Here is a 118,280-nt window from a genome sequence, read left to right as displayed (position 1 = left end):
TCATGGCTGATTTATCTTCCCTCTCAACCCCATTCTCCTGCCTTCTCATAACCTTTGACACCCTTACTAATCAAGAACCTATCAACCTCCACTTTAAGTATACCCAATGACAAGGCCTCCAAGTCGGTCTGGAGCAGATTCGCCACGCTCTGGCTAAAGAAATTCCTCCTCATCTCTTTTCTAAGGGGACATCCTTGTATTCTGAGGCTGTGCTCTCTTGTCCTACACTTCCCCTACTATAGGAAACATTCTTTCCGTGCTACCCTATCCTGGCCTTTCAAAACCTATCCTAGGTTTCAATGAGATCTTCCCCTCATTCTTCTAAATTCTAGCAAGTACAAGCCCAAAGCCACCAAGCTCTCTTCATACATTAACCTTTACCTTTCCAGGATCATGCTCATGAACCTGCTCCGGATCCCATCTGTGGAAATTCTAAATTTGGCCGCAGATGTGCCATATCGGACAATATTCTCTGAAGATCAATGTGCCTGTGGTTCACGAGAATTTCAGCTGGTTAGTCTGGGTGCAGAAGCCAGGACACTAATGATATTAATGGGGTTTATTGGGCTACAGGGGCGGAAGTTAAGCGGGATTATACCCTTTTCAAGTACTTATTTATGCATTGCTTTGTATATTTAATTATTTTTAAATGTTTGTTGATTTCCTAAATTACTTTTATTTTAATTTGAAGAATTTCACTGTTCCTACCTTGACAGCTGGCAAAGCACAAGGCATGGTTTTGCTGGCTGTTAAAGCTTTCATGGGCAGTTTGGAGGCTAATACAAGCTGAACTGTTACTCAGGTGTCATCACAGGAGTCTGGGATGCTTCAGGCTTCTGTACTCAAATCAGGTAAAGTCTGTCAAACCAGGCTGGCAAACATTAGCTGCTCCCCCCATAACCCCTAAAACTCTTCATTTTCTGCTGCATCAGGTTTTCCACAAAGCATCATTTTAGAAACAGCACTGTTATTCCACAGTTATTTTTGTCTCATCTCCCTTCATATTTCCACCAAGTCCTGTCGTGCAGGCCTGTCTCACTTTCTTTTCCTTGTCTCTTTCCTTATCTCCCATTCACTGCTTGCTCTATGCCCCTCTGCCTTTAGATTTCTCTCCTCTCCTCTCCAGTTTGTTCTTTAAAACATGTGCACAGTTTAATTTATTATTGTGCTTCTGCGTACATGTAGTTTGTGTTGTAATGTGAACAGAGTCACCAGAGGCACACTGAAGCTGGTGGGTACAGAAGTGTTTTATTCAACAAAATGAGACAGTGTGGCGGAAGAGGCCTATTTGACCCAATATTACGTGACATTGTATAGCTAAAGTTCAAAGATAACAGCAGGACAATTCTGTAGTAACAATGAATCTACAATGCTTCCATTGAATTACATATAATTTCGCATCTCCTTCTTTGCACCCACACTCCAGACACCGAAAATGAACTTTAATCAGCATTGTCTGGTTTTCAATTAACTGGTGTCCATAGCTCCAGCTATCTGTTGTCCAGGGCTGTATTTTAAATTTAATCTACCATCCACATTCAGGTCTAAAGATTGGTTGCTGAAGTTATACCCCAACTCCAGAATATGCCCTAACAATTTGTTTTTAGTTCGGTTTCAGATCCAATGGGTGATTTATATTCTTCTCTTCTATTTGAGGGATCTATTTACAGAGGATTCCCTGACTGGTGGCAGAGTTGGTAACAGAAAAAAAGGAGTAACGATATTAAAGGACATTGATTGGTTTAATGATTAAGCAAAACTGGGGTAGATGGATTTCAGATATGTGTGATGTCACCCATTTTGAGCCTCAGCAGGATAGTTATAAACATTAGGTATTGAAAATCTAGAATGAGCAGCAATCCACAGAGATTTAGGATACTATGTGCATTAAAGTATGAGTTATATAAAAAAAACTCACTCATTTTTAGAATCTTCCCCTTTATAACTACAGTGGAAAACAGAGAAGGAAGTTTTGCTTCAGCTATACTATGGAGCAGAACTGGGTTAATACATACAGCTCTAGAGTAATATTCCTAAAGAATCATGTATAGTTATAGACTCTGCACCTCATAAAGAATATGTTGGCATAGGAGAGGGTGCTGGGTAATTTCACCAGAATGTTGCCAGGATTAAACCACTTGTAGAGGTTACGCAAATGGGGCATGGGCCATCTTGAATACAGATGTGGTTTCATTGAAGGATTTAAGATTTTGAAAATAATTGAGAGGGCAGATAAATGTGTCTTGTTCACTGTTGGAGCAATTTTGATGAGTATTTGATTTTAAAAATTATTATTTGGGTTACTAAGAAGAGAAATGCTCAGAAAAGGCTTTTCCACTTAAAGATGTCAGAAATATGTTCCCATGTTTTAATATATAAAGTAGAAGATAATGAGCTGAGATAATATTTTAAAATGGAAATAACTCGTACAACGTGTAGCTGGGATGGTTGATGATTGGGTTGGGTTGTACTCTGAACTTGGCAATCCATTTGCAAATGTTTCGTCACCACATGAGGAAACATCATCAGTGCGCTGTTCATTTGTGGTGTAGCCTCTGACTGCTCAGCCTCTTATATACCTATAAGGCCCACAAACGAACAGCGCACTGATGATGTTTCCTCGTATGGTGATGAAATGTTTGCAAGAGGATTACCAAGTTTGGAATAAAACTCAACCCAAGTGATAATTTAAAATCTATGGGGATAGTTATTCACAAGCCAAGGGCATCAAAGGATGTGGAAACAAGTGGGTGGAGAGTTTGGATGATCTTCAGTAATGATCTTGTCAAGTGGCTGCAAAAGACAGTGTCATCCGTTCCTTTTCTTTTCATTTAGTCCCTTGAGAAAATCCTTTCCCATTTTCCAGGCCAGCTTGTGGCAATAGCATAGCATTTTTCAACAGCTATTGAGCTCTTTCAGCAAGAACTGATAAGTATTAGCAAAATAAATATCTGTTTTCTTGTGCCTCTGTCTTGACATTTTGCTTCTTCGATTCTTTTCACTTTCCCCCGCATCTTCTGCTAATGGTGTTGAAGTTTACCTCTGTTCATATCGATAACAAAACGATGATGTAAAGAGCAGTCCATCAGTACTTCTAGATAGTCAGGGTTAGGGTGGATAGAGACACCCTCCCAGGATGGAAATGTGAAGTCCAAAAGGGCATGACTTTAATGCATGAGGGAAAATTTAATGGAGATGTGGGGAGGCAAGCTTTTTTTACACAAAAAGCAAGAGGTGCCTTGAAAGCATTTCCAGGGGAGGTGGTGGAAGCAGATACAATAGCAACATTTAAGAGACACCTATGCAAGCACCTGAATAGGCAAGGAACGGAGGGATATGGATGAGCAGGCTGATGGAGTAATTTATTTGTCATCAGAGTCAGTATAGATATTGTAAGGCAGAATCCCTGTTCCTGTGCTGTATCTATCACACTGTTTGTGAATGACTGTAGACCTTGGTGACTTATGCAAGAAGTTCCCTTTCAGGGGCAATTATTACTTCTGACATTAGTTCAATAGTTTATTTTATTCACCCATAACCTACAGCCACCCCTTTCAATCTCCTCAATGTAGGGTTGGCAACATGGGCTATCTGTACAGCTGGAAGTTTCACCTGGTGACTTTTCTCCTTCAACAGCCCCACTTAATTAAGCAGCCCCTTCCTCTATATCTGTAACGTAACAAAAACAAAGCCCAGTGTCTTATCAGGGGTGATTGATATGTTCGTGGCCTAAGGTAGAAGGAGTCCATTTTAGAAAACCTGGCACATTTATTTTTCGACATAGTCCCCTCCTACACTTAGTCCAGCGGTCGTGGAGCATACGGATCTTGGATCTCCAGAAAGTGTCCACAGATTGGTGATTGATAAGTTCGTGGCCTAAGGTAGAAGGAGATGAGTTATACAGCTCTCTTTACATGCACTTGCAGTTCAACTCTTTGAGTGATTATGCAGAAAGTTTGAAGTTAATAACTCATCAGTTAATATCTCATCGGGTGATTGATAAGTTCGTGGCCTAAGGTAGAAGGATATGTTATTAACTTCAAACTTTCTGCATAATCACTCAAAGAGTTGACCTACATATCTTGAGACATTTAAGAATTGAGTGACCAGTCTGTGACCATGAGTGTGTAGATATTTGTCCATATTAGTCCTAGTTCTGAACAACTTATCATTAGCTCTACTGGACTTTTGGAAACTTTATTTTAATATTATCTCCTCCTCTGCCCTTTACGCCACTGGGCAGCAATGAAGGTCCTCCATCTCTGTCTGTGTGGAAGGGTTCTTCATTTGCTGGTTCTGGAACGATTTTGTTTTATCAGTCAGGGTTGTTAGCCCTGAGTTGAACCCCTAAACCTAGAGGACCGGTGGACCACTCTTAGTCTGGCCTCTGCCCTTTGACCTGTTTGGCAGGGGTGACCCGACCAAGAGTCAAAGCACAAGGCCCTGACTCCAGCCAATTAGCTCTCCAGGTCATTGAGGCATGCAAACCTCCAGACCTTACAACAAGGTCGTGGTCCACTTGGAGGATTTTAATATCATAACACTAGAATAATGCTCAAAAGGCTCATGGAAATGAAGTGGATATGTCAATTGTATTACTATTCGTAGGGCTTGCCATTAATCTGACACATCGTTCATCACGCAGATCTACCTGAAGATGCCATTGGACGTGGGAAGAATGCAAAGTTTAACACAGAGGTTGTCCAGAATGGGGATGAATTTACATGGTCACAGATTTATCCATGCCATACTACAACCAACCGATTTACTGTGGGGAAAGAATCTGAAATTGAGATGCTGAACTGTGAAAAAGCCAAGGTAAAGCTGAAAGTTACAAACTGAAGAATTAAATTTCACTTTTGCTTCAATATTGCTTTCACCTTTAATGAGCTGGAACTCTTTGCACATTGCCCTTTTATTACCCCACTGAATTAACCATTTGCGAGCCTCGGCATGGAGATCAATGAAACGAAAGATCTGCAGTTACCATACCGTCTGTCGTATCCGAAGTAGTGGGGGGTGGTGGGTGCAGGCTTAGATGGGATAAGCACCCACTCCCTATTAAATGCCCTCAATGGTGTGCATTTCAAATAGCTTCTGACAACCAAGTCCAGTTCCTGGCCTCCATGTGTGGCTTAGTTACTAAGCCCGGTGGAATTGTTTCTACTGACAGGAGAAGGGGCAAAGGTGGGTTACTGGTACCTTAAAACCAGCCGCTTTGAGCAGACGGGGCTCATCAGCCATGGTTGGCAGCTCATCTAGGAGAAACAAAACTGATTTCAAACCTCCGCTGCTTTGCAGCTATACCCAATCATGGGGAGGCTTCAGGAGTAAAACCTGGAGAAAAATCCAGAGCTTAAGTCCCTAAATTAGTCCTGCACTGAGTTCAATGCTGACTGGCAACTCCTGCGACGCTGCTCGTGCCAAACTGTATCTGCCATTCCTCTGGATTCCTTGGCTGCTTGGAGAAGGGGAGCCTTTACGTAGGCAACAGCTTTCCCTTTATATTGTACTCCTAGTCTTGCGTACCGACCTTTACGCAAACAGCTGGGATGCAGCATCCATGGTCATCCCCAAGACAGGTTTGGACTTTCTAACATCCACCGTTGGGGTTGTGATCTGAGAGAATGTTAACCTCACACAAGGGCGGAGAATGCTAAGGACATATCTAACATCATTATTGGCTGAAATGGTCTAATTCTATATACGGAGAGGTTCACGTGAATGTCTTGCAATTGAGCAGCTGTAGGTGAAACTTGTTGCAGAAGGTTGTTCTCCCATCAGATGCAGTTAAGGTGAGAAAAGTAACAATATCACGTTCTGCAGTTATCTCAGTTTTAACAATTTCTCCCCTATAAAGTGTTAGATTGTACATGGGACACAAAGTTACTGTGCAGGTATTGTAAGGTAAATGACAGTGACTTTTGCTGCAAATCAGCTGGAATGCCACATAATTCTCCTTACTTCGGGATAGCTAGAGTAGCATTGGAGGCAACTCTGAAAAGTTAATTGGCTTGGTTCCAGAAGAGAATAGGATAGGTCTGTAGATGAGCGATTACCTTGTTGATGGAGTGCGACAGGGTGCATGCTGAGAAAATGTCTCCCCTTGTGAGCAATGAGTGAGAGACACCAATTCAGAATAAAAGGTTGCCTATTTTCAATGGACCTGAAATGATTTTGTTTTCCACCTGAGGGTTGTGAATCTTTAGGATTCTCTACCCTAGAGGATTGTGAAGGGTAAATACTTGAATACATTCAAAGCCAAAGCCAAGATAAATACATGTTTGGTCTACTGGGAACAGGTAGGAATATAGGGTGAAGAGCAAGTTAACATTACCCAAGTTCTTATTGATTGGCAGAGTAGGATGAGGGCAGGGCAAAAGGCCTTCCCCTTCCATTTCCGGTGGAATTGCTCCATTTGAGGTGAGGATCAGGGTGCATGCAAGGGGAAGTATCACTGGACACGAGGGAGGAAAGTGTAGTAGGTTTGCTGATGGATTTGATATAGATGGTTGAAGGAGGTTCAGGTGAAAATTATGTTTTGGTGCATATTATTTGAGGTGATTGTCTTCTTCTATGCTGCAAAGTCTTTAATAAAATTGAGTGATGTTGTTCGCTTCTCTCCAGATTACCGCAAAAATCGAAGGAGGAAAACTCGTCATGAAATTTCCTAATTATATTCATACCGTTGAGATTGAAGGAGACAAGTTGATTGAAGTGAGACACCTTTTTCTGAAGTTTTAACTATTTAAATGTTGTTAATTTTTCACAGAAGATTTGTGTTGTTGCACTAAGGTTAATAACTAATATGTGAACTTCTTATTCACAACAGACATCAGTGTCCGGCAATATCACTTTAAAAAGACTCCACATGAAAACAGCTTAAGAAGATGAAGACAGAATCTTGTAGAAGATAGAGCAATTCTGCAGGAAAAAAACTAATTCAGGATATAACATTTATTTCCATATAAAGTGCATGGTTATATCACAGATTAAAATAAAAGTTGTTCCTTAAAAAAACTACGATTTCTTTTTCCATTGCTTGCATGAAGTCCAGAGAAACAAATAATTAAATCTATGTGACCTTTATGCTAAACTTGTTCTCTTGAAATTTTATCCTCACACAGAATAGCTTAAAAATAAACTTTGCTTCTGTGCTTTTGGGATGCACCCCTTATAGTGGAGGACCAGCAGATGAATGAGATGTGCACAGTTCGTATGTGCAGGCAGGTTCCATCAGTTACTATGTCTGCACACTGATAAAAGGGAATGATTACAGAATCTTTGCCTGCCATGCACATTTTTTTTTCCATCCAAAGCTTCTGCCATTCAATCTGAATGCACCTCGCGAATGGTAAACAAGAGGAAGTATGCAGACGCTGGAAATCCAGAGCAACACACACAAGATTCTGGAGGAGCTCATCGGGTCAGGCAGCACCTACGGAAAAGAGTACAGTCGTAGTTTCGTGCCGAGACCAGTCCTGCTGAAAGTTCTTGGCTGGAAACTTGCAAAGGGTATTGTGCATGGCTAATGCATGTTCTGTTAGTTGTTATCTATGTATGTTGATAAGAGCAAATTACAGAAGTTTTTCTTTTGATCGTTCAAATGCCAATCATTAATATCCAATTTCAGACATAATCAGTCACTAATCCCATTTTACAAACTATATTCAAAAACACTAAAATTTGAGCAGTGATGCAAAACAGGAAATGCAATACAGGTGATAGTTTAAGTGCAAATTTACTGACTGCATTTCAGAATCAGAATCAGGTTTATTATCACCAGCATGTGACGTGAAATTTGTCAACTTAGCAGCAGTTCAATGTAATACATAATCTAGCAGAGAGAGAAAAATAATAATAAATAAACAAGAAAATCGATTACGTATATTGAATAGATATTCAAAACTGTGCAAAAACAGAAAATACTGTATATTAAAAAAGTGAGGTAGTCATGCGTATACAGAGAGTAGAGCGTTTTTAAGCCATGTCAGGAAATTGACAGGCTCCCCTGCTTCCTACCTGAAGCTTCAGCATATCGATCCATGGATCAGATCTGCAATTAAGTGTCCCTAGAAATACAGGAGCAGGAGTAAGTCTGCTCATTCAAGTTCAATACCGCTTCAATTTCTGATGATTACATTTTCCCAAAGCAACCCCAATAAGTAGCTTGCAGGCTAAAACTTTTCAACAGTTTGTAAGCTGTTCTGAAGGTCATGCAAAGCAGTCCCACGTGCCCTAAACAAGCTGTAAACAGTCTGCAGTACAGCAGAGGAACGCTGAGATAATGGTCTGCCAGCAGAGACGGTGCCTTTTCCAAACGATGCAGTGTGGCTGGTGCTGTAATCCATTTATCTTGGGAATACCACCAATATGCTCTGCAAGTTCTCACAACACAGATTTCCAGCCAGTTTTTTTGGCCAATTTTTACTTTGCTTCTTGCAATTTCGAAGGAGGTAGGAGACAATATCAGACACAGGGCAACTCTGGCAGGGTTTACAAGACACTACTTCCTACAAAGTGAAGCCCAATGGCATGAATGGCAGTGATGCTTCACTACCGGATGAACTCTTCACCTTCTAGGCCTGCTTTGAAAGGGAGAACACACCTACAGCAGTGAAGATCCCTGCTGCACCTAATGATCCTGTGATCGCCGTCTTAGAGGCTGATGTTAGGCTGTCTTTCGCAAGGCGGAAGGTCCTGATGGAGTACCTGGTAAGGCTCTGAAAACCGGTGCCAACCAACTGGCGGAAGTATTCAAGGACATTTTCAACCTCTTACTGCTATGGGCAGAAGTTCCCACTTGCTTCAAAAAGGCAACAATTATACCAGTGCCTAGGAAGAATAATGTGAGCTGCCTTAATGACTAACACCCAGTAGCACTCACATCGACAGTGATGAAATGCTTTGAGAGTTTGGTCATGACTAGACTGAACTCCTGCCTCAACAAGGACCTGGACCCATTGCAATTTGCCTATCGCCACAATAGTCAATGGCAGATGCAATCTCCATGGCTCTTCACACAGCTTTAGACCACCTGGACAACATAAACACCTATGTCAGGATGTTGTTCACTGACTATTGCTCAGCATTTAATACCATCATTCCCACAATCCTGAGTGAGAAGTTGCAGAACCTGGGCCTCTATACTTCCCTCTGCAATTGGATCCTTGACTTCCTAACCGGAAGAAAAATACAGGGCTATGGGTAACCGTAGGTAATTTCTAAAGTAAGTACATGTTTGGCACAGCATTGTGGGCCAAAGGGCCTGTATTGTGCTGTAGGTTCTTTTTTATGTTTTTCTTTTTTATGTTCTTTTGTAGGTTATTTTTTATGTTTTTCTAAGACCACAGTCTGTGCGGATTGGTGATAACATATCCTCCTTGCTGACGATCAACACTGGCACACCTCAGGGGTGTGTGCTTAGCCCACTGCTCTACTCTCTGTATACACATGACTGTAGCTAGGCATAACTCAAATACCATCTATAAATTTGCTGATGATACAACCATTTTTGGTGGAATCTCTGGTGGTGACGAAAGGGTGTACAGGAATGAGATATGCCAACTAGTGGAGTGGAGCCGCAGCAACAACCTGGCACTCAACATCAGTAAGACGAAAGAGCTGATTGTGGACTTCAGGAAGGGTAAGATGAAGGAACACATACCAATCCTCATTGAAGGATCAGAAGTGGAGAGAGTGAGCAGTTTCAAGTTCCTGGGTGTCAAGATCTCTGAGGACCTAACCTGGTCCCAACATATTGATGCAGTTGTAAAGAAGACAAGACAGTGACTATACTTCATTAGGAGTTTGAAGAGATTTGGTATGTTAACAAATACACTCAAAAATTTCTATAGTTGTACCGCGGAGACCATTCCGACAGGCTGCATCAGTGTCTGTATGGGGGGAGGACTATGGCACAGGACCAAAAGGAGCTGCAGAAGGTTGTAAATCTATTCAGCTCCATCTTGGATACTAGCCTACTAAGTATCCAGGACATCTTTAGGGAGTGGGTCTCAGAAAGGCAGCGTCTATTATTAAAGACATCCAGCACCCAGGACACACCCTTTTCTCACTGTTACCATCAGGTAGGAGGTACAGAAGCCTGAAGGCACACACTCAGCGATTCAGGAACAGCTTCTTCCCCTCTGCCATCCGATTCCTAAATGGACATTCAAGCTTTGAGCACGACCTCACTTTTTAATATACAGGATTTCTGCTTTTTGCCTGTTTTTAATCTATTCAATATATGTATACTGCAATTTATTTATTTATTTATTATTATTATTTTAATTTTATTATTATTTTTTCTCTCTCTGCTAGATTATGTATTGCAGCAAAGTTAACAGATTTCATGTCACATGCCAATGATAATAAACCTGATTCTGATTCTCCCACGTCTGCTTCAGCAGGAGGTATCTTCCCCAACACGAGAAAGTCTGTAGATGTTGGATATCCAAAGCAATGCACTCAGAACCCAGCAATTCAGCCAGCATCTATGGAAAAGAACGTAACATTCGGCATTTCAGGCTGAGACCTGTCAGGACTGAGAAAGAAAGGGGGAAGATGCCAGAATAAAAAGGTGGGGAGTAGGGAAGGTGATGGGTGAAGCCAGCTGAGTGGGAAAGGTCAAGGTCTGGAGAAGAAAGAATCTGATAGGACAGGAGAGTGGACCAGGGGTGAAAGGGAAGGAGGAGGGGACCCAGGGTGAAGTGATAGGCAGGTGTGAAGTAAGAGGTTAGAGTGGGGAATAGCAGGGAGGGAAATTGATTTACCGGATGGAGAAATCGGTATTCATACCATCAGGTTGGAGGGTACCCAGACGGAATATAAGCCTTTGCTCCTCCACCCTGAGGGTGACCTCATGGTGACACAAGAGTAGGCCGTGGATTGACACATCAGACCAGGAACTGGAATTAAAATATTTATCCACTGGGAAGGTCCACTTGTGGTGGATGGTGTGGAGGTGATCGACAAAGTGATCCCCAATTTATGATGGGTCTCACCAGTGTAAAGGAGGCTGCAAACCAAACACAACAGACAACCCTAGAAGATTCGCAGGTGAAGTGCCTGGCAGGACTGCTTGGATGAGGGAGGTGGTAATTGAGCTGGTGTAGCATTTAGGCTGCTTGCAGGGTTAAGTGCCTGGAGGGAGAATAGTGGGGAGGGACAAATGGACAAGGGGATCACAGAGGCAGCAATCCCCATGGAAAGCAGAGGGGTGCAGAGGTAAAGATATGTTTAGTAGTAGGATCCCTTTGGAGATGATGGAAGTTGCGGAGCATAATGTGTTTGATTCGAAGGCTGATGGGGTGGTAGGTAAAAACGAAAGGCTCATCTATCTCTATTGGAGTGGCGGGAAGTTAGAGTGAGCACAAGTGGATGAGATTGGAGGAGGTGTGGGTGAGGTCAGCATCAATAGTAGAGGAAGGGAAGGAGGACATCTCTGATGTCCTGGAACAGAAATCCATGTCTTGGGAACAGATGCAGCGGAGGCAAAGAAACTGAGAAAAGGGAATAGCATTTTTACAGGAAATAGGGAGGGAAGAGGTACAGGTGAGATAACCATGGGAATCAGTAGCTTTATAAAAGATGTCGGTCAACAGTTTGTCTCCAGAGATGGAGGCAGAGAGATTGAGAAAGGGAAGGGAGTTGTCAGAGATGGTCCAAGTGAGTTTAAGGGCGGAGTGAAAGTTGGAGGCAAAGTTGATAAAATTAATGAGATGAGCATGGGTGTAAGGAAGCAGCACCAAAGCCGTCATCGATGTAGCAGAGGGAGAGTTGGGGGGTATTGCTGAGGAAAGCCTCAACATGGACAGTTCTACATGGCCAACAAAGAGGCAGGTATAGTGAGTGCCAATGGCTACCTCTGAGTTTGGGGCAAGTGGGAGGAGCCAAAGGAAAGGGTGAGGATCAGTTCTGCCACACAGAGGAGAGTGGTGGTGGAGGGGGATTAGTTGGTTCTTTAGTCAAGAGAGAAGAGGATGGCTTTGAAGCCTTCTCGATGGGGAGTAGAAGTGTCTAGGCACTGAACATCCATGGTGAAGATGAGGAGGTCAGGGCCAGGGAATTGAAAGTTGCTGAGGAGATCGAGGGATATAGGTAGGAAGGAACTGAGCCGAGGGGATAGCATGGCATTGGGATATGAGGACATGAGTTCAGTTGGTCAGGAGCAGGCAGGGACAATAGGTCTACCCAGACAGTCCAGTCTGAGGATCTTGGGTAGGAGGTAGAAGGGTAAGGGAACTACAAGTTTGGTGGCAGTGGTTGGGAGTTCTTCAGAGTGGATGAGGTCAGTGATGGTGTGGAGTAGGATCCTCGAGGAGTAGGTAAGAGGAGGCGTTGGAGAGTTGTCGCCTGGCCTCAGCCAAGGCAGAAGTCAGTGCACCACGCTACAATGGCAGCCTCTTGTGGGTTTGATGGTAAGGTTGGGATTGGTGCAGAGAGAGTGGAGAGCAGTGTGTTCAGAGGGGGTTCGTTTGGAGGGGGAAAAAGGAGTTCTGAATCTTCCCCAACCCATACATTTGCATGTTGATAGTTTTCACCCTACGTGATGGCAGGACTCCCCCTCTCTCCACTGCATCCTGACAAAACATCACACACGTTGAATTAAAAGTTTCAATATTTAACAAACAGCCAGAAGTATTGGCAGCCAACTTCTCATTTTACAGTCTCTCTGCAAGTGTGTTTTTTTTTACAACTTCCCCCAAAAAATCTGACGTGTTGGACCTCAGTTCACTTCGTCCATGTCTGGAGCTCAGAGGTTCCCTTCAGAAGTCCATTTGAACGGGAAGAAGGGATTAGTTGAGAAAGCTGTTCCTTGGCATGTAAAGCTTGCAAAAGATCCAGAGAATAGTCATGTAGGCATGACACTCTCAACTACCACTGAGGCCATGCCTGTTGATGCCCCACTATGTAAGGGGTTCAGGATTTCTCAAACCCGGGACCTTTCTGACGTCTATCAGTTAATGCCCCATCATATCACACTCTCACACTGTCAGGGTTCCAGTTACTGTGCAATTCTACTCCACGACCTTTATTGCCTGAATTTGATGCAAGCTTTCTAGTTTAGTAAATGGGAGCCAATAGAACAGTGAGCGCCTGTTGTCATGGCAACAAAACAACAACAGACGCAATGGAAACCACAAAGAAAGTTCAGGTGCACCTGGAGCCACAAGATACCAGCAGACTGGTCCTTCAGGGGAATTTTACAAGGCCACTTATTCCTCTGCACTTCCACCAGAAACACTGCTTCATGGGGCTGCTGGAAGTCTACATGGAGCTACAATTAAAAGCAATGCAATTCATACCAATCTAAATAATAGAGCAATCTAACTGAAAAGATAGCAGTGGAAAAATTGTTCAGAATCTATGTAATATTTTCAATGAGTATGGACATAACAGGTACTGGGCATAAGTGCACAGCCCATTTGAAATTTACACTTAAGCTACAGACTATAATGAATTGAAGAAATAAGAGGAGTTCATAAAATATTGGTATATGTAGACTGACCACACAACATAGCAGGGCAGGAGAGAAATCGAGAATTCAGTAACACTCTGTGTCATACATAGCAATCTGATTGCTCTCATTGCACCAAATATATCACAGCCACCTTTTATAAATGGGTTCTTTGTCCAAAACTAACACAAAGAAACAACAAGGCCAAAGAGACCACGTACATAGTGTACAAACAGGCAAAAGTCTGCAGATGCTGGAAATCCAAAGCAACGCTCACAGAACACCGAAGGATCTCAGCAAGTCAAGCAGCATCCAGGGAAAAGAGTAACAGTTGACGTTTCAGGCTGAGATCATTCTTCAAGACTGGTGATGATCTGCCGATCTTTTATTCTTTTTCACAGATGCTGCCTGACCTGCTTGAGTTACTTCTGACTTTTGTCTGTGTTTCTCTGTACGTAATGTGTTCTGTGTGTGTTTCTCTGTACGTAATGTAGTGTTCTGTGTGTGTTTCTCTGTACATAATGTGTTCTGTGTGTGTTTATCTGTACGTAATGTAGTGTTCTGTGTGTTTCTCTGTACGTAATGTAGTGCTCTGTGTGTGTTTCTCAGTACATAATGTGTTCTGTGTGTTTCTCTGTACGTAATGTGTTCTGTGTGTGTTTCTCTGTACATAATGTGTTCTGTGTGTGTTTCTCTGTACGTAATGTAGTGTTCTGTGTGTTTCTCTGTACGTAATGTAGTGTTCTGTGTGTTTCTCTGTACGTAATGTAGTGTTCTGTGTGTTTCTCTGTACATAATGTGTTCTGTGTGTGTTTCTCTGTACGTAATGTAGTGTTCTGTGTGTTTCTCTGTACGTAATGTAGTGTTCTGTGTGTTTCCCTGTACATCACGTTAAGTTCTCTGTGTGTTGCTCTGTACGTAATGTAGTGTTCTGTGTGTTTCCCTGTACATCACGTTAAGTTCTCTGTGTGTTGCTCTGTACATTATTTGTTTTCTCTATTCTTGGATCTTATTCATTGTTTTATAAGGTTTTTGCATTTTATGATAGAACATCTCAATGATCACAATGTTTAAAAAATACTCATACAAATGATAGAATATCATGACACAGATATTGTGCCTGTAAAATGTATCTATGGTTAAGGTACCAAACTATTCAATCCAGTGTTTTGAGTACTAGCTTTAGAATCATTTTTTCCACCTCAGTTAAATTTTGAAATCTCTGCCAACTTGTCTTGTGCCATTCTGGTATATTCAGCTGACTTTATCAGCAGCTTTTCATGGCTGAGGAGGTGCTAGCTGATCAGCAACAAGCCACTAGATAAAGACCACAGGAATTGCTGTTGTCTCTGTTCAAACTTACATTTGAATAACATTTGCTGTGACATTTGTTTCCCATCTTCTGAGATGAGTTACTTTAAGTATGTCATTGCAATTTTATTAGCCGACGACTCCTCGTAGTGCATTGGTTAATGATTGTAATCTTCAGTTTGTAGTGTAAGCTATGGCCCACTAAAATATTTTATAACCTGGCAATGTCAAGATAAAAATAAGTGTGGCACTTAATATAACCATCGATTCAAAGACAGTAGTAGTCTTTTAATTCTTACACTTCCTATAAATGACAAAAGCTTTGGACAAATATAGAACAGTACAGGCCAGTACAAGAACTTCAGCCCACAATGTTGTATTGATCTTTTAACCTACTCTAAGATCAATCTAACCTCTCCCTCCCCCACAGCCCTCCATTTTTCTTTCATCCATGCACCCATCTTGAAGTCACTTAAATGTCCCTAATGTATCTGCCTCTACCACGTGGCAGCACATTCCACACACCTAACAATCTGCGTAAAAGTAAAGCTACTTCTGACATCCTCTCATCCTCCTTTGCTCCAAAGCAAAAAAGCTCCAGTTCACTAAAACTACCCTCATAAGACGCATTTTCTAATCCAGGCAGTATCCGGGTAAGTCTCCTCTGCACCCTCTTTAAAGCTTCCACATCCGTCCTATAATGAGGCAAACAGAACTGAACACAATACTCCAAATGTGATCTAACCAGAGATTTACTGAGCTGCAATGTTACCTCTCAGCTCTTGAACTCAATCACCTGAAAAATGAAGGCCCAAATTCAATATAACTTCTTAACTACCCTATTAACTTATACGGATCCCAAGGAACCTATGGGTGTGAATGCCCAAGGTCCTGTTCCTCCACACTGCTAAGAATCCTATCATTAACTTTTCACTCAGTCTTCGAGTTTGACCTTCCAATGTGTATCACTCCATACTATTCTAAATTGAACTCCATCTGCCACCTCTCAGCCCAGCACATTTTTGTCCATTTGGATTAAGGAATGCTCAAAGACAATGAATCCATTAAGGCAACTACACATAAAGGCTTTCCCAATTGAGACTTGGGCTGACAACTTGAAAACAAATCACACACTTGCATGGAATTCATTCTGACCCTAGTCACTTTAACTTTGAACTGTGGCCTTTCATAGATATTTTCATCCTTTTCCCTTGAAAAAATGACTCACTGGATATACTTACAATTTAGTAGGACATGTGCAAAAAGATAATTGCATCATTTCAATAAAAACTCAGTGGCCACTTTATTAGGAATGCCTGCTTGTCAATGCAAGTATCTAATCCGCCTACCATGCGACTGCTACTCAATGCATAAAGGCACACAGATGTGGTCGGAGGTTCATTTGTTGAATGGGGAAGAAACGTGATCTCAGAGGCTTTGATCATGGAAGGATTGTTGGTGCCAGATGGGGTGGTGTGAGTATCTCAGAAGTTGCTAATCTCTTGGGATTTTCATACAAAATAGTCTCTAGAGTTTATAGAGAATGGTGCTACAAACAGAAACATCCAGTGAGCAAAAATGCCTTGTTAATGAGAGAGGTCAGAGGAGAATGGCCAGACTGGTTCAAGCTGACAGGAAGATGACAGTATCACAAATAATCATGCATCAACAGTGTTGTGCAGAAGAGCACCTTTGAATGTAGAACACTTCAAACCTTGAAGCGGATGGGTTACAGCAGCAGAAGGCCCAAGCATACTCTCAGTGACCTCTTTATTAGGGACAGGAGGTATCTAATAAATTGGCCGCTGAAGGATCTTCAGTTGACATATGCAAACACAAAGGACAATCAATCTTTCTCCAATTTGCCTCATTCTACTGTGGTAGCTGTATGGTACAATGAAAATAGAGTTGGTTATTAACTCCCCATAATAAATAATTCTCATGAATTAGTCTACAACAGATTCTGACATGGGTGAAGAAAACTGGAGTGGCGGAAGCCTTTGGAAACCTGGTGCACAGAGTTACATTTATTTTCCAAGCATGGCACATTCACAATTGTGCAACCCAAGATTACATCTGAAAGCAAAAGCATCTGTTCACAGAGTGAAATAAGTAGGATCCTTTAAAGGACTTTTCCCCCAAAAAGGTTCAGCCATGTTAGACAGACCAAGTAATACACAATATAATCTCAGTTAGGAAAGTCTGTGGCAGGGGAACGAACAAATCAAATGCTCATGTTCACCCATTGTCCAGTGGAGATTTTCCAGGAGAAATCCGACTTAGAAAACATACTCGTGTGGACAATGATGGAAGACATAAAAATCTTTTGCACGTTGTGCTATGCTCTCCAGAGCCGACTGATTGTCCAGCACAAGACAGTGGAAGTGTACCACGGACAATAGACCTCCAACGCAGGAATCTCAATGGAAAAGCGCAGCCCAAGGCTGAGCCATGCTGACCAACAATCTCTAAGGCTAATTGAAGACCAGTACCAAATTTATTGAATTCAGAGAAGGACTTTACCATCAGTGAAGTTTCCCTGCTCCTGCTTAGCACTGGAGCTGAGACTCCAAAATCCTGCCCATTCTTTTTTTTAATTTAGAGGGCAATGGGAAAAAGAATTGAAATGGGAACACTTTTCTGCTTAAAGAGTCAGCAGAGGTATGATTGCCAGAACAGCATTAATCTGTGATTTGAGAGACAAATGAAACATATTTTGTATTGTTTGCTCCAGTAATTCTGGTAAAAAGTCACAATTTAAGTGCTGAATCATCTGTCTGGGTCTCTTTCCATTAACCTGCTGTATATTTATGACTCTCTTGCAAAGTTAAGCCAATACATCTTCAGACCAGTCAAGATTAAAGACAATGACTTTGGTGTCAATGACATTAGACAGTATAAAATTATGTCATTGCCTCATAATATTATACTTAGAAAAATAAAAATCTGGTTAATAAATCACTAAGGCGTGACTGCTGAACCTGTATATATATTCAAGAGGTCTGGTCACTATATTCACTGGTTTCTTCATCGCCAGCCTGTGCCAGATTACAACTGCTCCATTATGGCTTTCAGCGGCAAATACGAAGTTTCAAGTCAGGAAAATTATGATGATTTTATGAAGGTTCTGAGTAAGTTATATCAATTTATATGACAATTGGGTCAGTTGTTTTGCATGTGAAAATGTTGGTCCTGTTATGTTTGCTGAGCTGAACTGTGAAGGATGTTTAAGGTTTATTTATTCAGTCCTGCTTTGTCAGAATCAGAATTAGGTTTAATATCACTGATATATAGTGTGAAATTTGTTTTGTGGTAGCAGTATGTTGCAATGCATAATAATAAAGAAACTATTGTGGTAAGAAAAGACACATATATTTTTAAAAGTTAAATTAAATAAGTAGTGCAAAAGGAGAAAAAAAAAGTAGTGAGTGTTCATGGCTTCAATGTCCATTCAGAAATTGGATGGCAGAGGGAAAGCAGCTGTAATCAGTAATGCATACAAAAATGCGATGCAAGTGCTTTTGTCAGCTTATACAACCTGGAATCATCACTGTAACAGACCTTTTAACAGCTGACAACTTAAATCACACCAGATGCAAAGGGAGTGCAACCACACATATGCAGTTGGAACTTTAAGAAAGATTGTGTTTCTAAAGAAGCTGCTATGTCAATTCCTCACTAATGCTCCTGCACTCTCAATGGGGTTCTCAGATGGGGATTACTCTATTGTAGCACAGCCTTGAAACTTTATTTTTCTTGCCTTTTTTGTGTCTCATAATAAATGAAAGACAGTTTTAAAGGTAAGTCTTTTCCCTGTCAAATTTCTTCTAGTCAGCAAAATTGCTTGAGAACTTGAACAAAATCTATTTTAACATCTGAAAATTTCCACAGAATTTAGCAGAAACAGTCAAAGGTAGGAATTTACAGATCTATCCTTTACCATTTAGACATCATTCGCAGGTAAATACATTCTGTGAGCCATAGTGCCTCGTGTGCACCGTTTCACAGCAGTTTACAGTAAGCTTCATCAGACATTGTTTGAGCTTCCGAATTCATCTCTAAAAGTTTGAACAATTCATCTTGAGATTATAAAGAATGTGGATATTAACACAAATTTGATTATGTTCCAGATTATTCGGCTGACGTCATCGAGAAGGGAAGGAATGCTAAGGTCATTACAGAGGTTACCCAAAATGGAAATAATTTTACCTGGAGCCAGATTTATCCTGGAGGAAAGATCATGAAGAACACGTTTGTCATTGACCAGGAATCAGAGATGGAAACCATGGATGGCAAAAAATTCAAGGTAAGCCCAGAAAATATTTTACTAGATAACACTGACATTATTTTAGTTTTTATTAGGATATTGGTTCCCACTTTAGTGTTTATTAGGGACTTGGGGGCACATTTATGACTAAACAATGCATGATAAATAATATTACGTGAAGAGAGATCTATCATGTACAGCCCAGTATTGAGCAAATGGAGCAACATTGTGTTCCCTGCTTGGGAATGTGTACGGACATACTGAGGCTTTCGCATCAAATCAGTGCGGAGATTATTCAGGCGCTAAATATTCAGCTGTCTTGAATCTACTCTTCTGATTTTTTTAAAATACACCAGGCAACAGTCAAAATGGAAGGAAATACACTCATTTGCGACTTTCCGAAGTACCACCACACTTCAGCGATCGCTGATGGAAATCTTGTTGAGGTAAGTAATTTTTGAGTTAGAAAATAAATTCCAAATGTTTGCTGGAAATTGAGCATAATAGCTTTTTTTCCCCTTCTTTCTGGCAGACTTCTACGTGTGGTGGTGTGGTTTACAAGAGAGTTAGCAAGAAGATTGCATAATACAACAAAACTTCAATTACTCCTTGGAATGAAAAATGCATCTCCATTACACATTGTTTTACCTGTTTTTGATTAAAAATATATAATTCTGAACTCTTAATGCTTTGTGTCCTTTACTGCACAATTTATTTAGATTCCTCACTTCAACTATCCCAGCTCTTTCCCAGTCAGGAATTGTTTTGGCCAATGCAGGAAATGATAAAATAGCTGGAAACACAACCATATCATTCCTAGATTATCTTAGGTTAAGCTGTTCCTTGGAAATAGACAATCCTCTCCAATGATTACCCCAACAATCAGTCTTTTTCTGCTGCTCAGGCGTGTTGGTGTCAACGGCCTAAACTCAGCACCAAATAACAGGAAGGCAGATCAAGTGAAGCGGCCATTATCAGAGTGTGCCAGTGATAGAGTGGGAAGGCTTCTGCGTGAACAGGTGGAATTTTTTCAGTACAGAGTAATCGGGATGGAATGCTCCTCCAGTCAAATGTGGGAATTCAGGATACCCGATGGCTTCCCCTGATGTGGGAAGTGCACCCAACTTCAACACCTGATACTGAGGATCATTCAGGAGGCTAAAGGTATTATAGATGAGTCACAGTCAGAGTACAGGCTTCAGATAGTAGATGGGTGACCACCAGGAGAGGTACGGGGGTTAGAAGTCAGTGTAGGTTTCCCTGTGGTCTTTTCCCGCAGCAACAAGTATACCCCTTTGGATACTGCTGGGGGGTGACCCATTGGGGCATGGCACTAGCAACCAGGCTGGTGGCATCGCAGCCGACTCTGAGAATCAACAGGGAAGGATGAAGTCGGGTAATGTGGTAGTGATAGAGGACTCGATAGTTAGGGGGACAGAAAGGAGATTTGGTGGCTGTAAAAGATACGCCAATTTTGATGTGTTGCCTCCCAGATGCTAGGGTCCATGAGGTATCAGAGTGGCTGCAGGACATTCTCATGGGGGAGGGGGGACATCCAGAGGTGATGGTGCATATTGGCACCAATGACGTAGACAGAAAAGTGGAAGAGGTCCTACGCAGGGAATTTGCAAAGAGGCTGAAGAGAAGGACCTCCAAGGGTGTAGTCTCTGGATTAGTCCTGCACTACTGACTGGTGCAGGTAGGACTGAGGTGATAACACACATGAGGAGATGGTGCAAGGGGCAGAGTTTCAAGTTCTTGGATCATTGGAGTTTTTTCTGTGGAAGGAGTGACCTGTACAAGAGGAACGGTTTGCACCTGAACTGGAAGGGAACCAATATCCTGGCGGGAGGTTTGTTAATGCTACAAGGGAGAGTTTAAACTAGCTTTGCCGGGGACTGGGAACCAGAACACCAGGCCAGTAAGGGAGAGAATGGACCAGAGCTAGATGTCAGGGAATGTATGGAAAGGCAAAATTGAAGTAACAGGTATAATGGGTCCAATAGTTTGAAGTGTGTACATTTTAATAGTAGGAGTATTATGGATGGGTAAGGGTGATGAACTTAGAGCATGGATCAGTACGTGGAACTATAATGTTGAGTCCATTACTGATACTTGGTTGAGAGAAGGGAAGGAATGGGTGATTAATGTGCCAGTTTTAGAAAGGATAGAAAAGGAGGTTAAAGAGGGTGGGCAAGTTGCACTACTGATCAGGGACATTATCACTCAGGGGAGCCATAGCACAGGGTTCAGACACTGACTTCTTTTGGGTGGAACTCAGGAATAGGAAGGGCACAACCACACTGATGGGATTGTAATTGCCACCGGGACATCGACAGATATTTAATCAGATTAGGGACATGTGTAAATACAATAGGGTTCTTGCCATTGTCATAGGGGAATTCAACTTCCCTAATAGAAATGGGGACCTGCTTAGTGCAATGGGTTTACAACGGGGCAGAATGTGTTAAGAGTATCCAGGAGGCCTTCTTAAATGAAAATGAGGATGGTGTAACGAGAGGAGGGGCTGTACAGGAACTGGTGTTCGATAATGAGACTGGAAGACCATAAGACCCAGGAACAGAAGTAGTCCATTCAGCCCATCGAGTCTGCTCCACCATTTCATCATTGAACCAGCTCCACCCATTAAACCCATACACCTGCCCTTTCACCATATCCCTTGATACCCCAACCAATCAGAAATCTATCAACTTCCACCTTAAATAAACCCACAGACTTGGGCTCAATAGCTGTCTGTAGCAGATCATTCCACAGATTCACCCTTCTTTGGCTAACTCCTTACTTCTGTTGTAAAAGGTCGCCCCTCAATTTTAAGGCTGTGCTCTCTAGTTCTAGATCCTCACCTGAGGAAGCATCCTCTCATATCCACCCTATCTAGTCCTTTCAATATTCAGTAGGTTTCAATGAGATCTCCCACGCATTCTGCTAAATTCCACTGAGTGCAGGCCCAAAGCTGCCAAACACTCCTCTTATGTTAACCCCTTCATTCCTGGAATCATCCTTGTTTACCTCCTCTGGACCCCCTTCAATGACAACACATCCTTTCTGAGATAAGGGACCCAAAACTGTTGTCAATACTCCAAGTGCGGTCAGACTAGTGTCTTATAAAGTTGCAGCATTATCTGCATGCTTCTATATTCTAGTCCCCTTGAAATGAATGCCAACATTGTATTTGCCTTCCTTACCACAGACTCAACCTTCTGAGAGTCTTGCATGAGGACTCTAAAGTCCCTTTGCACCTCTGATATTAGAATTTTCTCCCCATTTAGATAATAGTCCGCACTTTTGTTCCTTTTACCAAATGGCATTATCATACATTTCCCAACACTCTATTCCATCTGCCCATTTTTGCCCATTCTTCCAATTTCTCTAAGTCCTGCTGCAATCACATTACTTCCTCAGCACAATATAAATCAGTGCAGACATGGGCAGAGAGGTGGCAGATGGAGTTTAACCCAGGCAACTGTGAGGTGTTGCATCCTGGTATGGCAAATGCAAGGAGACAGTACGCTGTTAACAGTCCTTAACAGTGTTGCTGAGCAGAAAAATCCAAGTTCATAGCTCTTTGAAAGTAACTACACAGTTTGATTGTGCGGTGAAGAAGACTTAGGGAGTTTTTGCTTTTATTAGCCAAGGCATTGAGTTCAAAATGCAAGAGGTCATGCTGCAACTTTATAGAACTCTGGTTAGGCCACATCTGAAGTATAGCATGCAACTCTGCCACTATAGGAAGGACATTGAGGCTTTGAAAAAGGTGCAGAAGAGATTTACCAGGATACTGCCTGGTTTAGAGGGCATGTGCTGTCATGAGAGGCTGGACAAATTTGGGTTGTTTTCTCTGGAACAGTGGAGCTGAGAGGAGATCTGATAGATGTTTACAAGGTTATGAGAGGTGTAGATAGCGTAGACAGGGAGTATCTGCTTCCCAGGGTTGCAAGTGTCTAATACCAGAGGGCATGCATTGAACATGAGAGGGGGTAGGTTCAAGGTGGATGTGAGGGGTAAATTTTTCACTCAGAGAGTGGTGGATGCCTGGACTGTGCTGCCTGATATGGTGGTAGAGGCAAATACATTAGAGGCCTTTTAGAGATGTTTGGATAGGCACATGGACGTAAGGAAGATGGAGGTAGTGTTTGGGTGTCTTTGATTTACCTTTTAGCTGGTCAGCACATTGTTGCAGGCTGGAGGGCCTGCCCCTGCCGTGCTCTTCTATATGTCTTCCCTGCTGCTCCATATGTTATCTTCCGCAGCTGCAACATGACTTCCTAAATTTTATACTTTTTGCCCCGACCAAAGAAAACAATCAATTTGCACACCATCTTTACCACCATTACTTCCTGCTTTGCCCTTCCAGGAACTTTAAAAGTGCACTTTAAGATCCCTCTACATATCTAGAACATGCTACTTACTTTAAAGAAGCTAGCTATTTAATACCATGGACGTTAAGATCACAGGCAAGCTATTATTTTATTTTAGGACCTAATTGGCTCCTGGGGATGAGCTAGGACTAATTGTACATGAACACTACTGGATCTAAGATGACTGTTTGTTACTATTTTTAAGTGTTTTTTTCTCTGCTGTCAACAGTACTGTGCCAAAATTTAACACGTTAATTTCCTCAAGGGTAATCAAGGCTTTTAATTATAATTGGTAGCACTAAATTAATTTCCTCACCAGATGTGCAGGATATTTAATAGAATCAATTCAAGAACTTTTTTAAATTCATTTTTCATACTTTCCCAACTAATTCCAGAGCTAGACGACATAGCTCTGAGACAACTCATCCTTGTTGCTTGTGCGCTGATCCGTTCAGTCTTTCTTCCATTGCTGACGGTCGCTTACATTGCGAGTCAGACGGATGAATCTTCCACCCTCATTTATTGACACAGAGGTGTCTCTTTTTCAGTGAACGTGAAACGCACAAGCTGCTTACCTCCATCGATCAGCAAGTTGTGCTACCTCGTGGCAAGGCCCCACCTCCAGGCTCATCAGCTGTCAAAGTTATCACCCAGAGTAAGCGTGGATCTTTCAGAACATACTTTAGGAAATTTAAAAACAGCAATCCAGCTGAGCAGTTCGGATGAGATTGTCTGCTAAGTGCGTCAATCATTTGCTGAGCTTCCCTTTTACTCAGAGCAAATCCATGGTACCGAACAGATTATTCTCCTTTGGATACTCGCAATGTTCCTTCTCCAAATTGGTCTGATGTAGGAGATGAGAGTCCACATTGTCCACAAGCCAGAATCTCCAATCTGGATCTATGCCTACAGAAACCCTCCTGAGATTTATATTGTTATCGTTAGCATTAAACTCAGGCATTCTAAATCTTGCATCTGTGTTGGACTGAGCCAGACAAACAAGTTAGGCCAGCAAATGGAAACTTATTATTTTGAATAATCAATAAAGATTTGGCAGTACAGATTTAATAAAGGATAATCAGCAAATATGAAAATATTTATACAGAGGATAATCAGAAGTGTATTGTGGGACAGGCATTCAGCCAAAATATTCAAATGACACAGAATTGTAAAAATCTGTTATACCAAGCTCTAACTGTCTGTCAGAATGAACCCCTTTTACAACTGTTATCTTGTCTTTGCTTTGCTGGTTAGCTTGATCTGTTTAATTTCTGATGTGACGGGTGATTTAGGACCGGATGCTGTCAATCATGTGGAATTGCATCAGAGCGTCAACATCAGCAGCTGGTTACTTTAGCAAAATTAAAATCATCTTAAGACAAGTTTATTTCAAAGATTCAAATAGTTGCACAAGGTCGTTTAATTATATTAAAATGGAAATGGTCTAGCAGTCTTTAGTGGGCATTAGACTTCTTAATTGATAATATTCGGTCTTAAGATGCAGGAAGAGGAAGTCTTTTTCAATTGTACAAGTAAAGCAAACAAACTTTGTGGAAAAAATGCACAAAGCTAAGAACTTCATTAGATAAGGTGCTTAAAAAGTATTAGAAACTGTTGTAGTGACACATAACCCCACAGTATTTTACTGGATTAACTAGGCCAACCCTATAATGAAGATCAGGCCTCAAACATGGCCCTGACCTGATCTGAAAGCCACGGTAGCACGACACTTTAATAGCTCAGGATGTCGACGTTCAGAGTTCAATCCCAGCATCCTCTGTAAGCAGTTGGTGTACATCCTCCCTGTGAAATGTGTTGGGTTTGCCCAGGTGCTCCTGTAACATCCCACTGTCAAAAAAACCATACTGAGTAGGTTAATTGTTCGATATAAATTGTCCTGTGATTGGGTTAGGGTTACATCAGGGTTGCTGGGTGGCGTGGCGCGAAGGGCTGGAAATGCCTATTCCACAGAGCACCTCTAAATAAATAAATAAACAAGCAAACAACCTTCTGCCTCCACGGATGCTGCCTCATGTGCTGATTCCTCCAGCAGATATTTTTTTAATTCCTCCATCAATCCTTCACTTACCCCATTTCATTCCCACCAATTTCCCCAATGTCTACCACTTCTGGATAAGCTCAATGAGCAGCAGAACCAAAGGTGCTGGAACTTGAACGACAAGTATCAGCAGAATCCTATTTACTGTGCTCGTGCTGGTAGGTAGTGAGGGCAAGATCGGGATGGGCTATAATCGGGCATCCTATTGGAATTCAGATTCCGTTCTCAGTGACAAGGGACTTGACGGAATCTCTGGAAACCTACCATGACACAAAAGAAGATATGTCAGTCCAGAATGGAGAAATCATTACAATGGTAAATCTGTCATAAATCACAAATGGAATGGTGTAACCTCCCACACCCTGTAGTGTGGGGCTTCTTAAAACTGCTGGGTGTAATGAGAAGGAGTTAATGAAACCACTTGTAAACAAGTTTAAACTGCTCTAAGTACTTCACATCTTGATGAAGGGTCTCGGCCCGAAACGTTGACTGTTCACTCTTTTCCGTAGATGCTGCCTGGCCTGTCGAGTTCCTTTGGCATATTGTTGTGTTTAGCAAATAGGTCTGGTTATCATTCATTCAGCCAATGATTCTTTCATCAGAACCGAGTGTGCTTCGGTAATACATTATTTGGGCTGAGAAACAAATGGATTTTTCTCCTTGGGGAAAACCATGCAAATTATCAGTCATGGCTGGTAAAGTCCACTAAGAACTATTTGATCATGTACCTGAATTAAATGGCCATGAAAAGCCATCACCAAAACCAGACAGACAGTCCAGCAACACTTGTGGAAAGAGAAGCCAGTTAACGTTCTGGATCAAAGACCCATCGTCCGAACTGAAGGAGAAGGCAAGCCAGAATGAAGGTAGTCAAAGCGCTGGAGGAATTTGTCAGGCAGAATCTTGGGAGGGAAATAAACACTCAATATTTCAGGTTGAGAGCCTGCCCTAAACATCAGCTGTTTACTTCCCTCCACAGATGCTGCCTGACGTGCTGAGTTCCTACAGCACTTTGTGAGTGCAGCTCAAGATATGCAGCGTATACAGAATCTGGTGCTCCTGCATTTCGGTGAGACCCGTCACAGATTGGACTCCACTTTGCTGACATCTATGCTCCTCCACCAGAAAGAAGTCAGATCTCCCAGTGGGCCCCCCATTTTAATTCCTCTTCCCATTCCCATTCTGACACATCAGTCGATGGCCTCCTCTACTGTCGGGATGAGGCCACACTCAGGTTGGAGGAACAACACCTTATATTCCATCTGGGTAGCCTCCAACCTGACGGCGTGAACACTGATTTCTCAAATTTCTAGTGAAGCCGCCCCACCTTTGCAATTCCCCACCCCCATTTTCCTCTCTCACCTTATCTCCTTACCTGCCCATCACCTCCCTCTTCCCTTTCTTCCATGGCTTTCTGTCCTCTCCTGTCAGATTCCCCTTACTCCAGCCCTGTATCTCTTTCACCAATCCCCAGCTCTTTACTTCACCCCTCCCCCTCCTCCTGGTTTCACCTTTCACCTTGTGTTTCTCCCTCCCCTTCCCCACCTTCTAACTCTGACTCCTCAGCTTTTTGTCTCCAGTCCTGGTGAAGGGTCTCGGCCCAAAACGTCGACTGTACTCTTTTCCGTAGATGCTTCCTGGCCTGCTGAGTTCCTCCAGCATTTTGTGTGTGTTGTTTGGATTTCCAGCATCTGCAGATTTTCTCTTGTTTATGATCTGCAGAATCTGTTATGCCTCTGGAGAGAAGGAGGGGAGGACAATAAGTGGAGCAACAGGAATATCTATAATTGGCTGAACTGTTACAGCCATTGAATGGATATTTAACACAAGGGATTCTATGGATGTTGAAATCCAGAGTGTCGCACACAAAATGCTGGTGGACCTCAGCAGGTCAGGGAGAGGAATGAATAAGGGACTCGGCTCGAAACGGCGTCTCTTTATGCCTTTCCATAGATGCTGCCTGACCCACTGAGTTCCTCCAGCATTTTGTATGTGTGTGCTGAATGGATAGATAAGTATGTTTAACTGTGTAACGTGCTGCTAATGTTGTGAAGTCTGGGTCTAGTTTACTGAGATGTTCTGAGGATGTGCAAATAAAGCAACAGGAAGAGGATAAGGGATGGAGGAAAGGGATGAGGGGTGGCTGACCAGTCCTCATACAAAATGGAATAATTATCTGAAGTTGGAACAAAAACTGATGGATGCCTTTGACATAAACACATAGAAACAATGAAAGATGATAAAAAAAATCTTTTAAAAATGAAATCAGTTAAAACCACTTGCTTAAAAAAAGTTTAAACTCCTCTAAGCACTTTATATCTTTTTGTCCAGTCTTGAAAAAGAGTCTCGGCCCGAAACATCGACTGTTTACTCGTTTCCACAGATGCTGCCTGAACTGCTGAGTTCCTCCGGCATATTGTGTGTCCCTATTGTTGTTGCTAAGCAAGTAGGTCTGTTTATCATCCATTCAGCTGTCATTTCTTCTCATTATTTCATTGGCATTGCTCTACTTCAATGAAGTCCACTTAAAAAAAATAGCATTGCATCACAGGCTGGGTTTATAAAATTATGAGAGGCGTAGATAGGGTAGAGGGGCATAACATGCCTTCCTTTTTCCTTTTACAATATTTTTATTCAGAAGAAAATAAAACAAGATTTACATAGATACATCTCAACATAACTTGTGTACATTCATATATTGTGATAAAATTGATCAAAATGTTATAGCATAACACATAAAGGTATACCACTCTGTAAACAAAAATTTAAAGATAAGTCATACATCATAAAAGAAATTTTAAAAAAAGTCAACCCCTTATCAACTACCAAAGAAAAAAGCCGATGGATGATAATGGATAATTAGGAAAAAAAAGACATATTCGCTTAAGAAAAGAAGATAAAAATATACATAAAAGTCTGTGCACTGTTAAACTTTATAAATTGGAAAAGTAATTTAGGAAAGGTCCCCAGATATCATAAAAAGATTGTTTCGAATTTAAGACTGAGCAGCGGATCTTTTCTAAATTTAAATAAGACATAATGTCACGTAGCCATTGAAGATGTGTAGGAGGGGTAGACTCCTTCCATTTAAGCAAGATTGCTCTTCTTGCTAAAAGAGGGGTAAAAACTCAAACCTGTAGGTTAGGAGTATTTAAAGTTATATCTTCATTTGCAATAATACCAAACAAGGCAGTAAGGGGATTTGGGTCAAATTGGACCCTAAAAAGCTGTGAGAAGGTATGAAATACTTCCCGCCAAAACTTTTCAATTTTAGGGCAAAACCAAAACATATGAATTAAAGAGGCATCAGCAGAGTTGTATTTATTATAGAGTGGAGAAACATTCGGGTAAAAACTGGTCAGCTTCTGTTTAGAAATGTAAGCTCTATCTATGAACCACTTTAAATTGTAGAAGAAAATGACGAGCACAGAAAGATGATTTATTAACCCGTTTAAGAATTTTATTCCATCTATGATCAGAAATCTGACAATTTAGGTCATCCTCCCAAGCTTTTTTTATTTTATCTAAAAAGTCTTGTCTAGAATCAATCAACAAGTTATAGATACCAGTAACAGAACCATTAACAAAAGGTTTTAAATTTAAAAGATCGTCCAGTAAATTTTTATCAGGAGCTATAGGAAAAGTAGTTAAATGGAAACATAGAAAATCTCTAATTTGAAGGTATCTGTAAAAATGTGTTTTTGGGAGTGCAAATTTATTTGACAATTGGTCAAATGAAGCAAGAGATCCTGAGATAAACAGGTCCCAAATACTCTTAATACCTAGTTCATCCCAATCTTTAAAGACTTCATCAGTCATGGAAGGGATAAAAAAATAATTAAGGAGAATGGGAGATGATAATGAAAAATTCACTAAACCAAAAATTTTCCTAAATTGAGCACAAATCCTTAAAGTTTGCTTAACAATTATGTTATCTGTTATTTTATTTGCTGAAAAAGAAGAGTATGATCCAAGAAGAGAGGCAATAGAGGAATTTTTTACAGAATTAACTTCTAAGGAGACCCATGATGGGCAATCTTTACGATAAATATAATAGGACCAGAAAGTAATATTCCTTATATTGGCAGCCTAATAGTAAAACCTAAAATTGGGTAGGGCTAATCCACCCATCTCTTTATTTCTTTGTAGGTAAACTTTACTTAAACAAGCTTGTTTATTATTCCAAATATAAGATGTTAAAATTGAATCTAAAGAATCAAAGTAGGTCTTAGGAATAAAAATAGGTAAGGCCTGAAAAAGATATAAAAATTTAGGGAGAATCTTCATTTTAATCGAATTAATTCGACCAATTAGGGATAAAGAAAGAGGGGACCATTTAGAAAGTGTCTTTTTCACATAATTCAATAAAGGATTTAAGTTTTCTTTAAATAAATTCTTGAAGTTTTAAGTAATTGTTACACCTAGATATGTAAATTGACTTGTAACAACTTGGAATGGAAATTTGGCATTTGATGACATTAGGTCATTTAAAGGAAATAGCTCACTTTTATGTAGGTTCAGCTTATATCCTGAAAAAGAACTAAACTGGGAAATTAAAGAAAGAACCAAAGGTAAAGAAGTTTCAGTGTTGGAGATAAAAAGTAAAATATCATCAGCGTATAATGAAATTTTATGAGTCCTACTTTTCCTTAGTATACCAGAAATGTCTGTTTTCCTCCCACCTGCCTTCCAACCCCACCAGGGCAGAAATGTCAAACATTAGAGGGTATGCATTTAAAATGGGGGAGGTGGTAGAAGTTTGAAGGAGTTGAACGAGGCAAGCACATTTTTAAACATTAAGCACAGACTTGCAAATGCATAGAATATGCAGCCGGGGTGGTGGTAGAAACAGATACAATTCATTTATTTAAATATACAACGCTGAACAGGCCATTCCAGCCCACTGACCCACACTGGCCAGCAACCCACTGATATAACCCTAGCCTAATCACAGGACGATTTATAATGTCCAATTAACCTACCGACTGATGGATCTTTGGACTGTGGGAGGAAACCAGAGCACACAAGAAGACCATACAGACTTTCTTACGGAGGACGCTGGAATTAAACTTTGCACTCCAACGCCACAAGCTAGACTGCTCACCGTGACGCCCCCAAGGTGATGTTCAAAGGGTTTGAGATAGGCATGAAAACACAGGAATTATGGATCATCAACCAACACACACAAAATGCTGGTGGGACACAGCAGGCCAGGCAGCATCTATAAGGAGAGGCACTGTCGACGTTTCGGGCTGAGACCCTTCGTCAGGACTAACTGAAAGGAAAGATAGTAAGAGATTTGAAAGTAGTGGGGGGAGGGGGAAATGCAAAATGATAGGAGAAGACTGGAGGGGGTGGGATGAAGCTAAGAGCTGGAAAGGTGATTGGCGAAAGTGATACAGAGCTGGAGAAGGGAAAGGATCATGGGACGGGAGGCCTCGGGAGAAAGAAAGGGGGAGGGGGGAGCACCAGAGGGAGATGGAGAACAGGCAGAGTGATGGGCAGAGAGAGAGAGAGAGAAAAAAAACAAACAACTAAATATGTCAGGGATGGGGTAAGAAGGGGAGGAGGGGCATTAACAGAAGTTAGAGAAGTCAATGTTCATGCCATCAGGTTGGAGGCTACCCAGCTGGTATATAAGGTGTTGTTCCTCCAACCTAAGTTTGGATTCATTTTGACAATAGAGGAGGCCATGGATAGACATATCAGAATGGGAATGGGACATGGAATTAAAATGTGTGGCCACTGGGAGATCCTGCTTTCTCTGGTGGACAGAGCGTAGGTGTTCAGCGAAACGGTCTCCCAGTCTGCGTCGGGTCTCACCAATATATAAAAGGTCACACCGGGAGCACCGGACGCAGTATGCCACACCAGCCGATTCACAGGTGAAGTGTCGCCTCACCTGGAAGGACTGTCTGGGGCCCTGAATGGTGGTGAGGGAGGAAGTGTAAGGGCAGGTGTAGCACTTGTTTCGCTTACAAGGATAAGTGCCAGGAGGGAGATCGGTGGGAAGGGATGGGGGTGACGAGTGGACAAGGGAGTCACGTAGGGAGCGATCCCTACAGAAAGCAGAAGGGGGGGGAGGGAAAGATGTGATTCCCACGTCGACAGTGCTTCTCCTTATAGATGCTGCCTGGCCTGCTGTGTTCCACCAGCATTTTGTGTGTGTTGTTTGAATTTCCAGCATCTGCAGATTTCCTCGTGTAAACTCTTTAAATTATGGATCATGTTCAGGCAAAAGGGTTAAGTTGAATTTGGCATCATGTTCCAGCAGACGTCACAGGCCAAAAGGGCCTGGTCCAGTGATGAAATGTTCGGTAAATTACAGGTTAAAAAGCCTGAATTGTTAGGTAGGTTATAGACTTCCCCAAATATGTAGGCACGTGGCAGAAATTAGGGGAAGTTGATGGGAAAGTGCAGAGAATAAAATGGAATTAGTGCGTGATTAAGGAGCAAAAACAAACTGCTGGGGGAACTTAGTGCGGTAAGGCAGCATTTGTGGAGGCAAAGGGATGGCTGACATATCCGATGGAGACCCTGCATGAGTTTTGATGCAGGATCCCGAGCTAAAACACCAACCAGCCCTCTGTCTCCTGTTGAGTCCCTCTAGCAGTTTTGTCTTCGCTCCAGCCGCTCTATGAAACCCCAGTTAAACCACACCCTGAAGTGAGTTTGTGTTGACTGCCAGTAAGGAGGAAATTTTATCACCAATCCACACAGATTGTGGTCTTCTGTTTCGGAAGTCGAGGATCCAATTGCAGAGGGAGGTACAGAGACCCAGGTTCTGTAACTTCTCAATCAGGATTGTGGGAATGAAGGTATTAAATGCTGAGCTGTAGTCGATGAGCAGCATCCTGATGTAGGTGTTTGTATTGTCCATGTGATCAAAGGGCATGTATAGAGCCATTAGACTGCATCTGCTGTTGACCTATTGTGGCAATAGGCAAATTGCAGTGGATCCAGTTCCTTGCTGATGCAGGAGTTGATTCCAGCCATGGCCAACCTCCCAAAGCATTTCATCACTGTATCTGTCAGCACTACTGGGCAATAGTAAAGGAAGGTCTGAGTGGTGTGAGTTCCATAAGGCCATTAGATATAAGAGCACAATTAGGCCATCTGGCCCATCCAATCTGCACCACCATTTCATCATGGCTGATGCAATTTTTCACTAAGCCCAGGTCTCCTGCCTTCTCCCCATATCCCTTCATGTCCTGACCAATCAAGAATCTATCAAACTCTGCCTTAAATATTCATGAGGACTCGGCCTCCACAGCTACCTGTGGCAAAAGAATTCCACAGATTCACCACTCTCTGGCTAAAGAAATTCCTCCTCATCTCCATTCCAAAAGGACGCCCTTCTATTCTGAGGCTGTGCCCTCTGGCTACCGTAGGAACCACCCTATCAAGGCCTGTCACCATTTGACGTGCTTCAATGAGGTCACCCCTCATTCTTCTGAATTCTAATGAATGTAGGCCCAGGGCCATCAAACACTCTTCATATGACTTGCCATTCATTCTTGGAATCTCTTTTGTGAACCTCCCTTGAACCTTCTCCAGTTTCAGCACATCCTTTTTAAGATAAGGACCCCAAAACTGTTCTGAATACTCCAAGTGAGGCCTCACCAATGCTTTATAAAGTCTCAGCATTACATCCTTGCTTTTATATTCTAGTCCTTAGAAATGAATGCTAACATTGCATTTGCCTTCCTTACCGCTAACTCATCCTGCAAATTAACCTTTCGGTATTCCTTGCAGAAGGATTCCCAAATCCCTATGTGCCTCAGATTTTTGTATTTTCTGTCTATTTAGAAAATAGTTAACCCTTTCATTTCTTCTACCAAAGTGCATGATCATACACTCCCCAACAATGTATTCCATCTGCTATTTCTTTGCCCATTCTCCTAATGTGTCTAAGTCCTTTTGCAGCCTTTCTACTTCCTTAAGACTTTGCTCCTCTCCACCAACCTTCATATCATCTGCAAACTTTGCAACAAAGCCATCAATTCCATCATCCTAATCATTGACATGTAACGCAAAAAGAATCGGTCCCAACACTGTCCCCGTGGAACACCACTAGTCACCAGCAGCCAAACAGGAAAGGCTCCCTTTATTCACACTCTTTGCCTCCTGCCAGTCAGCCACTGCTTTATCCATGCCAGAATCTTTCCTGGAATACCATGGGCTCGTAGCTTGTTAAGCAGCTTCATGTGCTGCACCTTGTCAAAGATCTTCTGAAAATGCAAGTACATAACATCAACCAATTCTCCCTTGTCTACGCTGCTTGTTATTTCTTCAAGGAGTTATTTCTCCAACAGGCAATCATGCTGACAATGGCATATTTCATCACGTGCCTCCAAGTACTGTACTCTGAGACCTCATCTTTAATAATCGACTCCAACATCTTCCCAACCACTGAGGTCAGACTAACTGGCCTATGGGTTCCTTCCTTCTGCTTCTCTCCCTTCTTGAAGAGTCGAGTGACTTTTGCTATTTTCCAGTCTTCCAGAACCATTCCAGAATCTAGTGATTTTTGAAAGATCATTACTAATGCCTCCAGCCACCTCTTTCAAATCCCAGGGGTGTAAGCCATCTGGTCCAGGTGACTTATCTACCTTCAGACCTTTCAATTTGCCAAGAACCTTCTTTGTATTAGTGGTATCGCCACACACATCATGACCCATGACACCTGGAACTCCCACCATACTGCTGGTATCTTCCACAGTGAAGACTGATGCAACAGTTCATCCACCATTTCCTTGTTCCCCATTACTACCTCTCCAGCATCATTTTTCACTGATCCAACATCTCTCTTTTACATTTTATGTATTTGAAGAAACTTTTGGTATCTTCTTTAATATTATTAGCTAGCTTACTTTGGTGTTCCATCTTTACATTCTTCATGACTTTTTTAATTGCCTGTTGGTATTTGAAAGCTTCCCAATCCTCTAACTCACACTCATATTTGCTCTATAATATGTCCTCTCTTTGGCTTTTATGTTGCTTTGACTTGTCTTGTTAGCCACGGTTGTGTCATCTTTCCTTTAGAATACTTCTTCCTCTTTGCGATGTATATATCCTGAGCCTTCTAAATTGCTTCCAGAAATTCCAGCCATTGCTGCTCTGCCATCATCCCTGCCAGTGTTCTTTTCCAATCAATTCTGGCCCACTCCTCCCTCATGCCTCTGTAATTCCCTTTATTCCACTGTAATAATGAAACATCTGACATTAGCTTCTCCTTCTCAACTTTCAGGAGTTTTCCTGAAGTTGAAAGCCATCTCCTTCATCTTGTTGGCATTGAGGAAGAGGTTATTTGCCCAGCACCAGGCCTCGAGATCTTCCACCTCCTCTCTGTAGGCTGTCTCATCATTGTTGGTGATAAGTCCCACTCGTGTTGAGTCGGCAGCGAACTTGACGATGGGATTGCTCAGGCGTTTGGCCATGCAGCCATGTGTGAGTAGAGTGTACAGTGATGGGATCAGCACACAGTCCTGTTGAGGATGCTGGGGAGGGAGGAGAGGTTCTGCATCTGGACTACCTGAGGTCTGTTCATTACGAAGTTCAGCACCTAGTTGCACAGTGGGGTACTTAGACCGAGGTGTAGGAGTTTGTTCACCGAGGTCTGAACTGAAATCCAGAAACAGCATTCTGACATTCGTGTCCTTGTCCTATGTGTGTCAGGGCCAGGTGCATGATGGGTGCTATGGCATCCATTGCAGAGCAGTTCTGTCAGTAAACATACTGGCAAGTGGGAATTGAGTGTTTGATGTCTGCCATTTTCAGCCATTCAAAGCACTTCTTGTTGATTGGTGTCAGTGGTAGTTGTTCAGTTCTGAAGGTGTAGAGATCTTTGGTACAAGGATGATGGTGGCTGATTGGAAGCATGTGGAGGCAGCCTGGATGGGTGAAGTGCAGAAGATGTCAGTGAGCTGGTGTGCATGCTCCAAGTAATCGGCCTAGGGTGTTGTCTGGCCTGACCTCCGCATGGGGAGATGACTTTGCAGAGTCCTCACGTCTACTGCTGTTACAGACAGCGGCTGCTCACCAGGGAGGGGGTATCTTTCGTAGCCGGTGCTGTGTGTCTAAGTATGCATAAAAGTTGGTTAGAGTGTCAGGTCACTGCTGTCTTTCCTTGCATAGTCCATGTTGCCCTGATGCCCAGCCACATTTGCTGGGGATCATTATTGGACAGGTGTTCCTAAATTTTTTGTGTGTAGGTGGTCTTTGCCCTCTTGGTGCCTAAGACGAAGCTTCTCTTGGCTGCCCTGAGAGCTGTTTTACCATTGGACTTGAAGGCAGCATCCCGTGCTTTCAGTAGGGAATGCACCTCTGCATTCAGTCAGGGCTTCTGACCAAGCCCGAGGTACCAACGTCATCTATGCACTTGCTGATGTTGCCGATGACAGACTAGGCCTATTCCTCAAGTCTGCTTTGGAAGCCTCCTTGTGCTCAACGGTGGGTAGGCCTTTACCAGTGATATCCACTACTTTTTGTAGGATTTTCCATTCAAGGGCACTGGCATTTCCATACCAGACCGTGATGCAACCCGTCCATATACCCTCCACCACATGGAAGCTTGCCAGAACTTCCATTTTGCATGTCTTTGATACATTGTTCTATCAGTCACTCCTATAAGCTGCATGTTGACAATCTTCCATAGAGGATGATTGGTTGGTGGTGTATATCTCCTCCAGCATCCAGTGTGTGTTCTTCATATTTCATTGATCGCTTTGGTGAAAATTAATACAAAAGTCTATGGCCAATGCAAATGTGATAGATACTTAACTTTTTATTTTGTAATGTTAATCCGGCTAATACAGTCTGTAGTACTATGCAAACTTGTAAAACAGCTCCCTCTTCAGGACCCTTCAGCAAATAACAGCCTCACCAAACGCAGTTTCCTGAAACACCAGCACGGTAATGTAAATACGGGAGGATTTGTGACGACAGAACTTTCAAGTCAAAAATCCTTCATTTTGGATTTCTGATATCTGCTTATGTTGGTTCGGAATGCTGTGTCCATATTATTGAACGACTGTGGATTAATTTCAATTCACTATTGTTCAGCTAAGTGACTTCATTAATACTTAGATTGGCTGTATAATTAAATTGATTGCCCTGGTGGTATATCTTCAAAGCTTCCATTATCCCATCACTAATAACCTCGTGCTCACCTTGTCTCTTTGTGCCTTCACACAGCTCTCCTTCACACAGCTGAGGCATTTAAAAAGCAAAGGTAGAAACTTCCCCAGGAATGAATGTTACAGGAAAAAACAAGGATGGATCTGAATCTAAGCATCCGGTTGTGACTTGTGAATGTGAACGTGCCTACCCAGTTTTCATTTCATATAGCAACCATTGTCTCTTTCAGCCACTAAAAAGGTGATATAGATGATATATGCAAAGAAATATTATCACATTTCTCCTGCCTCGCAATGTTTTTATTTGTTAACTATATAACATGCTCCAGAACTTCAAAACATTTTAAGTGGTTGTGCAAGCAGATGTACCAACGTGAAACCAGTCTAATTACATTTTTCATTGTCATTTTTTAATGTCATTGTTGAATGTCAGCAACATTCCAGTTTGTTGATCATGTTGAATTATTTCAAGCTAAGAGCGGTATTAAGAGTGAAAAGCATTGTTGCAGCAGTTCACAGAGAAACAAGGACAAGAAAAATTAAGAATTCTCTCAGCTCAGTTTTTATACCAGGCCACTTGAAAATGCATTTCCCATTGTAGATTTTCCTGTCTTCATTTCTGCCACGATGCAGATGATTGTAGAACCCATTAAAGCTTCTGGGATCACCTGCAGTGCAGGTCACAGTGCAAACCAACAGGTCTTGGCCTCCACTAGTGCCAAATTATTGGGCAGTAACGAGGTGGATGGGCTGCTGTAACCAACAACCACAGTTCAGGTGACATGGAAGTGGAGGGAAGTTGTAATACCAAGCATCACACATTGCCCATGTTGCTCAGTAAGTTAGGACCTCCCTTTTTCTAACTGTTCTCAGCCACTAGTAACTATACTTCCTGCCTTCTTCCCAAGCAAGATGTTCCAGGGCCCTACTCCCAATTCTATTCAGTGAGGGCTTATTTAGAATGATGTGTAGAAAGAAACCACTAAACTAAGAGTGCACGTGACAGCACAGAGGCAATGGACATCATCACATGCACAAACTTTAAAAACCTTGGAACATGATCCCTATTTTGAGATTTTAGCATAAGTGAACAGGATGGACAAATGAGATTTACATTGAAGATTTGAAGTCTGGCAGAGACTGGCGAGTGAATAGCTTAATCAGGTTCATGAAATGGTAAGTTAATCGATTCCTATGCGTCGTCACTGATTGCTGGTGAGTGCTGGAAAATGTGCCGGCATTAACGAGAATGTGGGAATTGAAATAACAGGATCGGTATAGGCTTGGTGTGGACGAGTGGCCAATGGACAGCACAGACAGTGGGCTGAAGGGCCTGTTCCTGTGCCTATCTCTGTGAACTGCGAATCCAAAATATCTTGAGTGCAGCTGTTACTGGACGTCTCAGAGAGTCAGGGTAAAGAGACCAGAAATGGAGCTGTTAGGACACTCTGCCTGAACAGAAACAATGGTCAACATGTAGCGTCTGGAGAAAAATCCTCTATTAACATGTACAGTGATTGGATGAATACTTCCTCTACAAATACATTTCAAAAAGAACTATACACATCCATTAAGATAGATGACACTCTTAAGTAAATACACTTCGAAAGCTGCAATGCTAGTTTCTATTTTATGAGTTTACGTCAAAATGACCAAAGCTAGGGAGGAAACCTGAGTTTTCACGATAGATCAGCGTGCTGGCTCTGTTACTGAACTATGAACTCTGGGGCATGTATCAAGGGTCTGGGGTAAAGTTCAAATCACTTGTAGGAAGCTGGGAATGCTGAAATTAACTTAATTAAAAGGTGGTAGGAAATGGGAGTAGGACAATCAACTGGTATCATTCAACAAAATTATGGCAAATCTTTTAATAATAATATCACTTTCTGGCACTAATTCTATATCCTTCAATTCCCTCGGATCCACACTCCTCTTGAATAGAGAGTGCCAAAGATTCAACACCCTATGAGTGAAGAAACTTCTCACAAGCCAACCTCTTAGTTTGAGAACAAGACCCTTGGTTCTAGACACTCCAGCCAGGAGAAACAAATTCTACACCTGAGACAAATTGAGCGAGCGGGGAAGTATATTGAGATAGACAATTTTAAGAATCTATTCACATTTAAAACAGCGAAGAATATTCTTTACGGTATTAGACTGGAAAATGTTGATTTACAAGGGACATGGGTGTCCTTCTACACTAGTTACAAAGGATTATCATGCAGGTGCAGCAAATGCCTTAAGTAGGCTGCATTAAGTACAGGAGGAAGGAAGACTTTCTACAATGACACAGGGTGTTGGTGAGACCACATGGAGTATTGCAAGCAGTTTTGGTCTTCTGGCCCATGAAAGGGTATTCTTGCCTTAGGAGTCCAACAAAGTTTAACTGAATTGATTTCTGGAAATGACCAACATTTACAAACTCAGAAGTCTCGAATCCAAAATGTTAACCATTTTCTCCTTCTTCAGGTGTTGCTAGGAGGAAAGAATTATAGCTGCATAGAAAAATTAGAAAAGGTTGAAAAGGGAACAAAGTCAATTAAAGTTAGATTTGACAGCTATAAAGAATGAGGAGCCCAAAACCACTTTAGAAGAGCTCTGCAAACAGATTTAAAGTTGGTTGGTAAAAGGATCAGAGACGAGCTAAGAATTTGCTTCTTGCCGAGGATAATTAGGATCTAGAATAATGCTGGGGTAAACTCTCATATCCTTTAAAAGTTGGTATTGAGAGCTAGTTTGATCTTTCAGGCTGCTGTGGTTCTAATGGGCTGTTAAGTCTCTTGAGCCACAAATCTCTGTTCGATGATGAGGTCTGTGATAAAGGTTCTTCCACTGCAAGTCTTCACTAATCGCAGACTTGCTTGTTGATCTTTTTTCTCTCCTCAGGCAGTTCCCAAGGATTGAGCTCAACTTGCTTTCGCTCCATTTCTTTGGTCAAGGTAGTGGTCACCTTCCAGATACATCAGGATCATATGTGGCCATGAGGACCTCAATATCATTTCAAAATGCTGGAGTGAAGGATACTAAGGGGTGGATTGATAGAGGTATACAAATTCACAAGGGGAATAGATAGGGTGAAAACTCATAGCCTTCCCCACCCCCCCAGGAGGGTGGGGGTGGGGTAAGTGTTATAAAACAAGGGAACATTGGTTTAAGGTCAGAGGTGAGTGATTTGAAAGGGACATTGGGGCAGCTTCTTCATGCAAAGGTGGTGCACATGGGAAATAATGGCTGAGATGGGCATATTAGCACATCCAGTGAGCCAAGCTCCCTAGCTCTATTCAACCTTCTAACCATATTTTACCAGAACACCATTGAGAGAATAGAGGAACCATGCGATCCACTGTCTGCAGAAAGTCAGATCAGAGGTATTCAAGACTGGTGACCAAAGTTCAAAGTAAATTTTATTATCAGAGTACATATATGTCACCACATACAACCCTGAGATTCATTTTCCTGCAGGCATACTCAGCAAATCTATAGAATAGTAACAAAAACAGGATCAATTAAGTATCAACCAGTGTAAAGATGACAAACTGTGCAAATGCAAATATAAATAAATAGCAATAAATAATGAGAGCATGAAATAAGAAGATAAAGAGTCCTTGAAGTGAGATCATTGGTCATGGGAACATCTCAATGGATAGGCAAGTGAGTGTAGTTATCTCCGTTTATTCAAAAGCCTGATGGTTGAGCGGTAGTAATTGTTCTTTAACCTGTTGGCGTGAGACCCGAGGCTCTTGTACCTCCTTCCCGATGGCAGCAGTGAGAAGAGAGCATGGCCTGGATGTGAGCATCTCTGATGATGTCAAAGTAGGTCAAGATACAATCTCCAGAAAGTAATCTTATGGGCAAAGTGGCAACTTGGGACTAAACTTGAATCAATGTAGGATGCTCAACAGTTGTGGCAAGGCTTGAGTACTATCAAGTCTTATAAAGTTAAATTGAGCGACATAGAAGTCATCAAGGTCTTCACTTCCAAAGATTCAAAGGTTCATTTATCATCACAGTATGTATGCAGTATACAGCTCTGAGATTGTTCTTCTCCAGGCAGCCACAGAACAAAGAAAACCATGGAAGTTCAAACCACAAACTCACCCCCCTCCCACCACCACACAAGAAAAGAATGGCAACGCGATCATCAACCTCCACACCCCCCACAAATGCCCTACCCCCTGCACGAAACTCAACAAGAACATTGGCCAAATGAGCTCAATGCCTCCTATGCTCACTTTGACCATCAAAACATAGAGGAACCATTGCGAACTCCCTTGATTATCCTGTGATTGCAGCCTCCAAGGCTAATTTGAGAGTAGCCTTCAGGAGGCCCACAAAAACCATCTAGTCCGGATTGTGTACCTTGCGAAGTACTAAAGACCCTGCTGATCAAATGGCTAGAGATCCACTGAGATCTGAAATCGCTCGCTTCAGCGGTACCCACCAGCTTCAATCATACTTGTGTCCAAGCAACACATGGTGACTTTTCATCAACTGCAGCTCAGCATTCAATACCATCATCCTCTCAAAGCTGATTAACAAGCTCCTAGACCTGGGCCTCAATACCTCCCTGTGCAATTAGATCCTCAATTTCTTCACTTGCAGACCCCAATCAGTCCAGATTGGCAACGATATCTCTTCCACATTCCCCATCAGCCCCCTACTTTATTCACTTTACACTTATGACTCTGTGGCTAAGCACAGATTCAATGCCATATTCAAGCTTGCTGACGTAGGCCGAATCAAAGGTGGCGATGAATCAGCATGAAGGAGGGAGATTGAAAATCTGGCTGAGTGGTGACATAACAACCACCTCTTTCTCAATATCAATAAGACCAAGGAGCTGATTGTAGACTTCAGGAGGAAACCAGAGATCCATGAGTCAGTCCTAATCGGAGGATCAGAGGTGGAGAGGGCCAGCAACGTTAAATTGCTTGGTGTTATAATACCGGAGGACCTGTCCTGAGCCCAGCACCTAAGTTCAATAATGAAGAAAGCATGGCAGCACCTCAACTTCCTTAGGAGTTTGCGAAAATTCAGCATCTCAAACTTTGACAAACTTCTATAGATGTTGTGGGAAGTATATTGACTAGCTGCATCACATGGAAACACCAATGCCCTTGAATGGAAAATCCTATAAAAAGTAGTGCATATAGCTCAGTCTATCATGGGTAAAGCCCTCCCTACCATTGAACACATCTACATGAAACGCTGTGGCGGGAAAGCAGCATCCATCAGGGACCCCCACCACCCAGAGCATGCTCACTTCTTGCAACAGGAAGGTGGTACAGGAGCCTCAGGACTCACACCACCACGGTCACAGACAGTTACCAACCATCAGGCTCTTGAACCAAAGGGGATAACTTTACTCACCTGATCACTGAAATGTTCCCTTAACCAACTGTCTCACCTTCAAGGACTCTTCATCCCATTTTCTTTGTATTTTCAGTTTGTCATCTTTGGCACACTGGTTGAACACTCGAGTTAGCGCTGCCTTTTATAGATTCTGTTATGGATATTCTATGGGTTTATTGCAAGAAAATGAATCTCAGTGCTGTATATATTGACTTGTACGTACTTTGATAATAAATTTACTTTGAACTCTGAGAGCGTCCTGACCAGATAAATTACCGTCTGTTATGGGAATTGTAAGGCATCAGACCATAGGATCCTGCCATGGATTGTGATGATTCTGAGAGAATAATCATCAGCGTCTCCTCTCCCCTCGCCTCCATCTAGAAGTACCGCACTCACAGAGCCCTCAGCATCGTCAAGGACATCTCCCATCCCAATCTCTTTGGCCTCTTACTATCAGGTAGAAGGTAACACAGTACAAGAACAAGGTCTGTTCGGCTGGGTAACAGCTCACTCCCCCAGAATGAAACTTGCAAACACTCTGGCACCAGCCTGTACACATTATTTATGACAGCATCAGTAGCATTATAGAGTTGCATATTTAACTACCTGTCAGATATGCACTTTAGGCCAATTTGCACATGTACAGAATTTTTAAAAAATTGTTAATATTATTTTATGTCTGTGATACATGTACTGTGTTTTGCACCTTGATCCCAGAGAAACATTGATCCATTTAGCTATTGAATGTGTAGGGTTGAATGACAGACAAAAAACGTGAACTTGAAATGTCAGCTGAGCATTTCCCTCCACAGATCCTGCTCCACTGGGATCCTCCAGCAGCTCATTTTTTGATCCATATTCCAACATCTACAATCTCTGGTATCTGTTCTTGCTGCTTTCCATCAGAAATGCAACCATTTCAAAAAAATTGACTAGGAACTTTTCATCAGAATTGATCCTGTGAAAGTTTTCATAATTGCGTCTCTTCATTTTATGATGAGGTTCAGAACGAGAAGTGACAAAGCATCAATCATGTGACCCGAAAGTTAAAATAGCCACATCAAAACATCTTTAAATATATCACGGGGAAATCCTGCAGAGTGAAGTTATGTAACCAGACCAAGAGCAGCTGATGCAACAGATGACACTGACAGACTCACAGGTGAAATATCACCTCTCCTGGAAGGACTGCTTGGGGCCTTGAATGTTGGTGAGGGAAGTGGTGTGGGGGCAGTGCCACACTCTTCATGTCTGAAAGAATAGGAGCCAGGAGGAAGAGATGTGGACAAGGGAGTTATGTAGAGTAATCCCTGCAGACAGTTTTTGGGGGGGGGGGGGGGGGGGGGGAGGAAAAGATGGGCTTAGTGGTAGGAACTCATTGAAGATGGCATTTGCTATAGAGAATGATAGATAGTCATGGGATGGTAGTTAAGGACAAGGGAAACCCTATCTTTGTTGTGGGATGGGAGGATCAGCTGAGGGCAGATGTGCAGCCGGTGGAGATATAGGTGTCAATAGACAATCTATCTCCAGAGATAGATCACAAAAGGGGAGAGAAGTGTCAGCGGACACTTGCAGGATATAATTTTGTGTCAAGCATTATGGAAATTGGAAAATAGAATTAAAGATATTTTCTCATGCACATTACACAATGATTCAATACAAGGATATTGCAACATTAGCAGCTGTGATTTCTATTATTGTCCAACAAGAGCTGATATGAAGCAGGAAGCAGTGTTGCAGGTTACACGTGAAGAACAATTGGAACACCAGTATAGTACACAGTGGTGCATAGTTCACTTATAAAAGGGTAGCAGCATTAGAACAAAACAGGTGTCAATAAATCAATTACATAAATAACCTGGGACCACACTTTAAGCAAACACACCATAGCATGTAGCACTACTGTATACTATTTTATATTAGCACATGTAGTGGACTTGGCAAAGACAACACAACAGAATTATGCCTGGTTCAGTCAGCTTGCCCTTGAACTTGAATATCATGCAAATGTTGAGACAATACACTGTCTGAATCATTCCACGTTTCCACAAAGGATTATTCCTGTAAACCCATTTCAATCAATTGGTTCTCATTGTGAATGCCTATTCAGAATATTGGGTGGCACAGCAGAGTAGCAGTTAGCAGTCACTGATTGCCGCCACTGTCTACAAGGAGTTTGTACTATTTCTCTGTGACCGCTTAAGTTTCCTCTGGACATTCCAGTATTTTTCCTCATTACAAAGACTTGCAGATTAGGGATTGGGAGATGTAGGCATGCTATTTTGGCATAGAAAGCATGGCATTCTTGCATTTTCTCACCATCACAACCCTAAATTGTGCTGGTCATTGATGTAAAAACGATGCATTTCATTGTATGCTTAGATGCATATGTTACAATAAAGCAAATCTTCAAAAATGATGTAAGAGCACACACTTTTATCGTGACAGATCAAAGTCAGGTAGATACTTTCTAAGGTCTATAAGGAAGTATTTGAGCTTAAGTCTGATACTCATGAATGTTAGGAGGTATCAGGTTAAGGCGAGGACAGTCAGATGGGATAATGGGACAAGCCAGTAGGAAGTGAAAACAGTTCTAGTGATGGAACTGGGCTGTGCACTTTGCCCCATCCCCCTTTCCCCCCTCTCACCTCATCTCCTTTACCTGGCTCATCACCTCCCTCTTCCCTTGTCTTTTAACCCTAAATCAGATCCCCCCCTTCTCCTTCACCAAATTCCCAGCTCTTTACTTCACCCCTTTGTGGTTTCAACTATCATCTGCCACCTGGTACTTCTTCCTCCCCTCCCCACACTTGATTGCTCTGACTTCTCTTCTTTTTTTCCCAGTCCTGGTGAAGGGTTTTGGCCCGTAATGTCGACTCTTTACTCTTTACCATAGATGCTGCCTGACCTGCTGTGTTCTTTCAGCATTGTGTGTGTTTGTGTTTGCACTTTGGCTATCATTTTGCTGATAAATTTTGCATTTGATCTTGACAAGTGCTTTATTTGATAGCAAAGGAAGCCAAACAAGGGAATGAATGGATTGCAAGCACAAGACGTGTAGTTTTGTTGAAATGAATGTCAAACAGTTTCATGTGAGATGCTGAAGTGCAGTTTCATCAATGGAAAGCAGAGGTTACAAAATAGACAATGAAAAAGACAGGGGAACCATGTTTCAAGTTCTTGGCTGTGCTCAGTTAAATTGCACAGCTACATATTCTATAATTAGACCCAACAACCCTTGTCTTTGGGTGTGTGAAAAGATCAAGTCAGAATTTCTCGTTATATCCAGTGACATCTGAAAACTGCACTGATACGACCTCGGTAAGAACAGGATTGGATGTAATTGCATTGAATATACATGTATTATTGCTCATGCAGCGTACAGAAGGGGTACACCACTCAAGTTGCATCTCTGAAAAAAACTTATCAGTACATCTCTGAAAAAAACTTATCAGTAAGAATAGACTGATTAAGCCAAGACATGGACAATATCCTCTTTCCATTTATAACGAAATATGAATGAGAAGCCTAGATTAGTCCACACTCTAAATTTCGGCTAATTTCTATTTTAGCATTGGATCTGATAAATCAAAGGAAACCAATAACGCCAAGGCATCAAAACATAATATAATCGAGGAAATTGAATATACAATGAAGTGACCACAGAGACATGCATTTGAAATAATGAGAACAAGAATAAATAGACCGGCATTTATTTTTGATTTTTTTTTAAAGTACAATGAATTTCACATCCGTCATGTCTTTAAACTTCAGTTAGCCAGATCTAAGATTTATTTAAATACTAGCAAATATTAGTGTATCACTCAGCAGGTAACTGACTCTTGCATTACTGCTCTTGAAAATACATGGATATTTGGCAAACATCACCAAATGAACGAAATCCCTTTAAAACAGCAGGAATAAAATGAGCTTTGTATAGCAGAATGGAACTATAACAACATTTTTGGTCACTAGTTATTTCACTCATTTTTTTAATATAGTTAATAGTATTGTAGGATTTTCAAAGCTTTGCATTTCCTTCATGAATTCACTGGAATGCATTTTACATTATACCATCCTCTCTAATACAATGTGTATTACCCTGCTTCTATTCAGTAAACAAGTTACTGGTTGTAGTGTCTATTGATAGGATGTGTGCATAACACCACATACATAATACATCCTCATTCGAGTGCCTGGTCATCTCAATGTCTCAAACAAAGTCTGCATCTGACATAAAGTCAACCAATCTAATAAATCTTGGGTGGAAGACTCCCAACACATCCTAATTGGCATGCCATACAAAATGGCTTTATTCATACTCCCCATCATACAACATTTTACAGTGAAACTAATTTACATCTCAACACAAGATGCTAATTCCAATTAGCAAAAGTTTGTAAGGCTAAATAAAATAGATGTTTATTATGTGCTTGATGATATGCCTCACATCAATTTATATTTATGAAGTGTTAAAAGTATCAATATCTAAATGCAGAAGGCACTTTAAACACCATTACATGTGAAATCTGCTGGGGTAGACATCCCTCAATGTACTTGTTTTGAGATTGTTTAGTTTAAAAATATTTTATGTAAAAAAGAACACCACACAAACCAAAAACTTTGGGCAGACTGAGGTCAGAAATTGATCAGAGGTTTTCAAATAAGTTCTTCATGGAAGCTCATCCCGGTGTCATATTTAACAAGTTCTTTAAAAAAATAAATAATTTATCAAAAGTTGTATTTCTGGACATATTAAAACTATCCCTATACTAATAAAAAGTACAAGCTGCTTACTTAGCACACATTTGATGGCAAGTGCAGTGATGTTGTAACAGCACGCTGAATGAATTCCAGCTGTCTCTAATTGTACTGTCAGCCAAGGAAAGGAACAGAAATCAGAGCATTCCCTCTGGCTGCTCCAATGCATGTAAAAGCTCCATGCTGAAGGCAAATCATTCAACAACCACTCACTTTTGATGGCTGATCCAAAATAATTTTGTGTAATAACCTGACAAGGGCAAATGTACAGTTGCTTTATTATTTGCAACAGGAGCATTTCTATTCCATGATGGAGTGACTTTCTCGATGTGGAACTTATGCACGTTGAAGCAATTCCAAAAACCACTGTGGCTCTAAACTAAACTTCATGTTATTAAATTATTTGGTATGTGTTTGCTTATATTCCCTTCCACACAATCACCAGCAAAACATAAATGGAAGTGACCAGTTCGTTGGAACAGGCCATGATGTGACACAAAGGGGGGGGGAAAGACTTACGGTAAATATTAAACTAAAGCTAGTTCATTGCACTATTCACTCATTAAAGAAATCTAAAATTTTCACCGCATTAAAAGATAAATGGTGAATATTTTAAACAAGTTTCTCTATTCGGTGATGAAGAAAACTACAGATATTCAGGTACATAGTCAGAATCATAGCTAGGGTTACCATCAAACATTTAGCTTTAAAGTTCTCTCCTCGTCCTTACTCAGAAATGTGAACCCTTTATTTTAGTCATTCTTCATGGATGCACGTGGACTGTTAGTGAGAAATTCAGTCACAGGTCACTGCCAAGGCTCATCCTGTCCACATAAGTACAATCCTGAAATGGGAGTTTGGGCTAATTTCTACCTTTTTTTTCCAGGACTAACCTGAACAGTGGTAGGGTTGGGGCAAAATTGTGCAGGACAGACTAAGTAATAACTTGCATCTTCAATCAGATAGTAATACTGACTTAAATAGGAGTACTTAAAAATTCAAACAATTCTAAACTGCCAGACATATACAAATACTACTGTTCTCCTTATGAGAATTAAATAAAAGGGCATTGAAAATGAAACTGCTGCATAGTTACTAAAAGAAAAGATGTTTATGAAGGAAATGGCTAGCTGTTTGTTAGGTCTGAGTTCTAATTTACATATAATTAATACAAGATTAAAACTTTACTGCTTAAATGATGTTCATTTGTTAGCTTACAATAAAGTCTATTTAAGACAATCAAGCAAAGTTTTCAGAAACATGCATTTTTAAAATTAGCAGTTAAAGCCTCTGGATTCTTTTATATCAACATAAAATATACAAAGAAAGTAACTTGCTTGCAAAGGTAGCCATACTCTAGCACTGTCATTTGCCATCTTCAATGCAAAGGAACAGAAATGCAAACCAGTTACTAAGGTAATTGGCATGCATTTATGTTCAGCAACAAGATTGCGAGAGATATTTAATACTTTTACCCTTCTGTAGAATTTTTAGACTTGAGTTACTGAGTTCACCCTTGTATTTGTCCATGCAACTCTTTCCTAGTTTGGTCATGCCAGCTCATTGGATGTACCTTCAACAAACCAGCAGATTTCTCTTGATCCCTTTACTAAGCAAACAGTCATGAATTGGGGGGAAAAAAAACAAGTGTTTAATCTTTTACTAATCTATCTCCTAAACAGCTCTAATTTTAAACTTTGAATTTTCAGTAGGCTATCCTTGCCGAAGAGCAGCAACATATCCCAGTGAAAGCAGCTCTCAGATATTCCACATCCACCCACACCTCCTTACAAATGAAGTTAAAATTCATAAATGAGTAATAAATCATTGTCTTAAGGTTACAACTGCTACTGTAATGAGCAGTATTCTTAATAAGAGGTGGATGTTTATGTTACTGATTTGCCTGTTAATGCAAATGAAAAGGTACAGTGCTGTAAACAGTATAAAGTGTAGGTACAGCTAAGATATAAACCATATTGCACTTGGAAATGTCTAAATACTCCCTGGGTTATACACCGGAACATCACAGACAGCCAGCGATAAATTAGAACAACTGGAGGCAACAGCATTGTCTTCAAGTAAAAAAAAAGCATGCCCCCGATAGCTTTCATGTAAACAATATAAAAATGTCACAGTAATAACAGACCTTTATGTGAGTTAAGGCAGCAGCTTAAAAACACTCTTTACAAGGAAAAGATCTTTACTTCAAATCTATCAAAATATTTTATATGGCTTCCTGACATCCCATTGGACTACTTTGTCTCAAAAATATTCCTCCAGAATACCAAGTGGGAGCATTCACAGAGTCTAAAATAATGAGCATTCTTTCATCACAGGGACTTTAAATGAGAAAAGCTACACTGTGAATGCACTCTTGCATATCCAAGATAAAAAGTTCAATCCATTAACAAATTGCATTTCTTCTGAGGCCAAGAAGTAGATGGCACTTAACAAATCTGAAGGTTGCTGAAAGATAACTTGTTGGCAATTACTGTCATCTGTCAAAGCAGCCAGTTGTATATGTGTGATGTCCACTTAAAAAATTACTACCATAAGCCACAGTAATGCAGTGTCTGGGCTCTGTGGTTATGGCAACCTGCATAGCAATGGGTCCCTGAACAGGCAGTGCTCTAACCGTGGGCTGTAAACTGGCCTGCAAACTTGGGTATGACTGTAGAGTATAGTTGCTGCCAGAACTTCCTGAGATAATGGTAGCCCGGCGGCCCTGCACATGGCTCCTATGGGCCTGTATTGAAGCCTGAGGTTGCAAAGGTGAATGGAACTGTACCAGCTGGGATGAGGCACTCTGGGTTAGATGCTGGTAGGGAGCCTGTTGAAACAGGAGCTGTGGTGAGGATTGGTGCAGATGCTGCTGCTGCACTGCTGTCTGCTGCTGCTGTACTGCTGTTTGCTGCTGCAGAGCTGACTGCTGTCCTTTGGTTTTGTTGGCTTCTTTGACATCATTGTCATGGGCACTGGAAACAAGATAAAACATTTCAAATATCAGACACTCTCCATTACAATTTCCATTAAATGCTGGCATGAAAAATTCAGTTTGTCATATTTCATTTCTCATATTAAAATAGTTTCCATCTTATTAATTGTATTTCTTGATAATTGACTACCAGTTTATGATAAAGAGTGCACTGAATTTTAACTAAGTTATTGAATTGATACAAGGCCTCTTCTAACCTCTCCAAGCCACTCAAGCAGCAAGTGCCATTAAATAGCACTGGAAGGTTAAAAACACAAAGCTGCATTAACAACCAGAATCAGGTTTAATACCACTGGCATGCATTGTGAAATTTGTTGCTATGCAGCAGCAGTATTTTGCAAGACATAACTGTAAATTAAAGTATATATTAAAAAGGTTAAACTAAATAAGTAGTGCAAAAACACACCTCACAAAAGAAAAACATTCAGATCTAGATGCTTTCCAATTAGTGTTCTGAACCAGGAAGGTAAAATATCATATCCAAATATCATAGCACAGTAACGGTTATACTAGCTTTCTCAGTGATATTAGTGTACCTAATAATGCTAACTAGACATACGTGAAGTTCCTTCAAGTCAGTACAAATGATGCAGTAAATTGTTAATGCTTTTCAAACACATCAGTAACTTCTTGGGTTAGTACTGCCAACAAAATGGCTAATTTAATTAAAACCAAAACTGTTTTAATTATTCTGCAACAGTCTTGCATACATATATTGATTAGGTATGTACATTCTACATTGTCCTGAGGTAATTTATGCATTGCACTGTACTGCTACCACAAAAAAAAGTTCATGACTTGTGATGGATGATGGAGCTGATTCTGTTATGGGTTTCTATTGTGGACTGAGAGCGGGAAGAGGGGAAGGGAGAGGATTGGAATCAAATAACCTTGCCTGGTGTCTCTGGGCAGACATATGCCACATGCCAACCCCTGACAGTCCTCTGCCACCTGCCCCACACCCGTGTGGCACTCCACCCCTTGCCATTCCCAACATCCTGTGCTCCAGCCAGATTTGCTCTCCGCTACACATTGACAAATACAGTAGTGTGCAAATGTCTCCAGCATCCTAGCTTCTACATGTGCCCAGGACTTTTGCACAGTACTGTACATGATCAGATGAGAAGGCAGTTAAACAGTTAGCAGGAGCATTACTCCCAAGATGCTGGATTTGAGCAAGAGGTATTACCACTGGATAGGACAGAATCCCAATATTCCTTTCAAGAAATGGATCAGTAGGTGCAAATACTAAAATACAACAATTCACATGTACATGGTTAACAGTGGGCAGTATTGTTTTCTTGTTCTTGCTCATTAGGATAACACATTAGGTAGTTGTTATGCAGTTATGCAAGAGAGCACAGCATTTAGCTCAACGCTATTACTGCATGGGGTGTCAGGGTTCGGAGTTGAATTTCGACATCATCTGCAATGGGTCTGTACATTCTTCACGTGTAATATGTGGGGTTTCTCCGAGTACTCCAGATTCCAACAAACAGTTCGAAGATATAACAGTCAGTAGGTTAACTGGTCCTTGTAGACTGTCCTGCAATTAGGCTAGGGTTAAATTAATGGGTTGCTAGCAGAGAGCCCAGAAAGACCTATTCTGCACGGTAAATAATAAATAGAAAATAAAATAAATAGGACCATATTAAGTCTGCTTATCCTTTTAGAAAAGCTATGCCCACTGAAATATCGTACAGGACAATTAAAAACTGCTAACATTGGAGATCTAAAAAAAACCAGAAAATGTTGTGATTGAGGCTTCAACCAGGACAATTAAAAACTGCTAACATTGGAGATCTAAAAAAAAACAACAGAAAATGTTCTGATTGAGGCTTCAACCCAAAGTGTAAATTTTGCTTCTGACTCCACAGATTCAACTTGAACTGTTAAATATTTCCAGCATTTTCTGCTCTTAGTGAAAAAGATTGGTTCTGGATTACACAACAGGCACTGCAACCTGTCTCAATTTTATTCAACTTAAAATTTCCATATAGACACAGCCAGAGATCACAGATACGCAGATTTGTCTCCTGAAGAGGAATGCATCCCACACACGTTTTAAAAAAAGAGTACAACACATGTTAAACCAAAATATTCACTTTTAGATTTATCATGTTCTCAGAGTTGTTCTTAGTCTTCTAAATTGATAAAAATGTAAGCTGAGATTCAGTTTTGGATTATTCTACTATAAGTTATATTAGATAGAGGATTTTCTAGTACCATTTAAAATCAATTCAAAGAGGACATAAGGATCATACAAATGCAAACTGATCAAAATGCAAACCCTTAAACAACTTTTCTTTTCAAAAGGGGAAAAAAAAGTGGATGCATCTTACATCAGCATGAGCTCAACACATGGAGTCAAGTGCTCCCACGTATATCCAGTCAGCAGGTGAAGATGAGTGGTTAGGGATGGACTGATGTGTAAACAAATGCGGGATGCTGTGATGCAGGCCGCAGCTACCAGTGATGGACGAAAACTCAGAAAGTTGTGATCTACAAGAAGAGGAACAGAATGTCATTGAGAAAGAATTGATCACAGTAATTCCATAATTCATGATTCCAATTCGTTATGAACCTAAGGAGATTTTTGCACGGCAATACTGATGTAAAAGCATTTTTCGCATTAGGATACAGAAGTAAGCCCTCTGACCCACCGGTTACATGTTCACTATTAAGCAGCCACTTAGACTAATCTCATTTTACTTTCCTGCATTCACATTAACTTTCTATCAATTCTACCACTCTACACTTACATTAAATACTTTAGTACACTTGCTTTGCATTCCAATTATTCATTCTCAGTTATCCAGTCTGCAAACTAATCTCCACTGAAGTCATCCAGTTTGTTTGCTCCTAACCTACAATTACAAAAAAAAATTTGTGAACCTTTTACAATTATCTGGTTTTCTGCATTAACTCATTACATGTTGTCTGATCTTTATCTAAATCAAATATACAAATACAATCTGCCTAAATTAACAACATACAAGCAAATGGAATTTTCATGTCTTCATTGAACACAACGTTTAATCATTCACAGACCAGGCTGGAAAAAGTATGTGAACCTTTTGAGTTTAATAGCACCAAACATCTCCTGTAGCTGCTGATCAGACTTGCACAATGGTGAGAAGGAATTTTAGACCATTGCTCCATACAAAACTCTTTCAGTTCATCAGTATTTCTGGGATATCTTGCATGAACAGTCCTCTTCAGGTCATGCCACAGCATCTCAATTGGGTTAAGGTCTGGACTCAGATTTGACCATTCCAAAACATAAATTTACTTTTTAAACCATTCTATGATTTACTCTTGTTCAGTCTTTTTCTTATAGTGGAGATTTCTGCAGGTCTTTGTTACTCTTGGGTTGCACCCCACGTTGTGCTCTTGGTGTGATCGATGCAGGATGCCCACTCCGAGGGATTGTGGCAACAGTAGTGTATTTCCTCCACTTGTCGACAATTTCTTTTACTGTGTACTGATGAGCACTCAGGTCTTTAGCTTCATGCATCTCTACAATTTTTCTTCTATGGTCCTCTGAAAGTTGTTTTGATTGGGGCATGGTATACATAAACAAATCTTTCTTAAGAGAAGGCTCTGTCAGTAACCTATCTTTGTGTGTCCCTTTTAATAGGGCAGGGCCCCTCTACAACCCACACTTCCAATCTCATTTCATTGATTGGAACACCCAACTCCAAGGTGGTTTTGTAGAAGGCATTACCCCAGAGGTTCACATACTTTATTTTGAACTTAGACTGTGATTGTTTAAATGGTATACTCAGTTTTGACTAGAAGTAGTATAATGGTTTGTGTGTTATTAGTTTAGGCAGATTGCGCTTGTCTATTATTGCGACTTAGATGAAGATCAGACCACATTTTATGAGTAAATAATGCAGAAAACTAGGTAATCATAAAGGGTTCACAAACTTTCCTGCAATGGTACATCAGCACTTTAACTCTTCACATCTGGGAAATGTTAATGCACACACTTAATGATTAAATTCCATTGACTTCACTCATCTTCCCGATTCTAAATTTCCAGCACTCCCATCAAACCCTAGAATACAAGCCAAAGGAGCATTCAATATCTTATTTCTACTGATGCCAATAATTCATATTCTTATTCTTCAAAAAAAGAAAAAAGCAAACAAATGAATACTTACACTTACAGTTGCTCTCTGTATCTTGGATATACCCCAAGGTGCTTTACAGCCCAACAAATTATTAAATTTAACATCAACCATTACAGAATTTTTAGAAATTGTTTTGTGGTGATGCTAATTCAGAAGGGAACAGCTTTAAATGCCAATCTGGGATGAGTGCAGAGCCAACAGTTAGGTGGGCTCATGTGCAAGATGGCATTAATGACAATGCAAAATTGCAATATTTTATTAAATCAAGGCATTTTCCCTTTCTCCTACATTGCTCCTGCATTAAAAAGGAACACCGTTACTCGGAGGATCAATTATCTTAAAATGCTAATTACACTTTACTCAATGGGCCAAATTTCCTCATAACCTCAGGATTGATTTCTGATCTTCAACAAAGTTAGCTGAACTTGCCAAAGGTGGCAGTTGTGATACTACATTTAGGCCTTATTCTGGATTGAAAATCCTTTGGAGATAATGAGCATGGCCTAAATGTGGTGCTTTTTTTCCAAGCCGGATGAAACCTGAAGAACATAACTTGGATCACACATGATGGAATGACTACTTGGAAGTATTATCAAAGGTCATCCAATTCCTATAAATCCCTATCGCACCATAAATAAGTGCCTTAGGGGAGCAAGAAAGGAGGCTTCTGTCTATTGGATAGCACATGGGATATAATGCAAATTCCACTTGTGCTTCAAATTTAGAAGCATTCACCACTGGAGGCAAGTACCAAATAGCATTACAAGGGATCATTACATTTACAGAGAGCGTAAGAGATTCTGCAGATGCAGGAAACCTTGAGCGACAGACATTAAATGCTGGAGGAACTCAACAAGTCAGGAACCATCTGTGGAGAGGAATACGCAGTTGACATTTTGGGGCAAGACCGTTCATCACAACTGGAAAGAAAGGAGACTGCAGCCAGAATAAGGTGGTGGGAGAAGGAGTACAAGCTGGTGAAACCTGTTAATGGGGAAGGCTGATTGGTGGGGGAAGAGGGAAACAAAGCAAGAAGCTGGGAGGTTGTAAGCAGGTTGGGGGGGGGGGGGGGGAGAGAGAAGGGGAGAAAGAGGAACCACAACAGGCAATGGTAGAAGAGGAAAGGGGAGGGGTAAGAAATTACCAGGTTAGAGAGATATCGTTATTTATAGCATCAGAACGGTGGCTACCCAGATGGAATATGAGGTGTTGCTTTTCCAACTTGAGGGTGGCCTCATCATGGGCAGTAGAGGAGGTTGTAGACCAACATGTCGGAGTGAGAATGAAATGGGTGGCCATCAGGAAATTCCATCTTTTGTGGCAGATAAAGTGAAGGTGCTCGATGAAGCGATCCCCACATCCATGTCAGGTCTCACCAATGTAGAGAGGTGGCCACATTAGGACCACTAGATACCACAGATGACCCCAATAGACTTGCAGGTAAAGCGTTGCCTTGCCCTGAAGGACTGTTTGGGGCCAGTGTAGTACTTATCCCACTTGTAGGGATAGGTGCCAGGGTGGGGGGGGGGAGAAGAGAGATCAGTGAGGAGAGACAAATGGACAAGGGTCTCACATATAGAACGATCCCTATGAAATGCAGAGAGTGGGGAAGAAAGATTGCTTAATGGTAGGATATCATTGTAGATGATGAAAATAATGGAGAATGATGTGCTGGATATGAGGTTCGTGGAGGTGGTAGGCAAGGACAAGGGGAACCCTACCCCTGCTACGGGCAGAGGGCAGATGGGTTGAAAGCAGATATGAGAAATGGAGGAGATATGGGTGTCAGCAACATCAGAAGTGGTGAAATGGAAACTAGGTGGTGGGGAAAGTTGATTGGTGGGGGAGAGTGGAATGAAGTAGAAAGACCACAGAACCAGCTAGTTCCCCCCAACCACCAACCTCCTCTGTCTGGGGAAACAAGTTCTCAATTCCTCTTTTGGCTCCTCCAACTTCTCCAAAGTCCAAGCTGTAGGCATGGGCAGATGCACAGGCCCCAGCAATACCTGCTTTTTTTTGTTAGTTATGTGGAAAGTCCCATGTTCCAATCCTACACTGGTAACACTCCCCAATTCTTTCTACACTACTTTGTCAACTATATTGGTGCTGCTTCCTGCATTCATGCTGAGGTTGCCAATTTCATCAACTTTGCCCTTGCTGCCCTCAAATTTACTTAGTCCATTTCTGACATTTCTCCCCCCACCCCCTCCTTCGATCTGTTTTAATCTCGGGAGACAGATTATCTACCTATAACTTTTGTAAATCTACTGACTCTCACAGCTGTCTTTCTTCCTACCCAGTCAATTGCAAAAATACTATTCCCCTTTCTCAGTTCCTCCATCTCCACCACATCTGTTCTCAGGATGAGGCTTTCCAGTTTAGAAAATATGAGATGTTCACTTTTTAAAAAGAATAGGGTTTCCTTTTCACCATCCATGTTGCCCTCATCCAAACCTCCATTTCCTAAACATGTGCCCTCACTACATTCTCCCGCTACCACAATGGGGATAGGGTTCCCCTTATCTTTAGCTACCACCCCAACGAGCCTCTGAATTCAGCATACCATTCTCCATAATTCTGTCACTTACAACGGGATCCCCTCACTAAGCATGCATTTCCCTGCACCTTCCATGGGGATCACTCTTGTGAATCCCTTGTCCGTTCATCCCTCCCCACTGATTTCCCTCTAGGCACATCCCTGCAAACGTGACAAGTGCTACACCTGCCCCTATACCACCTCCCTCACCACCATTAAAGGCCCCAAACATGCCTTCTAGGTGAGGCAACACTTTAACCGTGAGTCTGGCAGGGTCATCTCCTGTATCCAGCACTCCCAGTGCAGCCTCCTCTACATTTGTGAGACCCTACACAGATTGGGGGACCACTTCGTCAAGCATCTTTGCTCCATCTGCCACAAAAAGGGTGAGATTTCCCGACGGCCACCCATTTCGTCTTTTCATTCCAATAGGTCAATCCACGGCCTTCTTTACTGCCACAATGAGGCCACTCAAGTTGGAGGAGCAATATCGCATATTCCATTTGGATAGCCTTGAGCATATATTTCTCTTAACTTCCTATAATTTCTCCCCCCACCCCAATTTTCCATTCACTACTCTAATTCCCATCTCATTCCTTATCTTCTCCTCGCCTCCTCCTCCCCTTTCTCCCATGGTCCATTATCCTCTTCTATCAGATTCCTCCTTCCAACTAACACCTTTGTGCTTTATATTTCATCTTTTTATTTCTTCCCCCAAACCCCCACCCTCCTCCACACCTGGTTTCACCAGATCACCTGTCAGGTGTGCTCCTCCCCCCCCACTTGTTACACTGGCTTCTGCTCCCTTTCTTCCCCAGTCCTGATGTAGGGTCTCAGCCTGAAACATCGACTGTTTATTCCCTCCATAGATGCTGCCTGACTTGCCAAGTTCTTTAGGCATTTTGTTAATTACGCCTCTATTTTATTTCTTTAACATACCTTGAAGAGACACTTCTAAAAAATAATGGGCATATTTTTCCATGAAGGCTTTGGTTTTGGCAACGGAGGTAAGCGGCCAACCATTGTGGAGGTCACTCTCGTGGACCGAGCCTGAGAGGTAGTAGTCGATGAAGTGTGCAGCCGTGGGCATGCAGAGGTTCCAGTTGAAAGTCTCAAGCAATAAAAGCTCCATTTGGAGCAAATCTCGTTTGTTCAGCACCAGATGCAGACTGTTCATGAAGCCCAGGCTGTTGAGCTGCTCCAACTTTGGCACCCGATCTTCTTTCTCTTCAAATTTGCCTTAAGACAGAAGCATTGAGAGTCAGAATTCCACTTTCCAATCGCCTCAAACAGAATAGAAACTCAGAGTTAAAAGCCAGTTTATTTCTAAGGCAGCAATCACTTCAATTACTTAATGAATTGACTGCAGAGTCCACTCAAGAGATTGGGGTAGCTTGTGCAAAACAGTTTTCATCCAAATACTGCACTCAATTCTTGACTTGGGATTTAAGAGTTAAGTAATTTGTATTTACAAGAAAAAAGAAAATTGGCTAAAGAAAAACAAAGCATGTCATTTTGAGAATGCCAACACAGAGCAACATCCATTACACTCACACTTCCTTACTTATAAATGCCAAACCTTAGTAGGAAAAAGCCTACTGAAACCTGGATTATAAATGTTTGTAAAGGTCAGACAAATACTTGGAGCTTCCAATCTCCAGTCTGGCAAAAAAAGCACTTATACCCCTTTTAGGGGCTTGGCATTTCAAAGTATTCTGCACCCTTTCTAAATGAAGGGCAAATTATGCCCAACAATCTGATATTACCCAACAGGCTGCTTCAAACAATGGATATTAAAGGATTACCCAGGTCATAAAGAACAATTCTATCGGATCTCTTGAAAATGTCATGGATTTCTGAAAGTCAGATGGAAGCCAGCCAACAGAACAGACGCAGTTCTGACTGAAAAGCAACATCGTCAAACTATTCAGCAATCACTCAATTATGCAGTAGAGTACCTGGCTAAAGTTTTTGTGTTCAAGTCTCTGGAGTGGGCTTGAATCCATAACACCAATTGAACATATTAAATCTAAATGAATTATTAGTTAGAAAGTATGATTAACAGTTTTCTACAGAATTAGTCATGACAACCAGACATGCTTGAACTGAAAATACCAAGTGAAATGGTTTCTGGCAAAAATTAAAATTCTGATCAGTAAACTTTCTCCAGTCACAGTATTAAACTCTCTACTGTATTTTATAGATTGAACAGTTTTTGAATGTGCACAAGAGCACATATCCAAAGTTATCCAGATTTTTAAAAATGTATAAATCCTCTGCTTGCAATTGCTTTATTAATTTGCCCAGCACATTTTTTTTGTTTTTCATTGTGTCTTCATAATTCAATGCTTAACAAGAGAATACATCTATAACTATGGTTTATTCACTTAAACTGAATTGGGTACTTGAATGCACACAGCGGCTTTATAATTTTGTTTCTAATTAAATTTGCATACCCAGTGCTTACAATACCAGAAAAGCTGCAGTAATTGCATTGCATATCAATAAGCTTACATATACAGCTTTATAGCTTCCCTCTGGTACTGTTTCTGACATGATTTATTTTAAATGCTACGCATTCTTGATAGCATTTCACTAAATTATACAGAGTAATAGAGGCAACCCTTCATACTCATGAATCAAGGCTAACTGGCAGTGCACCAGATGGCATTTCTGTCTTTTAATGTGGGGGGTTTTGTACTGAGGCTACTCTGTTAATGCATTTTAAACAGTTCATCCTTGGAAAAGATTTGTGTATGCATATCTATCCTCCCACTTCAAAGTTACAGGAAAGACATTATTGCAAGAGAATGTTATTAAATACCATAAAGCACAAATATCATCTTACATAGATACAAAAACAGAAGATAAACAATTCAATATTCTTTAAACTTGGTGGAGATACTGGAGGACAAGCATTGTAGAGTGCAACTCTGATTTTCTCATCTGAGTAGTAGAAATTTAGAATAAGGAGAAAGCTATATGGACTGTTATACCAATGGTAGACGGGGAGAAGTTACTAGCTAACTTAATTTTCCATTGATGGCTCCACTGACTCTTAGATTATGACATGAGTCCAGGTACTTTAGCAAGTTAGAGGGTTTTTGGCTCAGTCTTTCAGGGAGTGAGTTCTAGATTTTCACTGGTATTTGTAGTGATGTTGGGGAAGGGAAGCTCCATACCTTTCTTTATATCCTTCTGCCCTTCAAATTTCACTATTTGTTTTATAAATCTCCCTACCAATGAAAGCATGTCTTTCATATTCACTCTAATTCTGTACTTTGATTAAATTACCACTCAGCATTTGTTCAGAACACATGCTTTACATCCCTCGACATTAAAATCCTGTCTTGAAAGCACTCATGCTACAAGACCCTTCCAGTATCATGTTGATCAAAATTGTACCAGTACATACTGTAGCTAATATCTATTTTATTAAGTTCCACATCAACCTCCTTGCTGTTACATCACATATCCTAACCAATAAAGCTATGCCCACTTTGCCTTCTACCTGCTCCCTTTAGTGATCTGCCAACATGCACTTCAAGATCCCCTGTTCCGTCTGCACTGTTCAGTGCCCAGCTTGTTTTCGCCATGTTTTGCTTGACCTTGTCTGACTTGGCACCGGAGCTCACCTTCGAGGCTAAATTCATAGTTTTCCCAGCATAAGTAACTTCTTGATAATATTTTGAAAAACACAATTGTCTTCCAAATTTTGTAATACATGCAAACATATCATTTGTGGCGTTAATGTCTGAACTGCATGGGACCTTGCACACAGCTCTGCAGGAAGCCCAATGCATTTGATGGGAAGGCACTCAAATTCACAATCCTTTTGCTTCTGTCACTGCTGTAGATCAAGGCAATTCCATGCAGTGTCACAAGGATACTTGAAATGTTAGCAATGGCTCAGCTATTACTGTGGGTCACAGAAATTATTTCCACCCATACTGAATCAATTCACCTGAACCAGAAGAGTACTTTGAGACTAGTTAGCTTCATATGGATAATAGTGGGAGGGAAGAAAATGGATTAAGAAAGTAATTAGTACCAATGTCCACAGAAACTTTCAAATGTGGACAGAGGCAGCATCTAATGCTGAATCCTATCCTACACTTACAGCTGAACATCAGCTCAAATTGCAATCAGTTCAGCTTTCAGAGGAAACACGAGGAAATCTGCAGATGCTGGAAATTCAAACAACACACACAAAATGCTGGTGGAACACAGCAAACCAGGCAGCATATTTAAGGAGAAGCACTGTCGATGTTTCGGGCCAAGACCCTTTGTCAGGACATACATACATACCCGACGAAGAGTCTCGGCCCGAAACGTTGACAGTGCGTCTCCTTATAGATGCTGCCTGGCCTGCTGTGTTCCACCAGCATTTTGTGTGTGTAGCTTTCAGAGGTAGCTTTTAGCCAATTTATTTGGAAATAAAGGCAATCAGAGTCTCAAAATTTCGAACAGGAACGTTTCAATAAATTTGTTGGCAAAGTATTGCTTCTAAAAAAACAGGAAAAATAATTCACCACCTGAAAGTAATTCCCAAAGGTAACCAGCAGTGATTTATTTCTTCTTTTCACGAAGGCAACATTTGTTGGATAGCTTTGGCACAGATAATTTCAAGAGGCGATCTTAAATTCAGAGTTAAATATAGATAAGAACATCTGAAAATTCCAAAAATGGATTCCATAAGAAATTCAAATGGCATAAACCAACAAAACAGAAAAGGAAAACTAACCACAACCTGTAAAAACTTTATATTTATGGCAAATACACCACTATACCTCCACCTACTAACCCACCCCTTCACAACCCCAACCACCACTACTTTATCATTTCCTGTCAGACACCTTATGTGCGGACACTACTGTGCCTAGCGTTATTTTATGGACATACACTCATTTTATGTATCAAAGTTACCTTATGTATTTATATTTACTGTTTCCTTTTACTACTGTGCTCTTTATCTTACTGTGGTTTTTGAGCCAGTGGGGAGGGAAGGGTGCAGGACAAGTGACAGGGGAGTGGCAGGGTTGTGGTGGGGGGCGGGGGGGGGGGGCAAGAGTCACACTCAGCTCTGAGACACCAGGCAAGGTCATTTGATTCCAAACAATTGGATTATTGTCTTTCTGGTGCTTCCCTCTCCCTCCCCTCTCACTTCCTCTTTTCTCAATTATGATTCCTTCTTCCCTGTCCCTTTCCCACTCTGTGCGTATCAAAATCAGATTTATCTTCATTTATGTACATCATGAAATTATATTTCTTGTGGAAGCAGTACAGTGCAATACATAAAATTACTATGGTACTGTGTAAAAGTCTCTCTCTCTCGACATATATGTGCCTAAGACTTTTGCACAGTACTTTGTGTTATATTCCTTCACTATTAAGATCAAAGCTTCCTGGAGCTCTGGAGGGATTGAAAACCACTTTACAAACCACATACAAGTATTCTGTCCCTGAATTTACACAGTTTGAAATACCAGTGATTATCTGCTTTGGAATTGTGTTTACAAAAGTAATACAGCCAATGCTCACATTTTTTTAATACCAGCTCAAAGCTTCCACCTTTGCTTGGGTTCGGGCTGAAATACTCTATTCAGACAACGGTTCCCTTACAACTTTAGGTTTGTGCATACCCTGTGGAGAAGCATCAGATCAAAAACGATATAACACTTCAACTTTTTGTGGCTGCTCCCACCTCATCCAGACCAAATGCGCAGTCACGGACACTCACGAGCCCCTATTATGCCGGCCTCATGGAACAGTTCATGTTCCTAGCACCACTCCTCAACTCTTTCTCCATTATACTGACAACTTCCATTGGTGCTGCTTTCTGGGCCCACACCTCTGGTGCTCCTCTCCTTTCCCTTCTACCTTCTCCTATCAGATTCCCCGTTCTCCAGCCCTTACCTCATTCACCGACTGACTTCCCAGCTCTTTACTTCACCTCTCCCGCCTCTCCCAGTTTCATTCGTTACCTACTCCTTGTATTTCTTCCTCCCTTCCCCCACCTTCTTACTCTGGACGTCCCGTCTTTTTCTCTCCGGTCCTGATGAAGGGTCTCAGCCCAAGACGTCAACTGTTCATTCTTTTGCACAGATGCTACCTGGCCTGCTGAGTTTCTCCAGCATTTTGTGTGCTGCAAGTTATTTATTACATCTGGTATTCCTGTTGTGGCCTCCTTTACACGAGATTCAGTTACTGCTTCCTGAGCACTTACACTGTGGCCACCCAGATCTCACAGTTTCAGCTGTTTCAATTCTTGTTCCAATTTCCACACCAAAATGTCTGTCAATTTCCCCCTCCACTCCCAAATTGAGGCTAAGCAAAATTAGAGGAACAGCTACTCACACCCGACTTGGGTTGTCTGCAACCAGACAGCGTGAACTCTGAATGCTCTCATTTCCAACAACTGCTCTCCACCAGTCCCTCATATTTTTCTTTCAGATCTACCTAGCCCCCATCACCCTATACTTCTCACACCCGCATATCCCTCTCACCGGCTTGTCTTCCCCACCTTCCACCCTTTGTTGAATGCTCCACCTTCCTCTCCTATCAGATTCCACATCCACCTATGTGGAATCCATCCTGGAACTCCCAGTTCCAGACTTCATTCCCTCAGAAAACAGAAGCATGTGAAATTCCTTCAATCATTAGCTTTTGCATCCTTCCCTTTTCCCATCTTTGATGCCTCAAGTTTTGCCATCTCACAAAATTCATAGACAGAGGAATTACACTGGGGGCGTACCGGAGAAGAACCTTTCTCCTTGCTCAGTACAGCTCAGTTTGAACTTTGCTCTTTGCTGCCCCTCACTGATGTGAACAATCCTCAAGGGTGCATTCTTGCAATGTAAATTATAAAGTATATCAAACATATTGGAGTTCAAAATAAACTCACTAACCAAGTAAACAAGCCATCAATACTGCAAATTAAATTTTGCATTTTCCAGCTGGAAGTCTGGGAGTATTTTGCATTCAGTTATATAACTGATTAAGCTCTTGATAAACAATTGCATTAGAATCAAATGCAGTATCAGAACATATCGAAGGCACTCATTTGTCTGCATTAAGTGTCAAGTTTTTGCCTTCTTAATGCACTCTGTTCAGATTAGAAATAGAATTTTAGGTCAACGCAAGTGGAGTTCTGCATAGAGAGTGGTGAGTGCGTGGACTGGGCTGCCAGCGACGGTGGAGGGGGCGGATATGATGGGGTCTTTTAAGAGTCTCCTGGACAGGTATGTGGAGCTCCAGAAAAATAGAGGTCTATGGGCAACCTTAGATAATTTCTAAGGTAAGGACATGTTCGGCACAGCTTTGTGGGCCGAAGGGCCTATATTGTGCTGTAGGCTTTCTATGTTTCTAAGTGAGGCACATGTAATTAATAGACAGCAACACAAAAATATTTATACTGAGGAACTCAGCAGGCCAAGCAGTGTCTATGGAGGTAAATTTAATCAGGACTGGAAGGGAAGAGGGCAGAAGCCAGAATAAAAGGGTATGTGGAAGGGGTGGAGCACAAGATGGTAGATGATGGGTGAATCCAGGTGGAGAGTTGGGGCGGGGGGGGGGGGGGGAGAGACAGATGGGAGGGTGGGAAGAAGTGGGAATGATACTAGAAACTGGGAGGTGATAGGTGGAAGAGCCAAAGGGCTGAGGATAGAATTGGATTGGAGTAGACAGTGGGGCATGGAAAAAAGGGAAGGATGTGAGGAACTTAAGGAAGGTAGGTGTAATTGATGGCAGGTCAATAAGGGTGGGGGAGGGGAAAGAGATGCAGGAGAGGGGACAGAGGGGAATGGTAACTGGAAATTGATGCTATCAAATTGGAGACTACCAAGGTGGCATACAAGGTGTTGTTCCTTGTCCACATATAGCCCATAAATCTCCAAGTCCTCCTGTTTGTACCTATCCAAATGACTCTTAAGTGATACAATTGTATCTTCAACCACTTCTTCTGGCAGTACATTCCAGATACCAACTACCTACTGGGTAAAGGCTCTCAGGTCTCTTAAATTTCTCCTGTGTCATTTGTGTCCTCTAGCTTTGGACTTCTCAACTCCAGAGGAATGACTATGACTGTATTTTATCCACACACTGCATAATTTTATAAACTATAAGATCACTTCAGGGACCCAGTGTGGGCAATCTCTCCTACAAGTTAGGCCCCCCATTCCAGACAACATCTTTGTAAAATCTCTTTTGCATCCTCTCCAGGATGACCTAAACTGTACACGATATGCGAAGTGCAGCCTCACTGTTGACTTGTATAATTGCAACATAATGTCTCTACTCGTAACTTGATGTCTTGACAGATGAAGACAGCATGCTAAACGTCTTCTTTCCCACTGTCTGCTTGCACAGCTGCTTTCAATAAATTATGTGCCTGTACTCCCTGAACAAGTTCCAGAGAACTTGCTGGTGCCCTCCCATTCTCTGTTCAAGTCCTATTCTGGTCTGACAGTCCAAAATGCATCACCTCAAACTTATCTAAGTTACAATCCATTTGTCATTCCTTAGCCCAGGTGTTCCTAACCCGAGTTCCATGGATTCCTGTCTTAATGGCACTGGTCCAAGCTATATAAAAGGTTGGGAACCCCTTGCCTTGGCCCATCTCCATAACTGATCAAGAACCCTTTGCAATTCATTGTAATCTGCTTCATTATCAACAAAACATCCTAATCAGCAAACTTGCTAACTGTATCATACAAATTCATATCCAAATCAATCACATAAATAAATAACAGCAGTCCCAACTCTAAACACAAGTGAAATTGACATTAAAAACCTCATCCACTTCCTATGGCGCCACATATAGGTGGCCCTGATAGTCTATACAAGACCTCGTCTCTCCTGAGTCACCTTTTTACTGTTGAAATAACTGGAAAATCTTCTTGGGATCTTTAACCCTGTCTGCCAATTACATCACACATCTTTTTTCTTCTTAAGCCTGCTCTTAAACTTTTTATTATTTACTCAGGGATTCATTCATATCCAGCTGAATAAACACAATGTTTATTCAGAGACTTGATATTTCTCATAAACCAAGGCTTCCTGAAAGTGGTATGGCTAGCCTTCATCCAGGAACATGCTGTCTCTGGACTCTTGATATGACTTTTTTTTAAAAAACGCCTTCTATTTTCCAAATGTTCCTTTACCTTTTAAAAGAGTCACTCAGCGACACCCTGCCTAACACCCTCAGAGTTCACTTCACTCCAACTGAGCACTTTAATCTGCGAACCTGGTCGATCTTTTGTTCCATGTCTACGTTGAAACACAATTATGGTCACTGTACCCAGTGTGGTCCCCACTGACCTGCTTCGCTCCCTAACAGGACGCCCAGCAATGCGCCTTCCCAAGTAAGTTCCTCTGTCTTGGACACATTACTCAAACTCTGCCCCATTCTGGTCCTTTGCATTCTAGATAGTCCAATCAATGTGGGGAAAATTAAAACCTCCTACTAGTATTACCCTATTCTTACAACTACTCCAACTTCCTGACATACAAGCTCCTCAACTTCCGGCTGACTATTGGGAGATCAGTAAAATAACCCTACCAAGGTGACCATCCCATCCTTATTTCCAAGTCTGTCCAAAATGACAAGAATATCCTTTAAGTGTTGTTAATCCCTCTTATCAAAAGGGCAACATTCCTTCCACTCTTGGCTGTCCCTCTGTCAATCCTAAAGCATCAGTATCCAGGAACATTGAGATGCCAGACTGGTCCTTCTGTGACACAATATGATGACCCCAATATTACATTTCCTAGAGGCATCCATGTGTTTAGTTAGTCTGTCTTAATACCTATTACTACACCACTTTAGAATTTTAATTAAGAAAATTATTTTAGACACGAATTATCTAAGCACCACTACTTTGAACTCTGGCAATCACAATTTAACTCCATCAGTAATGAAAAGGACTGGACATTTGTTAGAGCTGGGGTCTTCACCACTGAATCACTACTTAAAATTAGTCACTAGATAATCACACTCACTTGATAATCTCATCCATATTTAATCTGTTGTAGAATTTTGTCTTGAGAATCACATCAATCAGCCCATTCAATCTATATCTCTGCTAATCCAATTTCTAACTTGCGTCCAAAACTTTTCAAAACCACTTCAAGCAACTAATTCCCTTTTAAAAGTATTTCTAAATCCTGCTTTTAGAAACATGTCAAAATTAAGCTGCATTTTAATCATTGCTAAAACATTTTCCTACACTTTTCTACAGTTTTGTACTTTGTTTTTCATCAAATACTATACACAAAATACCACTTCATCGCAATAAAACTGTTCATTATCAAAGCTTTCATCAAGACACACTCAAACTTACCAGATTCAATAATACAGATAATTTAAATGCCACTGTCAAAAATCTGGCTGAATTTATTTCATACTTTTTCCAGGAACTTTATATCCTTCTAAGAATTAACAGTCAATCACAGAAGTGGGCTGGGGTCACATTAAAACCAAAGTTCCTGCAGTTAAGGACATTAGTGGACAAGCTAGGGTCTGATAACAATCTGGTAGCTTTATCGTTACCATTGCTGGGACTAACTGTTTTCATTGAACTCACATTTAATTATACCAATTTAAATTTCTGTGATTTCCTGGAGGGATGTGAATTCCTCACCTGGTTGAGAGCTGACTGCCTGTCCAGATGTACAGTAGAATGCACCCTAAACTGGCTGGTATGGAAACTGCCCTACAGCAGACAGGAAGGCTCTACAATGGATAGTCAAAACTACCCAATGCATCACTGCTATCAAGGACATGCACACAGAAAGATGATGGAAAAAGGCCAGTTAACATCACAAAGGATTCCACCCACCCTGCTCATGGACTGTTTGTCCCATTCCCATCAGAGAAGAGGCTGTGTAGCATCCATGCCAGGACCACTAAACTCAAAAACAGTTATGGACATACAATCTATGTATATAAGCTAAGTGTTTATATTTAATGTATTTTTTAATTATTGTGTTCTTTACCTTGTTTCTTTTTGTGCTAATCCGATCAGGAGTAACAATTATTTTGTTCCTCTTTACACTTGTGCAAAGGAAATAACATTACACAATTGTGAATCTTGAAATAACAAGCAACATACTGGCTTGTCAGGGTATTCAGAAACATCTTCCAGTCATTGTTACTAAAAGCCTTTGATATTTATTTAAGGATTGGGAGCTGGAGGAGAGTGGACTAACAGATACAAAGGGCTTTGAAACAGCAAGCCTAGTTGCACAGTCACTTTCATTAAAGAGGAAGTTGTGAGACTTCTTGCTGAAGTAAAAGCTGGAGGAACATTTCCCAATTTTGTCTTGACATGCTCCCATTAAAACAGATTTCTTTTCCAACCCCAAAATGATGTTGGAAGTAAATTAGTTACACTTCATGTGAAAAAATTAAAGTTGTCAAGTTTTTTTTTTGCAGCCCTAACAAGGTTGGCAACCATTGAGCTGGAAGTATCAGAGTAACTATGTCACTCATATCAAGTTGCACTCTTGACTTGCAGCTCACTTAAGATATACCATGATATAAAAGTTGACATCAATGAGCATGGAGAGAGATGAAAATGATAATGTAATCTGGATGTTACTTCTGTGACACATTGTTAATGCTACACAAGATTCTCCAGTTCAGATTTCGATATAGTTCCACATTGAAAAAAAACACCTATGATCGCAGAGTTTCTCTTTATCGTGAATTCAGAAGAAATGGGCTGGATGAAAGTATGTAATGAAATTCTGTCACACATGGAAAAAAGATCAGCAAAAGCACCAACATAACCTCATCCAAACTCAAATTAAATCATGAAACCTTCAGACTTAAACATTCCAAAGTTCTTCAAATTTGGCTGCTATCCTTAATAACTTCAGCACATCCAAAGCTCTAAACTTCTATATCTGGCACAAATCAAGTTTTGTGCTTGCCCAGTATCCCAAGTCCTCACTGACCTAAACAAAAACAGAAAACACCACACAAACAAGAGAAAATCTGCAGATGTTGGAAATCTGAGCAACACACACAAAATGCTAGAGGAACTCAGCAGGCCAGGCAGCATCTATGGGGAAAAAAAAAGGACCTTGTGTTTCTCCCTTCCCTCAGCCCACCTTTTAACTCTGACTCATCTTTCTTTCGCTCCAGTCCTACTGAAAGGTCTCGGTCCGAAATATTGACTGTACTCTGTACTCCTGCATTTAGTGTGTTACAAGAAGCATCAGGTGGAAGAGTCTATAGCTTGGGTCAAGAACTCTTCACCAAAAAAAAATGAAAAAGTGAGGAACAAGGATGGAGAGAATAGAGGAAATAAATGTGACAGCTTTCAGACCACAGTTTCCAAGGTAAGAGTACTTTAAAAACAGTCCACTGAAGGTAGAAGATGAAAACTGAGGCAGAAACACCTTTGGGGAAAGAAGAATTTCCACCTATCATTCCCCAATCTACAGCACTTTCCCCTGCAGGTGTAGTACATGTTCTTTAAGCCTTTTCTCTTCCTGTCATCCGGGGGCCAAGTTACTCCTACCAGGTGAAAGGCAATTCACATGCATTTCCTAGTGCATTTGATTTGGTGCTCCTGACAGTGTATCTGTAATGGAGAAAACAAAGCTGTGTGTCTGCTTCGAAGTACACCATTGTTCAGTCTGCTAGGGCAACTCCAGGCTTGCAGCTGCCCATCAACTTAATTTTCCATCTATACTTCCATCTGAAGTTCCATTCTGAACTTGTTTCTTCATATACTGAATTGCTCAAAATAAGCTTTTAAAAATGCAGCACGAGTGTATCTGCAGATGCTGGAAATAAATAAAAACACAAAATGCTGGCAGAACTCAGCAGGCCAGACAGCATCTATGGGAGGAGGTAGTGACGACGTTTCGGGAGATAAGGTATTGCTACCTAGGCAGGAGATAAGGTACACACGCAGGTTGATGGAGCAATACCTTATCTCCCGCCTAGGTAGCCTCCTATCTGCCTTCATGAACATTCAACTCACAGACCTCCGTTGATACCCCTGCCACCCCCCCTTACCTCATCCCTATCTATAATTTTAGTCTGGTTCACTTTCTCTCTTCCCCCCCCCCCCTCACTATAATCTCCCCCCAGCCCTACCTTTCTTTCTCTTTTATTTCCCATAATTCTCCACCTTCCCTAGCCCATTTCCCTTCAGCCTATCACTTCCCAGCTCTCTACTTCATCCCTCCCCCCACTTCTTATCCCCCCTCGACCGTCCCATGTTACTTCACTCCTGATGAAGGGTTTTGGCCCGAAATGTCGTCACTACCTCCTCCCATAGACGCTGTCTGGCCTGCTGAGTTCTGCCAGTATTTTGTGTTTTTATTTAAAAAACACATCTTATTTCCAAACTCAGTACATTGAATCTTTTGAGGCATCATTTAATTGAACAATTTCAGGTAATCCCTCCGTTTTTTCTTCTCTTGCACAGATCTGGCAGTACCTGAAATGCTAGTTCTGATCCTCCCCTCCTCAATGTTTACCAACATTCTGTTGCTTTAGGCTTTGAGCATCTGCAGATTTTTGCAACTCATTGTCCTGATTGTCTCCAGAGCCATGATTTAAAATTAAATTTAACCTCTTTAAATCCTTCATTTCCAATTTTTCAATTGCTACCATCTCTCAAATATTATAATCCTTTGACAAAGTGACTGTTATGCAGTCATCAACACAGAAGTAATAAGATCAAAAACAAGTTTATACACAAACAAAAAGTTTATCAAGGCAACAATTATATCTGCATGTGTTTTTACAACTACTTAAGGTTTTTTAAACTTTTAAAACTATTCAGCACATTAAACATGCTCATTATAACTATTAACTTTTCCACTTTTTATCAAATTATAGCTCTTTTTCAAGTGTCGAAAGCTCATTATTAAATATTACAAGGTTCATAAAAATGCTGAGTTATTTTGGGGAATAGTCGAAGGAAAGTCAGCAAGCTTGCATTAGCCTTGCAACTGTGTTAGTGTGAAGTTAGGCATGTAAGCTCCCCAAAAAACAGTTTAAAAAAAAATCAGCTTGAAACAAAGGCTTTTGGGCTGCCAGGTCAAATTCTGCAATTGAATAACTCAGAAATCCTGTTGGAATAGAATTAATTGCATTAATCTAATTACACAATTTCTCCTTTAATGAAAATGTGTTACTTAAGTATAAGTGTAACAGCATCTTTATTATGGTTATTCCATTTAATTAATCATATTAGGATTCAATTTTATTGCACTTTATAAATATGAACAGCTTTCAGAATTTGTCAAAACTATCAAAAAGATCTATGTCAAAACAATATTACCGTGTATTCCATCTATGTCAAATTATTGCCTGGAAGCATTTAAATCCTAAGATTTCTAATCATTCAAATATTAATATTGAACTTAAACTGTAAATGCAAAGATCAAACTGACACAAGTTCCTAAAATGCATTAATAATTTTACACTTGCAGAGAATTTATAAGAGTTTAAAAATCACTCAGTAAGTCCGTGATTTGGCTTGTCAAGATTGATCACAGCACAGTAACACTCGTGGAACCAGCTTTGTTCTGCCAAGCTCACCAGCTTGTACAAAAGAGAACAGCTCTACACAGCTAGCCTTTTCCAAAAATTCTGTAGTTTTCACTATTTAAATATGATGATTCTGGCAAAATGTTAACTTTAGAATGGAATTGAAAGTGTCCTGGAATAATTATGCTTTTCCACTATCTAATCATGCAGATCTAAAGTCTACGACTGCATTTGAGATTGGAAGTTTCCAATAATGCATAATTGACAGGAAAAATAAACAAAATTATACTTGTCACACTTACAGTGGCATGCAAAAGTTTGGGCACCCCTGGTCAAAACTTCTGTTACTGTGACTAGCTAAGCGAGTAAAAGATGACCTGATTTCCAAAAGGCATAAAGTTAAAGATGACACATTTCTTTAATATTTTAAGGAAGATTACTTTTTTTATTTCCATCTTTTACAGTTCCAAAATAACAAAAAAGAAAAAGGGCCCGAAGCAAAAGTTTGGGTACCCTGCATGGTCAGTACTTAGTAACACCCCCTTTGGCAAGTATCACAGCTTGTAAACATTTTCTGTAACCAGCTAAGAATCTTTCAATTCTTGTTTGGGGGATTTTCGCCCATTCTTCCTTGCAAAAGGCTTCTAGTTCTGTGAGATTCTTGGGCCGTCTTGCATGCACTGCCCTTTTGAGGTCTATCCACAGATTTTCGATGATGTTTAGGTCGGGGGACTGTGAGGGCCATGGCAAAACCTTCAGCTTGCGCTTCGAGGTAGTACATTATGAATTTTGAGGTGCGTTTAGGATCATTATCCTGTTGTAGAAGCTATCCTCTTTTCAATTTCAGTTTTTTTTTGTTTTGTTGTTTTTTTTAAACAGACGGTGTGATGTTTGCTTCCAGAATTTGCTGGTATTTAATTGAATTCATTCTTCCCTCTACCAATGAAATGTTCCCCGTGCCACTGGCTGCAACATAAGCCCAAAGCATGATCGATCCACCCCCTTGCTTAACAGTTGGAGAGGTGTTCTTTTCATGAAATTCTGCACCCTTTTTCTCCATACTTTTGCTCATTGCTGGCAAAATGTTGTTTTAACTTCATCAGTCCACAGGACTTGTTTCCAAAATGCATCAGGCTTGTTTAGATGTTCCTTTGCAAACTTCTGACACTGAATTTTGTGGTGAGGATGCAGGAAAGGTTTCTTGTGATGAAGGTCATATTTGACAGTGCACCACCGCTCCAGAGTCTGCTAAATCTTCCTGAAGGAATTTTACAATCAAACGGAACTTTTGATTTGCCTTTCTAGCAAACTTACGAGCAGTTTTCTCGGGAAATTTTCTTGTCTTCCACCGTTCCCATTAACTGCCATTTCTTAATTACATTAAGAACTGAGGAAACAGCTACCTGAAAACAAATTTGCTATCTTCTTATAGCCTTCTCCTGCTTTGTGGGCATCATTTATTTTAATTTTCAGGGGAGTGCTAGGCAGCTGCTTAGAGGAGCCCATGGCTGCTGATTGTTGGGACAAGGTTTGAGGAGTCAGGGTATTTATAAAGCTTTGAAATTTGCATCACCTGGCCTTTCCTAACAAAAACTGTGAATAAGCCATAGCCCTAACAAGCTAGCAAGGTCTGAGACCTTGGTAAAAGTTATCTGAGAGTTCAAATCTCTTGGGGTGCCCAAACTTTTGCATGGTGCTCCTTCCTTCCCCCCCCCCCCACTCTAAAATTGTACAAAACAAAAGTAATACACTAATCTTGCTTAAAATGTTGAAAAGAGTGTTTCATCTTTAACTTTATGACCTTTGGAGATCAGTTCATCTTCTACTCACTTAACTATTCACAGTAACAGAAATTTTGACCAGTGGTGCCCAAACTTATGCATGCCACTGTATTCTTACTGTGACTGAGTTATTTATTTTTATATTATCAGATATTGCATTGTACTGCTGCCACCAAGTTAACAATTTTCATAATATATACTGGTGATATTAAACCTGATTCAGATTCTGAGATTCTGGCATGTTAGGATTCATCTGATTCACCTAGGAAATAACTGAAATTGCCGAGGCTCTTCTAATATTCCTTAAATTAGACAGCTTATGCCAGACAACTTGTGGACAACAGATTTAGCATTCATGTCTTTACAAGGACCCAGATGCAAATTTAACACCTAACAGTTAAAGTTTAATTGCACTGTAGCAAAGTGTTTGTAGTCAATAACATAGTGCACAAGGAAAAATATGTACCGTAGATTCCGGATTTTAAGCCGCTACTTTTTTCCCACATTTTGAACAGCTTTGAACTCTGCGGCCTTTAATACGGAGCGGCTAATGCATGGTTTTTTTTCATGCCGCCAAAAACATTTTGCCTCGTACCAGTAGACCAATAAAATTGATGAGTAGTTCAGAGGTCCAATGAAATTGTACGATAAATCAAGCGCACTTTCACAATTAAATTATTGTAAATCAGTCATTTGTACTCACCCTCATCAACATGGAAAACACTCGAAGAAAAGCATTGTGCTGCCTTTATGGCAGTTACTTAGTTTATAATATTTTCGCTTAGTAATTCATTTGTTAGTTAAAGTTAGAACTGTTTTAACTATATTTGTTTTCTGTACTACATCCCGGGATGCTATGACGTCACACCCGGTTTCGCCGCGTCTTGTGGGAAAAATGCCGGTTTGCGATAAACGGGAAGGCGGGGGGCGAGCGGCGGAGCGAAAACGCTGCTTTTAAGTTAAAGGCGATCAATAACTTTTCCTGGTAGGCTGCAGTATATATATTTTTTACCAGTCGTTAGGAGATATTGGAATGTTGTTCAGTAAAAAAGTATACACAACGTATATTTAAAAGTAGCCGCGTTACAGGCACGGTTCGAAAAAAAGCATTTGCAATATGTATTTGTTTATGTTACCATATGGATTTAATTAAAAGTTAAAAAATCCTCACGTATAATATCTTTCTGTGTAAATATCTCATATTACAACGTGGGACACCTGCGGCCGAAAATCCGGTGCGGCCTGTACAAGTACAAAATTGATTTTCTTTCTAAAATTAGAGCCAGCGGCTTTTAATCAGGTGCGCTCTGTAGTCCGGAATCTACGGTACTAATAAATGAGTCAATGGAGTTGCTATCTATCTTATTTGTGCCTTGTGCTGTGTATAATTGTTGGTACCACGTTTTGCAGCTTGGCCCCAGAGGAATGAGGTTTCATTTGGCTGTATTCATGTATATGGTTAGATGATAATTAAACTTGAATTTTAACTTAAAGGGGGTTAATGAAGGTACACATGCATTTTCAAGTGGCATTTCAAAATATAGTGGGTGTTAACAAAATTAAAGTTTGTAAGATTAAAAGAACTTAAATCCCAAACTAGCTTAAATCTAAAGGTTTTCAACAATTAGGTTTCAGACTGGAGGACGATATATAATAGCATTTACTCAGGGTCAATAACAGGACTGCTGCTCATTTAAATAATTTAAATATCTTGGGTGCGAGAAGAATAATTTCAAAGACTGCCATGAGAGAACTGAAAGTGGTAAACAAACTAGCAATAAACTTCGAGGACCAGAAACCGATCGGTAAAATGGGCAGACACACACCAATGAAATTTAAACCAGAAATGCAAAGCAGCACACTGAATGTTGGAGTGGTAAAGGGAACAAAGTGGCCTAATTTTAAAGAAAGTGTAAGAACAGAAAACTGGGATTATATTACACAAATACTGTGTAAAAAGGAGAAATTGCGAAGGATTTTTTTTTAAAGCACCAACAAATGTGATCCAAGGCAATGGTAAATGTTGAGATATGGGATTGGAATTGTGATAAACCTTTACTTTTTAAATCCAGAGATAGAAATGAAAGAACCAGAAGACATATTTATGGTTGTCAGAAGAATGACAGACAAATTCTGTGAAACGTGAACTGAAGTGCACTGCCTGAAGCAGTTTAACAGCACCATTCAAAATAGGGGGAGGGGTGGGAAATATTGAAGAGAAAGATTTACAGGGACATGGGAAAAGGACAGGGAAGTGAGATCAAATGGATAGCTCTACCAAAACAAAGGCATAAAGGACCAGATAGTTGTCCTCCACACTTTTATATTTTATTTTGCAATTCCACAAATGGTTCATCTGCTGTTTTTAAACTAGAGACTTGAACTAAACTGCATCATTACCTACTGCTTCAATTACCTTCTGCCCTCACACTTAATCACATTTCAGTTTAGGGAGCAAAGAACTTTGTTTCATACACTGTTAACCTGGATTAATCAAAGATACCTTTAAATCAAGGGTATAAACTAGCTGAAATAGGCTCAAACCAATATCTCATAACTTGACCAATTCCATCTAGCAATAGAAATGTTGCAATTAGCTTAGTTATCCTGGTTTGACAGGACAGATAGAGACTGCCAAGTCTTATTTTTTTATTTAATATTAGAACCTAGCAAGATCCCAAAATGGCAAAGGAGATAAACTGATGTCCCTGTATTTTAATACTGGTCAAGAGAATAAGTTGTCCAAAATATCAATGAAAACTAATTTCACAGAGATTTCTGACATTGACTTTAAATTTCACACATTGATAACAAAGCATTGTGCTATGACTTAAGAACCAGACTCATACAGCACAGAAACGTGATCTTCCTTTCATTATATCCATGTCTATTATCAAGTACCCACTTTACTAATCCCAGTTAGCAGCACTTGGCCCATAGCCATCTATGCCCATATGATTTGAATGCTCATCTAGTTACTTCTAAAACATTAAACCTTCACCACCTACTGGGTGATTTTTTCCTCTCAAAGGCTCTTTAATTCTCTTATACCATACCTTATACCATGCCCTCAGGTTTTAAAATGTTTCCATTATGGGGAATAATTTCTCACTACCCACGCTAATACGGTTCCTATGATTTTGTGCACCTCCATCAGGACCCCACTCGACGAAAAACAAATCTAGCTTATCGAGTCTCTCCTCATAATTGAAATGTTCCATTACAGGCAACATCCTGGTAAATTTCCTTTACATCCTCTGCAGTGAAATCACAACCTGCTTATAGTATGGTGACAAACAAAATTTTATGAAATTCTGCCACTTATCCCATGCCATAAGCAAAGTATTTGACTTCAAAGCAAAACATTAATGCCCAAATTTTGGGTGGACTGCTCCAAGAATTTCATCTTGCAATTTTCATTGGTGTTATAAACCAGCACAGAGTATTCAAGCAATGAGTAGCCACACCAATTCATCAGAAAACTGTTAGGATGCTAATGAATTTCCTCTTCAGCATTCTAATTAGCTGGAGGTTTCTTTGGCTGAATGTAATCCATCAGCAAAACCTGGCTTTGAAAGAACACTAGATTAAATACAGAAAAGGACTGCTTCAATTTCAAGTAGCTACTTGCAGAGCAGTCTCTGTCCGAGGCCTCCGTTGCTCAGAGTTGACCACGGATATGGTGTCCTAGCTGTCTCGATATGCAGGCCTGGGCAGTACAATATGGAGAGCAAGCTATTGCCCATGTAGCAAAATCTCCTTTCCACGCAACTGATGAACCCAAAGGAACGGCAGAGATCGATACAGTTTGGTACCAGCAGCACTGCAGGAGTTGACAGTCAGCAGCCTTAGGGACTCCAGCGTAGAGTCTCAAGCTGTGTCATTGGCCATTTAGCTTTATGCCAGTCAATACTGGTAAGTACTTTAGTCTGAGCACTGCCCCCTTGAGAAAACCAATCAGAATCAGGTTTAATATCACTGACATATGTTGTGAAATTTGTTGTTTTGCAGCAGCAGTATATTACACAATAAAAGCTATACATTAAGAATATAGAAAAGAAAATTAAATTGGTGCAAAAAGAGGAAAAATACTGAGGTAGTGTTCATGGGTTCATTGTCCATTCTGCAATCTGATGGCAGAGGGGAAGAAGCTGCTCCTGAAACGTTGAGTGTAACTCCCCGATGGCAGCAATGAAAAGAGGGAGCATGTCCTGAGTGACAGTGGTCCTTAACGATGGATGCCAACTTTTTGAGGTATTGCTTTTAGAAGGGTCTCAGTTGCTGGGGAGGCTAGTGTCCATGATGGAGCTGCATGAGTTTACAACTCTCTGCAGTTTTTTCCCCAATCCTGTGCTGTGGCACATCCATAACAGTTGGTGATGCAACCAGTTAGAATGCTCTCCATTGTACATCTGAAGAAATCTGTGTCTTTGGTGACATACCAGTTCTCCTCAAACTCCTAATGAAATATAGACACTGTGATGCCTTCTTTGAAATTGCATCAATACATTGGGCCCAAGATAGATAGATCCTCAGGAGATGTTAACACCTAGGAACTTGAAAACTACTCACCCTTTTCATTCCTGATCCCTATACAAAAACTGGTGTGTGCTCCATTGACTTCCCCTCCCTAAAGTCTATAATCAATTCCTTGATCAGACACTGAATGTAAGGTTGCTACCGCAACACCACTCAACCAGCTGATCGCACTCCTCTACACCTCATCACTACCATCAGAAATTCTGCCAACAATAGCTGTGTCAATGGCAAATTTATAGATGCAATTTGAGGCAGACAGACATACTTTATTGATCCCGAGGGAAATTGGGTTTTGTTATAGTCGCCACCAACCAAGAATAGTGTAGAAATATAGCAATATAAAACCATAAATAATTAAATAATAAGTTAATTATGCCAAGTGGAAATAAGTCAAGGACCAGCCTATTGACTCAGGGTGTCTGACACTCCGAGGGAGGAATTGTAAAGTTTGATGGCCACAGGCAGGAATAACTTCCTATGACACTCAGTGTTGCATCTCAGTGGAATGAGTCTCTGGCTGAACGCACTCCTGTGCCTAACCAGTACATTATTGAGTGGATGGGAGACCTTGTCCAAGATGGTATGCAACTTGGACAGCATCCTCTTTTCAGACACCGCCGTCAGAGACGGTGCCGAGCCACGCAATCAGAGGTGTGGTGTAGAGAAAGTAGAGCCATGGGCTAAGCACACATCCTTGAGGTGTGCCAGTGTTGACCGTCAGCAAGATGTTATTTCCAGTCTGCACAAACTGTGATCTTCCAATCAGGGAGTCGAGGATCCAGTTGCCAAGGGACAGAGAGGCAAAGGATCTGGAGCTTGTTCAGTACAACTGAGGGTATGATTACATTGAATGCTGAGCTGTAATCAATAAACAGCAGCTTGACATAGGCATTGCCATTGTCCAGGTGAATCAAGGCCAAGCGGAGAGCTGAGATTTCATCTGCTGTAGACCTATGTGGTAACAGGTAATTTGCAGCGGGTAGATGCGAGCACCACTGAGCGACAGTCTACTGACTTCCAATCTGAATAACGACTACTTACTACTATCCTCTGCTTCCTGTCATTAAATCAATATCCAACTGTGACAGTAATATTTCTAATTCAATGGGTCTCAATACTGATTTTTACAGAATTTTGCATCAATGTCAGAGAAACCAATAGCAAAACATGGTATTGCCAAAAAAGAGCCAAATTGCTCTCCCTACACCACTTGCAATGTAAGCAACTCTAGAAAAAAGCAGCTATATACAAATTTCAAAGCTAAAAAGGTATTAATACAATAAAGTATTACTTTTTTTAAAATAATGTAAGCAATATATTTTCTTAATTTCAAGAAAAAGTAAACATTCTCAGTGCAATATAAATATCACTAAATTTTAAATTTGTGAATATATAACAGTACTTGCTATTCAGTAGTTGAATACATAATTTATATTTTCACTGTACCCACTTGGTGGTTAGGCATTGCCACACAAGCTATCTTATGAAACAGACCTAATATCTGCACTTTGGCCAGAGGTCAGAAAAATTCATGAAGTTTTCCATTATCTTCAATTTCTGACCAACAACCCTAGAGGGCATAGGGAACTTTGAACCATGACCTCAACTCTTCAATTTTTCCTGCAGTAGTCAAAAGAGATCTATCAAAACAGACCCTGATGACTCAGCACGGTTGGCCAGTGCAAATCAAGCCAGCAGTGCAGGTGTTGCAATTGACAATTGTCGCAGTTTGGAAAGCAGAAATATTGAAGTTTCAAATTTTTATAGCAGTTCAGCAGCAATAATTGTAAACAGGGAGAATACTGAACAAAACAAAATTGCACTTCTGAATCCCAAGTTACATCAATGGATTACTATTTAGGTGTTACAAACTTAACAATGAAACCTGCCTGAGAGGCCACAGATGCTCAATGAAACAAATTAATGAAGCTATTCTGAGGAAAGCAGTAACTATTCTGTTAATGCCTGGACCCGTTATGTGCTACCAGCATTTTGTTTTAATTTCACATGTCATCATCTGCCCTTTTCAATTTTTTGAAGATAATTATAAAAGGCAAATGGTGAAATTTCAGAAGATAAGATAATCCAAGTGCCAGAACTTCCCTGTACATCTTTAAACTGTTGGAACTTCCCCATCTATATCAACAAGCAGGTGGGTTGTGATTTAATTTCTTATCCAAAAGGTGTCCCCTCTAACAGCTTAGATAATCATCAGGCCATTAGATTTAGCAGTTAGTTGAGAAATAAATAACAGCCTCAAGATACAAATGAGCACTCTTTTCTTCAAGTATTGCAGTTGGATCTTTCATACCCATCTAAAAGCAGATAGATTACAATTTAATAACTGAACAGTGACTTTTCCATTAAATAACGTAATATTTTCTGCTTGTTTTTTCTGAGTATTATTTGAACCCACACTTTTGACATAGTGGCAAGAGTCTACCATGACATCCAGTGACTGTAGATATTAAAGCTCCTTTTAAGCCAGTACTTCACCAAATGCCCTGCCATCAGGGCAAGATTGCTAGCCTGGTTAAAATAAGCATCCGTGATGTGTTCTATCTGGATTTATTTTAGTCATACAGAGGTAACAATACAGACACACATTTAAAGCTTAGAACAACGTTGCATTCATTGGGGCAGCTGATTAAGCTTCTGCCTCCATGCCAGAGATGTAGGGTTGATCGGGCTGATCTGTTTGGAGCTTGCACTTTCACCCTGTGATCACACCAGTTTCTACCCCTCCCCCAAGCCCATGTAAATTGCCCTTAACGTGTAAGTTGCATGATAGAATCTTGAGTGGTTGGTGTAAATTGGAAGAATTAAAAATATGGAATGAGTGTTTGTGTAAATGTGTGGTTTATAGCTAGCATGAACTCAATGGGCCAAAGGACCTGTTTCCCTTGTCACTTTAATCAGTAAAATGGAGTCAAACATCAGCTCATGCCCGTCTGCCTTCTCACGAGGTTTGTGCACGCTGCCTCTGCCTCCTGGAATCCTCTCGGAGACTGCAGAGCACTGAAACACCCAAACCGCCTGCAAACTGAAAATCACAGGCTCCGAAAGTTCCAGAATCACATTCAAGATGAAAAACACACAAAAGACATAAAAGTATTTGGTTTTATGATCTATCCAGAGGATGTTGACCTTCTAAGGAGCATTGTATGCAAGCATCACATTGACCCGAATAATTGCATTACTGGGACTTATGTCATTAGCTATGTATCAAAGTATTCTGAAAACAATCCTTTTTGTGTTCATACCTTAAGGAGAGACTCCACACAGAGTAAAGAATGCCAAGGTCTTCATAAGCGTGAAAAGCTTATGACATAAACTACTGCATTCATCAGAGGACTCAAGAATTCATCTAAAATGTCACAAAATGCCTCAGGGATACAGAAAAGATAGCTTTTCACAAAGTTAATATTCTGAAATTATAAAGCAGCAAATTACATGCAGAAGGCTTCAAATATTACATTTTGAATCAGCAAGTTCATCCTCAGGCTCTTGGTTTACTCAACGCACTACATAGCTGGTACGTGGTTATGCATACAAAAAAAAATTATGATAATTAGGACTTTATGCTTGACACGCCAAGTGCCTTCTGGTTAACACTGCTTTGTTCGATACTGCTTTAATATCAGTCACTTATATTAAGGCCTACATTAACAAGATGGTGGGCCATTGGTTAATTAGAGCAGCCACTTAAAATGCCGGTTTCCCTTCATTTATTTGGGACACTATACTGCTTAATTGGGCCAGGAGGCTCTTCCAAACAGGTTCTAACTAGTGTCAGTCACATGCACTTGTGTGGCCGCCAGACACTGCACCATGCTTACAGCGAAGAGTTTTAAAATAGCATCAGTTGTGTGCGTTTGTGTTCAAAAAGTGACTTTTGTCAGATAGTTGGCGAGAAAATAGTAGTAAGACAATTCCAAAGTGTTTTGCTCACTGTGGTTATAAGCACTTAGGCTTGGAGATGCCAGAAACGACCAGGAGTGAAAATGAAATGATTTCATTACTTCATGTTAGGAACTACAAAGAATTCAAAGTATAGACAATTATGTTGAATGTTACAATGAAAATGAAAAAAAAATCGTCGATAGCATTGTATGAAGGCATCCCACTATTTGCACTAGGAGTCTGCACTGATTTGGTTCATTGCATACACTGGATGAGTTCCTCCGTTCATAAATATTAGGAACTAATACAGTTTTAGTACACTGTAGTTTGTGTACTATTTTGGTATTGCTCTGATTTGTTCTGTATTCCATTTAAATACATCATTTAGTTCATTTGTCTTTTTTAAAATACCTTTTTAACTATTTCCATGAAACTTCAGCTAATTGGGGCAGTTGCTTAATTGGGCCAGAATGTACTGTTCCCAATGTGTCCCAATTAACTGAAATCCACTGTACATCATTTCTTTTAGAATACAAGCACAATAAACTAGTGAAATAAGGTTACAGTTTACATAACTCCAATTTCAATCATTTAAGTTCTTGTTCTTATTGCTAAGTCTACAAGTACAATCACTAGAGCCCTTGTCCTCTACATTAGTTGTGTGATACCACTGAGTGAAAATAGGGGAACTCAATCTTTATTGACTTTATGAGCACTATTTACCCAACAAGGAGCGCCTCACAGAATAAATATCAGTAGGAAAGAGGAAGTGTCAGCACAATTTCCTTCTCTGCAGGGGAGAACAATTCATTTATTTTTAAAAGTGTTTTTGTCAGTCAATGCAATAAACAGAAAACTACCATACTCAAATTACATTTGAAAACCTAAACAAGTTTGCACTTATGCATGGAGCAAAGCTCTTCATGGTGTCTGGAGGCAGTTTTACAGATTGCATGAGATACAAAACATCAGCTATGCCCTAAAAAATTTTGGGGAAAGAAAGGTTAAATTCCATATATCAGCAATGCAGAGTGTACTCCAAGCTTCAGTCTTGTTACAATGGCTTTCAGGTTATCAAAACTGACTACAAAAATATCTCAACTCTCAGTGGCATATACTCTCAGGTGCAATTAAGTAAATTCCAGTTAATCATTGTTATATCACTGAGCTTAAATACACCAGAGATGTATTTAAGGCAAAAGCTGCCAAAACGCATAAACAATCTCGATAAGAATGATCATACGAATCCAGAGGAAAATGCATACTCAAGGATGCAATGCTTTCTACGCTACAACACTCTTAGCAAAAACCAAATTAATCTTTAAAAAAACTGATTTTTTAAAAAAGTCTAGATGAGATGACAATGTGTATTCACAGCCTTTATTATTACCTTGCTTCAACAAGCATGGAATACCTTACATTTTTAATGCTGAATTCAACGGCACCAGGCAATGGCCTTGGTGCAAATAAAATGCTGGTTAAGTTCTCTATACACTGCAAATCATGCAACCCACTGAAAAAGATTTTCCGGTGAATACCTTCCAAAATTCTAGTGACAGAACAAAGGAAGTTAAAAACCTTCTGTTGGAAACTGCCAGTGCTTGTCTAAATATGCCCTCTGGGAAGATGCTAAAAATGGCATGTGTTCTTAAAAACTACATGCATTACTTTTTAAAAAACTGCAGATCTATGGCATCTGCACAAGGACAATTAAGGACATTTATATTGGTAATGTTAAATTTAAGAGCTTCACAAGTACTTGCTGCAACTTTGCGAGGAAACTATTTGGAGGACCAAGTCCTTAATGCAATACCTGGGAAATTATTTTACATGCAGGAAGGGATTAGTCAAGCTGCTAAGCAAACTGAACTACCTTTTGAGTTACTTGGGATTTTTGCCAGAAATAGAGATATGCCTGGGTGTATTTCTAATAAATATTTTTATTTCATAGCATTTGCTACTTTAAAAATGCTGTGGTAAAGTGACAACACTCAGCCTTTTGGAGCATGGAGTCATAACTTTCTGGCGGTATAATGAAAAGAGAATAGCATAGCTTACCTGGTCCATTTCTGAAACCTCTCACCTTTCTCAATCTATGTCTCTTATCTTTGGAGGCAGTTTATCTACCGATGTCTATTATAAACCCACCGACTCTCAGCCACCTGGACTATATCTCTTCCCACCCTGTTATTTGTAAAAAAAAACGTCATTCCTGCTTCCCATTCTCTATCAATGCAGCCCTCAACCATCAACGCTGCCCTTAGTTTAGTGTTGCTAAACTGTAGTGATTATGGTTTTGTCAGTTGGTTTAAGAACAGAATGACTGAAGGGAAGTAGCTGTTTTTAAACTCTGTGGTGAGGAACTTCAGACTTCTGTACCTTCTGCAGAAGTCAACTGCCAAAGGATGGCTTGACCCAGATAGTGGACATCTTTGACAAATGCTGCCTTCTTGAGGCAGCACCTCCTGCAAATACTACTGAGGATGGGAGGGAGGAGGGTTAAGCCTGTGATGAATAGAGCCCAGTCCGCTACTCTCTGGAGCTCATGTTTCTGCACATTCAAACTGCCATCCCAGACTATGATGCAAACAACCAGTCAGGATACTTTCCAGTGTATATCTGTAAAAGTGTGTTAAAATGCCTGGTGACATACCGAACCGCTTTAGCCTGCTAAGTGCAGATGCTGACATGCTTTGCTTATGATTGCATCTACGCGCTGGGTCCTGGACAGGTCATCCAACATACTGGCACCCAGGAATTTAAAGCTGCAGACTCTCTGCACCAATATAGGCAGGCACACGACCCAGGTTCAAACCCTGCCGCTGTCTGTAAGAAATCTACGCGTTCTCCCATGACTGCATGGGTTTCCTCCAGATGCTCAAGAATTCAAGTCAAGATACTGAAGTCAACAATCAGCTCTTTAGTTTTGCTGACATTAACCGAGAAGTTGTTGCTGCACCAAACAGCAGCCTAACTGATGTTCCTGTTGATGCTGTATTTGTAACATTTTTTCATGTCTTTGAGTAACTTCTAGAGGAAATAAAACTGCTATTTTTGTGTATTTAAATAAATATGGCATTATATTTCCCCCCCAGGATGGGGGGGGGGGGGACACACACGAAACAGGTATTGTAGGGAAGCAGCTACACAATATCAACCTATTCTATTTGAAGCACTAAACAATTAACAAATCAACTGTCCAGACAACATGCAGTGATCCTATGTAAAATAGGAGATAGCTTCCGATGTTGAAGGGGATAATTTCATGCTCTTTGGATAAATTGTCATTGAATGAAATCTAAATGGATCACCTCAGGTCAGAACAAATTGCCAGATGATGCAAATCAAGTAATGCTTTCTCTCAGATATGACAATTAGTAACCCCAAATCATGCTGCAGCAGAATATTAATTGTTGCCATCAAAAGCACAGAAGACTGAACTGATTAATATTATAGCAACCCAGAGGTCCTAAAGAGCACATCAGTACAAATCTGAGTAAATTTATCTCATTTCCACTTCATTATAAGTCAATTCAATTTATACAAAAACACCACGAATTAAAAGAAAGTATTTTCACACTACTGCCACTTCCACCAAATGAACTAAGAAATCCCGGGAAAAGCAAAAACAAATACTGCACAGAATAAATTTAGATACTTAGCTTGAAAATAGATAGTAGAAAGGGGTAGGAGGAGGAAAGGGAGCAAATTAAGTTCTGTGTTTTTAGCTGCTCTTTGATAACCAATTCCAACGAGTTAGCTTTGCAAAACAAAACCTACTGGCAGTTATAGTTGTTCAATTACAATATTACATTGTTTACAACTCTTTTACAATAAAAGTGTTGAGCACTTTAAAATTAGGACATGCAACTCTTCTTCAGCAGTACAGTACATAGGCAAAAGAAACTTATATTCAGTATTCCATGCTGGAGGAAAGTGATCAAGTTTCTCTCGCTACCATAATTCGGACCCACTTTCATGGCTCCGCGATCATGCCATTCAGCGTTATCAGTTCTCTGAAGCATCCACCTCAGTGAACATTTCACTACAGTATTTAAAGGCTCAAGGCTCCCATCAAAAGTGTTGTGCTTTAGATGAGACATAAAACTAAAGTCCTTTTTTATGCGATGGATGTAAAAAAAATTCCACTACACTACTTCAAGAGAAACAATATTTGATTTCTCCGTTGTACTGAGTAACATTTAATCCCCAATCAACATCTTGAATGCAAATTGCTTGATGGTAACACTGCTGGTTCTAAAATCTGGAAGTTGGGACATAGTGAATTTATGAGGTGCTTCATGTTCTGCCTTTTGTTCCCCACACACAAAAAGTATGGTTCCAGCCTATCAAGTCTGCCACCAGCTCTAATCAACAGCAACTGAGCTACTCCAATATTTTTACCTTTTTCCCATAGCCATGCAAATTTCCTTTCAGATGCATATCTAGGTCTTTCTTGAACAGTGTAATTGAACCTGCACCCACCCATTCCAGACCATAATTCACTGTGTAATAAAGCTTTTCCTCTTGTCATGTTGGTTCCTTTCTTATCACCTTCATTCACACTTGAATTTTCTGACAGTGAGTATTTTAAAATGCTGAAGTTTATTTAATTAACAGAAGCATATTTATTGTCATTAACATATGTCGTGAAATTTCACGCGGGAGCAGAAATTTGAGTACAGGCAGTCCCCGGGTTACGTTCGAGTTCCGTTCCTGAGCCCGTCTTTAAGTCGGATTTGTACGTAAGTCAGAACAAGTACATGCGGTATTATTTAGTGTCAGTTAGCCAAACATTTGTCTTAGTATATAGTAATTATATATTTTACCTTTCTATGCATGTAAAACACTTAACATATGTATTCCAATAATTAAACTACTGTGTTGCTTAGTAATGTTACGCCTGTGCCCCCTCCTTTTTGAGAATCGCAAGATCGCTATTAATTCAGGTCAGGAGGCCCAGGAAATGAGAGACGTTTGGAATGTTTGGCCCTTCGGTGATACAAAGCCACGGAACAGGTCATTGTCTTTTGGAGATGAAATTGTGTATTGAGTACTGTATGATTCATCGAAGCCCCCCCGGCAATGAACCGAGGGGGAGTTGGTGGAGGGATTGCATCATCCCAACCTGATTGACATCTGAGACCCTGTGAGTCAGGATAAAAGAGGGTCTGTGGGAACAGTGCCTCAGATGCACCAGAAGAAATGCTAGAACTCCTGTAACAGCGTAATAGCGAAAGCCGGTGGAAAAGCCCACGTGCGTCCTTTTCCATTTGCCTCGGAATTGGTGGGCCTTTACCACGGAAGCCCGGCTTTAGCTAACCACAAAGGGGAAATCCGCCCCCTTAGCTAACCACAAAGGGGAAATCTTGAAGGATTGACATCATAAAAGGAATGGGCAAGTTAAACCTCCGTCTCGCTCTCCAACCAAAAAGCAGCAGCTTGAATGAACTTGAGTGACTTTTATATTTCCATCGGACAATACATTATCCCCTAGACAATGATAGAGCTATTTTTTTTATTGATTATTATTATACCCGTGCTTTTAGAGTTAGTATTGACGACGTATATTATATGTATGCTTGCATTGATATTATTTTTGTGTATTTTTATCAATAAATACCGTTAAAAATAGTACCATCAGACTTCAACGGACCTCTATCTTTGCTGGTAAGTGACCCAGTTACGGGGTACGTAACAGTAATAATTGTAGCTTTCATTATGGCACATGCTCCATTATTCTCACTTTATTCTTTATCCTTTAAAATTGTTCCGATGGTTGACCGACTGTAGCCTAATGCTTTTCCAATGACCGATGGCGCTTCACCTCTTTCCAAACGCTTTATTATTTCCACTTTATTTTCAATCGCGATCGCTTCCCATCAATGGAACAGAAACACTGCGGGCGCTGGCTCCCCGCGGTCCACTGGGTCCTAAGGACCATCGCACTGAGACAGGCTAAATGGGACAAGTGGGGGCTGTGCTGGGTTTGGGTATTTGATCCTCCACAATATTCCGTGTGGGAATTTAAACTGGAGGTGGCAGTGTTTTTTTTGAGGTCGAGTTGCGAGCTCGACATCAACCCGGCACGGATGGTATGGGAGTCACTGGATCAACATCAACCTGGCACAGGAGTGGTCTGTCACTAGATCGAACTCAGGAACCTCTGTTCTCCAGCCCGGCGCTGATCTCACTGCGCCACTAGCTGACTGGAACGGGGCGGGGGGTCAGGGTGAATCTTACTAAGAAAAATGTAAGCCAAATACAAAGTTAAACACTCACAGTGTCAACTGCAACGGCTTAAAATGGCGGACGGTGTCGCGATCTGACTTAAAATGGCCGACAGCATTCTCCTTCCTCAGTTCGTGAGTACGAGTTGTCCGTAAGTCGCGGACGTTCGTAACTCGGGGACTATATATATATATATAAATATTTATTCATATATATATTTATATATATACACACACACACACACACACACACATATATATATATATATATACACACACACATATACACCTCTATATACGTTCTATACCTCTATTTTGCTCTCTTTTTTGCTATATATATATATATATATAGTGCAAAAAAGAGAGCAAAATAGAGGTGTTCATGGATTATTCAGAAATCTGATGCAGGGTGGAAGAAGCTGTTCCTGAAATGTTGAATGTGTGTCTTCAGGCTCCTGTACCTCCTCCTCGATGGAGGTGAGAGGAGGCCATGTTCTAGATGACAAGAGTCCTCCTTCAGGCATCGCCCTTTTAAGGCGTCCTCAATGGTGAAGAGGCTGGTGCCCTTAATGGAGCTGGCTAAGTTTGCAACACTGCAGCCTTTTCTGATTCTGATCATGAGGTTGAATTTCCCCATGGGGATGAATAAAGTATCTATCTATCTATTGGTGCCTCCATACCAGGTGGTGATGTAACCAGTCAAGAGTGTTATCCACAGAACACCTGTAGCAATTTGCAAGAGTCTTTGGTGATATACCAACCTTCTAATGAAATATAGCCACTAGTGTGCCTTGTTTGTAATTGCATCAATATGTTGGGCTCAGGATAGATCTTCATAGGTTGACACCCAGGAGCTTGCACTGCTGACAACTCAATCAGAATTGTTGTGTGGCGTTCTCCCAATTTTCCCTTTCTGAAGCCCACAATATATTCAAGGTTGAATGCAAGGTTGATGTTGCGATAACATCCAATCTATTTCACTTCTGTACACCACCTAGCCACCATCTGAGATTCTGTCAAGTTTACGGATGGCGTTTGAGCTGTGCCTTGCCACACAGACATGAGTGTAAGGAGAGTACAGCAGTGGGCTAAGCACGCATCCTTGAGACGAATCTGTGTAGATTGTCAGTGAGGAGGTAGTATTTCAGAACTCTACCGACTGTGGTCTCCCAATGTGGAAGTTCAGAATCCGCTTACAGAGGGAAATACAGAGGCCGAGGTTTTGAAGCTTATTGATTAGTATTAGCTTATTGATTAAGATGAAGACGGTGCTGAACACTGAGCAGTAATCAAACAGCCTGCAATGGATATTGCTGCTGACCAGGTAGTCCAAGGCCAAGTTGAGAGCCAGTGAGATTGCATTCCCTCTATTCCTAATGTGGCAGTAGGTAAATTACAACAACATAATAACTGGCACATCAGAAGGTTCTGGGAGCTTGGTCATGGTGTTTAATAATATACAGGGAATAAACAAATAAACTTTTCCTGAAGTTAAAATTGTGTGTAACATCAAATACTCTAACACTGGTATTTTACTTGGGATAAGGTAAAAAGTTTTGATAAATGACATTTTGTCAGACAGCTTCTTCCTGCTTTTCTAGAAGCATTATTCCCTGTCTTTCTCCTGCACTAAAAATCCCGGGCGCACACTGCTCAGTGTTACTCTTTCAATGAAGTGTTCACAGGGCAAGAGCCCAGCTGAACAACTTTATTGGGCTGCTGAGGTAGCATTTGCTTTTCTCAGTACTGGGACATATGGCATGTGCCATGAGAGGCATGTTTACAGCCCAAAGGCACAATTAATAGCAATGCTCTTTCCTAGCTATTCACTTCCAGTAAATAGCCACACTTTCCATATTTTACATTTTGTTTTTGTTCCTCTTTGAAATTTCTGGACCAAAGACTAATTCCAAACATAAGAACTTTAAAAGATGTGCATTTATAAACACTTACTCCCAGCCATCTTTTCCAATCTGCTGTCTTTCTCCCCTCTCACTCTGCCATCTCAATCCTTCACACCCCATCTCCACCTTTCTCCAACCCCACCAGAACCTCCCAAACCTCTTTCTGCTTACCACTAGTTTTTGCACTGTGCAATTTACCTGAAACATTTTCATGTGTCACCGAGTTTTGCTTTGATTTTAAATAAAGGCAGGTCATAATTTCTTACTATATCTTCAGATACTCTTTATGTCCCAAATCAGTGATAGTGATATTTTGGGGGGGGGGGGGGGGGGTTGGGGTGTGTGTCTCTGTGTGTGTCTGTGTGCACGCGCCCTTAACTCTTGGTGGAATTGTCGGGGCACTGTCATGACAAGCTTTTTGCACCGATCTTTTGGTGATTGCTCATCATACGGCATGTCTTGGGCATCTGAAACCTGGCGGAGCCCATCCCTCTCCAGGTTTTGAGCCGGCTGGATTCAAACTCGCAAGTCTTCGCTCTGAAGTCCGGCGCTGATGTCATTACACCACCAGCCGCCACATGCCCATTATCAGCTGCCAAATGAAGATGCACCCCTTGAAGATCCAGGTCCCACCCACCAACTCTTCCCACCACTTAATCCCCTACCATTCTTCCTATTGGTCCTAATTCTGTTTGCATATGAAATAGATTTTTAACACACCACTCTTAAAATCATTTGACAGAACCATGAATTACCTTTCATGGACTTGTCAAATTCTGTAATTGAGTACTTAGATAATAATTGCCTTTCAAAAGTTCATCTGGAGCTTCATGCTACTTATTTCACGGCTCTTTTTATTGCTCATTTACCATTTGATATCCTTTCCCACCCTACTTCAAAAACATTCACTATACGACCCACAACAATCAAGTTGACAGGTTACCTCTCTATCTGAGGAAACGCTTTCAGCAAAGCTCCTAAGCAAGTTTTGTACCTTCCTAAGTTTTACTCAGGAAATGGTCCCAGCATAGCATTACCAACACTGTTACTTAACAGTAAACACATTACTGACCAAAGATAAGAATTTAGTGAAGGTAGGATTATCATTTTTCAGGCATTGAGAAACATTATTAACTTTCATGAACCTTTAATTCAATAGTTAAAATCCAATTGACTAAAATGAGCCATCCTTGTTTTCAGGCAGGCAGTCATCCTTATACGTGACAGTGATGGAGTATGTTTTGTTTAATGCTTCATGGCTCCCAGCAGGGACGGAATTGCAGACTGCAGTACAATAATCTAATCAATAAGCATGGGTAATGAATGGAGTTAGTTTAATACCAGGCCACTACTGTTCACACCTAGCTCCTGGAGCAAAGTTAAGTGAAGGCCGGAACAAATTGGAGCCCCTCACTTCAACAAGCTCTCACTTTTCACACAACTAACTGTTCACAGATGCTCCATTTTGGCCAAATGCACCCATTTTCATACAATATTCATTTAATTATTTAGTTTCTAAACTTCAGTCAAGGCACCATTTATTTCTACAATTCACTAACCATGTTTGAAATGTGGCGATGATATGCATTTACTCATTCCAAATATAATTTTCCATTAATCAGAATCAGATTTATAACAGGCATATGTTGTGAAATTTGTTAACTTTGCGGCAGCAGTACAATGCAATATACAGAGAAAAAACATAAATCACTGTATATATACAAATTATTTAAATTAAATTAGTACAAATAGAAAAAAGTATGAGGTAGTGTTCATTGATTCAATGTCCATTTAGAAATGGCAGAGAAGCTGTCCCTGAATCGAGTGTGTGCTACCTTTTTGAGGCACTGCTCCTTGAAAATGTCTTGGATACTATGGAGGCTAGAGCCCATGATGGAGCTGACTAATCTTACAACTCTTCAATCCTGTGCAGTAGCACACCCCCAAACCAGATGGTGATGCAGCCAGATAAAATGCTCTCTTTAGTACATCTGCAGAAATTTGCAAGTGTTTTTGGTGACATACCAAATCTTGTCAAACTACTAATGAAATATAGCCACCGTGTCTTCCACTCTGACTTTAACCACGTTATTAAGGACAGGGAAGGGAAAGTTTTGCTTGACTCCCTGCAATAGTGAAAAGGAACTGCAATGTCAGAACTTCTGCCATTCAAGATATTAAACTATGGCCTTGCCGGGCAGAAGTGTTGGTGAAAGAGGGTTGCAGAAGTGCATTTGTGGGTGAGCAGTTCAGATTATTTAGTAATTATCACTATGAGGTTTGTCAGACCCTGCCGTGAGCAATTTGACTCCCACAAAAGCCTAGGCGAAAACAGTACCTACACATCAAAAGCACTCATTCAAAGGCACTTTCAAGTTATTGCTGTAAGGTCCAGAGATACCAAACAAATGCAGCTTTCTTCCTCTCTGACTTCACCCATGTTTATATGACCACATTTGTTGAAAATGATGGCATACAATTCAAAGATGTTTAATGCCATTTCCAGTAGTACACAAGTGTAATGGAGAACAACTGTTACTCGGATTCTGACGCAGCAAAAACACAATAAGATAAAAACGCAATAATAAAAAAACAATTATGAATACACAAGATAGCTAGATTGATTGTATGTCTATAAAGTGAAGCTAGGCACGGGAGTGCCAGTACATCAGGATCAGGCTGCTGACTCACAACTGCACCGCCACATTCAGCTCAAACACCAAGACCAGGTTCAATGATGATACTAAGGTGGTCAGCCTCATCAGCAACAATAAGTCAGCATTCAGAGAGGTGGTAGAGGGACTTGTCAAATGGCACAAGAACAACCTGAGACCCAACATAGACTTCAGGAAGGCACAAGTCAACTACTCTCCATTGTACATCAATGGCTCTGCCTTGGAGAGAGTGAAGAGCACAAAGTCCCTTGGTGTGTACATAGCAGATGATCCAAGCTGGATCCAAAACATCTCAAACTAGTCAAGACAACATAGCAATGTCTACTCTGAGGTGACTGAGTTATGCAAGGCTCCCTGCCCCATTCTACAAGCTTTCTACAGGAGCAGCATCAAGTGTGTCCTTTCTGGCTGCATCATTGTGTGGCACAGAAGCTGCAAGGCATCAGTCTGCTAGAATATACTAAAAACTGCCAAGACGATCACCGTTTGACATTTACCATTAGTGATGTACATGAAGGGCCCAGAGCATTATTGAGGATTCCTATCACCCATCCCACAATCTCTTTGGTTGTCTACTGTCAGCAAGGAGGTACAGAAGCACAAGGACGAGGATGGCCAGTCTGGGTAACAGCTTCTCCCCCAAGCTGTGAAATTAATGAATACGCTACCACCTCTGAGGTCTTGTCACTAGATTGCAAGCTGTTTACTGTGCAGTTCACCTGTGCTGCACACTGCATGCATTTTCAATTATATTTTATTAGCTTATTTATGGTCACATTTTGGTTAATGTGCTATGTGTGATATGTTTTGTGGGTGCAATGTGGTCTGGAGAACATGGTTTCATTTTATTGTATACTGTACATGTACAGTCAGATGACAATAAACTTGAACTTTAGCTTGACTGACAGGAAACAATGAAACAGTGGAGGACATACAGCCACATTCAACCATCAACACTTGAAGGTTAACTAGCAGCTATTATAGAGGCACTCAAACCTAAGTTAACTCTTTTTCACATAGTTAAATGCAAAATTAACTTTGTTGTAGCACAACAGGTCACATCATTGACATATTTTTAAATTTACGCTTATGTTTTTCTGGAATGTATTTTTGTACCATGCATGTAAACACTACCTCCATCCCAACACTCCCTCCAACTTCTACCCTCTCCTCACAAGGGATCTTGCGGCTCTATTCCGTGTTGAGTTGGCCATTTCCAGGCATAGCTGCTGGGAATGCATTAATATTGTCCCAGGGCTCCCATAACAGTGATAAAAAAAATACCATTAATCATTTATTGGAAAACACAAAAGTGATCAAAACCAAGGCTCAGTTAATATGCTACCCATTTCTCCAACCCAAAGCCATGCTGACAATTACAACCCAGACTCAGCAGTGAAAAATGGCAAACTGAATGAAAGCAATATCCATTAAATGGCCAAGACCTTACATTACAAATCAGCAATTTGCAGTTGTGGAGCAATCCATCACTTCAGGGCATGCAGAGAGAAACAGTTTAAAGCGGAAAGACAGCTCCAAGAGGACAGGATACAACAAAGACTTTATAAAATGTGTCACTGAGTTAATTACAAACTAAATTATCTCATAAATATGCAATTAGTTACTTTTTAAAAAGCAGTACCTCAAAGGATGAACCCAAAGATGTTTGCTTCAGATGACTTTTATTTTTTATATGCCAGACGGGTTCTCTATGAACATTCCCCCCCCCCCAAATAGTATATACTCCAAACCCCATGGTAAAGCACATCTCTCTCATTCTTCAGTAACTGTTAAACTGATTATATAACCACTTCAAAAAGGCAGTTATATTAAAGGTGGTGGCTACTTCATTTCCTCGTCTATCTCACTGTGCACAGCTACTTTCCAATACTGCTGGCAGTAACAATTCTACAATGCAAGAATTTCTGTAAACTGATACCTCAAGCGAATGACAGAAAGAACTTGGATGTACCTAGTGTACATCTCTCAGAAATTTCATTAAAAGATCAATTGTGTTGAAGTACTATAACAATCTTTTCCTCCTTAAGCAGCCCCTAGGATTAACAATTCCATTTCACATTCTTTCCTCTTACATTGAATAATTATATGCCAAAGAATTTCCGCGATTCAGCGAGAAGTCTACATCATTTACATGAGACTTTGAGAATGTCCTTGGGCTGTTTTAGTTGTCCTTCCATAGATCTCTGAAGTAAGTGCTTGTTTTTGTATCTGGTGTCGGGTATGACTGGGGTGCATGCTGACTGTTTTCATCTCTCACCAGTTTGAAAAACTCTGAACACGCAATGCTGGCAATACTTTTACTTTGCTAGTGCTTTAAATTGACCATAGTCGCCTGTCCATGACTCCACAGCATACAGGAAAGGTGGGATCACTACTGCTCCATAGCTCCAAAGGGACTGAATTGTGTTGGAGTTGCATCAATAGTATGTAGACAAACACAACACCCTATCTGCACACAGTAATATCCTGCTTCTTTCAGTAAACTTTTCAAATTAAATTGGTTGTTGCAGGAGTAAATAATGACTCCCCATGCTTCGTTCAATTAAAAACTGTCTGATGAAGTAAGGATGGGTGCTGTCTGGGGTTTGTGCCAGATTTTACCAGAAAAATCTGGGGATTTTACCAGAGTAATCATACTTCCTCACATTACCCAAAGACATGCAGGGAGGGAAGTTAGTTCGTCACTGAATTGCCTGTAACATTAGTGGTAAAATCTGGGGAAGCTGATGTGAATGCAAGGGGGATTTAAAAAAATGTGATTAATGTCGGTTTAGTGCAGATAGGCTGTAGGCAGTTTGTGCAGATTCAATGGACCAAAGAGTCTGCTTCTATGCTGTATCTCTCTCCGACTCTGCTAAGTTAATTTTTAAAAGCTGCTACAAATAGTTTCAGAATCCACACGGTAAAAGAGCAAGATAAAACACAACCATCGTTCCTACTCAAATAAAAATTTAAAATTACCACTGGAAGGGGATATATGCAAGATCAGCTTCAGTTCTGACACTCTTGCAAATAATAATGCACCACAGCTTGGCCTTGTTACCAATGACAATATGCACAGATGATCTCAAATAATAGTAATTTTGAAAAAACCCTGCTATACACCCATTATGCATACCCAGATAAAAACAATAGGTTTCAAATTTTGACTTAAAGTACATTACTAAAATCAAGATGGCACCAGCAGTCAATGGGGATGTCCTGCAGACAGTTCACGAAACAAGTACTACTTCTTCACTTTTTAAATAAAATTCTACTACTACCACTAAACTGCATGCAATTGGGGCCTTAATTTACATTCTTCTACTGTATTTTTGGACTGAGCGATCTGGCGCTTTTGCTGTCTCCAGGGGAATTTGAAAAGATTGAGAACGAACTATGCGGCCTAATGTGGGAATGCAAACCCATGATCGGTTCCATTACTCCTCATCGATTGATGTGTCGAACAAGATTTGTGCCGAACGAGAGTGGGAGTGGGTGTTCAGCAACATCTGCATGCGCTTGACCGATCGCCCTCTCGCCCGCTGCTGTAGGAGTCTTGGAGCTTGGGCAAGCTTGGTTTGTGGCTGTAAACCTGCTTTTAGAGGACACTGCAGTTCATGTTACATACGTTTCTGGTTTCTCTTTATTGCTGTTTTGCACAATTTAATTGGGGTGCTTTGGCAAGGACTGGCTCTGTGGTTTGCAGTCAACAAACGACACAGTGCCAAATTGAACTGAACACTCAGATCATTTCAAGGACCGTGTTACTCACTTGCATTTTGCTGTTTGCACAATTTGTTCTTTTTTTTAAAAAAAACATACATTGGGTGCTTGATGTTTTCTTTAAGTGGGTTCTATGGTTTCTTTGTTTTGTGGCTGTCTGTGGGAGGATGAATCTCAGGGCTGTATGCTATTTACTTACTTTGATAATAAATGTACTTTGAATCTTTGAATTATGTACATTATTCAAAATCAAAGGTAGTCTAAGACTCACACAGCACAAGGCTCCACCTTGAGTCTTCACTGATTATCAAGCACTAATTTATTCTATTTAACTTGATGTTCCCTATCTTCCCATCATCCCCCTTCCCCCACCCCTCAGATTTCATCATTCACCTGCGCAATAGAGGCAAGTGAAAGGGCCAATTCATTTACCGATCCATATATTTCGGAGTCTGGGAGGAAACCTGCAGTGCAGAGGAAATCTACAGGGTCACAGGGAGACCACCTGTTTACTCAAACAGGAGTTCGGCACAAACCTGGTTACTGAAACAGTGTCACAGCAGCTCTACCAAATCTGACACCGTGCCCCCTTCAATGTACTAAGACAATTCAATAAGAAAAATAAGTAGGCTAAATAATTTAAATGAAGTGAGGAAACAAACGCAGGAGAACAAATACAAAGAGTGCCGAATCCAGATACAAGGTCAAACTTGACACTTCATCCTCCAAGGGCTGCTGCTGCTGCTAGGGACATCTAAGAGACTCTTAGATAGAAGATAGAAAAATGGAGAGTGGGAGGGAAGGGTTAGGTTGATCTAAAAATAGATTAAAAGATTGACACAACATTGTGGGTCATACTGTGCTGTAGTGTTCTTTGCTTTATATGCTCCATCTTGCCTATAGTTTCCCATGTCCACTACTACTCACTCCAGCTCGGATATTCTTCTCTTCATTTGGGGTGGCATGGCAGTGTAGTGGTTAGCGTAACATTATTACAATACCAGCAACTGGGATTTGATTCCCGACGCTCTCTGTAAGGAGTTTGTAAGTTCTCCCTGTGACTGGGTGGGTTTCCTCCAGGTGCTTTGGTTTCTCCCCACATCCAAAAGACTTGTGGGTTAGTAGGTTAATTGGTCACACGGGGGTAATTGGGTGGTGCGAGTTCATTGGGCCAGAAGGGCCTGTTATTGTGCTGTATTGTTAAATAAGTAAAAAAAAATAAAAACTTAAACGTTGGGAGACAGCTGTTGAAAAGAACTTGTAGATCACAAAGAGAAGCACTGAATTCTAAAAGGATAACTGTGAAAGTCACAATCTATTCTAAAACTGCATAAAACCAGGTTAGATCACATTTGGTTTCCAAATTTTGCATTACAATAGAAACTACAAATCAGCAAAGGAAATAATAAAAGAAAGGTAAAGTGCAAGATTACACTCAGCAGAAAAAGACCGAACTAGGTTCCTTTTCTACTAAAGAAAAACTGAGGTCATTTAGAAAAGGGCTGTGGAGTTGTGATTTTTAAAAAAAATCTTTGGAACAGCAAACCTAAAAGCCATCAGAATAACACATTTTCTGTATGATTTATAGACTGAGGAACTTTCTGCTCACTGATGTGACATCCATCAACCATACTTCCTGGCTGTTATGCTGGTAATGGAGCAGCCACCAATCTCTGCACAAACGGGGTGGGGGGGGGGGGGAACTAGATAATTGTCCTTCATTGATGTTTTAGGATGATTGTTCAAAAAGATCCAACTGTTTTATGTTGTATAATGTTCATTGTGAGATTAGTATTGACCAGGACACAAGAATTCTTGATCAAAGTAATGCATGGGACAATTTAAAAGTTTGAGGATTGAAATCTTTAATCTCTCATATATTAACACATTTGAACAAGACTCTCCACTGCCAGAACCTGCCCAGGTTTGCAAAAAGATCAGTCAGTGTGATATTCTTTGTCTTAAAAGGGTACCCACAGTAGCTTATCGAGGAAATGTATACATGGGATTTGTAAAATCATAGTCTTACTTAAGTTAGACTCTGCTTCAGGGAAAAAATGCAAAACTGAAGACAAAACATGCAACATTGATCTTATTATTACAATCCCTAAAGGTGAAGAGCAAAGAACATAGTGAAAAACAGTTTGCAAGCTTCAAACTTGTACTAGTGCCACAGTACTGATCTTTAAAATAGGGAATCTTCACCTTCTCAAAAGCTTATTTATCACAGCTTTTTGTGCAAAAAAATTTGCTCAAATAGAAGATAAATAACTATAATTTCAAAGTAATTTTTGAACATATTCAAATATCTAACCGGAACTGATCAATTTAAAGATCTGCAAAGCTGTGAAAGATCACATTCCTCATCTTCATGAATACTGAGAATTGGATAATCATAAACTTAAGCTGAAATGGCTGTCTACATTGGAAAGATAGACCGTTCCGATTGCACGACAGATAATTGGCTCATGTATACTGAATGAATTGAGAAGTATTTTGAAGCAAATTATATAACCAATGAGTAACAAGTGCCAGCCTTGCTCAGCTGGAAAAGCATACAGTTTGCTTAGAAGTTTAATTGCTCCAAACAAACCAGCCGCAATGAACTATGCTGATGTTGTGAACATAACGTAGAAACATTTAGACACAAAATTATTGTTGATTGCAGAACGCATTAGGTTCATAAGGTGAATCAAAAGGAAGGGGAATCCATTTCAGCTTACATGACTGAACAGAAGAAATTGTCCGAGCATTGCAAATTCCACGATAGGCTTAATGATGCACTGACTGATCATTTAGTTTGTGGATTCTCACAAGAAAGCATTCAAGCACAACTCACATTTAAAAGAGCAGTTGATATCTTGTATCAATCGAAACAGCAGCCAGAGTTGCAGTCAGAAACAGAGACCTATCTGACCAAACAAATTATGCTTCCATTGTGGAAAGACCTCTCATATGCCAGACCAATGCAGGGTTAAAGGCAAAGCTTGCAGAAAATGCACCAAAGTAGGACAAAGAGCATTTGGACAGACAAAAGTAAGTGGTCTGCACAGGGAAGATAAAAAGTCAAGTTGCAGTTTCAAAAAGAGCACAAATCTGCATGCTGTTGATGAAAAATCTGATAATGATGTGAGTTAATGGGACTGAGTAGCTTTGAGATTCACAATGTGAAAACTAAAATCAGAAGCAATATGACATATCAGAAGTGAATGTCAAATTAATTAAACTGGAGGCGGAGCGAAGTGATGATGGCACTAAATGGCGACTCCTTTGCTTGCATCTTCAGAAACAGCTCTATTTCCATCTTTAATATCTCTATTTTTCCCTTTCAGGGTTCTTTTGAAGACCGTGACCTAGAGTTACACTCTGATTATGCTTCTTTGCAGGAATGGGACCAGCTCTCGGAGTTTCATAACTGGCCGTTGTTCGGCACGCTGGGGTCTTGGTCTAAGAGTTCAGCTTGACTTTGGAGGCCTAGGATCTCGGGGCTCTGAAAATGGGCGGGTTGAAGGTCTGTGTCACTGGCAGGAGATCCGTGTGTCATCAGGGGAGTCGGAAGATCTGCAGTTGTGTACCCAGAAGCTCGAGATCTTTGGGCAGAGCTCGCAAAAAGAGATGCAACATTGTAAACCAGCAAGTTTGTTATGTCTCCCCTCTCGCTGTGAAAGACACCTCTTCCTCCCTCATTATGGAGAGAGAGAGAGCACCTGTGGTATGTTGAATGCCGGGAGAACAATCTAGTCTTTGGAGTACTGCAAATCTGCAACTTTACTCACTAACTGCTGGTGGAACACATCCTGATGAAGGGTCGTGGCCCGAAATGTCGACAGAGCTTCTCCCTATAGATGCTGCCTGGCCTGCTGCGTTCCACCAGCATTTTGTGTGTGTGCTTGAATTTCCAGCATCTGCAGATTTCCTCATGTTTGCTGCGACTTTACTGTTGCTTTGCTCATATGCTTGGGTGCTCGGTGGCGGGTGCCGATGCTTTTTTTTTGCCAGTGGGGGGAGGGGGATCGTTGCTTGCTGCTGCTTACATGTGGGAGGGAGGGGAGCTGGGGGGGACTTTGGGGTTCAAACATTTAACTGTCATTCATTCTTTGGGGCACTCCTCTGTTTTCGTGGATGGTTGCAAAGAAAGAGCATTTCAGTATCTATTTTGTATACACTTTTCTGACATTGAATGTACCTTTGAAACCTTTGAAAATTTTATAGGACACACAATCGGTCATTCCACAAAGTGAGTTTGAATGGTATCTCAAAGAAAATGAACAGAAGCCTGCAGATATCCAACTAAGAACTTATACTGGAGAAATGATAACTACTGTGAGAATGAAATTTGTAACAGTGAGATACAACCACCAACAAGCCCCACTGGGCTTGTATATGGTAAAAGCATGAGGGCCATCATTGTAGAACAGTGATTGACTGAGACAACAACTAGATTGGAGATCCTTCCACCATTTGCATGTCATATCCCCTACAACAGTCAACTGAAAGCAAATTAAGAAAGGTACTCAAGTGCTCAAGGATGGCATTGGAAAACTCAAACACATCACAAGGGTTACATAGTCTGTCAGTGGTCCCAATCAATACCTTCTGCCCAAGATCGAGGACACCTTTTGCAAACCTTACTGGAGGGAAACACTTCAGCAAAGTGAACTTCGCTGAGGCCTACCTATAGATGGGGATGTAAAAGCCCAAAGTACTTCTCACCATGAACACCCAGAGGGTGTTCACTATAATAGGCTTATTTTTGGAGTAGCATCCATACCTGCACTCTGGCAGAAAGCTATTGACCAGGTGCTCCTAGGCAGCCCAGGCACTCAGTGTTACCTGGATGGCAGTGAGGATGACTAGAAACCTCTTCAAAATCTCAAGACAGTATTAAAAACACTATACTCACAGATTATGATCTTACATCATCCAGTGAAGCTTGCCTGTGAGAACTCACCTTATGGTACAGGTGCAGTATGTCATAAGTTATGAGTGACGGAAGTGAACACCCACAGCATTTGCATCATGTTCCCATCCCACTACAGAGGAAAAGTTATGACTGACAAGAGTCTGGTTTGGGGTGTAAAACATTTCAACTAGTACCTGCATGGGAGAGTTTACCCTCATTACTGATCATCAACCAGTCTCTATTTTCAATCCACAGAAAGGTGTTCCACTAACAGCAGCAGCATGATTGCAGTAAAGGGCTGTTTCCTGGAGGTCTCAATTCCAAGGTCAAATTCAAGAGGACGACTAATCATGGAAAATGAAGATGGATTATCGTGTTTACCCTGGGGAAAGGAAATGTCTGAAAAATTGACAAAAGTGGACACTCCTCTTAATGCATTCTCACCCATGCAATCAAAAGTCTCCCTATTACAACAGATGATCCAAAGGAAATCCAGAAAAGTCCCCATAAAGCCTCAGGTCTACATGGCTACCCAAAATGACTGGAATAGACAAAAATTCCAGATCCCCATTATTACCAGCATGAGGATGAACTTACCATTGACAGGGGCTGCTTTGTGGCAATTGGGAGATGTTGGATCAACCAAGTTGACAGCCAAAGTGTTTGAGGAGCTACATGCCAGTTATCTAGGCATGGTCAAAATGAAAGTCTTGGCTCAAAACGTTGTCTGGTGTCCAGGGATAGATCAACAAATTGAGCAGCTTACCATGCACGATTTGGGATGTCAACCCACCCAGATGCTACCAAAAGCAGTGCTTCTCAATCCCAGAATATGTCCTGATTGCCCTGGCTGAGTCAATTGTTAGAGAAGAAAGGTTTCCAGAGTTGTCAGAACAACTTCCTGCAGACCCAGAATCAACTCCTACAACCACCACAGAGGAGGCCCTAGAACCTAATATTGTTTCACAGCCACAAGTCTCTCCTGGCTAGCAGAGTGATTTCCCCCACCACCCCAACCCCCAGGTCAGAAAAGGTGTTATCCCACAAGTGTAAGAAATCCTCCACAGCAATTAAATATTTAAGCCTGAATGGAACAATTTAAAATTGACTATGTTGGGGATATCTATGTAGTAATTCTAATAAAACAAATTTATTTATGTGTGTTTTTAATAGGAATGATGTTGTAAGGAATGTGTAATAATATATTTTAGTAATATTGTAAACCTTGTTTAAGCATTCTTTATTTACATAATTGATTACAAGTGATAAGTAAAAGTACATGAATGGAAGATATCATTACGCTATGTCATAAGTGGATGCCTCACTAAAGTAAAATGAAGCAGACACAAGTTAACCGTCTCCTGTGCTTTGTTTTTGGTTAGCTTCTGGATTTACAAAACATAACACATCCTAATAAATCTTTCCACAAATGTACATTCCAAGTCAATGCAGTAAAGCTACACTGCAGGAAATTCTATCTACATACAACACCTCATTACACCAGTTTTTGAGCATAACATAGGTATTACGTCCTCTAAGAATGAAATTGGGTAAATGCTATTTTCACATATTGAGAGTGGCTTAACACACCTGTTGAAGCTGTCCTCTGATACCCGGGTAATACACTGCTCATCATCCTTTGGTGGCAAGACTAAAACACTGCATAGCTTCAGTAAAAGATCCTAGTTTTTCTTTACAATAAAGACCAACATACCATTTGCTTTTAATTTACTGCTGTGTCTGCATGAAGCATCCTGTATTACAAGTACGAGTACTACCAAATCCCTCTGTATTTACGCATTTACTAGCTTTTGAACATTTAAATATATTGTTTCCCTATTCTTTGGACCTCAATGAATAAACCCATCTTTCCTCAAATTTTAATCCATCCACCATTTATTTACCCATCACTTAATGTGTATAATGTTTTTCAGACTCTCTTCCTCATGACTCATTTTGTCATCTGGCTTTATAGGCTGAAAAGCAAGCCAATTCCCACCTGCAAAGCATGGGGAGACATGGAAACATTGATATTTCTAGAAACATGCCTTCTGGGCACAGGTGTTCGGAAAAATAACTGATCATATTCCACCTGCACAGCTGAGACGTTCAGAGAGAGACTCTAGCAAACAAAACAGACAAACTGTTAAATTGGATATTCCAAAGGTAAAAAAACAGTATCAGGTGGAATTTTCGAACAATACTGAATTGAAACCTCGAGCTGCTTTAGCATATTATCTATAAGACCATTAAGATATAGGAGCAAAATTAGGCCATTTGGACCACTAAATCTACTTTGGCATTTGATTGTGGGTCATTTATTTTCCCTCTTAACTCTTTCTACCTCTTTCTCCACCATTGGGAAACGGTACTGTAGCATAAAAGCCAGGAGCAACAGGTTCCTGGACAGCTTCTTCCACCAGGCCATCAGACTGCTTCATTCATGCTGACACAATTGTATTTCTATGTTATATTGCCTAACATACAATTTATTATAAATTACTATATACTGCACATTGCACATTTAGACTGAGACGTGACATAAAGATTTTAACTCATGTAAATGAAGGATGCAAGTAATAAAGCGAATTCAATTCAATTCAAATCCCAGCAATATTTGATGCCCTTACTAATCAAGAACCTATCAACCTCTGCTTTATACTCAAGATTTGGCCGCTACAACTCTGGCTAAAGAAATTCCTCCTCATGACTGTTCTGAAAAGACGTCCTTCAGTTCTGAGGCTGTATCCTTTGGTCTAAGGACTCTCCCACTATTTAAACATCTTCTCTATATCTACTCTATCCAAGCCTTTCAATATTTGGAGGTTTCAATGAGATCTCCTCATTCTTCCAAACTCCAGCAAGTGCAGGCCCAGACCAAGAAACACTTGTGTTAACCCTTTCATTCCCAGTGTCATTCTTGTGAACCTACCACCTTGGGTATGGGACCCAAAACTGCTCACAATACTTCAAATGTGATTTGACCAAAAACTTCTGAAGCTACATCATTATATTCTTACTTTTACATTCTAATCCTCTTCAAATGAATGGCAACTTTGCATTTGCCTTCCCTACTGCCACCTCAACCTACAAGTTAACCTCTAGGAATGCTACACTTGGACTCCATGTCCCTTTACATTTCCGATTTCTGAATTCTTTTGCCATTTACAGAACAGTCTACACCTTTATTCCTTCTACCAAAATGTATGACCTTACATTTCCCTATACTGTATTCCATCTGGCACTTATTTGACCATTCTCCTAATCAGTGCAAGTTCTTCTGTAGATTACCTGCTCCTCCACCTACCTTCGTATCATCCACAAACTTGGCTACTGGCCCAACAATTCCGACACCTAGATAATTAAGATATAACATGAAAAGTTGAAGACCCATTACCAACGCCTGTGGGACTACTAGTCACTGCGAGACAAACAGAAAAAGTCCCAATTATTCCCAGTTTTTTCTTTCTACCCGTCAGCCAATCTTCTATCCATGTTAGTATCTTTCTTGTAATATCATGTGCTCTTACCTTGTTTAGCATCCTCCTGTGCAACACCTTGTCAAAGACCTTCTGAAAATCTAAACAAACATCCAGTGACTCTCCTTTTTCTATGTTAGGGCAGATTTTGATGATGCAATACAGCAAAATTAATTTCAACAACAACCAACTAAGTATTGTAAATAGTCAACGTTTCAGGCCAAGACTTTTCTTACTCATAGATGCTGCCTGACCTGCTGAGTTTCTCCAGTATTTTGTGTTGCTTTGGATTTCAAACAGCTGAAGATTTTCTCGTGTTTGTGATATGTTTGCATATGCATGAAAGCAATCAACACTCCACTGACCTGCACAGACATCAATACAACTCAGAGACAATGATAACTAAAACTCATTTTCAGCAACACACACAAAATGCTGGAGGAACTCAGCAGGCCAGGCAGCATCTATGAAACAAGCATTTCAGGCTGAACCCCTTCGGCAGGATTGCACAAGAAAAACTGAGAAGTAGATTTGAAAGGGGGGGGGGGAGAGAGAGGGAAGAGAACCATCAGGCAACAGGTGAAACTTGGAGGGGGAGGGACGAAGCAAAGAGCTAGGAAGTTGATTGGCGAAAGAGACAGAAGGCCATGGAAGAAAAAAGGGGTGGAGGGGAGGAGCACCAGAGGGAGACAACGGGCAGGCAAGGCGATAACATGAGAGGGAAAGGGGGTGGGAAGTGGTGAAGGTGGTGGGGGAGGCATTACTGGAAGTTTGAGAAATCGAAGTTTACACTATCAGGTTGGAGGTTACTCAGACAGATTATAAAGTATTCTTCCTCCAACCTAACTGTGGCTTTATCCCAACAGTGGTGGAGACCATGGATGGACATTCTGGAATGGAAATGGGAAATAGAATTAAAATGGGTGGCCACTGGGAGATCTGGCTTGTTCTGGCAGATGGAGCGTAGACACTCGGTGAAGTGCCCTCCCAATGTATGCCGGGTCTCACCATTATACAGGAGGCCACACCGGGAGTACTGAACACAGTATTGGACACCGGACTCACCTGGAAGGACTGTTTGGGTCCCTGAATGGTAGTTTCACCTATCACCTGGTGTTTCTCTCTGCCTTCACACCCCCCCCCACCACCTTTCAAATCTACTCCTCAGCTTTTTACCTCCAATCCTGCCAAAGGGTTTAGCCCAAAATGTCAAATGTGCTTTTTCCATAGATGCTGCCTGGCCTGCCGTGTTCCTCCAGCATTTTGTGTGTATTGCTCGGATTTCCAGTATCTGCAGATTTTCTCTTGTTTGTAACACTCATTTTGGGTGAGTTAGTGGGAAGATCCAGATATTTGAAGAATTATATGTAACTCAAAAAAGCATTATGAGGGCATTGTAACTATAGAAATTGTCCTGTTACCTTTGTTCTTTCATATATAAAACTGCTGTAACGTTGGACCGGGGAGCCTCTCTCTCTCTCTAGAGTAATTCCAAAGGCTGTCAAGCTCACGTGAGTCCCGAATAAAGACATTTATATCTACCAGCCACATCCCTCTGGTGGCTTCGTTAACAGTAACGACATTTGGCAGCTCTTCCAGGATACATTCATTACCTATCACGTGGCCAACAATCTCAGCAGTCTAAGCTGATATGTATTTCTAAGATTAGAACTCACATTTGGATCTGTTCAGGCCAGTGAATGCAGGATCACAAAGTATCACAAACACAGTTGAGAGCTGAACTGGTAGATATAAAAGTAGTGTGGCGTGTGCACATGAGCTTGTGCTGATGTAAGAGATGACATTTTTGTGTAACTTGGTGAGACAGGGCAAGGGCGGTTACTGACCATTCGGGATGCTAGTGGGGTGCGTGTATACTCATTTAGTGAAATTGTATAGTAGCAGTGTGTTTTAAGAACAAATTTGTAACCTTGGTGTAATGGCTTTAAATACAACAGGCATTATGAGTTCAGACATACACAAGTGGCAGATGGCAGTGGTTTTAAGTACATAATGTTTAATATTTATCCATACTTTCCACAGAGTGGGAATTAGGGTGGATATGTTATACCCATCCAGCAGGATGTCACCTATCGAAGTCTGGCAAAATCAGGTCGCAAGCCAGCCCTCCACCTTGATTAAAGCCATACATAAACCCATCAGCCCTGGGGAGAAGCAGAGCACTTTGTCAGAGCTGCCCGCGCATAAAGTTGCCCATGGGAATGCAGAACTCTGGCGCAAGCTTGAGGAAATGACTGAAGTTCACCAGATGCACCCAAAGATACACATGTGCAAGTAAAATCAAACAGTCCAGGGAATATGTGGGACAGTATGGCCCAGGGAGTGCAGAATGGTACATGGGAGACTACTGGGAAAACCAGCAATGAAGAGAGATGCTGCTTCTTTAAAGGGGAAGTGAGGCAGCGACTGGGGGAGGTGACAGTAACTGGGGAATGAAAATGTCAGTGGTTCAGAAAGCTGATGAGCCAGCCTTGAATTATGCAGAACGCAAATACTAAGCGTCTTAACTATTCAGGGTTGGATAATCAAGGGGATGATGGATGACCAATAACTCAGCCCACCATGAAGCTTCAGATTTGGGGATAGTGGTAGGATCGATCTACTCTGCGATAGTATCATAGGCGGTGAGATAGACTAGATAAGGGGGAAGAGGAGTCATAAAGTAACTGTAGTGGTTGTAGCTACTGTGACGGGTTACGTACCCGGGGGGTATCTTGTACTTGTCACGTGACAGTGGTGTTGAAGCTATACTGGACTTAAGGCAGTGGTCTTGCGATGGTGGAGTGACATCATTTTCCCGCCAGTATAGGTCATGTGACAGCTTTTTTTCCCAACAGGGTATAAGAGGAGGACCCCTCCGTGAGGAGGGGCAGTTCGAGGCTGGATTTGCCATTTTGACTCCATGCTACTGCGTGGTCCAATATTATGACGCAGTTTCATTGGAAGGTGGAGTTTTATTTTCTGCCTAAAGTTTAAAAAGTCATTACCAGCAGTTTCGTTACAATACTGCCAGTTAGAAATCAGTACAGAGTGAAGATTAGAGTTTGGGAGCTAAAAGATCGAGGGAAGTCGATTTCAACAGTGAAACAGGTTTGTCCTTGTTTGATCCTCATTCGGAAGGAATTCGTTGGCTGTGCTTGTGTTAACCCCTGCAATAATAGCAGAAAGGGTTGGGTACAGTTTTGCCAAGGAAAGGTCAGTACCTTTAAGCTGTTTCATTTTCATCTTCGTAAATTCGCTGGGAAAAGTATAGTTCGACTGGGAACCGCAACAACACGACGTGAAAGAGAATTTAAATCGTCTAAAAAGTCTCTCCTTCAATGGACGGTAAGCATTTTGAACTTCTGCAGTACTACTTTGAAGAACTGTTTTTGCTTTATTCCTTTAAGAACTGTTTAAGCTGCTGCACAGCAGCTGATTTCCGGTTGTGTTAGTTGTTTGTTTACTTTTGGGGGTTTGTTTTTCAGTGTTTAATAAACGTTTTATTTGTTATAAAAACCCTGCCTCACTTAGATATTTATTGTTGATGAATCCGTAACAGACGTCACACAGGACTTGCTTTGTGTGCCAGCAATCAAGGCCCCTAGCAAAGCACTGCTGGAATAGGTGGAGGGTGGAGGTGATTTCTTACAGCTGCAGCTTCTCAGGCCATGGTTGGAGGCTGTGTCCTGAGGACAAAACATGAGAACCAATCACTAAAGCAGGCAGAATCCACAGGAGCGCTCTCTTTCTGATTGAACTACTGACCAAATTATAGAGCTGGTGAGGTCTGACAGCAGCTTCCATTGCTAGTACATCCACAGATATACACTGGAGGCTTATTAGGGGATAGGAAATGTGAAATATTAGCAGACATGGGGTTGCCAGTGTTGACAACTGATCTACTCTTGCCTATAACTGGGGAAGTGATTTATATTACTGGTGCAGGAGGTGAAACAATGAAGGCAGAGAGGAGTCAGCCCTAGGTACTTGAGATTGAGAAACTGCACCTTCTTGTAGATTTTTGGGTGTGCCCAAACAATGAAGGCACTATCCTGGGAACAGTGCAAGGCAGGTGCCATCACAGACTCAGGAAAAGAAGAAACAACATGAACAAGACAGGGACAGGAACATATATGACCCACAGAGAAGCTAACATGGCCCACAGCGGGACAGCAGCCCCGAATGGGGGGGGGGGGGGGGGGGAGAGAGAGGAGAAAGGGGGACAGGGAGGTCATGAGGGGAGGGGCCAAACAAAGTCAGGAGCTGTTAGAAGTACCACAGTTGCTTGAGGTAAGTAAAGGCTCACCAGAAAGGGGTAAGAAAGGAGCAGAAAGGGAACCAGTGGAAGCAGACATCAGTGCAAGCAGGGCAGCGGAAGAACAAGTGACAGAAATTACAAGTGTATGGGAAGAAACTACAATTGCCAATTTAGCAAGATTACATGGAGATGTAAAGAACCACTGGAACGACAGGAATACACTGAAGGAGCGAGCAAAGCAGCAGCAACATATTGCAGATCAGAGAGCCCGAGGGAGAGAAGGCGGTCCTCCCAGAGCCAGGTGACCAAGTCACGGTAAGAGCCAGCTGAGAAAACAGGCTTTACTCCCAGGTGGACAGAACCATAGGTGGTGCTCTGGATGAATGAGATGCGTTGGTGTACAAGCAGAAGACACAGAGAGAGCATGACAGCAAGCCGTGAACAGCACGTTAAAGTATAATAACTATACTCTGTAATGAACGCTGCTTGTTGAAGGTAAATGATTACCGGTAGTTGTACAGCTTAGAATAAAAAATTGTGTTAAATAGATGGGTAGGAATCGGAGTTAGAACAGAGACAGACAACTTCGATGGCATGGCATACTGAGGAAACGAAGAAATCACACACAGCATCTGAATGCAGTCACCCCAGCCTGAATGGGGAGTGAATACAAATGAGTTGGGTCTTTCAGTGGTTGGGCCAGTTATCGACTGCAGAGTCCAAAAGTTGGGGCTCTAGAGAGGTGTCCTTGCAGTCATTCAAAGAGAGACCACCCTCACCCCTCCTGTACATCGATACGAGGGTGTGAGACTAGCTGTCAAGATCCTGTCATGACATGGAGTGTTCCCTGTGAGCCTGATACATTTACTTTGCTGGTGCCCCTGACCAGAGAGTAAACATTGCTGAGGTTTAGGGATCAGAGGATAGAGGGGCAAAGATGAACATGATTAAACTGCAACTGATGAGCAACGAAGGAAGCAAAAGGCATACAGCGCTGCATATTAAAGTCAGTTGGTCAAACATTTTAGAACAGTCTTTGCTTACAGCTTTGAGTAGCATCAGAGATGACAGCATAAACGTAGATACACAGAGTTAGGATAGGTAATTTGGGAAAGGGGTTCTGAAGTACGGGGCACTTTTTCTGCCCTCGTTAATTAGATCCTCCTTTGAGTTTGGCCTTTCCTAGAACAAAGATTTTTGTCCAGCAGAGGCAAGAAGAGGGACTGTTTGGGCATATTTTGGATATGAAATATAGCAAATAATTTCAGCAGCAAACAGCTGGATATGGATTCAGATGTGATGTAGATTGAATTCAAAATGCCAGTCTGAGCAATGGTCTTCCTGGAGCTGCATTTTAGAGTTAGTTGCAGGCCAGAAAGCACCCAATTGACTGATATGTTTGCAAATGCATGAATGCAATTAACACCCCATTGACCTAAGATTCTGCATAGACATGAATACGGCTCAGGCAACAATCATTAACAGGCAATCTTGAGTGAGATATTTGGAAAATTACTTGTAACTCAAAAGAAGCATTATGAAGGCACTGTAACCAAAGTTACCATTACCATTGTTCCTTAACATGATGCTGTAATGTTGGACAGGGAAGCCTCTCTCTTGAGTGACTCCAAAACCTGACAGCTCATGTGGTCCCAAATAAAGACTTGTATCTACCAGCTGCATCTCTCCAGTGGCTTTGTTCAGTGATGACAGTCTATCTTGCCGGTAATTTCCTCAAATAATTCCAACAGATTTGTCAGCCAAGGTTTACCCTCGAGAAAACCATACTGACTTTGGGCTAAGTACCCTGAAACTTCACCCTTAATAACGGATTCTAATATCTTACAACCACTGAAGTCAGGCTAATTGGTCTATAATTTCTCTTTTGCCTCGCTCCCTTCTTAAAGAGTGGAGTGACATTTATGATTTTCCAGCCTCCAGAACCATTTCAGCATCTAATAATTCTCGAAAGATCATTACTAATGACTCCGCAATCTCTTTAGACACCTCCTTCCAAAGCCTGGGATATATTCCATCAAGTGACTTATTTACCATCAGACCTTTCATTTTCCCAAGCATATTTCCTTATTAATTGCAACTACACTCACTTCTGCCCCTTGACTCTCTTGAAATTCCTCCACAGCAAACACAAAATACTTATTCAGTTTGCCGCCATTTTTTAATCCCCATTACTGTCTTTTACTTTTAGATCTAACAGAACTTTTAGTATCCTCTTAAATTATTAGCTACCTTACTTTTATATTTAATCTTTTTTCTCATTATTTTTAGTGGCCTTCTTAGTGGGTTTTTAAGCTTCCCAATCCTCTACCTTCCTACTATTTTTTTTTGCTATATTGAATACCCTTTTTTTGTTTTATCCAATGCATTGCTGCAATGTAGGAATAAGATTTAAGGCACCGGTCAGAGCCAGATTCCATCAAGATGCAGAGTGAATCAACAGGCAATTAGGATGGATTGATTATGAATCCTACCTGAAAACTATCCAAGGACCAAATTTAGTTGTGATGACCACTTTGTCTACTGCCTGCTGACGAAGTTTTAAGAAAGGAGTAAACTTGGAAGGCTTGCATAAACTATTCTTCCGCGACTTACTATCTTCATGACAGATATAGAAGGTGTCAAAAGCAAAATGGCATGGTTGTTTGAATCTCTCAGCTGAATGGATTTCCTGTTAGCAATATCATTAAAACTAACAATGTAACTCAGAAACAGCTGGAGGGGTTGGGGGGAGAGGGGGAAGAGGAGGAGGGGCAAAGGTGACTCTTGGAGTTTCTCCTCAGTAGACACTTGGTCTAGTAAGGAAATCCAGTAACATTAAATTAAAACTAGACCATTAACTAAAGTCTGGAAGCAACTTTTTTAAAAAAAACACAGGAGGTACACGAACCACTCTGTCAGCAGGCATGATGGATTATATACAGGAGAAACAGATAAATGACCAAACATGTTCAAGGAGGTCAAAAGGCTGGCTGCTGTTACAATGTTAATGTAAATACATAGATGTCAATGTAGATATGGGCTGAAAAATGACAAGCCCTTTACCTCTGAGAATTACATCAGAATTTCTGTCATTGTTATCTCAGAATTATAATCATATCCTCTTCTTCCACCAGTATTAAACAGTAGAAATGTGCTAAAAGCAAAGGCATCTTTATTTTCGTAGCAGGTTAAGAAGTTTCAGCTTGTCACCAGACAAACCAACTTCCATAGTTGCACTGTACTGGTTGCATCATGATCTGGTATGGCAATTCAAATGCACAGGAAAGAGAGTGTGCAGAAAGTCATGGACTCTGCCCAATGTATCACAGGCACATCCCTCTCCACTATTGGTAATACATACTAAACAGATGTTACCCATCTATCAAAGATCCTCACCATCCAGGCTATGTTTTTGCAGCTACAGTCAGAAAGGAGGTACAGACTCCTGACGACTCACACCATCAAGTTCTAGGACAGTTACTTCTCCTCAACCATTAAGTTCGTGAACCAACCCATATCACTAGTTTGCACAAAAATTGATCGTTTTTGTACCAATTGTGCTCTTTCTTGTAAAAATTGGACATATCTTTAATTTGTTTTTTCCCCTTTCTGAATGCTTTATCAACTGTGATGCTATGTCCCTGTAATGCGCAATGAAAAATTTACTCGCATCAGTATCTATACTTGTACATACAACAATAAATCTGACTGACTTTCTTTAGAATGACCTTGTCCACACACTGCTTTCAGCATGCACGGCTCCTCGGTTCCTCAGATGCCGGGAAGGACATAATGCTATTGGTGAAAACTGCTACAACAAAAATTGCTAAGTGGGCATTAATGCAAAATATTTTTAAAAAGTAATATTTTCTTTTAAGCTTGAAATAATGATAAAAAGGAAACTAAACTGCTTCAACTGAATTATCCCTCTAAAATTTTTTCTGAAAAAACATTTCCCAATATAAACATAACTCAATTATACTGTCAAATTATATAGCCTATTCTTGTTTCCTTTCCCTCCTTTCACTAATTAAAAAGTGTAAATGCTGCATTATTCAAATAAATCAATAAATACAGAATTACAATTTATTTTCTTACAATTAATGACAGATTTCTATATTATCTCCTTTTAATTTTACTCAAAATTCAGAAAATCAGAAAATATTTCCACAGTACTTTCTTGTTCTCTATGCCCTCCCACACGAGTCTCAATCCTGCAAATCTTTACAAATAAGCAAAATGATCATTAAAAATAACTTCTTAAAATTAAAGATTTTTTTAAAGTAACAAAATGTTAAAAATACTTTGCAAGCCACTCAATAGACTGATGTTTCTGCCTAAATACTTTTGAGTAAAAGCAACGGCATCCAGGAAACTGTTGGGACAAGATTAGAAAACTCTTAATTTATTATTTCCCTGTTTGTGCAAATTAGCTACATCCAAGTACAGCAAAAGCACACACAGCTTGCTTTTCTATAGCACCTTTCATGTCAAAGCATTTCAAATAATTGTGCAGCCAGTACTTTTTGAAGTATAATCAATATTCTAAAGGAGAAAAATGCAAATAGCCAATTTGTGAACAGCAAGCAACTGCAATGATAATGAGATAAATCAAAAAATCCGTTTTGAGCAAATTGGCTAGAAATAGTTGCTAAACTAACAGAAATTCAGTTACTCTTTTTCCAGAAGTCTGAAGGAACATATTGTCCACCCAAACAGCCACAGGCTTATCTAATTCAAAAGATAGCAAAGCTGGCATTTCCCCAGTGTCACAGCGTTAATTTATATTATTGTTATATTAAAACTCTGAATTTTGGCTTAAACCCAGAATGTTCTGATTTTGAGCCAAGGCCAAATTGACAGAAGCATTTAAGCACTGGATTAGGAAAGCTTGGCCCATGTCCGCAGCTGTATGAAGGACGTTAGGAAGATCAAGAAATAAATTGTTACTGTGGCTAAATATCCTGACACATAACCCACGTCCACACATAGGTATAGACTAAATTTTAGGACAACAAAAGAGCTAAAAACTATAGAATAACTCCATGCATAAAGCACATAACTTTAAGAAGGGTGGAGATGAGACTGAGGTGAGCAATTGAGGAAAAAGACGGCAAGAAAAACCCAGATACTCAGTCAAAACAAATTTTTCCCCATAAATCTCAAAATGATTGCATCAATTTTCAAAAAATTTTCAACATAAGCCAATTTCTATGCATTTTACATGAATCATAGCACGAATATTGTTCAAGCAGAGTGTAATGATAATACTATATCAAACCAGATTTTAAATTCTCCTGACTTTACTACCTTTTATTACAAATTGCACAAAGGTAGCCATTTGAATTACCCATTTATTGTTGGTGTAAATCGATTTGAACACTGCGCTGATAATCTAAACCCCTGCTAACCTGATTTAATTTCACTGTAGAATGCTCAAGACACTGGACCTAGAGTGTTTTCTGTAGACAGCTCTGCCAATGGCACACAAAGCTTGCCGATTCCCTCGGCTAAATGATTAAAAGTTCTAACAGAAGTCAAACAGCATAGATAGAAAAACATAGCCACTGGAGTCAGTCTGGTAGCTGCAATGTAAATACATCCAAAATAATGCAACAGATTGGATGTCACAGTGTTTCCCATAAAATGCAAGCGCTGGTTAGGGTCAGTTGCACGCAAAGAAACGGGCCCTCTATCCGACCACATCCATGTCGACTTTTTTTTGCCTATGTACACTAATCCTATTTAGCCATATTAGGACCATATCCTTCTATGCTTTGTCTTTTTAAGTGTCTGTCTAAATACCTCTTAAACGTAGGTTAAAAGGGCAAAGGAACATAATTGAACATGACTACTTCTGCTACCATACCATTGCTAAAGGAAAAAATTAGCAGTCACTCCATTGCACAAAATAAACCAAGTTTAAAAAGTTGAAAAACCTCAGTTATAAATTTTTAAACAAGAAGATCCTCGTTTTCCAGAAGGTTAGAAATCTTAGAGCTACTAGTAGCTTTATGTTTAAAGGCTCTCAAAATGAATTAGGTGCTCCAATATCATACATTCATGTTTAAATTGCTCATGAAAGGCATATATTTGAAATTAAAATTCTTTGCATCATCCACACAGATTAACTGCTTCTTTATTATAAATTAACAGATTTATAATATGGTAGTTCCAAAGCGCAGGAACGATTTTCAAAATTAAAACTTAACTCAGCCCAATTAGAAGAAACATACTTACTAGCTAGGAGGAGACAAGAAAGGGCAATGACATAAAGTTGCTTTGCTGCAACATCGTAGTGGTCCATGAAGAGATCTAGTAAGTAAACAGCGAGGTGACGTGCTGTGGGGCATAGCTGGTAGCGATTGCTCAGAATGGCGAGGAGGTCAGCAAAATAGCGGCGTAAGCCAATCTGTGGTGAATGAGCCTTGTAGACAGGCAGCTTCAGTTCCTATACACACAATGCAAAAGAGCAGGGAAAAGAAAAGACAGCGTCAAGTGTGTGCGTCTTGACAGAAAGAATACCTAGAAACTCTCGCTTACCACCTGCTAGTAAGGTCTGGCTGCTTAGCAACAAAGTACAATTTTAAAAAATACAGAACAGTTGTCAGCATAGGATTTAGACAAGGAAGGAAAAAAAAATTGCAAAGCACAGCCAGTCATTGGGAGGTGTGTCATTGTGGTAGGGAAACCTCAACATAAAAACAGTGCACAAACCCCCAAGCAGAGTACCAGGGCACGCTCCAGTAAGCTCCAGGCTTTTCAGAGCCTGTGTCAAATGCCACATTTGGCAATGAATGAACAGCTGCATGCTGAGCTTGGTGAAGCCAGAACTTCCATGCTTGCAGGTGACCCTCATTAATGTAAATAAAAAGCCACATTTCAGACAGCAGTCCAACTGTTGCAATCACACCTAACAGGGCAAAAAAAATTCACGCTTGCCATTTGACCCCCTTCCAATTGTTTTCCAGCATCTCTTCAAATTCTGTCACCCATTTAGACCTCCTGGTGGGTTAAAAAGATGTGCCAAACTGATAGTTGTTGTTTTAACAGTTAGCTGCTCCTACTTTACTTTCCTCATGGTTTACATTCAAGAACCAAGTTGGAATCTCAAAAGTGACCAGGTAAGTAACATATCCCCCTCAGGAAAATTCAGATTTGAAAATTATACATCAGAGGAAGAAACCCTGTGATGCAAGTGTATCAGATTGTTATTTAAATAACTAAAATAACTAATTTGGCAACTTGCTCTCCAGAGTTTTAAAAGTTTCACCAAGTTTGTATTTATTCCAATTACAAATCAAATAAGTAGTTCTGTTTAAAGCTGAGTAAATATTGGAATCAGAAAATTTCATACTGCCCTACAACAAAAGTTGCACCCAGACAGTCTTCAAAACATGAGCTACAATATGGTGAATATTTGATTTGGCCTGATTTATTTTAAGCAATTTTGAAATCATTTTCTAGTTTGAAACGTCCATCTCTTGATTGTTCTGAAAAAGATTGTTCTGAAAATGTTGGTTTCTTACTCATAATTTCCCGTGAGGAATGTCAGCAACTTTTCTAGCTAAAGTAACAGATATATGGATATTTAAGACACAAGCATAAAATTGGTATGTACAGAAACAAAGAAACAGAAAGGTTATTCTACCTACAACGATGCCACACCTACAATTTGGGCAGCATTCAAAAAGAATGGAAATGCACAGTATCTAAACACGTTCGTAAATATCAAAGAAAATGCTCATATACTGGGATATATGAGGGATATATAGGGATATATACACCAAAACAAGAACCATAACTTCACACATGGTGGAAGGAAGGTACAGTTCTTAACAGAACTGAACAGCAACATTTCAGCAAAAATAGTAAATGTTAATTTATAGATATAATGGCATTCAAACTCCCCTTACAACAGAGGCTTCCTCTTTAAAAAACCAGCACTGGCATGGAAACAACTGCAGATGTGCTTCCCAATACCTCGCTACTACTTTTAAAATAACTTTTTTTGCACTACATATACACACAATTAAGTTTTTTTCCACTATATTTATCATGTATTTCAATGTACTGCTGCAGCAGTGTCAATGAATTTCACGACATTGCTGGTGATATTAAACCGGATTCTGAAATCATTCCACTCTTACTTCAGTCCTGACAAGGGGGATTTCAATGCAGTAATTGAGTCCAAAACCAAACATGATAACCCAGAATGCTCTGGTATTGTTTGGACAACAAAAGATAAAAAAAATTGCTGAGTAGCATCCAATTAAATTTAGAGGGGGGAGAGTGACTCACATAAAACAGACAATATTTCAATATTCATTTCGCCAAAAATGGCTTCATCAATATCCAATACTTATCTGGAACAACGTGGATTTTTAAAAAAATGCTTAATCTTGAAACAGAGTTATTTACATACTTCTAACAACCAATTTGGAGCTCTGTCGAGCCAGCTTCATCATTTTTAAGATTTAAGCTTTTAAACACCACCCACAAGCAGAGATCAAAAGTTTCTAAGAACTTGAGGGAAATTGGTGTTCTTATTTTTAAAAGCCAGTAACCAGTATTATGACATCAAATTGTTGTTGACCCCAACATCACCATTTTGCAGTTGTACCAAAGATTCCACCAGAAACATTACATCATGCTCATATTTTTATTATGATTTTGAACTCAACGTGCTTTGAAATGTCACTACCTTGAGTTCTCAAAAACAAAAAAGTTCTGAATTCTGATCGGTGATAAACCTAAGCGCAACAGGGACACGTCTGTTATTTCAATAAAACACGAGTAACGACTCGATAACATTTCACCCATACCAAACGAAAACAATCAGAGGACTTTAAACAACTGGCAGCAGAGTGGGAAAAGCACTGGGTTTAAATAGTTCCTTTTTAAAAACACAACAAAAAAGGGAATCAAGCACCTTCTCAGCGGCATAAAGAGAAAAAAACCCTCGAGTTGTGAAACTTTTCGAAGAGACGCACCGAACAAAAGGGACAGTTAAATGGCTCGGGCGGGGGGTGTAGGCGCCTCAATAATAACGGGCCGCCTCACCCGGCTTCTGGCTCAAGCCGGGCCGGGCCCCGCTCCGATGACCCGGTACCACCCCCACCCACGCCCTCCGGCCGAGGTGTAAGCGCAGACCTTTACTCTCAGCGCCTGGTGGATGTCGCCGGCCAGCTGCCCCTTCCACCACTGCTCCTCCGGCTCCATCCTTCCCATCCACACAAAGGGACCCTTCCGATCCGAGCGCACGGGCATCCGCCAGCGGCCGGGCGATGGGGTGGCCGCCCTTCCCCCCCCGCCCACCCCCTGCGAGTGGCGGCGAGAAGGGCGCAGAGGACGCTGCCGGCGACGCACGGACGCCGGAGGGACCACCGCCTGGACTTCGGCTGCAGCTCGGGCTGGCCGCCCAACGGCAGACACTGCGCATGCGCCAAAGGGTACGCCGCTGGAGGGGCGGGGCCAAGGGAAAGGGGTAGAGGCGGAGGGGGGGGGGCGGCGAAGGGGCGTGGTCGAGGCGGGGCCACCGGGAGACAGGTACAGTCGAGGGGCGGAGTCACAGGCGCGGCTAGGCGGGGCCAGAGACGTGGGTGGGTCCAAAGAGGGGTAGGTCGAGGATGCCGAGGAGTGGTGTCTGTCCATTGTAAACAGAATATGCTCAGGCAATTCAACAGTTTAGACAGTGTCTGTGGAGAGAGAGAGTGCTAATGTTAACTGGGAAAAGTTAGAAGTTAAATGTTGCCGAGAAAGACTTTTTTTTCCAACCGTGGATACTTGAAATTTGTACAAACTAAAAATACTGAAAGCAGAAAGGTCAAGCAGCATTTGTGAGAGAAGCGACGCTAAGTGGGAAATGTTAGAAAAGGAAAACGTAGAATAGAAATGAAAGATTGTTTAATCTGCGCATGCTGGAAATTTGTTATGCAAACTGAAAATGCTGGAAACAT

At 40.8% G+C, this 118,280-nt stretch overlaps 3 protein-coding genes across 7 annotated transcripts in view; 2 read left to right on the top strand and 1 right to left on the bottom strand.

Moving 5' to 3' along the window:
* Positions 1 to 7,020, top strand: part of LOC140739432 (gastrotropin-like) — a 178,113-nt gene extending 171,093 nt beyond the window's left edge. For all 5 annotated transcript variants that reach the window (XM_073067727.1, XM_073067726.1, XM_073067725.1 and 2 more), the window contains 3 exons: positions 4,646 to 4,818; positions 6,628 to 6,717; positions 6,833 to 7,020. In XM_073067727.1, coding sequence (XP_072923828.1) covers positions 4,646 to 4,818; positions 6,628 to 6,717; positions 6,833 to 6,886 — 317 coding nt within the window. In that variant the 3' untranslated portion in view covers positions 6,887 to 7,020. The remainder of the gene's footprint in view (positions 1 to 4,645; positions 4,819 to 6,627; positions 6,718 to 6,832) is intronic.
* A 6,667-nt stretch (positions 7,021 to 13,687) lies between these two features.
* fabp6 (fatty acid binding protein 6, ileal (gastrotropin)) lies at positions 13,688 to 19,719 on the top strand. The gene is made up of 5 exons (XM_073067731.1): positions 13,688 to 13,828; positions 17,811 to 17,904; positions 18,904 to 19,079; positions 19,397 to 19,486; positions 19,573 to 19,719. Exons 2-5 carry the CDS (start codon positions 17,838 to 17,840, stop codon positions 19,624 to 19,626), a joined length of 387 nt encoding a protein of 128 aa, XP_072923832.1. The 5' UTR covers positions 13,688 to 13,828; positions 17,811 to 17,837; the 3' UTR covers positions 19,627 to 19,719.
* Positions 19,720 to 45,671: 25,952 nt separating this feature from the next.
* Positions 45,672 to 117,734, bottom strand: ccnjl (cyclin J-like). Its single transcript, XM_073067721.1, has 5 exons — positions 117,475 to 117,734; positions 114,562 to 114,772; positions 57,345 to 57,644; positions 52,073 to 52,232; positions 45,672 to 49,710 (listed from the first exon to the last, which is right to left on the bottom strand). Exons 1-5 carry the CDS (start codon positions 117,589 to 117,591, stop codon positions 49,230 to 49,232), a joined length of 1,269 nt encoding a protein of 422 aa, XP_072923822.1. The 5' UTR covers positions 117,592 to 117,734; the 3' UTR covers positions 45,672 to 49,229.
* Positions 117,735 to 118,280: the final 546 nt, after the last annotated feature.

The sequence above is a fragment of the Hemitrygon akajei genome, chromosome 15 (genome assembly GCF_048418815.1).
Source record: "Hemitrygon akajei chromosome 15, sHemAka1.3, whole genome shotgun sequence".
Taxonomy (NCBI): Eukaryota; Metazoa; Chordata; class Chondrichthyes; order Myliobatiformes; family Dasyatidae; genus Hemitrygon; species Hemitrygon akajei.
This window is presented reverse-complemented; position numbering and strand designations above follow the sequence as displayed.

Excerpts from the sequence above, each read along its gene's own strand:
- ccnjl (XM_073067721.1), bottom strand. The coding sequence starts at position 117,591 with ATGCCCGTGCGCTCGGATCGGAAGGGTCCCTTTGTGTGGATGGGAAGG. Across the intron at positions 114,773-117,474 it reads ACCAGGCGCTGAGAGTAAAG|GAACTGAAGCTGCCTGTCTA; the intron begins GTCTGCGCTTAC and ends TTGTGTGTATAG. Across the intron at positions 49,711-52,072 it reads TGTGTTGAGCTCATGCTGAT|TGCCCATGACAATGATGTCA; the intron begins GTAAGATGCATC and ends TCTTGTTTCCAG.
- fabp6 (XM_073067731.1), top strand. The coding sequence starts at position 17,838 with ATGGCTTTCAGCGGCAAATACGAAGTTTCAAGTCAGGAAAATTATGAT. Across the intron at positions 19,080-19,396 it reads TGGATGGCAAAAAATTCAAG|GCAACAGTCAAAATGGAAGG; the intron begins GTAAGCCCAGAA and ends AAAATACACCAG. Across the intron at positions 19,487-19,572 it reads CTGATGGAAATCTTGTTGAG|ACTTCTACGTGTGGTGGTGT; the intron begins GTAAGTAATTTT and ends TCTTTCTGGCAG.